Here is a 142,746-nt window from a genome sequence, read left to right as displayed (position 1 = left end):
CCTGTAATGTAAAAAAAAATGTTCACAATGTTACTGGTTTTCTTTCATGTATTTTTTTTAAAATATATATCTTTATCTGTATCTACGTTACTGGGCTAGCTAGTTTGCGAAACCTGTCGCGATTAGTTCTCGAGCTGCTGCCTTCCAGGCTTCACTGAGGGTGGGAGAGTGCCTTTGGGTCATGGGTCATGGGTCATGGGTCATGGGTCTCTGACTCCCCGCTCGCGTCTCGCCCGTGAACGGCGCGTTTCCCGCCATCCCGCGCAGCGTACCGGTGAAGGTCATGACGAACACGCTGATGGAGACGACCCAGGAGATGCGGTTGTTGGTCTCGCCGAACTCGCTCATGAGGTCCTGCAGGAAGACGCCAAAGCTCTTGATGACGCCGTAGGTGAACACCTCCACCACGAAGAACGCCACCGCCACCACCCAGCCCCAGTCCCCGTCCGGGGCGGCCGGGTAGACCTTGGGCCCCAGGCACCTGCCCGCTCTCCACCCCCGGTTCATCCTGCCTGGAGAAACAAGCCGGGAAGGAAGACTGAGCTCATCACAGAAACTACTGCCACAAAATAATTATCAGGATTTAAGCAATTTTTAAGTTTCGTTCTATTGTATTGCAGCTACTTTTAAGGGGCGCAGTGCTTTCAGAGAATAATGTGTGTTATTAATTACATTACACTAATGGCATTTGACAGACGCTCTTATCCAGAGCGATGTACAGTTGATTAGACTAAGCAGGGTACAATCCTCGGACACAGATCTCTCTCGTCTCGAGACCCACATCGGTTAGTTTCTGGGTCGTGGGGAGGCGTAGGCAGAGGTCGGCGTAACTCTGAGTCTGTGCTTGCTTGCGAGGTCTGGGCGTCGCTGTTGCGAGGCGATTTGACGCGCATTGTCTGCGCCTTTTCATTTTCACGCGAGTGACTGCTTAGCCGCAGAGCAATAGCTGGAATAGAGCTGTGACCAAGCGTTAGGAGACATAGCGGTGGTGTGCTGTTATTTCATCACTCAAGGTCGCAACATTTGTCCTGCCTGCTTTATATTAACCTTTCCTGTCTAGCATTAACGCCCGGGTGGCCTCTGCCTGTCCTGTCTGGCTCTTATGTAAACAGCCAGCACACGCTGTACTTTGGAGGCATTCTTTGAGCTGTGTTTTCACTGATCCTCCCCAAACAAATGCAAGATTGTGCGTTTTATTTTGTAAAAGAGAAGAGCAACTTCTCTCAAATTCACCTGATAATATGGGATTAAACTCTTGGCTATAAATCCCCTTTCTCTTCGCTAATTTCACCTATCCCAAGGAGTTTTGGCTTGAGTTGAGAAAGTTGAGAGACGTGTAGTAGGGTTTTAATAGGGGCTCAAAATGATAGAACAGCAGTCATTTTGATTGGTTGAAAAGGTGTAAAGTCGACTTGGGACTGAAAGGGATGACGGTCGGTACTTTCTTACGAGAGAAGTTTGTGGGCTGAAATTACTCTGTAAACTTATGCTTTGTTTCATAAAATAACAGTACATAAACAATGTCGATAACAATAAAATGACCCTGGATGCACAAGCTTAGCCGTGTTCATATGTCCCTCACCTCAGTAGCTACAGCTTTGACTACCGTTGTGATATATCGTCGTCGTGATGAGCCCCGTCATGTCGGGACAGAATCCAAGCTGTGACTAGGCCTGCCCTTGCCTAAACCAGTCATGATGAGACCATCTGCCATTCATGCCAGGGACCGACGTGGTCTCAGAAGTGGCACTTCTACAGTATTGTAGCCGTGCTTAAGCAGTTTCTTGCACAAAAAAGCTGCCTAATAAGGCATATTACATTATTGGCATTTGACAGACGCTCTTATCCAGTGCGACGTACAGTTGATTAGACTAAGCAGGGCACAATCCTCCCCTGGAGCAATGCAGGATTAAGGGCCTTGCTCACGGGCCCAACAGCTGTGCGGATCTTATTGTGGCTACACCGGGATTAGAACCACCAACCTTCCGAGTCCCAGTCATGTACCTTAGCCACCAGGCTACAGTCATGTACCTTAGCCACGAGGCTACAGTCATGTACCTTAGCCACGAGGCTACAGTCATGTACCTTAGCCACTAGGCTACAGTCATGTACCTTAGCCACTAGGCTACAGTCATGTACCTTAGCCACGAGGCTACAGTCATGTACCTTAGCTACGAGGCTACAGTCATGTACCTTAGCCACGAGGCTACAGTCATGTACCTTAGCTACGAGGCTACAGTCATGTACCTTAGCCACTAGGCTACAGTCATGTACCTTAGCTACGAGGCTACAGTCATGTACCTTAGCCACGAGGCTACAGGCTGCCCTGCAAGAGTTTATGCCTGATGATGTTAATGTGTACGTTTCCAAGTTCTTCACACAAACACTGAAAAACAACAGTGGGGTCACACTGGGTTGGTCTGCTTGTTTTATCATGTGGAGAAGGCGCACTGCTTGGTGTGGCGACTTTCTCCAGCGCACACGTTCTGCTCGCCGGTGAGAGAGCTCTCGCACCTCCGACCGCTTACGGACACAGATCTCTCTCGTCTCGAGACCCACATCGGTTCGTTTCTGGGTCGTGGGGAGGCGTAGGCAGAGGTCGGCGTAACTCTGAGTCTGTGCTTGCTCGCGAGGTCTGGGCGTGGCTGTTGCGAGGCGATTTGACGCGCATTGGCTGCGTGTCTGCGCCTTTTCATTTTCACGCGAGTGACTGCTTAGCCGCAGAGCAATAGCTGGAATAGAGCTGTGACCAAGCGTTAGGAGACATAGCGGTGGTGTGCTGTTATTTCATCACTCAAGGTCGCAACATTTGTCCTGCCTGCTTTATATTAACCTTTCCTGTCTAGCATAAATGCCCGGGTGGCCTCTGCCTGTCCTATCTGGCTCTTATGTAAACAGCCAGCACACGCTGTACTTTGGAGGCATTCTTTGAGCTGCGTTTTCACTGATCCTCCCCAAAAAAATGCAAGATTGTGCGCTTTATTTTGTAAAAGAGAAGAGAACTTCTCTCAAATTCACCTGATAATATGGGATTAAACTCTTGGCTATAAATCCCCTTTCTCTTTGCTAATTTCACCTATCCCAAGGAGTTTTGGCTTGAGTTGAGAAAGTTGAGAGACGTGTAGTAGGGTTTTAATAGGGGCTCAAAATGATAGAACAGCAGTCATTTTGATCGGTTGAAAAGGTGTAAGGTCGACTTGGGACTGAAAGGGATGACGGTCGGTACTTTCTTACGAGAGAAGTTTGTGGGCTGAAGTTACTCTGTAAACTTATGCTTTGTTTCATAAAATAACAGTACATAAACAATGTCAATAACGATAAAATGACCCTGGATGCACAAGCTTAGCTGTGTTCATATGTCCCTCACCTCAGTAGCTACAGCTTTGACCACCGTTGTGATATATCGTCGTCGTGATAAGCCCCGTCATGTCGGGACAGAATCCCAGCTGTGACTAGGCCTGCCCTTGCCTAAACCAGTCATAATGAGACCATCTGCCATTCATGCCAGGGACCGACGTGGTCTCAGAAGTGGTACTTCTACAGTATTGTAGCCGTGCTTAAGCAGTTTCCTGCACAAAAAAGCTGCCTAAAAAGGCATATTACATTATTGGCATTTGACAGACGCTCTTATCCAGAGCGATGTACAGTTGATTAGACGAAGCAGGGCACAATCCTCCCCTGGAGCAATGTGGGGCAATAAGGGCCTTGCTCAAAGGCCCAACAGTTGTGCGGATCTTATAGTGGCTACACCGGGGCTCGAACCACCAACCTTCCGAGTCCCAGTCATGTACCTTAGCCACCAGGCTACAGTCATGTACCTTAGCCACTAGGCTACAGTCATGTACCTTAGCCACTAGGCTACAGTCATGTACCTTAGCCACTAGGCTACAGTCATGTACCTTAGCCACGAGGCTACAGTCATGTACCTTAGCCACTAGGCTACAGTCACGTACCTTAGCCACGAGGCTACAGTCACGTACCTTAGCCACGAGGCTACAGTCATGTACCTTAGCCACGAGGCTACAGTCATGTACCTTAGCCACGAGGCTACAGTCATGTACCTTAGCCACGAGGCTACAGTCATGTACCTTAGCCACTAGGCTACAGTCATGTACCTTAGCCACTAGGCTACAGTCATGTACCTTAGCCACGAGGCTACAGTCATGTACCTTAGCCACTAGGCTACAGTCATGTACCTTAGCTACGAGGCTACAGTCATGTACCTTAGCCACGAGGCTACAGGCTGCCCTGCAAGAGTTTATGCCTGATGATGTTAATGTGTACGTTTCCTAGTTTCTCATTCAAACACTGAACAACAGCAGTGGGGTCACACTGGGTTGGTCTGCTTGTTTTATCACTTGGAGAAGGCGCACTGCTTGGTGTGGCGACTTTCTCCAGCGCACACGTTCTGCTCGCCGGTGAGAGAGCTCTCGCACCTCCGACCGCTTACGGACCCACATCGGTTAGTTTCTGGGTCGTGGGGAGGCGTAGGCAGGGGTCGGCGTAACTCTGAGTCTGTGCTCGCTTGCGAGGTCTGGGCGTGGCTGTTGCGAGGCGATTTGACGCGCATTGGCTGCGTGTCTGCGCCTTTTCATTTTTTACATTACATTACATTATTGGCATTTGGCAGACGCTCTTATCCAGAGCGACGTACAACAAAGTGCATATCCATAACCAGGGATAAGTTCGCTGAAAGACCCTAGAGGGAAGTACAATTTCAACTGCTACCTGTACGACAAAGATAAGGACAAGGGCCATATATATTTTTTTTTGAACAAACAAACAAATAGAGCAAAAGTGACCAAAGTTAACTATCCAAACACTGCTTATCTAGCCAACTAAAAATACCGATACCCAAAGCAAGTTACAGAGACAACAATTAAGGTTCACAGGGAGGTAGGGAGGGATGGGGAGAGGTGCTGCTTGAAGAGGTGTGTCTTCAGCTTGCGCTTGAAGGTGGGGAGAGATTCTATAGTTCTGACCTCAACGGGGAGTTCGTTCCACCACCGTGGAGCCAGAACAGACAGTAGTTGTGAGCGTGAGCGTGAGCATTTTCACTCGAGTGACTGCTTAGCCGCAGAGCAATAGCTGGAATAGAGCTGTGACCAAGCGTTAGAAGACATAGCGGTGGTGTGCTGTTATTTCATCACTCAAGGTTGCAACATTTGTCCTGCCTGCTTTATATTAACCTTTCCTGTCTAGCATAAATGCCCGGGTGGCCTCTGCCTGTCCTATCTGGCTCTTATGTAAACAGCCAGCACACGCTGTACTTTGGAGGCATTCTTTGAGCTGTGTTTTCACTGGTCCTCCCCAAAAAAATGCAAGATTGTGCGCTTTATTTTGTAAAAGAGAAGAGCAACTTCTCTCAAATTCACCTGATAATATGGGATTAAACTCTTGGCTATAAATCCCCTTTCTCTTCGCTAATTTCACCTATGCCAAGGGGTTTTGGCTTGAGTTGAGAAAGTTGAGAGACGTGTAGTAGGGTTTTAATAGGGGCTCAAAATGAGAGAACAGCAGTCATTTTGATTGGTTGAAAAGGTGTAAGGTCGACTCGGGACTGAAAGGGATGACGGTCGGTACTTTCTTACGAGAGAAGTTTGTGGGCTGAAATTACTCTGTAAACTTATGCTTTGTTTCATAAAATAACAGTACATAAACAATGTCGATAACAATAAAATGACCCTGGATGCACAAGCTTAGCCGTGTTCATATGTCCCTCACCTCAGAAGCTACAGCTTTGACCACCGTTGTGATATATCGTCGTCGTGATAAGCCCCGTCATGTCGGGACAGAATCCCAGCTGTGACTAGGCCTGCCCTTGCCTAAACCAGTCATGATGAGACCATCTGCCATTCATGCCAGGGACCGACGTGGTCTCAGTAGTGGTACTTCTACAGTATTGTAGCCGTGCTTAAGCAGTTTCCTGCACAAAAAAGGCGCCTAAAAAGGCATATTACATTATTGGCATTTGACAGACGCTCTTATCCAGAGCGATGTACAGTTGATTAGACTAAGCAGGGCACAATCCTTCCCTGGAGCAATGTGGGGCAATAAGGGCCTTGCTCAAAGGCCCAACAGTTGTGCGGATCTTATCGTGGCTACACCGGGGCTCGAACCACCAACCTTCCGAGTCCCAGTCATGTACCTTAGCCACTAGGCTACAGTCATGTACCTGTACCATGTCATGTAGAATCTCTCCCCACCTTCAAACGCAAGCTGAAGACACACCTCTTCAAGCAGCACCTCTCTCCATCCCTCCCTACCTCCCTGTGAACCTTAATTGTTGTCTCTGTGACTTGCTTTGTGTATCGGTATTTTTTAGTTGGCTAGGTAAGCAGTGTTTTGATAGTTAACTTTGGTCACTTTTGCTCTGTTTGTTTGTTTCTTGTTTTAAAAAAATGTTTTTTTCAAAAATTGGCCCTCGTCCTTATCTTTGTTGTACAGGTAGCAGTTCAAATTGTACTTCCCTCTAGGGTCTTTCAGCGAACTTATCCCTGGTTATGGATATGCACTTTGTTGTACGTCGCTCTGGATAAGAGTGTCTGCCAAATGCCAATAATGTAATGTAATGTAATGTACCTTAGCCACGAGGCTACAGGCTGCCCTGCAAGAGTTTATGCCTGATGATGTTAATGTGTACATTTCCAAGTTCTTCACACAAACACTGAACAACAGCAGTGGGGTCACACTGGGTTGGTCTGCTTGTTTTATCGTGTGGAGAAGGCGCACTGCTTGGTGTGGCGACTTTCTCCAGCGCACACGTTCTGCTCGCCGGTGAGAGAGCTCTCGCACCTCCGACCGCTTACGGACACAGATCTCTCTCGTCTCGAGACCCACATCGGTTCGTTTCTGGGTCGTGGGGAGGCGTAGGCAGAGGTCGGCGTAACTCTGAGTCTGTGCTTGCTCGCGAGGTCTGGGCGTGGCTGTTGCGAGGCGATTTGACGCGCATTGGCTGCGTGTCTGCGCCTTTTCATTTTCACTCGAGTGACTGCTTAGCCGCAGAGCAATAGCTGGAATAGAGCTGTGACCAAGCGTTAGGAGACATAGCGGTGGTGTGCTGTTATTTCATCACTCAAGGTCGCAACATTTGTCCTGCCTGCTTTATATTAACCTTTCCTGTCTAGCATAAATGCCTGGGTGGCCTCTGCCTGTCCTATCTGGCTCTTATGTAAACAGCCAGCACACGCTGTACTTTGGAGGCATTCTTTGAGCTGTGTTTTCACTGATCCTCACCAAACAAATGCAAGATTGTGCGTTTTATTTTGTAAAAGAGAAGAGCAACTATTCTCAAATTCACCTGATAATATGGAATTAAACTCTTGGCTATAAATCCCCTTTCTCTTTGCTAATTTCACCTATCCCAAGGGGTTTTGGCTTGAGTTGAGAAAGTTGAGAGACGTGTAGTAGGGTTTTAATAGGGGCTCAAAATGATAGAACAGCAGTCATTTTGATCGGTTGAAAAGGTGTAAGGTCGACTTGGGACTGAAAGGGATGACGGTCGGTACTTTCTTACGAGAGAAGTTTGTGGGCTGAAGTTACTCTGTAAACTTATGCTTTGTTTCATAAAATAACAGTACATAAACAATGTCAATAACGATAAAATGACCCTGGATGCACAAGCTTAGCTGTGTTCATATGTCCCTCACCTCAGTAGCTACAGCTTTGACCACCGTTGTGATATATCGTCGTCGTGATAAGCCCCGTCATGTCGGGACAGAATCCCAGCTGTGACTAGGCCTGCCCTTGCCTAAACCAGTCATGATGAGACCATCTGCCATTCATGCCAAGGACCGACGTGGTCTCAGAAGTGGTACTTCTACAGTATTGTAGCCGTGCTTAAGCAGTTTCCTGCACAAAAAAGGTGCCTAAAAAGGCATATTACATTATTGGCATACGCTCTTATCCAGAGCGATGTACAGTTGATTAGACTAAGCAGGGCACAATCCTCCCCTGGAGCAATGCAGGGTTAAGGGCTCAAGGGCCCAACAGCTGTGCAGATCTTATTGTGGCTACACCGGGATTAGAACCACCGACCTTGCGTGTCCTAGTCCTTTTCCTTAACCATTACGCTACAGGCCTTAACCACTACACTACAGGCCACCCCTGTATATACTCTTGCCACACAGGTGTAGCCTACATAAAATTATATCACTAGCCCGCAAATACATAATTAATTTCTTGATTATTAAAACAATTATTGCTTGTAAAAGGTAGGCTACTCAGTGTTACTACTCAGGCTACTTAGTAGCCTACCCAACTAGAATTAAACGCACTCAAGGTGTGTTTGGGAAATGCAGTAGCCTAGCGGCAGCTGGCTTGACTGGTAGCTGTACTGTTGCTCCAGTGGCACACTGTGATGCTGGGCTGCATCTAGAGAGATGTACCCTGCTGAAAAAAAAGAAACACTCAAGCTAGGTTTTGAAACAGCTGGTAGCCGGTTGACCAGTTGAGACCAGCTCCGTGCTCAACATGGTTTGGCCAGCTTAAGCTATGTTTTGAAATAGCTGGCAGCTGGTAACTTCAAGCTGGTCACCGCTAAATTTTACATCAGGAAAGTCTGGTCACTAAATGGAGAAAAAAAGGTAGAACTCTGCCCTTGAGGAGGGCCTTTAACCCAAAAAACGGTTCTCTGGCATTTGTCCCATGGCGTACTTGAGAAAGAACAACGTGTTCTCACTCGACCTCCCCGGACCCCCCCTGGTCAAATAACATATAAAACACGTGCCTCTACTGGAAGCTACCTGTATTTCTGATAGTGTGTATTCTGCAAGGACATTTTATTTGACTTATTAAATCATATGGAGACTATAATGAAAATAACGAGTGCATCGTCTACACTATTTGGCTACACTTTGAAAAGGAAATGGAAAGGATGAATCATTTCACAGTGTCTAATACTCAGACTGTTGTGCTCCTGCCAGCGAGAGCGCACTCGAACAGTCATCATCCCCGGCGATATTGAAATCACTGGGCTAACGTGCTTCACGCATGGCCGGTGAATAATCCCACTGATCATTCTCCGTGAAACACTAGCTATTGACAGCGCTTGACGTGGCACGGCATCCCATCGTGCTTTGTCAAAGATTTGAACTGCTCTTGCTGAGCCTTTCGAAAAGTTGACAACCGGTAAAATTATGCGGAAGCAGGCTAACCACGCGAAAGAACCATTCAACAATTTCTCCCGTTCATTTCAGTTCGGAACCGTATGTCCGAAATTAATTCCTGGCTAAGCCGCCGGTGTAGGCTACATATAACTAGTAGCCTAATAACATAAATAATTTGCAAAAACGTAAGCTTGGGCTATAGCCCACATGTTCATCAACAAAAAGGTTTCTTCCGTGAAATAGCGTTTACTGTCCCACTATCAGCCGGTACTATACATGCAACCATTTTAAAACTTAAAAAGTTTAAAGTTTAAAAGTCTCCCGAGCAGCAGTAGTTCAGTCACATGTGCTTCTACTATAATTTTAGTTTGGTTAGATATGCGAATTTGAATTTGTGTCCCAGATGTAGCTAAATGTGTTTTATTGTCAACTAACTTAACTTACAAAAAGACACTGTGTGCCCCACTAAGTCCGAGATATTGACCGGAGAGGCATAATAAATAGGCTAACCACGTCTCTTCTCAAACTATGACTAGCTTTTCATTATTTAACTTAGGTCATTGAGGCTAATCGCATGCCTATTTAACTTTAGGCTTGTTTATTTCAACATTATTGCCAACAGTATTGAGAAATAACCTTGGCTGTGCCGTCAAAGCTTGAAATAATACGTGTACTACAGCTTCCTATTAGGTTACCAATGAATAGGCTATCGCATTTTCTCACTTTCCCTCTAATTGCAGCATAGGCTATCGGATAGTTTGCTTGGCTGCTTGAAACATGAGGGGCGATAAACTTACCAACTCTGGAAGGCTGATCAATCTGACAGAAGTGGACAAATGTGACAAAAATCTTTTATTTGGCTAGCTAGATAGGATCTTGTGAATTAGCTAGCCTACATTCACAAGCGAAAATATCAATAAATACAACTAATTCAAGTTAACCATTTTGTTTCCGGCATACAGTGGCATAATGTATATGCCGCCCAGAGGAAAATATGAAAAAAGTTAAGTCTCTATTTTAGCAACACATATCTGTTCAGTGGTATTCTTTTTGACAGGTTTCGACTGTCACTGTGCCGTGAGGAAATATTTCTCCTCCCTGCTTTCCGAGACTTTATACCGGCTCAAGCCGGTATTCAAACGCAAGAGCGCGCATTCTGTTCGGGAGTGCGCATTGTAGTTCCAATTGTCCACCTTAATTTTTAACTCTATTAATCACTAGCTATACTTGGAATGAATAATTTTTGCATTGCACTGAATTAATATGCGCAACGAGAGTACATTAAGTGATCGGCGACGTGTGTAAAATCGACAATAAAATGGACTAACCGACTGAAACGGGGACTCTTATAAAGACATTTATAAGACATTTTTAAATAGGTAATATCTAACTGAATGTAGCCTATTACATGATGGAAATTAAGTGTATTCACGTTCAATTCGCGATGTCCAATTAACTCCGTGTAGTTATCAGTAATGTCAACTGTAGATGGTTTGTGAGTGACGCATGAAGCTTGTGCACGCGCGCGTACGGTCTAGTACAAACTGCAGTCACGTCATCTGTACTTCGGAACACGCGGTCAAAGTGTCCGCACTTGAAGTTTTGGTGTGCCTCTAGATTGCGCTTTGTAGTGAAATATACAACTGAAAACTCCACTATTCGCACGTTCAGTACTCCAAATGAAAATCCATATAGCAGGCGAAATGTCATTTTCCATAATATGGGACCTTTAAGCGGTCGATATTTTAAAATGGTGGAAATTGTTTGTATAGATAGAAGTTGGGTAGCGTAGGCTAATGTGATAATACACAGGTATCAGGCCACTTCTTGATCTAAATATACTAACTGCACTAAACTTAACTGGTTTACAGAGAAACATAAGCCCCTACTGAAACTAGCAGATGTAGCCTATTGCAGGAAGTTCATTTGTGGGCCAATTTCACAAACATTTTTGTTCAAGGATCAAATTTCCCAAATGTATGGTGACATTCACATGTCACCCCCCTGCTCAGCAACCTCCACTGGCTGCCTGTTATGGCTCACATCAAATTTAAAACTTTGGTGCTCGCATACCAGGCAGTTAAAGGATCAGCCCCTGTATATATTAAATCCCTTATCAAGACCTATACACCAACAAGACCCCTCCGTTCTGCCACTTTGTGCCGTCTGGCGCCTCCCCCTCGCCACACCTGCACTTCACGCTCACGACTGCTGTCTGTCCTGGTCCCACGGTGGTGGAATGACCTCCCGGTGGATGTCAGAATGGCAGAGTCTCTGACCTCCTTCAAGCGCAGACTGAAGACTCATTTCTTCAGGCTACACCTTTCCCTCCCCCACTCATCTTGTATCTGATTTGCACTTTGTACGTCGCTCTGGATAAGAGTGTCTGCTAAATGCCATGTAATGTAATGTAATGTAATGTAATGTTCTCTTTGGGTACAATTTAATACATTTTCCAAGCAAAAAAGGTACAAATTTACAATTGCTAGGGGGGTACAGTTTTATGTCCCTATAGGGTACTGCCCCAGTGACAAACATTTGTACATTTTTAAGGCATACCGTTTATTTCTGAGAGTGTACACACAAAGTCTTTCACAATAGTGAGAATTCGATAGGCTAATCGTGAATAAAATCTAGCCAGTATCACATGACATCACAGCAAGAAAATCAGAGTGGAAGAAGCAGTACTGTACGAATTGTGCGAAGTGTCTGTGGTCTGTGGTCTGGCGTGTTGTCGTCTATCGTTTGGCGTCTGTCCTCTGGCGTCTGTTGTCAGTAGTCTGGCGTCTCGTCTGGTGTCTGGCGCCTGGCGTCAGGGTCATGTGTGGTGTCCGGACGATCCGGACTGAATGAGGGAGAGCAGAAAAGACTGGTGATCCTGGATGTGTGTGTGTGTGTTACAGACATGAATGGGCAGGACAGCATCGGATCGGATCTGGAATTTTATAAAGTCAGAGATGTATTTGTGAGCAGGCTGTTGTCACATTTCTGGAGCAGAAATCTTGGCCATCTTGTGTGATTTTATGTTTTCCTCAGAAAGGGAAAATCTGGTATCTGAGACACCATCTGTATGTGGTGTATATGTATCTTGAGGATCTTCACAGGTGTGTTACCTGTCTCCAGGTGACGCATCGGTGACGTTCATATCCACCGGAATATGAGGGTAAGAGAATCTTTTTGGTTAGCAACTGTTTTCACCCCCGTTTGCAAGGCTTGTAATATTGAGAGTAATCCTGCTTCTGCTAACTTGGACATTTACGTTCAGAACATTGGACAGCTCACACAAAAATAAAGCCTGCTTTTGTTACTGGCCCTGACCAAATCAGGAGACGCTGCACTTGTGACCAGATGTTGAATTTCAGAGATCTGAAGATTGGTTTCCTTCTTTTTCTCTGGGTCTGTACACACAGAGGCAGTAGTTATTCAAGTCCTTCCCGGGGGCATCGTTCTGGACTAAGTAGAATTTAGAGGCAAAGGAAAACCTTTGGATGGTTTCTGTGGGATGGGTGCATCGAATGTATATGCATGGATTGTAAGGGGAAAAAAGGCACAGCTGAGATCTTGATGAAAAAGGCTTTATTCCCATATCGACAGTGACAAAACAAATGACCCGAGTCCCAGCAAGCACTCTGCGGAGAATTCAGCCTGAACCTTAAATACTATTTCAATTCTAGATGGTTGGTCTGAGTAGCCGGTTGATCACCGATCCATGTGTTCTACTGGCCATTGTTGGTTTCCAGAGTTTCTCTGTCTCTCCCTCCAGATCACCTATGTCAATTACCGTCTCCAATCTCACCCCACAGACCCTTGTGAATTGTAATATGACTTGCCCATCTGCTTACACTTCAATGTCTTACAGTGTGCATGCGTGTATGCACTATGTCCAGTGCGGTCCCTAAGTATTTGGACAGTGGTATAATTTCTGTTCTTTTGACTCTGTGCTCCGGGGCACTGGATTTCAGTTTTCAGCATCTAGTCTTGATTCTGGGCTTTCGATGGCCTTTGGAGTCTGTTATCGGTGTCTGACAACATGAGGCCCAGAGCGGTGCCAAGGACCGTGGAGGAAGCTATTTATGAGGTTGAGACAGGCCAACCAATATACCAAACTAGGCTTACAAAAACCTATTGTTTGGAAGGTCATAGTCTGCATTTTAACCTCATTATTCATTGCGTCACTTCGTACCCAGTGTGCTGGAGCACTGAGCCAAAAGAAACATAAAATTTGTACCACTGTCCAAATACTTCTGGACTGCACTGTATGTATGCATGTGCGTTCGCACAAATTGCGTGCACGCACAAACACACACACACACACACACACACACACACACACACACACACACACACACACACACACACAGGTTAATATGTATTAAGCATTCTGTACAGTAGTCAGTTAGCCCAGAGGTCTAGGCCTGTTTTGAATGCAGTGATATCCCCGTTGGCTTATCTCAAATCCAGACGTCAAATAACATCCACCCCAGAGGTGGGGTGTAGTATTGCCATGGCGTTTGCCAGACCTGGGTGAAATACACAATCGCTTTGGATTCAAATACTTTTCTGATACGCTTTACTGAGCTGGTCTGGTGTATTGGAACCTGTGAAATACTCTCAAAAAGTCCGAACCCCACCTTGGTTGGCTCAGTTGCACCAGGCAAAGTCAGTAGAGCACAGAAAAGGATTTGGATCCAAAACAGCCGGCATATTTGACCCACTAGGCCGTGTGCCATGGCACCACATATACTCAGAGACAGACAGACTGACGGGAATTCAGAACGTGAGTACGGGGGCTATTTTGGAGGGTGCCCTACCCTTGTCACGGTGCAGCTGTCTGAAACTTCACCTCACGTTCTGGTGGGGTGGTGCAGACGTTGAGGGAACCGCGTCTGTAATTTGAAGCTGCTCATGGTAATGGTTAATATCAATCAATCAAACTTTATTTATAATGCACATTTCTTACAGCGGGTGCAACTCAATGTGCTGTAAATAAAAGACAAAGAGGGTGCTTGAACAATAGATAGAAAAAATATATATTTAGGCCAAAAGACATAAAATCAAGATTAAAATGAAGGAAAACAGCAGCAGTAGGAAAAGTGGCGTACCAACAAACCCAGCAGACAAACAAGGCGGCATAAATATCCATCTGTGTAATTTGCAATATGCCATTAAAAATGGCTGCTATAGATTGAAATTCAAATACTTATCAAAACCTTTTCACCAATACTTGTTACTGGGGGAAAGTGGTGTAATTTTATCATGACCAACTCATGATAAACAAAATGCACTTAAATACTTGTGGATGTTTTGGAAAATGTAATCATGAATCGACTGTATTTCACAGCAATTGAAATTATTTTGATAATTCTTAAGTGTTGCAATATCTTCATATTTTATTTCATTCCATTAAGGGAACATACCCAGCCCACATTAACTGTAAATTATCTTTTTTCTTCCCAGAAAAAGAACATTCTTGCATTGTTGAAGCGATTAAGATGGCCCTCAGGCTCAGGAAAAACTAAAAGCACTTTTACTAAAGAAACGAATAATTGTAATCCCTTCCACAACCTTCCGCACCCTGGTCTCACCTGGCTTAAGTACTGTCTCAATACACAGTAACATTGCAAATATGAAATCCATTCTTTTCCTTTTTCTATTTTCAATTTCCTTGTCATGTGAAACTCCCAGTTCGTAAAATTTCAACATAGTTGTGGTGGCAGTCACACTGTTACCCGGCAGATATGAAAATGCCGTACGGGCGGTACATCTAATACGACTACCTCCGATTGAATCAGACGAGGTACAATTGGCTACCAAATTGGGAGAAAAAGGGAAAAATCTGCAAAAATTAAAAAAATTTTTTTAAAAAGATATGAAAATGCCCATCTATTTTGCCATCCGATAGCCAAGGAACCCAAAACCGGCATGAATCTAGAGAGCCTTGAAAAAAACATATTTCTAAAAGTAGATTAATGTATTCTGACTGGTTGCTTAGTTACAACCTGCTAACTGATTACTTGTTGGTTTACATTAGGTGGGGGTGAGGGCTGTGCGTCCCAACCAGTGTGTAGGGATATTTAAATTGTCCCCACCAATAGTTTCAAACATCATTTATCCATTCTTCTATTTCGGCACCATGAAGTGCTAACTTTGTTTTCCACTGCTTTGTTTGGCTGGTGTAATTTTGGCAGTAATAAAAAAAGCAACAAAAAAAAAAAAAGACACTGTAGGCTTGGCTCCAGAACTGAGGTGTATTCACTGAGGTCATAATAACCCATGAGAAAAAGCCTGGGGCGTTCCGTGGATAAGCACACCTTTGTGTTAGACTCAATCTGGAGAAATTGTCATGAGCAAGGCTAAATGAAAGATTGTCGTCGTACCGCATTGTTTTAGAGATTAGCCCTTAATCACCGCTACAGTGCTACTGAAATGGCGGTATGTGGAATAGCACACCCAAGTGGCAAATGCTTAATGTAATCTGTTTACCTCATAACCATTTCTTTCTTTCTTTGTTAAACAACTTTTAATTTCCAAATTTTTCAAAATGCCTCTGTTTTGAGCACCAAGTCAAACTGTAGCTGTAGCACCGTCCCACCACTTGATTTGTGAGGCCTTAAAAAATTTGTTTTACATTACATTACATTACATTATTGGCATTTGGCAGACGCTCTTATCCAGAGCGACGTACAACAAAGTGCATACCCATAACCAGGGATAAGTTCGCTGAAAGACCCTAGAGGTAAGTACAATTTCAATTGCTACCTGTACAACAAAGATAAGGACAAGGGGCTTTTTTTATTTTTTTATTTTTTTTTATTTTTTTTTGAACAAACAAACAAACAAACAAACAGAGCAAAAGTCACCAAAGTTAACTATCCAAACACTGCTTACCTAGCCAACTAAAAATACCGATACACAAAGCAAGTCACAGAGACAACAATTAAGGTTCACAGGGAGGTAGGGAGGGATGGGGAGAGGTGCTGCTTGAAGAGGTGCGTCTTCAGCTTGCGCTTGAAGGTGGGGAGAGATTCTATAGTTCTGACCTCAACGGGGAGTTCGTTCCACCACCGTGGAGCCAGAACAGACAGTAGTCGTGAGCGTGAGGTGGAGGTTCTGAGAGGGGGAGGTGCCAAGCGGCCTGTGGAGGCTGAACGAAGAGGTCTGGCAGGGGTGTAGGGTCTGATGATTTTTTGCAGATAAGCTGGGGAAGACCCTTTAACTGCTTGGAAGGCTAGCACCAATGTTTTGAATTTGATGCGAGCCATGACAGGCAGCCAGTGGAGGGAAGTAAGCAGGGGGGTGACGTGTGAGTATTTGGGAAGGTTGAAGACCAGACGAGCTGCTGCATTCTGGATGAGTTGGAGGGGTCTGATGGCGGACGCTGGGAGGCCAGCCAAGAGGGAATTGCAGTAGTCCAGGCGGGACAGAACCATCGCTTGGACCAGGAGCTGGGTCGAGTAGGGGGTGAGAAAGGGGCGGATTCTCCGTATGTTGTATAGGAAGAACCTGCAAGACCGGGTCACCGCCACAATGTTCTCGGAAAGGGACAGTCTGCTGTCCATCACCACGCCAAGGTTCCTTGCACTGGGTGACGGTGTGAGTGTGGTATCCCCGAGAGAAATGGAGAGATCCAGATGGGGAGAGGTATTAACAGGGATGAATATCATTTCAGTTTTACCTGGGTTGAGCTTTAGATGGTGGTTGTCCATCCAGCTCTGGATGTCCCTCAGGCAAGCAGAGATACAGGCTGAAACCTGCGTATCAGACGGCGGGAACGAGACGAAGAGTTGGGTATCGTCCGCATAGCAGTGGTAGGATAGCCCATGTGCAGTGATCACAGGGCCAAGGGAGCGAGTGTAGAGAGAAAAAAGAAGTGGGCCAAGGACTGAGCCCTGGGGAACTCCTGTGGCGAGGGGCCGAGGTGTCGATACCGAACCAGCCCAGGCAACCTGGAAGGAGCGACCAGAGAGGTAGGACTCAATCCAGTCCAGGGCTGTGCCACAGATGCCCGTTGCTGATAGGGCAGACAGGAGGATGGAGTGATCCACAGTGTCGAAGGCAGCAGAGAGATCTAGAAGAATGAGGATAGAGGAGAGGGAGGCTGCTCGTGCGGCATGAAGTGACTCACTGACGGAGAGGAGCGCAGATGGGCCTAGAGGGGGGGAAGGGCACAGTGAGGGGGGCGGTGGTTGTAAAGGATCTGCGGATGACTGTGACCTTCTCATCGAAGAAATCAGCAAAGTCATCAGCAGCGAAGGAGGACTGAGGAGGAGGAGGCGGTGCGTTGAGGAGAGAGGAGAAAATGGAGAAAAGTTTCCGGGGGTTAGAAGCAGAGTTCTGAATTTGTGTTTGATAGTATTTTGCTTTGGCGGCAGTGACATCGGAAGAGAATGCCGCCAGGAGAGACTGGTAAGTCATGTAATGTTTGAAGAGAATGTGCCCGGTGGCACGGATGGTGCAGTGGGTAGTACTGCCGCCTCACAGCAAGGAGGTCCTGGGTTCGAATCCCCATCGGCTGGGGCCTCTCTGTGCGGAGTTTGCATGTTCGCCCCGTGTCTGCGTGGGTTTCCTCCGGGTACTCCGGTTTCCTCCCACAGTCCAAAGACATGCAGGTTAGACTGATTGGAGAGTCTAAATTGCCCATAGGTATGAGTGTGTGAGTGAATGGTGTGAGTGAATGGTGTGTGTGCCCTGCGATGGACCGGCGACCTGTCCAGGGTGTATTCCTGCCTTTCGCCCAATGTATGCTGGGATGGGCTCCAGCCCCCTGTGACCCTGACCAGGGTAAGTGGGTTCAGATAATGGATGGATGGATGGATGGAGAATGTGTCCTCATTTCTCACACAACCACAAGCTTTGGGCTGATGTCCTGCTGATAATAAGATGATGGCCTGTATACTCTATGTATTGTAAACTACTAAGAGTTTCAAGGAAATGCAATTGCCCATTAAAACCCTGTCCTGCTGTCTCTGCACACAGCCAATCAGAGACCCTCACAGATGGACGCTCACCCTGTCCAACAGCCAATCAGAGAGCCCCACAGATAGACACTTACCCTGTCACTAATAAAATAAAATCAAGTCAAATTTCTACTTATTTCTGCCGTTTAATTCATTTGGAATTGAATGAAGTCAAGATTATGGAGGCCCTGTTTTCACTTACAGTAACAGCTGCATATGTTATGTCATTGGGCTGATAATTAACCAAAGCATTTATTAACAGCAGTTACATTGAAGAGCGATTCCTGTAAATCAGGGATCCTCAAATAAGAGCAGTCGTCTGGCAGTCGGAGGGTTGCCGGTTCGATCCCCCACCCAGGGTGTGTCGAAGTGTCCCTGAGCAAGACGCCTAGCCCCCAAATGCTCCTGATGAGCTGGTTTGGTGCCTTGCATGGCAGCTAATCACTGTTGGTGTGTGAGTGTGCTTATGAATGGGTGAATGAGAAGCGTCAATTGTACAGCGCTTTGGATAAAGGCACTATATGAAAGCCAACCATTTACCATTTACCATTTAATCCTAGATTCAGCATCCAGCTTTTACACAAAATGGAGTAGCACAGGATCGCAGGTGAACTGGCTCACCCTGGCTCTGTGGCTGGGGGTGAGTGGGTTCTCTCTCTCCCCTCCTCTCATAGCCAAGCTGTGTTCCAGGGGGCAGGGAAAGGGTCAGCCATTTCTCTGTTTGTCTACAGAAGAGTCTCTTAGGTCAGGGAAAATGGCATGTAAACCTGTATGTTATGGGCAGCCTGTAGCCTTGTGGCTAAGGTACATGACTGGGACAGCCTGTAGCCTCGTGGCTAAGGTACATGACTGGGGCAGCCTGTAACCTTGTGGCTAAGGTACATGACTGGGGTAGCCTGTAGCCTCATGGCTAAGGCACATGACTGGGGCAGCCTGTAACCTCGTGGCTAAGGCACATGACTGGGGCAGCCTGTAACCTCGTGGCTAAGGTACATGACTGGGGCAGCCTGTAGCCTCGTGGCTAAGGCACATGACTGGGGCAGCCTGTAGCCTCGTGGCTAAGGTGCATTACTGGGACCCCGGAAGGTTGGTGCTTCAAGCCTCGGTGTAGCCCACGATAAGATCCAGCACAGCTGTTGGGCCCATGAGCAAGGCCCTTCACCCCACATTTCTCCAGGGGTTGTCCCATGCTTAGTCAAGTCAACTGTAAGTTGCTTTGAATGAAAGCATCATTAATGTACTTTATTGTATTGTTATGTAAACACAGCAGCCAGGGATCACGGGGCCCTCTCTTGGGTTGCCAGTTCTGCTGTCTGATGCTGGCGAGAGGCGTTGGCTCTGCGCGGGGGCGGCCTGTAGCGTAGTGGTTAAGGCAAATGACTGGGACACGCAAGGTCGGTGGTTCTAATCCCGGTGTAGCCACAATAAGATCCGCACAACCGTTGGGCCCTTGAGCAAGGCCCTTAACCCTGCATTGCTCCAGGGGAGGATTGTCTCCTGCTTAGTCTAATCAACTGTACGTCACTCTGGATGTAATGTAATGTAATTTCCCTGCAGGGGATTGGTTCTTTCGTGCCTCGCTCACTGGATGATGAGTCACTGTAGTGCTGTTTTTTTTGTTGTTGTTTTTTTCCGGTTAGCGCTCGACCCAGTTGTCAACAGTTTGCACAGCTGCTGCAGCTGGATGTTTGCTGACCCAGTTCTGATCTGAGTTACTGCAGGTCAGAGCAGCTCGCTGGCTGGGGGAACCCAGTGAGTTCCAGAGCTACGTCAACGAATATTTACAAAATGTGATGCAATATCTTTCACCTTTGCCTGCTTTCTTAGAATTTTGCCTTTTATTTTTTTATTTTTAGTGGACCACTGTGGAGGTGATGGGGCCCTTGTAAATAGTTTTATTTTTCCCTTTGAGTGAGATGAAAAACGTTCCCCTTGTGTTTCTGCACCAATCTTCCTCTATCCAGACTATCCTCCATTTCTCTAATCTCTCCAAACGTGAAGTGTGAAAGCTGTTTGGACCAAAACAACAAAACACTTCACCGAAGGATGGAGCAGCCTGTAGACTAGCGGCTCAGGTACATGATTGGAACCCAGAAGGTTGTTGGTTCAAGCCCCAGTATAACCACAGCTAGATCAGTGCAGCTGTGGGCTGCATTGCTCAAGGGTCCTATTTAGTCTAATCCACTGAAAGTCACTTTGAATAAAAGTGTCAGCTAAATAACAAAATTATCATACAGAAGGTTACTGCAATCCCTTCAGCCAGTTTGGACACACTGGTTGTCTAACCTGGTTTGAATACAGCCGGAGGCCTTGACCTTGATCTTATCTGTGAGGGCCTCTCTCTTTGACCCAGAATAACATGTTTTCTCATCAACAAAATGGCGTCCACTCAGTGAGGGCAAACCGAATGGATTAAGTCAGAGTTAATTTTTCTATTTCAAAGTGATGATAGCTGGGGAATTGCAGGGGGTTTGTAAAAAAAATTTTGTTTTACTGATCAATTGAAACAACGTATGTATATGCCAGAAACCAATGATCTATTATCCAATTATCTATTACCAATTATCTATTATCAAAATAGATCTATCCTCCCAAAATGCCCTTTTCACTTGTGGTGCTTAAATTGTATTTGTATAGCACCTTTTACAGAAGACTGTCACAAAGACGCTTTACAGAGTAACAGAAGGGCAAAAAGGAACAAACTGCACTGAGTAAAACCCGGAACCCTCCCAAATCTAGAGCAGTTACCCAGCTACCTTAGTAATCCTGCTTTGTGGGTTTTACTCAGTGCAGTTATCCAGCTACTTTAGTAATCCTGCTTTGTGGGGTTTACTCAGTGCAGTTACCCAGCTACCTTAGTAATCCTGCTTTGTGGGTTTTACTCAGTGCAGTTACCCAGCTACCTTAGTAATCCTGCTTTGTGGGTTTTACTCAGTGCAGTTACCCAGCTACTTTAGTAATCCTGCTTTGTGGGTTTTATTCAGTGCAGTTATCCAGCTACCTTAGTAATCCTGCTTTCTGGGTTTTACTCAGTGCAGTTATCCAGCTACCTTAGTAATCCTGCTTTGTGGGTTTTACTCACTGCGGTTATCCAGCTAACTCAGTAATCCTGCTTTATGGGTTTTACTCAGTGCAGTTATCCAGCTAACTCAGTAATCCTGCTTTATGGCTTTTACTCAGTGCAGTTATCCAGCTATCTTAGTCATCCTGCTTTGTGGGTTTTACTCAGTGCAGTTATCCAGCTAGCTTAGTCATCCTGCTTTGTGGGTTTTACTCAGTGCAGTTATCCAGCTAACTCTGTAATCCTGCTTTATGGCTTTTACTCAGTGCAGTTATCCAGCTATCTTAGTCATCCTGCTTTGTGGGTTTTACTCAGTGCAGTTATCCAGCTAGCTTAGTCATCCTGCTTTGTGGGTTTTACTCAGTGCAGTTATCCAGCTAACTCTGTAATCCTGCTTTGTGGGTTTTACTCAGTGCAGTTATCCAGCTAACTCAGTAATCCTGCTTTGAGGGTTTTACTCACTGCGGTTATCCAGCTAACTCAGTAATCCTGCTTTGAGGGTTTTACTCACTGCGGTTATCCAGCTAACTCAGTAATCCTGCTTTGTGGGTTTAACTCAGTGCGGTTATCCAGCTAACTCAGTAATCCTGCTTTGTGAAACACCCCCCTGGCCTCTCCTGCAATACTAAATAATAATAATATCAATACACGCATGCTTAACTGCTCTCACCAAGCTTCATGTCCGAACCCACCACAGAATACGCCAAGGCAAGCCGTTTGTTTCATTCTTTTATTTCCACTGTAATGTCTATTTATTTCTTTTTTGGGTTTTGTGCAACTTTGCAAAATATTTTGCATGGTTACAAATGATATTATAGGCACATACAAAACCATTTACCAACTTGGTATACAAGAGGAATACACATACAATAGGCATGTATCCAAAATCATGATTACTAAAAAAAAAAACAAAAAAAAAAAAAAAACATAAAAATAGTTAAATTCCTTATTCCAAGGTTTCGATACCATAATGATAATAAAAACAATATTTCTTTTAAGAAGATATTGGTCAAGTATATGTTAAAACGTGGCTATGTTAAACTTCAGTCATGCACCTAACTTGTATAACACACTTCTAAGGAGTTGAGCTAAGCAGACCCAATCCTGACTTTTTGATGAAAACTCATTTTCGTCCGTTATTTTTAAAAATGTTTCCGTTAAACGATAGTTAGCACCCTGAATTGTGTACGTGTCCCTCGCGGCTCATGCATAGCCCATCTTCTTGTCCACTGGGCGTGGCTCCCGCCCCGCGCGAGGGCGTCCACCTGTCCGCAACTGTCTCCACCTCACTCCCTCACGCGCGCCGGCCTTTGCCACTCCCCGTCCCGTCGCGGCACCAACTTATCTACCAAAAGCCAGAACACAGCTTTAACCGCTCCCGCCGCCACAACACACAGTGTTACGGGACAGACCGAGAGCATTCCCAAAGACACAGCACTTAACAGGCAAGACGGCGTTTTCTCAGCCGCGTAAATTAATTTAGTCTGTTTGTTGGACTAACACCGGTTGCCTAAAAGCCCTGAAGGAGGCATTTTGCAAACTTAGTCTAACCTGTTTTGTTGGGAGTCATAAGAATTTGGAAGTGAAAACTAATCGGTACGCCTTTATTTGACGAACTTATTTGGGAAGATTTGACAGAGATCCCATGTAATTGGTGTGGCATTTATTTCAAAAACACTTTCTGTGCAGTGTTTATTTCATGCAATAGGGTCTTTATTTGGCTGTTGATCAACAATTTAAACACGTCCGTTTGACCCGTATTTCTGCAGAGACAAAAGTACTGTTAATTAATTCATTAATTGAGTTATCCCTGACAGCTCTACCCGGGGATTTTCCGGGTACTACACTGCCTGTGATTAATTAGTTTTACACCCTCGGGACGGGAGAAGTAGGGATTCACTTTGAAACTCAACAGCTCCCTCTCGTGCCCGAAGAGAGTATTTAGCCAATGTGTGAATGGAGGAGACAAGCTGAACTGCAGTCACCCATGCAGTATTGAGTTTTTTTTTTGTTTGTTTTTTTCTTAAGTTTTTTAAAAGTTTTTTCCATATATCTAAAAATCTAAATGGTCAAACTGTAAACACAGCATATGGTTTTTAACACTCTTTAATATGTTTTTCCTTCATTTTAAAAAGGGAAAATGTCTCTCATTGGTCCCCCCAAACATACGTGGGACAATATGAACAGGGTCAAATCGGCTTTAAGTCGATCCTTGCACAAACACGAGTAAAATAAGCATGGCGTTGCATTGCCTTTAATGGCAGTTCGTGGTGAATGCGCAGGAATGAACGTTGTTAAAGAAACGTAGTACAGTTTATGATATGCTAGTGTGTATAGCACCGTGTCCACATAGGAGTTTGAAGTGTATTGTGAAACCTTTGCCAAAGGAAAGGGAACATCAATGTATACACACAGAGATGTATATATGCATCGGTTTGGAAAGCAGCCAATGACACAGTGACAGAGAATGACCTTTAAAGGTCGCGTGGCTGTGTTCATTTTTTTTAACCCTTTGAAGGGTAGGCTTTTTGGAATGTTTTTTTTCTCTCTTTTCTTCCCCAGTCTTCTAGAACTCTGCTGCTTTCAGTTACCAGTGGTGACTGTGACATCAGCATTAGAGTGTTCGGTTAAGAACATTCTAATCACACAGACGCAGGCGTGTCGGGTGTTTGCGATGCGGCGTAAAAGGGTTAAAACTCGACGGTCTGACGGTCTTACTGAGGAAGCTGGTCGAGCTCTGCGGCCATGTCTTAAAGAGAAGCCACGCAAACCCAGAGGCGTACACATTTCCTTTTCCTGTCATGTGACAGCAGTCCTATTTCTGTAGGGGCTCAATCCCCAGTGTCTTTATCTCACTCGGTGTGGAAGAAGAGTCTAGGGGTCTATAATATAATGGTATATTATGTTGTATGCTAGATTAGGTATACACTCAGTGATCGGTTTATTAGGTAGACCTGTACATCAGCTTGTTAATGCAAATATTTAATCAGCCAATCACGTGGCAGCAACTAAATGCATAAAAGCATGCAGACATGGTCAAGAGATTCAGCTGTTTTTCAGACCAAATGCCAGAAATGTGAGCTACTTTGACCGTGGAATGATTGTTGGTGCCAGACAGGGTCGATTGAGTACCTCAGAAATTGCTGATCTCCTGGGATTTTCCACGCACAACAATCTCTACAGTTTGCAGAGAATGGTGCGAAAAACAAATACTATCCAGTGAGCAGCAGTTTTGTGGGCAGACATGCATTGTTAATGAGAGACGTCAAAGGAGAAGGGCCAGACTGGTCGTAGCTGACAGGAAGGTGACAGTAATGCAAATAACCCCACATTACAACAGTGGTAAGCAGAAGAGCATCTCTGAACACACAACACGTCAAACCTCTCAGTCTAATGAATACCCAATAAAGTGCTCATTGAGTGTATATCCATGGTTGAAATGAATTTGTATAGATGGGGATAAAATAGGGTCTTGGCATTATAGAGACCACTTTTTGAGCGATGGGAACATTTTTGGCAAGGCATATACGCTTTTGCACTTTTGGAGAAATGTTTGTGGACCAGATATTGCACTGACATTGAGTGTTTGTTTCTATAAGAAAGAGTTGACTGTGAAGTTTCCATCTTACATATTTGAATATAAACTTTGAATAACTGGATCGGCCATATTTGATGTTGTCTGTTGAAACCCTGAGGTTATAAACCGGTATGTAGCTCTATGGGGGTAGAGGGAATTTCCCGTAAGAATTCAAATGTGCTTTTCTCGTTTGGGCACGGAGTTTCTAAATTTCTTTTTTTTATTTTAAAGTGGCTGTGCATTCAGGCACTGTACAGGATCATCTCTGGCCGGTTGGCTGACTGACTGACTGACTGACTGACTGACTGACTGACTGACTGACTGACTGACCAAATTGTTTATAGATGCCTGCTTTTTGCCTGGATGACCGGTTGGATGGTTGACTGGCATCCAAACCGGCTGATTTAAGTTGACCGGCTGTTTGTTTTACTGTCTGGCTGGCCGGCTGGTCAGCTGTTTGACTGACTGACTGGCCGGCCGGCTGTTTGTTTGACTGGCTGTTGGCGCGCACGCAGGGTTATTTATGCTCAATGCTCACAGGAGGAAACTCATTCTCGTCATCCAGACACACGGGTCCTGCGGCGAACTCGTGCTCGGGGATGATCTCGCCCTTCCTCGCCCCGCCGTCCTCCGAGTACCCTGCAGGTGAGGGGAGGAGAACCGCACGCGCGTGATGCACGCATACAGGTGGATACGGGCGAGGCGTACAGGTGGATATGGGGCGAGGCGTACAGGTGGATATGTGTGGGGCGTACAGGTGTATATGTGTGGGGCGTACAGGTGTATATGTGTGGGGCGTACAGGTGGATATGGGGCGAGGCGTACAGGTGTATATGTGTGGGGCGTACAGGTGGATATGGGCGAGGTGTACAGGTGGATATGGGCGGGGCGTACAGGTGTATATGTGTGGGGCGTACAGGTGTATATGTGTGGGGCGTACAGGTGTATATGGGCGGGGCGTACAGGTGTATATGGGGCGGGGCGTACAGGTGGATATGGGCGAGGCGTACAGGTGGATATGGGCGAGGTGTACAGGTGGATATGGGGCGGGGGATACAGGTGGATATAGGCAAGGCATAAAGGTGTATATGGGGCGAGGCATACAGGTGTATATGGGCGGGGGATACAGGTGTATATGGGCGAGGCGTACCTGTGAGAGTGGCGGGGGAGGGCGTGGCACTGGAGGTGGCAACGGTGGCTGCGTACGTCGGGAGGCTTTGGGCCGGAGGTCCGGTCTGTGGTTCTGTCTCCTCTGACCCGCCGCTCTCCGAGTCCGAGCCCAGCAGCCTGCGGGACAGGGCCCAGAGGTCAGAGGTCAGAGGTCAGAGGTCAGCCGGAGCGTTTCCAAAAGTTACATCTGAGTTACTGCTGAGATGCTTGCAAACATATTGTAATGTACTTCAGTTTTTTAATTTATTTGCATGACTTATTTTGCATTGCAAAAAAAAAAAAACTTGGCCTTAAAAATAATATGTCATATTCACACACACACACACACACACACACCCAGAAATCCACTCACATTCAGATTCCATATGTTCTACTGGTAGAAACACACACACACACACACACACACACACACATACAGACTATACACACACATACACACACAGACACATACACACAATACCCACACGGACAGACAGACACACACGCACACACACACAGACATACACCATGCACACAGACACACACACACATACAGACACAGACAGCCAGACAGACATGCACAGACACACACACACACACACACAAACAGACAGACACGCGCACACACACACACACACACACACACACACACACACGCAGACAGACAGACAGACATGCACACAGACACACACACACACACACAGACAGACAGACATGCACACACACACACACACACAGACACACACACACACACACAAACAGACAGACACACACACACACACACACACACACAGACACACACACACAGACAGACAGACAGACAGACAGGCAGACACACACACACACACACACCATACCTGTGCTTTTTGGCGAGCACACACTCCCCGCCCTCGTGGGGGTCCAGGTTGTAGATGCAGAGCTGCCCGTCGGAGGACGTCACCAGGAGACGGGGCAGCTTCTGGATCCTGAAAGAGAGGGCCCCCTTCAGGTCACTGCTGGTACTGCAGAGCGCAGGAGCGGACAGGACAGGACGCATTTGGGCCGGGTTGGGGGAGATCGGGGGGTCCGTGGGGGGTTCTGGGGGTTAGGGGAGACTGGGGGGGGGGTTTGGGGAGACTCAGTGGGGTTTGAGGGGGGTCCGGGGAGGCTTGGGGAGATGCAGAGAGACTCGAGGCGTTCGGGGAGACTCACGTGGCCAGCGCGCAGACGTTCCTCTGCCCGTAGACGTCGAGCCGCACCGTGGCGAAGGCGCGGTCCTGGTTCATCATGTCGGACACCTGCGCCGGGAGGTAGCTGCTGGCGGCGGAGAACACCTTCCCCACGTACGCCGACCAGGTGGGGGAGGACTCCTCGCCACTGCCCACGGGAGACGCACAGGTGTGTGAGCACGGAGTGTGTGAGCGCGCAGGTGTGTGAGCGCGCAGGTGTGTGAGCGTGCAGGTGTGTGAGTGTGTGCAGGTGTGTGAGTGTGCAGGTATGTGAGCACGGAGTGTGTGAGCACGGAGTGTGTGAGCGCGCAGGTGTGTGAGTGTGCGCAGGTGTGAGAGCGCGCAGGTGTGTGAGCGCGCAGGTGTGTGAGTGTGTGCAGGTGTGTGAGCGCGCAGGTGTGTGAGTGTGTGCAGGTGTGTGAGTGTGCAGGTGTGTGAGCACGGAGTGTGTGAGCACAGAGTGTGTGAGCACGGAGTGTGTGAGCACGGAGTGTGTGAGCACAGAGTGTGTGAGCACGGAGTGTGTGAGCGCGCAGGTGTGTGAGTGTGTGCAGGTGTGTGAGTGTGCAGGTGTGTGAGCACGGAGTGTGTGAGCACGGAGTGTGTGAGCACGGAGTGTGTGAGCGCGCAGGTGTGTGAGTGTGTGCAGGTGTGTGAGCGCACAGGTGTGTGAGCACGGAGTGTGTACCTGCTGCGGTGAGTGCAGGTGATGTGAGAGTGTGTCTGTGTGCATTGTGCCTGTACCTGGGGTGGGAAGGGTGGGTATTTACAGCCATATCAGGTGATCCGTGTAGGAATTACTTACCCTTTAACACACAGGCTGTGTTCGACAACGCATACTGGCGTTCTACACGTGCTAAATTTCAGGCAGATTTTCATTGAAATGTAGTGCGAGTACTATGCTAGTATGCGGATTCAAACACAGCTACGGTCTCTCCCATTTTACGGGACCAAAAGTAATTGGACAGTTGGCTTCTCCGCTGTTTCTGATTATTCAGGTGTATTCATGCTTTCGTAGCGTATAAGTATAAGAAGAGCCTTCCGCCTCTAGTCTTGATTCTTGGCTTTTGGTTTCCTTTGAAAGAGTCTGTGAGCGGCGTTTTGTCAGCATGAGGACTAGATTTACATTACGCCAATAACAGACTTGAAAGTTAATCAAAAGCCTTGAATCGAGATACTAGATACTGAAAGCTTTCTTATTCCTGCACGATTATAAACACCTGACTAATCAGATACAGCTGAGAAGCCAACTGTCCAATTACTTTTGGTCCCTTAAAATGGGGGGGGCAGTATAAAAACTATGTAATTCCGACATGGGTCATGGATGTAAATCAAATTAAAGGTGATAGTCTGCACTTCAACCTCGTATTCACTGTCATTTAAAATCCAACGTGCAGGAATACAGAGCCAGAAGAACAGACATTGCACCGCTGTCCAAATACTTAAGGATTGAAGCAAACCAAAATTGCAATCATGAATAATCAGACTACCTCATCTCTGGCACCGCCTCTACATACTTTCATTGTTTTTATATACAGTATATGTTACTTTTGTTACGTATTTTATTTTATTTTGTACTGCTTGCATTAGGCCACTCATTTGTAACAACCTGCCCAGGGACTACAGATGAAAATTAGCTCATTAGCTGACTCATGAATGAGGTATGTTGCGTGTACCTGGGTGTGGGGTGCTCCAGTTTGAAGATGTGCACAGTCTCCGTGTTGCTGGAGGCACAGAGGAACTGGTTATCCGGACTGAAGGAGAGGGAGCTGATATTGACGTACCTGCAGACACACACAGGTCACACAGGTCAAAGGTCAGAAGTCAAAGTGTTAACAGCGGTGTGTGTGTGTGTGTGTGTGTGTGAGTGTGAGTATGTGTGTATGAGTGTGAGTGTGTGTATATGTATGTATGTGTCTGTGTGTGTGTGTGTGTGCACATGTGCGTGTGTGTGAGATTGTGTGTGTGTGTGTGTGTGTGTGTGTGAGAGAGAGAGAGTGAGTGTGTGTGTGTGTGTGTGTGTGTGAGTGTGTGTGTATGTATATGTGTGTATGTTGTGTGTGTGCGTGCGTGTGTGTGAGAGTGTGTATGTGCGTGTGTGAGAGAGTGTGTGTGTGTGTGTGTGAGAGAGAGAGAGAGAGAGTGTGTGTGAGTGTGTGTGTGTATGTATGTATGTGTGAGTGTGAGAGTGTGAGAGTGTGAGAGTGTGAGAGTGTGAGAGTGTGAGAGTGTGAGAGTGTCAGTGTGAGAGTGTCAGTGTGTGGGTGTGTGTGACCTCTGACCTCTTCATCCCTCTGCGGAACTCCAGCAGCCGGTGTCCCTCGGGGACGCTGAACACTCTGATGACAGTGCCCTGTGGACGGCCAATCAAACGTCATCAAACGAGGTAAATACTACATCATAAATAATTAGTTATTCAGCTGACGCGTTTATCCAAAGTGACATATAGATGATGAGACTAAGCAGGGGACAAGCCCCCCATAAGCAATGAGGGGGTTAAGGGCCTTGCTCAAGGTCCCAACAGCTGTGCAGATCTTATTGTGGCTACACCGGGGCCTGAACCACCAACCTTCCGGGTCCCAGTCATGCCCCTCAGCCCCTAGGCTACAGGCAGGGGGGCGGGGGCAGGGAGAAGGGGTGGATATTTACCCTCTCTGAGGCGCTGGCCAGTCTGGTCCCTGCAGCGTTGAAGGTGATGGCCGCCAGGGGGCTGTCGTGGGCCGGAATCATGGTCACAGTGTTCTGTGTGGAGCGGACACACAACACGCGAACTAGCGTTCACACGGAGAACACGCCTCACACACGCAAACCAGCGCTCACACGGAGAACACGCCTCACACACGCAAACCAGCACTCACACAGAGAACACACCTCACACACGCAAACCAGCACTCACACAGAGAACACACCTCACACACGCAAACCAGCACTCACACAGAGAACACGCCTCACACACGCAAACCAGCATTCACACAGAGAACACGCCTCACACACGCAAACCAGCACTCACACAGAGAACACGCCTCACACACGCAAACCAGCACTCACACAGAGAACACGCCTCACACACGCAAACCAGCACTCACACAGAGAACACGCCTCACACACGCAAACCAGCACTCACACAGAGAACACGCCTCACACACGCAAACCAGCACTCACACAGAGAACACGCCTCACACACGCAAACCAGCACTCACACAGAGAACACGCCTCACACACGCAAACCAGCACTCACACAGAGAACACGCCTCACACACGCAAACCAGCACTCACACAGAGAACACGCCTCACACACGCAAACCAGCACTCACACAGAGAACACGCCTCACACACGCAAACCAGCACTCACACAGAGAACACGCCTCACACACGCAAACCAGCGCTCACACAGAGAACACACCTCAGACACAAAACACACCGGCAACGCTTTATCTTACAGCCCGTTAATTACCGAGTATGTCCTAGGTAAGTACACTGCTACTTGTGTAATTATTGGGGGTGAAGCAATTGGAACTGGTTTTGCCCAGTAGGTGGCAGGGGACATTAGAGTGAGGTTGGCTCCTCACTCCCAGTTTTGAGCGGTGAGTTAAACTCACCAGGTTGTTGGCGTCGTAGACAATGATCTCCCCGATGGTGGCACTGCCAGGATACGCCAGGTAGGAGTTAGAATGATTAATGGAGAGAGCACAAAGACCTGCAGGAGAGAGATGGCACAACTCTTACTCACAGTGCAGGGACACACTGAAACTCTCACACTCACTCACTTACACACTCACACATTCACTAATGCTGATGCTCATTCATGCGCACTTACCCACTAATATACACCCGAACAAGGCACACACTTGTACGTATTCATCCAGTGATGCACAAAACACTGATGTGTCTAGACAAACACTCAAACTCAATTATGCACATGCTTGCACAAATACAAGCTTTGGTTTGTGTATGACACACAATGCATATGCTGTATGTTATCAAAAAAACTATTTTGAATAATTACATAGTAGACAATGTTTGTTTGGACATATGAAGAACATTCGCCTAGTACAAGCTAGACTAACTTTTTTTAAATTTATCTTAGGCAAACACTGTGTTTTATTCCTTTCAGAAACCGGCTGCAGATATCCAGCAGGGGGCAGCGCAGTGTAGCTGAGGGGTTGGGCGGGGGCCGGAGGGGTTGGGCGGGGACCGGAGGGGTTGGGCGGTGCGCTAGGCTGCAGTGTACCTGAGGGGTTGGGCGGCGTACTCAGTAGAGTCTTGAGGAGTTTCATGTCCTTGATGTTGTGGATGTAAATGGACTCCTCCAGACACACCACCAGCCTCTGTGGGGGGGAAAAATGACATCACACCGGTCTCATCCAATCAGCGGAAGCCTGGTACCGCACCCTGGTGCTGCATCAGGTCTATCATAAGATTCTAAGGTTGGGCTGGGAAAACTCGAGTCCTGGAGGGCCAGTGTGTAGGCAGGTTATATTTCTACTCAAACTCAGCTGGGTATTCATCTGCGGAGGTCAATTTTGGTTAAGTCATCGGTCAGACCACTGCAAAACAGTTTGAACCACATTGAACCACAAGAGCAACATTTCACAGTCCTGTGTGGCTAGCATGTAAAATAATGGAAGCTGATTTAAAAAGTTGACGTGAAATCCAGAAACAGACACAGCCCTCCTTGGCCCACACCTGTGGTTATTTGGATGAAGACTTGACCTTTGGCTGGAATAAAAAAAAAAAAAAAAAAAATGTGTTGCAGATCTCAGCGAGTAGCTGTGTGAGGAGAGCGAGGCGTACTGAAACGCTGCCGCATCAGAGCGCCCCTTACCTGCCGGTTGAGGCGGACGGACAGGATGTTGTTGGAGTAGCTGTAGTTGCAGATCTCTGTTCCCTTCTTGAAGTGGTAGACGTTCATCCGGCGGGGCGTGGCCTGGCTCACCACAACGACCAAGCTGCTGGAGAAGAGCCGCTCCACAATGTAAACATCAGGGGTGTCTGCTGGAGAGAGAGAGATTGCTCACTATAGGCTACACACTGCACACTGCAAACTACGCACTGCGCACTGCGCACTACACACTGCGCACTGCACACTACACACTGCGCACTGCACACTACACACCCTCCATACACAGACCGCACATCAAGCGTGTCTGCTGGAGAGAGAGAGTGCTCACTACAGGCTAAATGGTAAATGGTTGGAATTTATATAGCGCCTTTATCCAAAGCACTGTACAATTGATGCTTCTCATTCACCCATTCATACACACACTCACACACCAACGGCGATTGGCTGCCATGCAAGGCGCCGACCAGCTCGTCAGAAGCGTTTGGGGGTTAGGTGTCTTGCTCAGGGACACTTCGACACAGCCCAGGCGGGGGATCGAGCCGGCAACCCTCCGACTGCCAGACGACAGCTCTTACTGCCTGAGCCATGTCGCCCCCATGTAGGCTACACACTACACACCCTCCATACACAGACCGCACATCAGGGGTGTCTGCTGAGGAGGACCATGTGCTGGGGGCAGATTCACAACACTCATCGATCAGACTCGAGCTCATATGGAGCAAAATCCAGAAATGTCACTGGCACTCCAGGACCAGGGTTGCCTACCCCTGTCGTATATAATCTGGGCAACATAGAACATGATGCTCCATTCAAACCAGGGGTCTCCAACCCTGGTGCTGAAGAGCTACAGGGTGCGCTGGTTTTCATTGTTACTCTGCACTTAATTAATCAATGAAACTTAATCACACAGTTAACTCACCTCACCTGGTTACTTGGGTCTCAACTGGGCGCTGATTTTTAAGGTGAAAACAAAAACCAGCAGACCCTGTTGCTCTCCAGGGCCAGGGTTGGAGACCCCTGTCACACGCAGACCAGCAGTGCCCAATCACGTGCGATGGAGGGCCGAGAGTATGCAGGTAGTCTGAACAATTAGTGCTGCTGATTGGCCAGACTGTCTTCACACCTGACTCCCAGGTAAAGGGAGGGTGAACACACCTGACTCCCAGGTAAAGGGAGGGTGAACACACCTGACTCCCAGGTAAAGGGAGGGTGGAACACACCTGACTCCCAGGTAAAGGGAGGGTGGAACACACCTGACTCCCAGGTAAAGGGAGGGTGGAACACACCTGACTCCCAGGTAAAGGGAGGGTGAACACACCTGACTCCCAGGTAAAGGGAGGGTGAACACACCTGACTCCCAGGTAAAGGGAGGGTGAACACACCTGACTCTCGGGTAAAGGGAGGGTGAACACACCTGACTCCCGGGTAAAGGGAGGGTGAACACACCTGACTCCCGGGTAAAGGGAGGGTGAACACACCTGACTCCCAGGTAAAGGGAGGGTGGAACTCCTGACTCCCAGGTAAAGGGAGGCTGAACACACCTGACTCCCAGGTAAAAGGAGGGTGTTCACACCTGACTCCCAGGTAAAGGGAGGGTGGAACACCTGACTCCCAGGTAAAGGGAGGGTGAACACACCTGACTCCCAGGTAAAGGGAGGGTGGAGAACCAGCAGTTCTCGGCCCTCCAGGACCGTGATCTGAGGAACAGATCGCGCATTCGCTAAACAGGTCAACAGGGACCAGCACGTTCCATACACACACTCGACACATTCCGTATTTACTATACACATAAAACACGCACTTTACACGGGCCATAAACGTAATGAAGAGACCAGGCACGCGGTCTACAGATCACACACACGACGCATTCCATCCCTTGACACTCATCCTCGCACATCCTGCACACCCCGATACAGACTCTGTGTGCTGACTGACAGGGACTCTGAGTGGTGACTGACAGGGACTCTGAGTGGTGACTGACAGGGACTCTGAGTGGTGACCGACAGGGACTCTGAGTGGTGACCGACAGGGACTCTGAGTGGTGACCGACAGGGACTCTGAGTGGTGACCGACAGGGACTCTGAGTGGTGACCGACAGGGACTCTGAGTGGTGACCGACAGGGACTCTGAGTGGTGACTGACAGGGACTCTGAGTGGTGACTGACAGGGACTCTGAGTGGTGACCGACAGGGACTCTGAGTGGTGACTGACAGGGACTCTGAGTGGTGACTGACAGGGACTCTGAGTGGTGACTGACAGGGACTCTTGAGTGGTGACTGACAGGGACTCTGAGTGGTGACTGACAGAGACCATTTGCGGAGTGGGTTTCTCGTCACACGCCGCGAGAAGAACGTCAGGCGGCACATCCCTCAAAGACAGAGCCAGCGATCGAAGGTCTGGAGCAACGCGACTCAGATTCTGTGGACTTGGTCAGCAAGCTGGGCCCAATGAGTCAGGACACAACTTTGGACGGTAAAGCTACTATACACTCTCGTGTCTGTTTTTCCGTCTGGACAAGATACGATGTTGTCTGTCAGACCCTCGCCAGGCTATAGCATAATAATAATAATAATAATAATAATAATAACAACAACAATGTTATTTAGTTGATGCTTTTGACCAACGTGACCTCACCTCCCACCAACTGAGCACAACATACAGCCACGGGCCATCAGAACCGAACAAATCAAAGCGCTCTGCAAAAATGGCGCGTAGCTCGTTAGAGCTAGCCAGCCAATCAGAACAGAGGTTCATTGATATCAAGTGAGCCTTGAAGACACTAAGTCGCTAAAACAGCCTGTTCTTGGTAAAGCTCATGCGTGGCTCAGGAGAATGGACATGCAAAACTGGATAGAGATGGTCTTTGGTACTTACAGCCACACAACCATCTTCTTATGGATATCAGGGCCTAAAATAACGCCGGAAAGGTGTACAATGTCTAAGGGCAAAGGGCAAAGGTCAGAGTGCAGGGATCTCACCGCTTTCGTAGACGCAGTCAAGCTTATCCACCGAGGTGACGGAGAAGAGCCGGTATCCAGTCTTATTCCCCACGGCCAGAGACCTGACAGGAGGGAAGGGAGTCAGTGAGTCTGACCTGTGGGCTCTGAGTCTGACCTGGGGGCTATGAGTCTGGTCTGGAGGCTATGAGTCTGACCTGTGGGCTATGAGTCTGACCTGTGGGCTATGAGTCTGACCTGGAGGCTATGAGTCTGGTCTGGGGGCTATGAGTCTGACCTGTGGGCTATGAGTCTGACCTGGGGGCTATGAGTCTGGTCTGGAGGCTATGAGTCTGACCTGTGGGCTATGAGTCTGGTCTGGAGGCTATGAGTCTGGTCTGGAGGCTATGAGTCTGACCTGGGGGCTATGAGTCTGGTCTGGAGGCTATGAGTCTGGTCTCAAGGCTAGGAGTGTGGTCTAGAGGCTATGAGTCTGACCTGTGGGCTATGAGTCTGACCTGGAGGCTATGAGTCTGACCTGTGGGCTATGAGTCTGACCTGGGGGCTATGAGTCTGGTCTGGAGGCTATGAGTCTGGTCTGGAGGCTATGAGTCTGGTCTGGAGGCTATGAGTCTGGTCTGGAGGCTATGAGTCTGACCTGGGGGCTATGAGTCTGGTCTGGAGGCTATGAGTCTGGTCTCAAGGCTAGGAGTGTGGTCTAGAGGCTATGAGTCTGACCTGTGGGCTATGAGTCTGACCTGGAGGCTAGGAGTCTGGTCTGGAGGCTATGAGTCTGGTCTCGAGGCTAGGAGTGTGGTCTAGAGACTATGAGTCTGGTTTGAACTCAGGTTTGTTAGGGACACCGTAAAGACTGGCACTGATTATCGAGGAAGAAAATTAGGCTTTTTAAGATATATATTATTTGTGAGTGGGTGCTATATTTTGCTGTATTTTCGTTGGCTATTGTCTGGGCTCTCCGGTGCCTATGTCATTCCATATGTAATTATTACTGATTATTGATTTTCATTAATTTTGGTAAAAACATATTGTCATAAAACCATGTTTCTAGGTTGGTGTGGCATTTTCAACTGCCCCTGGTCGCAGCCCCACCCCCGCAATTGTCATTTCCTGAGCAGGAACCACCCTGTGGATATCAGATTGGCTTAGACTGGTTTTGTGGGCATTACTGCCACAGTCTAATTGAGTATCAAGTGGTGTCACATTACGGCTTTGCAAATCTTAGCCAGGGCATTAAGTTACATTTTGACCAAATTTGTATGGTGATCTTTGTCGATTTTTTTATTCCCTAGTTGGAAATGCCCAATCGCAATGGTGTGTCTAGTGCTGTGACTGCCTTCTTCGTTTGGAGGGTATGTTCTCTGCAGCAGGGGTGTGGATTACTGGGGGTTTTGAGGGAGTCCCCCCCCCAATTGAGTCCTGAACCCCAGGAAGGAAATAAAAACAAAAGTCTTTACATACACAAAGTAATTCCAATAGCAAATATTCAAAGGCGTCTCCCCAGCCAAGTCTCATAAGTAAAATTGCGCTGCGGTTTTGAACACCCCTACGGTGTTGTTTGTTAAGGCAGAATGTACAGTATGCAGCCAGTGCATGTGCTGGACTGCAGTGCATACCTGCTGCAGGCAAGCGGGCGAATCGGGAGCCAGTACTGCCCAATGAGCCACAGAGCAACCAGCCAATTGACCATATGGCACATTACAGTCTTTGCCATTTGGCAAGATTCCCAGGAGCAGGTCTGCCCCAACACAGACAGCATGAGACCTTCGGGGGGCATGCCTACCTGGAGAACCAGTTTTAACTGCATATTCTGCCATGAAGCGATTTGCATAGCCTATGTCAAGATGACTTCGGTTTTGAAACTGAGAAAGAAAACTGAAACCGTTTTTTTTTTTTGTGTTTTTTTTAAAGGTTTTTCTTTTTAAGTTAATGGAACTGTAGATGAAGACAACTCCGAAAATAACCCTGTCATAAGAATTCAGAAAATCTCATTTCAGCAGCCTTCTAATGGATACGTTACGTTGCCTAGTAATGGATACTCTACAGGGGTTAAAATCTCGATTTTAAAGGGCTGAACTATTCTTACTCCGCAAATAATACGCATGCTGTAATCACAGGTTTATGGAGGGAAGGCACACTGAGAATGAGCTCTTACGAATAAAAACGAATTACAATTTCCAGCGTAACTCGGCAGAGAGTCGCAAAAACACCGCGAACGGTTTCGACGCGCTGCTGGAAGCTGATAGCTGAAAGCTCGTTTGCTTTTCAGCCCGGCCGGTTCAAGACAAACGCCCGTCCACAGACACGCCCTAACACAGTCCCCAAATTAACGGAACCCTGGAGCATTTTTATCATCTCTCCTTCTCTTTTTCGGTAGAAAAGTCCTGTAACCGGAAAGCCCCAACCAAACAGACTAATCTTGCTTTTGAAATGGCTATGCGTTCTCGGAATGGGTAGGACCAGCATAGCCGCTTTGCATTTTGTACTTGACTTCATAACAGAACAAAACTGCCGCTGCCCGATTACTTACTTTATTCAGTAAAACCGCATTCATCAGGTGCAGCCGGCAGTTGAGTTCGGTGAAGATGCAGCATTTTTAATAGAAGCAGACTGTTTTTGCAGTCCACAGTAAATATACGTAGATCAAAGTAATTTGTAAATTTACGGCAACCGCATAAAGTCGTATTTGGTCAATTATATTGAAGATTCATTCAAGCTGAATATTAAAGCTATCGCTATTAAAATAGCGTTACTGTGCATCCGCATTGTGGTGTGGTGTTTACTTTCTTATTTTATTCCCGAGTATGGACACTGCTGTTTGATTATTTATTCTGAATTTATTTAGTAAAGAGCCAACAGCTGCTAAACTGGCTCTGGGTAAGGTGTCAGTTAGGCAAAGAAATTATATCAGAAAAATTATCCAACACCAACCTTTGAAGGTTGTGCACCAGGACCTTACTGGTCGACAAACAAGTTCAGACATATTTCAATAGTCTACTTGTTTCCATACATACCTTTAGCCCTGTGAAAATAGCTGTCGTGAGACTACTTATTGTGTTGAGTTTTTACGCCGAATAAAGCGCGCAATCGGCACAATATGCTGACTGAAAAACTGGTGTTTTGGCGAACATTTCGCCAAAACCTGAAATGCACTGGCGTTGCTTTTTGTCTTGGAAAGAATGTGAAACTAGTTGCCAGTTGTGCGTTATGGAAAATTTGAGGATACACGATTTCACCAAGCTTTTGTCTTCGTAAAGAATGATGCAACTCATCTGAATGGTCAACAGTGTCACGAGAATTTGACTGGTTCTGGTCTGAAGTCCAAACGTGTCTGTCTGCTATGATGCATTCTGTCATAATTCGAGACAAAATGGCATTACGGCGAGTTACAGGACAAAAAAGAAATCCATTATTTAACGGATACGTATATCTTATTTGTGTGCATATGGGATTGGAAACCGATAAGCGCTCGTTATGCAAGTCCGGTCTAGTGTGAACAACATAATGCTATTCTCGGGTGATCCACCGCACTTTGTCAGCAGGGCAGCGATCAGGCGCTTACGTGGTGTCCTGGTTGAAGGAGGCGCAGCATAGCCCCGGCGCGCCCGGACCGTCGGCCTCTTCTTTAGTTTCCATCCCGATCCCAGCGACCTCCTTCCCTCCCTCCGCCCTGGATTGGAGGCCTGGGGTCGGTTCGATTCCTCTGCGAGATCGTTTTCAAAGCTGAAGGTCCACCAGTCGGTAACAAATGAGATGTAGCCTAGCTAGCTATCTGGGTCGCTAATTAGCCAATTCGAAGAAATGCGAATACAGTGCACGTATTTCCGTGTCCTGATTGAACCCAGAATCGTATATCTAGTTATTATATTCAGTATTTTAAGAAAAGATGGACAGCTAACTTGAAGAGGTAGACGTGAAAAAATAAAGCAAAAACACAAACAGCTGACAGCTGGTTGCGTCACTTGGACGCCACACTCCAATTGGCCGAGTGGAAAGGCTACGCCTATCGTTCGGCGCAAATCCAATTGGTCAGCCCCACAAGACTTCGGTTGAATTGGCTGAGTGTGATCAACTGGAGCGTTCAAGAGGCAGAGGTGCGCCGCCCCTTCCAGCGGGGCTGGATCTGATAGGCAGAGATTGACTTCAGTCTCGACACGAGGCCGTATTGTTGTTATTCTACGTGGTAATGTATAATAACTCCAGTGACTACATTAGCTGTAACGGACTCCTACCGAGAGAAGCGACGGTGTGACAGGGCAAGGAGGAGACTCTGCTTTATATCAGCGAAAGCTCCCCAGGCTAATTAATTTTGCTTGGTTAATTCGGTGCAGACGTACACCATGTACATTTCCGTAGACGTGTTACTTCTTATCCGTCGTGAGGATCCTCCGTACAAGGAGAGTTTTTTTTATCGACACTTGCATGTTGCAATTTAGCATACACAGTACTCTAGCGGTTTAGAAATAGTCGCTACTGGTTTGTTTCTCAACACGGATGGACTGGTCGTATATAGATAGGCCTATGCGTATTTTTCATGTGGATACTGTATTTCTATGTTTATTTATTTATTTATTTTTGATATATTCTCGGTTTCTCGGATAGGTTACCACCCAACTTATTTTCGGTATTGTTGAGCCAAATTCAGTATTTCGCTTACATTTAGGCATTTAGAACCTCTTATCCATAGCGATTTTATGCAGTGCAGTCTGTAAACATTTGTACAGTGCTACGGTTTTTGTTCTTTGACTCTGTCCTCCACACATTGGATTTGAAATGAAACAATCAATATGAGGTTAAAGTGCACCTTTAATTTGAGGGTGTTTACATCCATATTGGGTGATCCGTGTAGGAATTTCATCCCTTTTTGTACATAGGGGCCAGAAGTGGACAGTTGGCTTCTCAGCTGTTTCTGATTAGCCAGGTGTATTCAATCACTTCCTTAGTGCAGGATTAAGAAGCATTTCAGTATCTGAAAGTACCAGGGGTGGGCAATTCTAGTCCTGGAGGGCAAGTGTGTATGCAGGTTTTTGTTTCCACCAATTACTCTGGCGAAATGAGCTAATTGGCCGTATACACCAACACTAGTTCACTCAGATTAGATCACAGTGAAACCATATCATACAGGGACACAAGAACAGTCTTTGACTGGCATTAATGCCTTCATCAAGAAATGTAGGTAAAATATCAGATGGCATAAATGTTAGAGCTAATGAAGTAATTAAGGCCAGAGGTTGACATGAAAACCAGAAACAGATACGACCCTCATTGCCCACCCCTGTTCTACACTCTTGATTACCTTTGGAGTCTGATAATGGCATTTGTTAATATGAGGACCAATATCAGTTGTTGTGTCAATTACATTATCCATCCATCCATCCATTATCCTAACCCGCTTATCCTGAACAGGGTTGCAGGGGGGCTGGAGCCTATCCCAGCATACATTGGGCGAAAGGCAGGAATACACCCTGGACAGGTCGCCAGTCCATCGCAGGGCACACACACCATTCACTCACACACTCATACCTATGGGCAATTTAGACTCTCCAATCAGCCTAACCTGCATGACTTTGGACTGTGGGAGGAAACCAGAGTACCCGGAGGAAACCCACGCAGACACGGGGAGAACTCTGCAGAGAGGCCCCGGCCAACGGAAATTTGAACCCAGGAGCTCCTTGCTGTGAGGCGGCAGTGCTACCCACTGTACCGTCTGACAGATCAGAAACACTCTTGAGGAGGCAGGCATGGATGTGTCTGTGACTACTCGCAGCAGAAGACTTCACAAACAGAACTACAGAGGTTACACTGCAAGATGCTAACTGCTAGTTATCTGCAAAAACCGGATGGCCAGGCTATAGTCTCTTCAGTTGTACCTAAAAGAGCCTGGCGGAGTGATGGAAAGTGCAAATTGTGTAGGCTAAAAGGAACTTCCTGAGAACCAAAGCACCCCCCTCATCTGTGACACATGGTGGTGGGGGTGTTATAGATTGATTCTGAAGTGTACAGAAGTTCAACCAAAAGCCTCCAAATTCTTTGGACGGTGCTTCATCCCACTGCAAGGCAATGATTTGAAACATACACCAGTGCTTTCTTCTTCTTTCTTTCTTCTTAATGATGTTCCAAACTTTTTTTTTTTGGGGCAAGCCAATTGTTTGGCCTGTCTCTGACTAACTCTTACTCATGAAAACAAGACAAAAACAGTCTGATTACTCTTGGCCCCCCAACAATGGATATATGTAATTCCAATTCATTAAAGGTTCAAATTCATGGTGACGTTCCGCACTTTAACCTCATATTCACTGTTTCATTTCAAATCCGACACGCTGGAGTACAGAGCCAAAACAACAGAAGTTGTACTGCTGTCCAAATACTTACGGACTGCACTGAAGCTAGGCTAGCCTCATGGTCAATTTTTTACTCCTGAATATTTAATATTTTACTAAAGTCATTCGGGTTCAGTCATTTGCTTCAGGCTTCAGTGCCAGCAGCCCCAGAATTAAACCCACGACTATCGAGTTACAAGTCCTGTGTGCGAACCTGGAAATAGCAGGGTTCTTGGAAATTTGATTAAATGACAGTAAAGTACAGTCCTACCTTTAAATGGTAAATGTTTGGCATTTATATAGCGCCTTTATCCAAAGCACTGTACAATTGATGCTTCTCATTCACCCATTCATACCCACACTCACACACCAACAGCAATTGGCTGCCATACAAGGCCAGCTCGTTAAGAGCATTTAGGAGTTAGGTGTCTTGCTCAGGGACACTTCGACACACCCAGGGCGGAAATCGAACCGGCAACTCTCTGACTGCCAGACGACTGCTATTACTGCCTGAGCCAGTGTTGGATTTCAAAGTCCCTTCAGCTTTCAACCTTTACACCTTTACCTACAGGACAATTGTTAATGTGAATTGTGCACTGAACGGGCTAGCACTACATTTTAGCTATAATTATTTAGAAAGAAGTGAAATGACGTTGTCTGCAAGACTCTCGGTATGTGCATATGTTCACCTGTTTATGCAGAAGGGCAATCCCTGCATGTTCAGTTGAAATGGTCATTTTCACTATAGACAACATTGATTTCACTGTGACGGTGTTATTTGGACCATTGACTTATGAAAAAGTGGGAAATGATAAGTCGTAGATTAAAAAAAAAAAACCTTCATGTTGTAATGTTATTTCTCAATTTTCCATATCTGAGTCATCAGAGTTTTCAGCAGAAAGAACACAGCAAGTGTAACTATTGTTACCAATAATAATAATAATAATAATAGTAATAATAATGGTAATAATAATAGTAATACAATTGTACTTGTGTGTGTTTGCCTGTGAGGACGCATTCATCTTCCGGCACAAACAGAGTTTATGGCTTTACAAATCTGCCTTTATTGTGAATGCGATGATTTGGAGACAATCCGGAGATTCGCAGGCGGGACGAAGGATTAAAAGCGAACCTTCCACCCGGGCAGATCTCACAGCTGTGGAGAAATGGACGACAGGAAAGGAGAGCATTAATGTAGCCATCATTGATAACATAATAATAACAATAATAATAATAATAATTTGTTATTTAGCTGACAGGGCTTGAACCGGGGTTTAACCACCAACCTGGCAGCCTGTAGCGTAGTGGTTAAGGTAAATGACTGGGACACCCAAGGTCGGTGGTTCTAATCCCGGTGTAGCCACAATAAGATCCGCACTGCCGTTGGGCCCTTGAGCAAGGCCCTTAACCCTGCGTTGCTCCAGGGGAGGATTGTCTCCTGCTTAGTCTAATCAACTGTACATCGCTCTGGCCAAATGGCAATAATGTAATGTAACGTCCCAGTCATGTACCTTAGACACCAGACTACAGGTTCGCCCCCATGTGGCGGAATACAGAATTGGATGGTGTTTTTTTTTGGTAATGAGGGTTTTTGGGGGCAGTTGGAGATACTACAGGTAGCAGGATCCTCACCTTGAACTCCCAAATTCCCATGGCTCCATCCAGGCCCACGGTGCTGAACTTCTCCACGTTCCCCCTGTCTCCCTCCACTGGGCGCAGCTGGCTAAAGGAAACCCGACAAAAGAGGAAATTATTGACTCAGCTAGAAGTTCCTGATGGAAGCCCATGTGTATTTAAGAGTGCCTCTCTGACAACAAAATAAATGGTTGGACCGACTAAGACTAAATTCACTGGGCCTCACAAGGTGGTTTAGAAATTTACTGTAGTCTTTGATTTGGCCATGTGGCGCAATATGAAGCATATTTGTGATCTTACCTTTTTAAGGTGTAAGATCACCTATGTGTAGCAGAGAATATTCTTAACTGAACATTCTAACGGTGATGTAACAATCAATACTCAAAGCAACTGGGCTCTAGAACACTGGCTTTAAGAATCTTTAAGGAAACCATTCCAAAAAAAAGCCTACTACTTCAAAAGTAGGTGAGAAGTGCTCCTCTCAAGATCTCATCAAAATATTTGGACTTACTCACAAAATTGGAACTAAATTAAATGGGGATTCACGGAAGGCCGGATTAGGAGTGTAGCCCTGGGGGAAGTGTGCGGCCTGAGGCGTGGGGTGGGGTGCAGCCCTGGGGGAAGTGTGCGGCCTGAGGCTTGGGGTGGGGTGCAGCCCTGGGGGAAGTGTGCGGTCTGAGGCGTGGGGTGGGGTGCAGCCCTGGGGGAAGTGTGCGGTCTGAGGCGTGGGGTAGCCCTGCACGGTCAGCAGGTGCCCGGGGGCGTGGGGTAGCCCTGGGGGAAGTGTGCGGTCTGAGGCTTGGGGTAGCCCTGGGGGAAGTGTGCGGTCTGAGGCGTGGGGTAGCCCTGGGGTAAGTGTGCGGTCTGAGGCGTGGGGTAAGTGTGCGGTCAGCAGGTGCGGGGCGCCGCTCTCACGTGATGCTGTTCTGGTGCCGCGTGTCCAGCTCGCTGTCGTCCTCCTCGGCCGTGGCCTTCTTGTCCAGGTTGCGGAAGATCTGCATGGCGCTCACCAGGCTCTTGGAGCTCTGCTTGGGGATGTCCAGCTTCTTCACAAACTCCAGACTGCCCGGGCCCTTGTAGGAGTACTGGTACGGGCAGCAGTCATGACCCTAGAAGGGGGGGGGGGGGGACCAATCAACAATCAACAACAACATCGACATTGCTCTTTGGAGCTGTGCTCTCAAACACCCAGGTCCTGGAGAGCTACAGGGTTTGCTGGCTTTTTGTTGTTACTCTGCACTTAAATGATCAATGTGTACCTTGTACCTTTGGTACACGACTGGGTCCCACAAGGTCGGCGGTTCGATCCCCAGTCGAGGCGCAATAAGATCCGCATAGCCGCCGGGCCCTTAACCCTGCATTGCTCCAGGGGAGGATTGTCTCCTGCTTAGTCTAATCAACTATATGTCACTCTGGATAACAGCGTCTGCCAAATGCCATGAATGTAATGTAATGTAATGTAATCAGTTGATTACACAGTTAACTCTCTTTACCTGGGTCTCAGCAAGGTGCTGATCTTAAGGTACCAGCAGACCCATTAGCTCTCCAGGACCAGGGCTGGGGACCTCTGCATTGGAGTGTAGTCCTTCATTTCAGTGTACTGTACTTACTCCAGGTCGGAACAAAACACTGCACTAACTGCTGCATGCCAGTAGGGGGCAACAGTGAACAGCTGCCGCGCTGGAAATGTTTTTCTGTAATGCTCTTATCTTTCTGCAAAAGGGTACTGAGCTAGGCTGCAAGAGTGGCTGATAACAGAGGAATGTGTGTGCATGTATGTGTGTGTGAGTGTGTGTGAGTGTGTGTGAGTGTGTGTGAGTGTGTGTGTGTGTGTGTGTGAGTGAGTGCGTGTGAGTGCGTGTGAGTGCGTGTGCGTGTGTGTGTGTGTGAGTGTGTGTGAGTGTGCGTGTGCGTGCGTGCGTGTGCGTGTGCGTGTGCGTGTGTGTGTGAGTGTGAGTGTGTGTGAGTGTGTGTGAGTGTGTGTGAGTGTGTGTGAGTGTGTGTGAGTGTGAGTGTGTGTGAGTGTGTGTGAGTGTGTGTGAGTGTGTGTGAGTGTGTGTGTGTGAGTGTGAGTGTGTGTGTGTGTGTGAGTGTGTGTGAGTGTGAGTGTGTGTGTGTGTGTGAGTGTGTGTGTGTGTGTGTGTGTGTGTGTGTGTGAGTGTGAGTGTGTGTGTGTGTGTGAGTGTGTGTGAGTGTGTGTGTGTGTGTGTGAGAGTGTGTGTGTGTGTGTGTGTGTGTGAGTGTGTGTGAGTGTGTGTGTGTGTGTGTGAGAGTGTGTGTGTGTGTGTGTGTGTGTGCGAGTGTGTGTGTGTGTGTGTGTGTGCGCGTGCATCGAGCGGATTTCTCACCGCTGCCACGATCTCCGTCTCGTTCATGTGCAGGACGCTCGTCAGCGGAAGGTGCTCTACGGCCAGCTGGGTGACCCTGCCATTCACAGTCTCATGTCATTCACGTGCACAGCCCATAGCCACAGCCCATACCCACAGCCCATAGCCACAGCACACACACAACATACAGAGCGTCTGCCAAATGTCAATAATGGGAGACAGGATGTGATGTCAGGGGGAACAGGATGTGACATCAGAGAGAACATGATGCGACTGTAGGGGAGACAGGATGTGATGTCAGAGAGAACAGGATGTGACATCAGAGAGAACAGGATGTGACATCAGGGGGAGCAGGATGAGACATCAGAGAGAACAGGATGTGACTGTAGGGGAGACAGGATGTGATGTCAGAGGGAACAGGATGTGACATCAGAGAGAACAGGATGTGACATCAGGGGGAACAGGATGAGACATCAGAGAGAACAGGATGTGACTGTAGGGGAGACAGGATGTGATGTCAGGGGGAACAGGATGTGACATCATGGAGAACAGGATGTGAGGGCGGGCGGGCGGGCGGGCTCTCACTCTTTGCCCTGTGCGGCGTCGGCCACGCCGATGCAGCTGTTGTGGCTGACCCAGGCCAGGCTGTCCCCGGACGGGGAGAAGCTGACGCTGTGGACCCAGCCTCCGCAGTCCTTGTGCGCCAGGAGAACCTCTCCGAACGGCATCTTCGCCCCCCAGGCTGTGGGGCCGGGCTTATCCTCAATGTCCTTAATGTAGGCTGAGAACACCCTGCAACAGCACGGAGAGAGAGAGAGAGAGAGAGAGGGGGAGAGGGAGAGAGAGAGAGAGAGAGAGAGAGAGAGAGGGAGAGAGAGAGAGAGAGAGAGAGGGAGAGAGAGAGAGAGAGAGGGAGAGAGAGAGAGTCCATGTTAAAGTGAAGTTTGGGCCCATCCACACCAAAAACAACGGTATACCTGTAACCATAACACTGTCGTATATTTGTAGTGTGGACTCTGCCATTGAAAGCAACATATTTGTAGTTTTCGTTCTTGGTGTGGATGGGGCTTAATGCCCTCTTAAGGCCAGCCGACACCAAGAACGATAACTACAATTACTAACTACAACTATAACTGTTGCTGCCCTGTAAATGCGAATGGATTTCACCTTCAAGCGCAAACTGAAGACGCACCTCTTCAAGCAGCACCTCTACCCATCCCTCCCTACCTCCCTGTGAACCTTAATTGTTGTCTTTCTGTGATTTACTTTTTTGTGTATCAGTTTTTTTAGTTTGGCTAGGTAAGTAGTGTTTGGCTAGTTAAGGGGTTTGGTCATACTTTTGCTTTGTTTGTTGTTTGTTTCTTCAAAAAAAAAAAAAAAAATAATAATAATAATAATTTAAAATAGGCCCTGGTCCTTATCTTTGTTGTACAGGTAGCAATTGAAATTTTACTTCCCTCTAGGGTCTTTCAGCGCACTTACCCCTGGTTATGGGAATGCACTTCGCTGTACGTCGCTCTGGATAAGAGCGTCTGCCAAACGCCATTAATGTAATGTAATGTAATGATCGGCTGTCAGCATTTTATCGTTCATGCAGCTGGGAAGAAACGGTTCCGATCTGAGAGCATCTCCCCTGGGCACGCGGAGCTTCACTGACCTGCAGTGGAGGTCTGCCGACCCAGCAGCCAGCAGGATGTTGTTGGGGTGCCAGTCCAGACTCAGCACAGTGGAGCGCATGGCCTTCTTGATGTGCTTACTGAGCCACCTGGAGGAGAGGGGGGGTCAAAGGGCAAAGGTCATCAGAGAGTGTGAGGATGAACTGATGCTCAGTGCTGCAGAATGGAAAAAAACGAACTTACCCCCAATAAACTTTCAACAAATAATTATGATCTTTTGGCGGGAGTTTTTGTAGGGTGGGGAGTCAGTTTGACTGATGTATAAATATATTTTTTAAGCAAAATCATCTCCAAATTACCTGGATAAATATTCTTATTTACGATGCCCCATTTCATCTGCGATTATCTGGAAACAGTGTACCTCCTGCTTAGTTTGCCTAAAAGCTAAATAGTATCAAGCCTGGTCTTGAAAACCCACAGTTGTGTCTGCCTTCATTACATGTCCTGCCAAGCTATTCCACACAGTGACCACTCTCTGTATGAAAAAGAAAACGTCCTAATATTTGTCCGGAATCTATCCTTTGCCAATTTCCATTTGTGCCCTCTCGTTCTGCTAACCAAACTCAGCCAGAGCAATCGCCTATTGTTCACTTTGAGGCTTTAAAATGTATTAAAGGGATTAACACTCAAATCCCGCCCCAAATCTCCGTATACTGAGCATGGTTAAGTCTTTGCCCATATCTTTGATCTTTTATACATGGAATCAATCTAGTTGCCCTTCTCCTTACCAGTCGTTCTCCTTCTCAAAGTAGCACACGGAGATCAGCTTGGCGCCACTGCCCAGGGCGAATTTGTTCTCCAGGGGCGACCACTTGACGCAGGTGGCGGCCCGGTTGATCCGGACCAGAACCAGCGTGGGCTTCCAGACGCCGTCCTTCAGGGTCCACACGTAGGCGTTCCGGTCCGCGGCACATGTCACTATGCGGTCGGACTCCGGGGCCCAGTCGATGCCTGCAAATCGCACACACAAGTTACTGTGTTAAGTGTGTCTTAAGCTGTGGGACGGGACGATGCCAACCGTTTACTATTTCATGTGTCAGAGGTGGGTCCTGGAACGAGTGTGCACTTGGCTGTGTTAGGATGGCTTCTGGAAGAGTCCCTGAAAGGTACCGTGTCCCGCTATTAAAGATTTTAAGAACAGAAACGAATGTTTCCCAGCAGTGCTGATGCTGCCCTGCTGAGTATCATAATTTAAAAAAAAACGAAAAACCACAGGCACATTCTGACCCGATTCTACTAATTTCATTACAGTTGTTTAGGGCCCAACAGCTGTGCAGATCTTATCAGGGCTACACAGGGGCTTGAACCACCAACCTTCTGGGTCCCAGTCATGTACTTTAATCCCTGCGCCTAGTGGGTAAGGTGTGTGCTATGTGTACTAGAAAGGTCCTTGAAAGGTACTGAATCTCAAATTTAGGTCCCACCATTAAAAGGTACTGCTAATTGGGTCCCAATATTTACAAAAATTTTTTAAACGTTACTCTAACGTGCCCCATCAGCACTGATGCTGAGTATCATGAAAAACATGAATAATAATCATTATAAAAACCACAGGCAAATTCTGAACCTGACTCCTCTCTCAGGTACGGTTAAGGTTAAGCACAGAAGAGCCCAGAAGAACGACTTTTGACGAAGCATTAAAACGGTACAGCAGTGTCTCTGCTGAGGACAGGAATGCGCTGCACTGCCAAGTGTGAAACTGACGGGGTTTCAGTCACTCTGGTGTGTGCCCTGTTCAGTGAGTACACCCTGCTGCGTGTTTGTTTAAGGAGTTGCAGCAGATTAGCAGGTCAATGTTTAACCGGTTCCTCAGTGATTGTGGATTTTTACACCATGTCTGAGATTGGCCCTCAGTGTTTTACCTGTGATTGGCCGTCAGTGTTCAGGGGTCTTACCTGTGATTGGCTGTCAGTGTTCAGGGGTCTTACATGTGATTGGCTCTCAGTGTTTGCAGGTCTTACCTGTGATTGGGCTTCGGTGTTCGGGGTCTTACATGTGATTGGCTCTCAGTGTTCGGGTGTTTTACCTGTGATTGGGCCTCTGTGTTTGGGGGGCGGGGGGGTCTTACCTGTGATCCGGCCGCTGTGCTCTGTCAGCTCGTGGATCTTGGTCCACTCTTTTCCGTTCTTCTGATAGATGTGCGCCTCATTGTTGTTGGGGCTGATGGCAATTTCTGCGGGAGAAACGTTGACATCGCGGTTATTATAGCCGATGCTTTTATCCAAAGTCACTTAAAAGTTGATCGTAAGCAGGGGCCAGTCTCCCCAGGAGCGGGGTGAGGTTAAGGGCCCTGCTAAACTGATCTTGTGTCTGCATTGGGGCTTGAACCACCAAGCTTTGCAGTCAAGCACCTTCGACACTAGGCTATAGGCTGCCCCCAAATGTTATTCTCTAAAATATATTATTTCACTCCTGTTCCTGTATCAATTTTATATATATTATCAAGGGAAATATTGGTAATTATTTTTCAGATTCACGGGTATAGCATAATTATTACATAGCAGCGTAATTAATTAAATATTCGCCCCAACATCAAACACCGACGCAAACGTCAGCAACACTGAAGTAAAAACAACTTTTCTGGGTTTTAATTTACGCAGTTATCCTGCTCTGTGTAACAGGTTGGTAGTCAGGTCAAAGATGCTCTACAAAACCCAAGATGTTGAACCCAAGATGTTGAACTTTTCGCTTATTGTCAGGCTGAGATTTCTGTCACCACAACTCCTTTAAGCCGCCCAGGAAGGTCGAGGAAGCAGGAGATGGTGAAATCTCTCTTAAACCCTGTTTTGAGCACTACACCCAACGCCCAGCCAGTCAGCCTAGTCCGTGGTCTCCTGTCTGGTGCATTGTGACATCATCAGGACGCAAGAGCGAAACCCTATCCGAGAAAATCAAATGAAAACGGAGCGCAGTACTTAGACCCTTCCGATGAATCCGATTTGCCCACGCACTCCATTTAAACGGGGTGCAAATTGCAGACAGAAAATGCCACTGCAGGCAGCAACAGGATGGGGCCGTGAGATAACTCTGCCGGCGCAGAGGCAGCTGGACTGGTTTGCGCTTACGCGTCTTGTCTTTGTTCCAGGCATGACAGGACAGGGGTTCCAACCCAAAGTTGTGCAGGGACATGCCTCAGCGGTGCGAGTCTGGAATGTTCCGGGCTCAGGAATGTTCTGATTATACCCGACTGCGGCAACTACGCTGAAACGAAAAGAGAAAAAAAAATGTTGTCAGGTGCGCACAGTCTGCTTCAATTCAGCGGCCATCTTGTGTCATTCTGATCTGTTAAAAATACTAATCAGGCACCCCCCCACCCCCCCACCCCTCTTAGATTAAGTAAACAAGCCTATAGACTGAGATGTTCCTGGTGGGAGGGGGGTATTTTTGGCTTCCACATTGGAGGTTGTGCAGTTTGAAGTGTTGTCCCTCGCTTGTACGCGATTGCAAAGGTCTCTGTTAGGAAGCAGCACTCAAAAACTGTGGCACTGCATCACAAGCCATTATTGAGCTAGGTTGTCTGTAGGAATCTGTAGAATCAGTTCAGTGCACAGCTATGCGATTTCACCACACCTATATGTGTATTCTAAGACGAGAGTTCTGCAAGCCTGTGTTTAAGGTCCAATTTAAACACATATATTTTGTTTCTTCTTCTTCCAGTAAAGCTTCAGCCCCTGGTATCACAGCAAGGGCATCACTTTAGTTTAAATATGAGAATAAAAGAAGCTGTGAAATGATCATTTCTGGGGAATTCTAAGGGGAGAATACATCAGACTACTGTCCTGCATATCCTAATCACAACATGAAACCCCTGTCTTTATTATATGAGATTATTTTTTCTTAGTTTCCTATTATTGGGGGGATACACACACACACACACACACACACACACACACACATCCGTAACACAATGACACAGCTTCTTAGTCACCAGGTAGACTCTACTGTCAGAGAGGTCATGAACGGGCCTGTCAGAATCAGAAATCTTTCACACCTCAAGGACCTTCTGATAGCACAAAGCACGCAAGGCGCTTCGAGGTTAACGCGCGAAGCAGGAGAAAACAACCGTGCAGACGCACTCACAGACCACGGACGGACAGACAGACGGACAGGGAGGCCTCCCACTCACCTTTGGCGTAGCTGATGTGGAGGCCGGGGTGCGTGTGGAGGCCGGGGTGGGGCTTTAGGGCTTCTTAAGGGCCGCTGCGGGGCTGCGATCGCGGACTCTGGGCAGTCGACACGACGGAAACCCAGCAAGCACTGAGGGGTGGCGGCGGAGAATAACTCAATCAGCGAAGAGGGAGGAGAGAGAGAGAGAACAAGAGAGAGAGAAGGAGGGAGAGGGAGAGAGAAGGAGGGGTGTGTCAACAGTCCTGAGTCAAGCACCTGAAACATACCCTTGGGCAAAACTCTCACATTTCTGCACGCACTCATTCAGCCAACTGATTGGCTACCGCTTAATAAGGAAACACTGTTAAATTACTTGAGCAATGTCAAGAATGTCACCGCTCACTGTCTTCCTGATGGAAGCAATATTTAATGAAAATACCTTTTGAAAAAAAACCATAAACATATTGAAAGTAAAGTAAACTCACCCTTTGAAGAGTATGTCCCCCCCCCCCCAAAATAAATTCTAAGTATAAGAGTTCTAGAACTACATTGTTTTCATTTACCAACAGTGATTGTTACATTTGCATTAGAGTGTTCAGTTAGGAACATTCTGATCACATATCTGTGAACTTACACTTTAGTTCAATGTTTAACAGTTAAGTTAAGAACATTCTCATTGCATATTTGTGATCTTATACCTTAGTTAAATGACTAACAGTTAAGAACATTCTGATCACATATTTGTGCTCTTACACCTTAGTTAAAGGGTTTACAGTTAAGAACATTCTGATCACATATTTGTGAACTTACACTTTAGTTCAATGTTTAACAGTTAAGTTAAGAACATTCTCATTGCATATTTGTCATCTTATACCTGAGTTAAATGACTAACAGTTAAGAACATTCTAATCACACATTTGTGATCTCACACCTTAGTTAAAGGGTTTACAGTTAAGAACATTCTAATCACATATTTGTGCTCTCACACCTTAGTTAAAGGGTTTACAGTTAAGAACATTCTAATCACATATTTGTGATCTAACAGCTCAGTTAAAGGGTTAACAGTCGCAGGCAGGTCGTATTGGACATAGAATGCTGTTTGTACGACTAGGGCTGGCGGTCATTGCATTATATTAATCCCAAGGTGCAGTGCAGAACTGGCCACACAGCCACTCAGAGAGGGCTGTGATTGGTGGGGTAGTCCCTGCCTCGTTGCACCAGATCACTGGCCAATTGGATGCTTGCGGGATGGGGGCAGCCTGTAGCCGAGTGGCTAAGTTGCTTGACTGGGACCCAGAAGGCAGTTGGTTCGAGCGCCAGTGTGACCACAATAGGAGTGCAGCTGTGGGCCCTTGAGCAAGGCCATTTATTTCACATTGCTCCAGGGTCTACTTGATTGTAAGTCACTTTGGATAAAAGCGCCAGCTAAATAATTGTAATCGAAATGGAATGCAGTATACTTGCATGCGCTCACTTGCCAAAGTAGAGCAGTTCCTCAGCTGCTGGACTAGACCAAGAGAAGGATCAGCAGCTGGCTGTTTTGGAGGATTTGCTTGGGAGTCTGACAGAAAATCAGAGGCAATGAGGTGGAGCTACAGTTAGCAATAGGCATCCCAGTTTTTATTGAAGAAGAAAAATGTGGGTAAAAATATTGGTTTAGAACTGAATTGGTAATTTAATTACATGTTTTACTGAACAATGTGATTTTTTGCAATTGATTGAATATGAAACTCAATTGTTTATTTATTTTGTTATTTATGAATTGATTCTTTCTAATGTTTAATACTTTTGCAATCACCCAAAGCGCATCTCTGTCCGAAACAAAAAGCTTATAGTATTTTTTATTTATTTATTTATTGCTGGCGTCACGACTTGGCCTTCCTCCACAAACGCTTGCGCTTTAAGGTTGTTAATGGTTACCAGCGTTGTCAGAACGAGGCACATTGACGTCAATGACTGTCTGTGATTGGTCCTGACCTGTTTCCGGTAGGGCAGCCATCCAAGGACTGTAAAAACAGAGGCAAGAGGAGTTTGTGTCAGGGGGGAACAAATAGTCACTAAAAGCGATTCTGATTCGAATACATTCGGTAAGCAAATTGAACTTCATCTTTAGACCTCATTATATTGATTTTTGTTGAATTTAATCATGTTGCCCAGGAGAGATACATTCGACGTAACGTTTGCTAGCTGTCGTCCATATCACCCGTTTGTTTTCATAGCGCAAGTTAGCTAGCTGGCTATATTTTCAAGATGGCGTTATCTTTATCGGGGCTCTGCGGCCCTCGAATATATCCATTCGACTTTGAAAGTTTGATGTAGCTTTTTCTGGACGCTGTGGCATGAAATGTAGATGTTGATTTTGTATGAAAATTGACTTAGCCTCCGAACAAAATTACGATTCCGTTCTCAGTGTAACGTAATTCATCAGTGTTTGTGTTAGTGCAGTCGGGAAGTGACTCAATTGTTGAGAGAGATATATCGTTATCTACTAACGCGTTAGCCTGCGTGTTAGCAAGAGCCAGCAAGCTTCTTGATAACTACAACCACTGACAACCTACTGACCTGTTTCCTCGCTGAACAATATATGTACTGCATAAGTCAAGGTCCATTGGGATGCCAGTTGAGTTGGAAAAATTCAATTGCTCGCGAAAAATGTCTTGCTCCATAATCCGGGGACTCGAGAAGGAGTCGACCATCACTGTTAGCTAACGTTATAGCTCCAAAAACGTCGCTGCAAAAATCTTTCAAGCTTAAAATGTGTTATGTAACGCCAATGTCGTCTGCTACAAAGTTTTGCCTGCGTGCGGGCAGTCGTACACAAACTGGCGTGATCAATTGTTGTCTACTGCGATCGGGTGTTCAATTAAAATATTGACTGACGGTATTGAAAAGATCAGTTCGCCGTGCGTTGCTTATTTTAAATCCGCACGGGTGTGATTTCGCTGGTTTTAAAGACTGCTTGATTTTTTTGACATGTTGGTAGCAATATTATTTTTCATGTATGTTGAGTTGTGTTGATTGACAGCTTGGACTGTTGGTCGAGACGTTAATAGTCATGTGACCCTGATCATACGCAAAAAGTTTCCCATAACAATGGATATAAATAATAATACTTTTTATTTATATCTCGCCTTTCTGAAACCCAAGGACACTCTGCAGAGAAGATTATAAAACGGCAAGATTCAACAGAAAACATGCGACAACAATACAAGAAAAACGTAAATAGATCAAAATTAATAAATGACTGAAATGAGACAAAAATCCCTTTTCTAACTCCTCGCAACCTGCGTTTGAATTACTCTTAGTTATCCACCGCCTGGTTGGCCATTGCCATGTGATGTTAATGTCATGAGAGGTCTATAAGCCATGGTGCCCTGGCTCTTCGCTAGAGAAGGGACATATTTGTCCTTCTTGAATCAGATTTACAGGGTAACTCTGCTGCTATTCGCCCAGAGTTGGACCGAGGCCAACACTCGGGGATCAAAGTTGCGAAAATGAACTTGGACAAACAAATGAGAATGATGCTGGCCGCGTTGTAATGATCGAATACGGCGCAAAAAAAAACAAACCTAAATGGTGGTATGAGCTGCTTTAGCTTTTTTCTCTGATGTGCACACAGCCTGCACGGAGTTTGTTTGGGTCTGGAGATGATATCTTGTTTTCCAGTTCCTGGCCCTGAAGGTCTTTACTGTTTACACATACGGACTGGGTGCTATTTAAAGTCATCAGCATCGTCTTGTGAAGTCGTTAAGAGCGGTCTTTGTCCCGCAGTTCGCGCAGATAAGTGCCCGAGGGGTTCCCCCCCCCCCCCAGGTTAGGAGATTTGTGTGCACAGAGACTCTGTTCACTCCTACAAGCCTTCAGTGATCAGAGCAGGCCACACTGTCATTGGCCGCAGAGTTCCCTTTTCTTTTTGTGCTGACATATTTAAGGAAAGTCCCAAGTGTTTTTTTTTTTTCACAGATATTGCCTTATCTTTATGCAGATAAGAAATTATCTACATAAATTAGAAATTAGAGTGCAGCTGCTCGCATTATTGTGCTGTTATCACTCTTATTTTTACATTCGGTGTGTTGTTTTTTTGAGCACCGTACAGTTGATTAGACTAAGCAGGGGACAATCCCCCCTCGAGCAATGTGGGGTGAAGGGCCTTGCTCAAGGGCCCAACGGCTGTGCGGATCTTATCAAGGCTACAGCACGGTTTAAACCATCAACCTTCAAGGTCTCAGTCATGTACCTTGGCCACTAGGCTACAGGCTTGCCCCTGTGTTGTGCCCTGTGTATTGTCAGGAAGGAGACGTATATGGTAGTATTAGACTGGAATGCATAGCAGTGCTTTGTTTTTAATGTCACCCTGGCCCTGCATATACAAGGCTTGACAAACCACAGACCTTGCACACAAGTGGGCGGCCTGTCGCGTAGTGTTTAAGGTACATGACTGGGACCCGCAAGGTCGGTGGTTCAATCCCTGGTGTAGCCGCAATAAGATCCGCACAGCCGTTGGGCCCCCTTGTGCAAGGCCCTTAACCCCGCATTGCTCCAGGGGAGGATTGTCTCCTGCTTAGTCTAAAACTCTACTGTAAGTCGCTCTGGATAAGAGCGTCTGCCAAATGCCATTAATGTAACAAGACCATTCATTAAAAAAAAAAAAAAAAAAAAAAAAATCAATGTAGGCCGTACCACTGGTCCTTTCAGGGCACTGTTGTAATGTGCTACATGGACTGGCCCCTGCAGGCTGGGGGCCTGGTACTGAGTCTCACCGTGGCTGGCAGCTGCAGAGTCGTCCCCCTGGTTACCCAGGGATGAGAGGGTTTTCAGCCAGTGGAGGGGACGGCGTTTTCCGCGTACACCAGTGACCCCTGCTGGTTGACCGGGCACCTGCGGTCTGCCTGCGGCCCCACGTCTCGCTCAGCCTGCCGCCCGCAGCGCGATGATGAGGGCCTGATGAGACACGGGGCAGCCTGTCGCCTAGTGGCTCGGGACTGGCACCCAGAAGGTTGCTGGTTCAAGCCCCGGTGTAGCCACGATGAGATCCGCACAGCTGTTGGGCCCTTGAGCAAGGCCCTTAACCCCACATTGCTCCTTGGGGGGGGGGGGGGGGATTGTCCCCTGCTTAGACTAATCAACTGACTAAATAACTAATGTAATCGAATGGATTTTTACAGCTTGTGTGGGATTGGGCATTCCCAACTGAGGAGAAAAAGAAAAGGCGGTGTACTTAAAGCTTTCCAGGACAAGGTTTCCTTAATTTCTTGTGTGAGTCTTCAAATATTATATCCAGCCTCTTAAATATTTTGAACAATGTGTTCATGTTTTTCCATGAACTCCTACCCCTCCCCGGGGACAGGACAGTATAAACCAGGGAGAGGAGGAATGTTTGTTCTTACATTCTGAGCTATTCCTGCTTGGACAGTAAACCAAGCGCGTGCATATTACTCAACTTCGCTCTGAGGAGCCTGCTGTTTGAAAGCATTTACTTCATACTATGCTACCTGTTATCGGGATATTTGGGAAGCTGTCACCAGTTCACCATTATGTGTAAATTTAGTCTGATTACAAAATAGTTTGCTCCACTATTTCTCAGAATTGTTCCATCGCCTGCTGGTCAGAGTGTGTGAACACATCGTGAGGAAGGACAATGATGATGAGCAGTGAATATTTTGTTGACCTGTTTGAGATTTCTTTACGTGTCTTTACGAGTCAGGACGGCAGGAACAGGTAGACCTCGAACCAGGTCTGCTCTTTGCAGAATATCTTTTCTTTCCCCCATTTTAATTAAAATGTTCTGTACAATGTATTTATTTATTTATTTATTTTTATTATTATTATTATTAATTAATTAATTAATGTTTTTAAGACTACTCTGTTGTACTGTTTTTAAGCTATTTTCTCTGTACCCTTCCTGATATTATTAATCCCAGTGGTGTGTCGCTACAAGTGCAAATGTTTTTTGTACGACTGTTGGGAGTGTTACACTAGAGTGTAATGTTTTTGTGTCTAATAAACGCTGATGATCTAAAATGTGAAGTTGGGAAGTAGATGGGGAAACAGAAATCTGGCCCCTCCAGTTCAGCTGAGTAAACAATGGAGAGCCCAGTGCCCTGTTTGTTGAATGCCGCTGGGGTCAGTGGCAGAGTCTGATGTTAATTATTGGCATTTGGCAGACACTCTTATCCAGAGCGACGTGCAGGTGATTAGACTAAGCAGGAGACAATCCTCCCCTGGAGCAATGCAGGGTTAAGGGGCCTTGCTCAAGGGCCCAACGGCTGTGCGGATCTTATTGTGGCTACATTGGGATTAGAACCACCAACCTTGCGTGTCCCAGTCTCGTACCTTAACCACTACGCTACAGGCCACCCGGTGTTCAAACGCCATGTTGAAACTCCCCCCCACTGGCTGTGGTGTTACTGAGTGGCATCAGTAAGTTGAGCACTAGTTTAAAAATGCTCTGGAAACAGGAAATTGAATTTTTGGGCCTTTTAGGTTAATCTCGTATTAATGGATCAGAGAGAGAATTGATGTGATTACACTCCTCTTCGTTTCCTTCTGGTCCGACCCGGAGACTGGGGTGGGGAGGTGGGACGAGAATGAGTTTGACTGTCAGTTTGTATGCAGTTGTTAAACCCGGTATGCACTGTGCGCACACGGTAGTGTTGTCCACAGATGCGTGTCGATCGTGTTTACTCTGTAGACCGTTATTTCAGATCCAACCATTCGGGTTCAAGGAACAGGAAATTTGCAGAATAGCAGGAGCTTATCAAGCAGTTGAGAGGAGAAAAATCTGACTCAATGTACAAAAATTGACCTTGAAAAGAAAATGGCATTTATTTGTATCGTCATGCCAACGTCCGTTTAAACGGGTCCCTTTGACAAGACGGCGCTGGCTTCCTCTTCTCCATTTTTGTTTTGTTTGGCGACTTGTTGATTTGTGTCTGATGACGTCACTTCCTCCCCCCCCCCATGCGCAGCGCATCTGCGGGTTACCATGGCGACGAGCAGCGAGGAGGAGCGCAGCCTACGGGAGTGCGAGCAGTACGTGCAGAAGCACAACGTGCAGCAGCTGCTGAAGGACTGCATCGTGCAGCTCTGCACCTCCCGCCCCGACCGGCCCATGGCCTTCCTCCGGGAGTACTTCGACCGGCTGGAGAAGGTGTGTGTGTGTGCGTGTGCGTGTGTGTGTGTGTGTGTGTGTGTTGAAGGGGTGTGTGTGTGTGTGTGTGTGTGTGTGTGTGTGTGTGTGTGTTAAAGGGGTGTGCGTGTGCGAGTGCGTGTGCGTGCGCGCGTGTGTTAAAGGTGTGTGTGTGTGTGTGTGTGTGTGTGTGTGTGTGTGTGTGTTAAAGGTGTGTGTGTGTGTGTGCACGCCACACAGAAGTTTGTGTGTGTGTGTGTGTGTTAAAGGGGTGTCTGTGTGCGTGCGTGCATGCCATAGGAGTGTGTGCGTGCGTGTGTGCGTGTTAAAGGGGTGTGTGTGTGTGTGTGTGTGTGTGTGTGTGTGTGCGCGCGCCACAGGAGTGTGTGCGTGAGTGTGTGTACGGGGCAGGGTAGGGGGTCAATGAAAAGGTCCGCTCCAATCAGTGATCAGACATGGGCCCTAAAGCGCTCATCAGGAAATGTTAAAAGGAGGTGGGTGGAGGGTGCTGTGTAATGTAAAAGTCCCCTCCAATCAGTGGTCAGACATACAGTGCAGCGCGTAAGTATTTGGACACTGGTATAATTTCTGTTCTTTTGGAACTCCAGCTCATTGCATTTGAAATGAAATGAAACAAAACCTTGAATATGAGGTTAAAATGCACTTTCACGTTCGGTTTGAGGCCATTTACATGCATATTGGGCGATCCATGTGGGAATGACATCTCTCCTTCTGCAAGGTCCATCCATTTCACTGGCCCAAAAGTAATTGGACAGTTGGCTTCTCCGCCGTTCCCGATGAGTCCGTCGCTTCCTTCGTGCCGGCATAAGTGCAGGCCATTGTTTGCCTTGGGAGCCTTATAGCATGTGTCAACATGAGGACCAGTGTTGTGCCAACGGCAGTCAAGGAAGCCATTATGAGGCTGAGAAATAAGGGAGAAAAAAAAACACACAACAGCATCGCTGTCCAAAGACTTACCGATGCCACGATAGGTCCTAAAGCGCCAGTCATGTGCTTCATGGCACAATTGGTCCATCTGTTTATTACTGGTGATCTGTATTTGTTTGGGAACTAGTGAGTCATATGTAAAGGGGTATATTTAGGGAAAAGTACCTCCAATGTACTGTAAATACTGTACTGTCAAGTACTGTAAATGTACATGACCAATACAAAGTCTGCACCATAACTTCATGATTTTAGTGCTGGTGCAAATTCAAGATGGTTGCAGCTGGTGAATCTGTGCCATATTGTGCCATTTCTCTTCGATTTGCTTGTAACGCTGCACACCTCAAGAATTACTTCCTTTGTGCCGCGCCTAAATCAATCCATTCACGTCCGTATTATTTGTGTGGCACTTTTTACAGTAAACTGCCACAAAGACACTTTGCAGAGTAGCTGTGGTGTGCCACACAGATGCAGGTCCCTGAGCTGATTGGCCCAGAGCCACAGGAACTGCTTTGAAAGAGAATTGAGTGGGGGATGTTTTAATGTAGTCGTCAGTAAATATTTAAGCCCTGGCTGCAAACCAGATTTCCCCCTCCTGGGGCAATAAAAACTCACTGATTGACGGATTGATTGTGGACGTGACGAGTTCAGTCACCCCGCTCCCTTTGAGGTAAAATTCAAGGTTGTGTAGGCAGATGGTGTCAAAGTGTGAGTCTGTGCCTGTGCTGTTTATCTGTCTTGTCTTTTCGTCTGTGTGTCTTTCTCTCTATCTCTCCTCCTCCGTTTATCCATCTCTTGTTGGTGTCGGCTCTTTCTCGTCTGGTTGGTTCCTTTTTCTGTTGGTTCTGTTTTTTTGTGGTTTGTTGTGGGGTTGCTGTAAAGTGATTTAAGGCCGTGTGATGAATAAAAGCAGGGCTGTGAAAGTAGAGAAGGTGACGGTCTCTCTCTCTCTCTCCCCCCCTCCGTCCCCAGGAGGAGGCGAAGCAGCTGCAGACGCAGCAGAAGCCCAGCTCGCGCTCCGACTCGCGTGAGGACGAGGTGTCCCCTCCCATGAACCCCGTGGTGAAGGGCCGCCGTCGCCGCGGGGCCATCAGCGCCGAGGTCTACACCGAGGAGGACGCCGCGTCGTACGTGCGCAAGGTGGGCGCGACGTAGCGTGGCAACGTAGCGTAGCGTAGCATAACATAGCACAGCATAACATAGCATAACATAACATAACCTATTATAGCAGAACAGCCCATTCCGCCCAGCAATGCTCACCTTTTCCTGCCACTAAAGTGTACCTGCCACTTAGTTTGGCTAGAAGCTAAATGGTATCCATGACTGTTTCAGGCCTGGTCTTGAAAAAACCCCCAGTGTCTCTGCCTCCACTACATGTCCTGACGAGCCATTCCACACAGTGACCACTCCCCGTGTGAAAAGAATACTTCGTAAAAACTGCGTGTGGAATTTATCCTTTGACAATCTCTACTTGTGCCCCCTCGTTCTGCTAAACGAATCTCGCCCTGAAGAATTGCCACCACACTTCCGGCTACTGCCATGACTGCAAGGGCCACTATCCCATAATGCACTTCAGACGACGGCGCCCAGAATGGGTGCACTGGTGCAGACTTTTTTTATATAGATATTTTTTAGGCCTTTTTCAGCTTTATTGGACAGTATATAGAGACAGGAAGAATGGGGGCGAGAGAGAGGGAAAGACATGCGACAAATTGTCAGACGGTCGGATTCGAACCGTCGACGTCGCGGCTCACAGTGAGCATGCGGTCAGTGCTCTGCAGACACCCCACTGGTGCAGACTTAACCCTCTCAGTCCCAAGCCCCAGTATCAAGTGACTCCAGCCACATCCCAAGGCGACTTTACTTTGATTGAGAAAATGTAGGGTTTGAATAGGGGCTCAAAAGAAGAGTATAGCAGTCACTTTGATTGGTTGAAAGGGTGTAAGGACGAGATTGCCGTAGGGCACTCTTGGGAGCTGAAAGGGTTAAACACAATAGCAGACCAGGAGCTATTGAAAGGTGAGAAACGAAACTCATCAACGATGAATAATTGGTCCGTTTTTGGTCTCCGTAACCCACAGTGATGTTTTTTGTGCGATGGGACCACAACTTTTTATTTATTTATTTATTTATTTTTTTAAACAGCCTCCATCCAGTGTCAGAGGCTGGGAAAGTACGTGGAAAAAGCTAAATTCCGTAAAGGCGCAGGTAAAGCGATCAGACTAAACTAAGCGATCTGAAATCGGGTTTTCTCGCAGGTCATCCCTAAGGACTACAAGACGATGGCGGCTCTGGCTAAAGCGATTGAGAAGAACGTCCTTTTCGCACATCTGGACGACAACGAGCGAAGGTACCCCGGCCGTTTTTGGGTTTTAAAAAAAGCAGCCGAAACGGTTTTTTTTTCTGTGAGCGGTAGAGCTACGGGAACGAGTGTCAGTCGTTGCGAAGGGACCGTCATAAGTGTGCGCTCGCTGTGAATGAATTATCTCTTTATACATTTGTTCCTAGATATTTCCGGGAAATTTTTGCCAGAAAAGATCTTAGAAAAAGAATTGGTGTTTAAAAAGCAAAGCCAGTGAAGTAGAAACTTAGAACTTCTATTAAAATGTTTTTCTGCGCTGAAACTGATTTAACTGCTGATGTTTGCAGTGATATATTCGATGCCATGTTTTCCGTCACCTACATCGCTGGAGAGACGGTTATTCAGCAAGGTAGAATTCTTTTTTAGCTGCATCTAAAATTGAAGTATCGCTAATAACTAATGGTAATGATGGCCGACATTAAACCTCGCTGTTCACTGAACTCTCGCTTCCCTCCTCCAGGCGATGAAGGGGATAACTTCTACGTCATCGACCAAGGAGAAATGGATGTACGTTTTTTCCCTTCATTTGATTTGAGTGTCAAAATTATACTGATTTCTTACAGTTTTAAAATTGTTACGAAGCCTCCCTAACTTCATAATCAGAATGCATGCATAACCTCCACTGTTCCTTAAGAGAGAAAACTGGTCAGAGTGACACATGTGACACGTCGATACATTACATTACAGTTATTTAGCTGCCGCTTTTATCTGTAGTGAATTATAGTTGATACAAGCAGCAGCCAATCCTGTATGTAACGGTGTGGGGTTTAAAGGTACAATAGGTAAGATTTTTGTGTTAAAACATTGTTACAAGACTTATATCCCTTCCTATCATTTAAAAAGGCTTGCTGACATGTTGATTCACCCTCTGCCTGTGTTTATAGTCCTTCAATTCGGGTTTCAAAATATACAGTTGATGGCCCGGCACTCTGTACCAAAACATTGTACAGCTGTACACTAATTCAAGCTCATTGGTGGAAAATGGGTTCTAATTGCCACAGCCAATGGCGTTTCAACCTCAGCGCGTTCACAGAGAAGGGGGAGGGACAAACAGTGTTGTGGTTTGAGGGTGTTTGTTGCTGCCATTCCTCTCTTGACCGTTAGAAGTCTGAAATGACCTATTGTACCTTTAAGGGCCTCGCTCGAGGGCCGAACAGCTGTGGCCACACTGGGGCTCGAACCACCCACCCCCCCCCATTTTGGGCCCCAGTGAAGCACCTTAGCCCCTCGCCTCCGGGCTCCCCCCTCCGGCGTGGTCCCTTCCCTCACCGGCGTGTCCCTTTCAGGTGTACGTGAATAACGAGTGGGTCACCAGCATCGGCGAAGGGGGCAGCTTCGGGGAGCTGGCCCTGATCTACGGGACGCCCCGGGCGGCCAGCGTGACGGCCAAGACCAACGTGAAGCTGTGGGGCATCGACAGGGACAGCTACCGGAGAATACTCATGGTGAGCGCCATTCTCACTCACTCCATTTCTCACCTTTTATCCGTGTTTCTGTGTGCAGACACATCTTAATGTTTAGGTCACATACTCGCGGTGAGTGTATGTTGTATGTCTCGTGTTTTGTCCATATTGCCATGCACAGTCATATTTTATGTTTGGTATACTTTATTAGGTATTTGTTCAACTTATTTTTTAGATTTTTTCGGTCTTCTGCTGCCTGTGCCGTGTTGTGTGTTCAGAGATGCTCTCCTGCATACCACTGTTGTAATGCGGGGTTATATGCACTACTGTCACCTTCCTGTCAGCTTTGACCAGTCTGGCTATTCTCATTGATTTAATTTCTCACATTTTTTCCATATTTCCACGTACAGACACATTTTTATGTATAGGTTACATGCAGTCACCGGGCACTTTATTAGGTATTTATTAGACTTATTAGACTAACTTCTACTGCTATAGCCTATCCACTTATGATGCGTTGTGTGTTCAGAGATGCTCTTCTGCATACCACTGTTGTAATGCGTGGTTATTTTGCGTTACTGTCACCTTCCTGTCAGCATTGACCAGTCTGGCCATGTAAATGTAAATACTGTGATTTAGGTATCTAACTGATGGGCATTTTCTTACAGGGAAGCACTTTAAGGAAGAGGAAGATGTATGAGGAATTTCTCAGCAAAGTGTCAATATTGGGTAAGGCTGATTCTTGCATGATTTTGGGTGCAGGTACAGGTTCCTGATTTAGTTGTATATAAGCTATTGTTGTTGCAGGCTGAATGGTTGATGTTTTAATTGGATTTATTCTGTATGAATTTGTCGGTTAATGTGAAGTGTTGGGTGCCACCTAGTGGAATAGTGCATGAACATTGAACATTGAAGATTGAGATTAATTTAAAAATATGTTGTATCTTGTGATGTGTGTAAGTTATGTGATTTCTGATGTATTTTTTATCTGTTGACCTTAGTCAGGTTTTGACAATACTACAGAAACACTTAAAGTGTTTCTCATATATAAATGAATGAATTTGATGTGTAAAAATGAGAATAATTTCTTAAAGGTCCCATATTGTGGAAAATTACATTTGTTCAACGGTATTGTATAAACAGTGTGAAAGTATCAAAACGCACAGTCCCCAAATGAATCCACACAGTCCGTATGAAGAAAATGTGCAGTTAAATTGTTTAGACTTCCGTAGCATTTTGATGTCCGAATTATACGCTCATTTGCATATGTCAACATTCAGACCTTTAATATGACAGGGTGAATGTGATTGGCCGGCTGTTCATGGGATCGTGAATGTGATTGGCCGGCTGTGTGCCCTGTAGAATCCCTGGAGAAGTGGGAGCGCCTCACTGTGGCCGACGCCCTGGAGACTGTGCAGTTTGAGGACGGCCAGAAGATCGTGGTGCAGGGAGAGCCGGGAGACGAGTTCTTCATCATCCTGGAGGTGTGTGTGCGAGTGTGCGAGTCTGTGCGAGTCTGTGTGAGTCTGTGTGCGAGTCTGTGCGAGTCTGTGCGAGTCTGTGTGAGAGAGTGTGAGAGAGTGTGAGAGAGTGTGAGAGAGTGTGAGAGAGTGTGAGAGAGTGTGAGAGAGTGTGAGAGAGTGTGAGAGAGTGTGAGAGAGTGTGAGAGTGACAAGATATTCAGCCAATTTGTATTCTCGTTTTAGGGCCAGGTAGCAAGTAAGCTTGTTTTGTGTTTTGGTTTGGTTGTTCCAATGTTGAGGGTGTGTGTGCGAGTGAGTGTGAGAGTGAGTGTGCGAGTGAGTGTACGAGTGTGTGAGTGTGTGTGTGTGTGCACACATTCGTGGGGTGAGTGCGTGCATGAGTGGATGTGCATGTGTTGCACAATAATGCCATAACAGCACTCTAAACAATCACTAGTTGGCATGGTAAAGCTCCATAGGAACCAGTTGAATGCCATTGTATTCAAATGGTCTGCTTGTATTGGGTGTGTTGGATTCCTGGTAATGAATATGCTGGCACTATGATGTCTGAGTATGATTGCTTCAATCCACTATGTTCCTGCCCGTACTGATTTTGTATCTCAAAAGACTGTTTTGGGTATTAAAGGCCTGAAATGTTTCATCTGTGTGTGAGGGTGCTGATCTGGTATGTCTTACAGTGTGACAGTGGTGTGTTTCTGGGTTTGACTGTAATGGTTTTGTGTCTGAAAAGACTGTCTTGGGTCAAAGTTCCAAGTCTCCATCTGAATTTGGGTGTCAGCGTGCTGATGAGTGCGTTATGTCTGGTATCTTCACGGTACTTGATTCTGTCTGTCTTGCGGTGTCGCGGTGCTGATCTGGTGTGTCTCATGGCGTGACGGTGTTGATGCTCTGTGTCTCACGGTGTTGATGCTCTGTGTCTCACGGTGTTGATGCTCTGTGTCTCACGGTGTTGATGCTCTGTGTCTCACGGTGTTGATGTGCTGTGTCTCCCGGTGTTGATACTCTGTGTCTCGGTGTGATGGTGTTGATGCTCTGTGTCTCCCGGTGTTGATGCTCTGTGTCTCCCGGTGTTGATGCTCTGTGTCTCCCGGTGTTGATGCTCTGTGTCTCCCGGTGTTGATGCTCTGTGTCTCCCGGTGTTGATGCTCTGTGTGGTGATGATGCTCTGTCTCACGGTGATGATGCGTTGTGTCTCACGGTGATGATGCTCTGTCTCACGGTGATGATGCGTTGTGTCTCACGGTGATGATGCTCTGTCTCACGGTGATGATGCGTTGTGTCTCACGGTGATGATGCTCTGTCTCACGGTGATGATGCGTTGTGTCTCACGGTGATGATGCTCTGTCTCATGGTGTTGATGCTCTGCGTGACGATGTTGATGCGTGGCGTGACCGTGTTGATGCTCTGCGTGACGATGTTGATGCGTGGCGTGACGATGTTGATGCGTGGCGTGACGATGTTGATGCTCTGCGTGACGATGTTGATGCTCTGCGTGACGATGTTGATGCTCTGCGTGACGATGTTGATGCTCTGCGTGACCGTGTTGATGCTCTGCGTGACTTTTGACTCGTGGCGTGACGGTGTTGACGCGTGGCGTGACGGTGATGACGCGTGGCGTGACGGTGATGACCCTCCTCTCCCCGCAGGGCTCGGCGGCTGTGCTGCAGCGGCGCTCGGAGAACGAGGAGTTTGTGGAGGTCGGGCGTCTCGGGCCCTCCGACTATTTCGGTGAGAAATTCCACGAAATCTTTTCTCCTTCGTGCTAAACTCCCGTCTCCTGTGAACTGTGCACAGGCCTGCTGTGTTACCCCGCTCACATTCTCTCACACACGTTTGCTCGTGTGTACGCTCATACACACACGCTCATACACACACGCTCATAGACACACCCTCATAGACACACGCTCATAGACACACGCTCATACACACCCTTATACACACACCCTCATACACATCCTTAGACACACACCCTCATACACACACGCTCATACACACACACCCCTAGACACACACCCTCATACACACACGCTCATACACACACCCTTAGACACACACGCTCACTCATTACATTACATTTCAATATGCTAAATATAACAATACATCGCACCTGACACATACTCACACATTACGACATCGCATTGCATTATATTACAATGAATAATACTCCATTACCTGCACTTGGCTGACAGTACTAGATGCACACAAACTCACTCACACACGCGCCTTTGTGCGTGTATACACCAGACCTGGGTCAAATGCGTCATACTTTTTTGAGTTCCAGTACTTTTCTACGCTTCACTGGGCTTGTCTGGTGCATTGGAGCCGATGAAATACTCTCCAAAAAGTGCAAACCCAAGAGCCGCGGTGGCGCACAGGCTAAGACGCAGCAGACTTGCAGTTGCACACCGGGGACCGGGGTTCGATTCTCGGTCCTGCCAAAAGCCAAGTTTGGCCGGCTCACGTGGGGCAGCAATAATTGGCTCGCTGCTCCAGGGGAGGGACTTGGCAGGGTTAGTAGATTGCCGCACAATAAGCACCCTGCCTTCTGGTCCTCGTGGTTGGCTCAGTTGCACCAGGCGAGATCGATCACGCACAGAGAAGTATTTGAATCCAAAACGATGACGTATTTGACCCAGGTCTGATATACGAACACAAACGCATACGAGGTTCCCCCGTCGTCAGCGCGGTGTGCTGACCCCTGACCCCTGCCCTCTGACCCGCAGGTGAAATCGCCCTGCTGATGAACCGCCCGCGCGCGGCCACCGTGGTGTCCCGCGGCCCACTGAAGTGCGTGAAGCTGGACCGCCCGCGGTTCGAGCGCGTGCTGGGGCCCTGCTCGGACATCCTGAAGAGGAACATCCAGCAGTACAACAGCTTCGTGTCCCTGTCTGTCTGAGAAGCCCCGCCCCCGCCCCCACCCGGCCCCTCCCCTTTCTGCAGGGTCCACCAATCAACTGGCTTTATTTCCCCTCTGGGTTTTTTTTTTTTTTTTTTTTAAGCTTTGTGTGTTTATTCTGTTTTTTGTTTTGTTTTTCACACACCCAGGCCCCTGCCCGCGTTATAGCTTCTTCTGTCCGTGCGTCTGTTTGTCCGTCCGTCCGTTCGTCCGTGTTTTTATAATGACCCAACGGGATATTTCACATTTCTACAGCGCTATTGGCCTCACCAGTTTGGCAGCAGTTAAAAGGGCCCAGTGGAGAATTCGCTAGGTGGCCAGAGAGCCACAAGCCTCACCTGCTTTTAAAGAGTGATCACCTGCATGCAGTTGTCCCGGAAACAACAACAACAACAAAAAAAAAGAAGTTGAACAACCACAGTCTTTGATTTGACATTGCGTTTGAGGTTTTGAATCTGTGTCGCTAAACCGATTAAGGTAGCATTAGCGTTTCTGGTCTGGTAATTTGGATGGAACTTGTGGTTTCAAGCCCTGTTATGACCAAGGTGACCTGCTCCAATGTTTTATAATAATAGTTGCACATATACAGTATGCATACATGTGTATGTGTATATGTTGAGGGTTAAAACGAACCATGAACATAATTCATTTTTTTGCACAGTTTGTGATATGAGAAACATTGTTTTTATGTACCTGCTAGTATTAATTACAGCAACATGTTCCAACAGTATCAAGAGCAAACATGTCCCTCATCTACCAAAAAAAACTGCATTTAAAAGTAAATGGTTGGCATAAAAGTACCTCCTGCCCCCCCCCCCCCCCCCCGCACTCTTAATTGCCCGCACCCCCCCTGTCCCATATGTCTCCTGGGTGTTTCGTTCATCTTTAGCGTTTTTTCTTTGTCTCTTTCTTTTATATTATTTATTTTAAGCTGAAAGGTCTGTAGAGCAGCTGTATGTAGAACCTTGTCTGTTTAGGAAACTTGGCTTCCAAGCCAGTGCCAAATATTGCAGGCTGCTCTTGTTTCTGTTGCGAAGCCTGGGTCTTGCAGAGGATCTAGCACATTTCTACTCTGTATGTAATGCTGATGACTGAAGAATTGTGAATAAGCAGCATTTTTTTTTTTTTTGCGCCGGGAATCCAGGTGAATCAGAGGTCATAGGAACTCCTCTATTGGAGGATGGGTGTGTAGGAATGGCACTCTGACCCTAGCCAGGGTGCTATGTTTTTCTCTGGGGGAACGGGGCGCCGGTCCGTTGTTTTTGGTTAGTTTCTTACGCTTTCGTTCGAGAAGCGGCGACCAGCGCGGATAACGAGGCTGGGCACCTTAATTTTGAACATCGAGACGCAAATGTAAATGTAAGCCCGTTCGGCTCGTAGCGGGATTCGCGCAAGATGAGTGCTGCCCTTCGTGAGACGAAGCAGAGCGCTGTCCCGTATCCATGGTGACGACCGAGCTCAGCACTTTTCCCTGGCTCGCTGTTTAAACGCGAACTGGAGTAACGTCCGTGTTTCGCAGCAGTGGGCCTCCGTTACACAAATAACGCGTTTTTATTGTTATTTTTGACCGGCAAACGGCTTTGTAAAAGAACGGGTATTAACAGAAACCCGGTTGTGATTAATGCTGTTCAAGTCTTAAACGTGTTTAAAAAGTATTTACCCATTTCCTGTTACGTTTCTTAGTATACGCCAAATGTTTCTTCAATTTCCACAGTTCTGTAATGTATGTGAACATGGAATTTCCTTTTATTATGATTATTATGATTATTATTATTATTATTATTGCTATATTAATACAATGTATAGTTAATGTAGTACAATAGATGGGACTGCCTGCAGGCTCTAAGAGTAAACATTATTTTATAAATGCCTATTTTTCCATAAATTCACTCTATTTTGTGTGCCCGGTGGTATGACCTAAAGAACTCCCTGTGTAAAGAGAACCGTCGCTTCGTTGGTAGTGTTCAGCGTTCCGATATCGGGAGTCCATGTTGACGCAGAGACGCATCCACACCCCTTTCCCGCTCATTGTTTAAGAGGTTTTCTCACTGGGTGATGTCACGAATCGATCTTCTCCACACAGCACAATGCCATAACCGGACGTCGGAGTTCGCGAACAAGCTGGGGAACACTCATGTGTATGTTTATACGCTTGGGGGGGAGGGACGGGGTGGGCAAGCTCTGTTTTGCATGACAAGTATTGTTTGGGGGTGCCTTATATGCAACCAACCCTCCCGCCAAAGTGTATTCTGTTTTACACACTTAAACACTGAACCGGAAAGTACCGTGTTACACTGTAATGTTACAGTTTGTTTTTTAAAAAAGTGCCTGCATTCTACGCTTTTGTGGGATATAGAACCCGCCTGGGTCATTCCAGAATGTCTTTCCGGAACTTGTCAACATGGCTGCCCAGTGTCATTATCCTTTGTGTCTTTCTTTGACTGAGTTCACCTTTAAGAAACTTTTTTTTTTTTTCTTCCTTCTTCTGTTTTCAGCAAACAAGTGTGGAGTAGTGTTTTATCTGCCTCTGATGTCATTAACGCAGCTGAAGATATCATACAAGTGTTCCCATGGTTTCCTTTATCCGCCATGAAAAATGGTTAGATGTAAATGGAGGTTTATGTTCAAATAAAAACGCCATAAACTCTTTAAACTTTGACGAACAGTGAGTGTGTCTTAGATCCTTGAAAGCGGAGGACTCGGTACTTTAGTTGGTTTTTTTTTTACATCACGACCTTCCACACGGAGATAGCAAGGTAGCTTACGACAATTGGGCTCATTTTGGTTTTGACCTTTTTCCCCCCGTTGGTACATAATTTGAAAGAAAATAAATTCCAGAAATTTTCTCAGAAATTTGGTCTGGCATGTTGTGTTGATCTGCGGTACAGTATCTAGAGGCAAAATCACGGGAAGAAAATTGATAAATGAAATTGAAAGAAAGTTGTTCAAATGCCAATGTAGTTATTTTAAACTGGATGTATTATGAAGACGGGACTGCTAATTCCAGTGCCTCGCTCTTTTAGATGGCGTGTGTTTTCTGGGCATATTCACGTCCGGCATGGCTGCACAAGTGCACGCTGAGAAACCGTGAGTTTTATTGACATGTCTGAACTGGGCGAGTTCAGTCCAAACAAAATGAAAAGCAAGGAGACGAAAGTTTGTGAAACTTAAAAAGACTATTTTCCAGGAATTGCAGAGTCCTTGCTTAAATTAAATGCTTTAACCTGTCACCCAGCGCGCACAATAGAGGGATTGGCAGTTAGCCTTAGCTTGCGCGCTCAGGGCGCGGACTCCCACCTGTCTGCCCGAACTCAGTTATTTTCCGTGTGTGAGACCTGCGGTCCAGCAGGCTGTCGGAGGACCATTTTTCTACCCCTACTATGACTATTATAAGGTTTGATCTCCTGGATGTGCTAGAGTTATACTCCTTTTGGTATAAATTGTCCTAAAGGCAGGTCAAGCAATAATAAAAAAAGAGAGATAAATTCTTAAAAACGCTGAAAGCCTGTTCATTGGTCGTGTCTGTGAATTTGATTTGATGGAGTGTGCGTGTGTGTGTCTATGTGTGTGTGTTGGTTTGAGTTGTGACGGCTGATCGTGCTGTCAAAGGTCCCATATTGTGGAGAACAACGTTCCCCTTGCTGTGTGGAGTATGAACAAGTTATAGATGCTGTAAGAACACTGCATAAAAAAAAAAAAGTATTGAGAAACCGTGCTTTTAAATGACCTGCTTGGACATCAGTAAGTCCCGTCACTATACTCTCATTTGCTCTGCACAGACGGCGATCCATTCGGCGAATGGCTCTATAGGGACCAGCCCCACTATCCCGTGGAACATCCAGAAACACTAAATTAATGAAGACATTTAGAAAATGTGGACTCAAATCAAAAAACAAAAAGGAAACATTTTGCATTTGCATTAAGAAAAAATATATAACCATTAATCTACAATCACGCAGCACAAAGGTCCTGTTTTAGGTTCTACACGGTGTTTTGGATCATGACTTAAGTTTTTATTTTACTGACTCGTAACTGCATGTCTCGGCTTCCGGAAGGATTCTGTATGAGGGCTTAACAATAGTTATGTATTCAGGCGTCCCCAAGGCCACCTTTTTAGGTGATTTTCGGTGACGGGTGGCTTGTAGTGTAGTGGTTAAGGTAGGAGGACTGGGATAGGCAAGGTCGGTGGTCGGTGGTTCGAATCCCAGTGTAGCCACAATAAGATCTGCATAGCCCTTGAGCAAGGCCCTTAACCCTGCCTTTCTCCAGGGTAGGATTATCTCCTGCTTAGTCTAATCAACTGTACGTCGCTCTGGATAAGAGTGTCTGCCAAATGCCAATAATGTAAAAAAATAAAACGGGTCCATTTTTGGTTATCCCTATCTGCACTTCATGCTGACGACCCTTTGTCCAGCCTCCGAGTGGTCTTAGACACATTTCATACACTCATTTTACAGCAGTGTGTGTCGACTGACTGGCATGCCTCAGGAGAATTTCAACATGTGAAGGATTCAAAGCTGCTTACCTTCTTCAACTGGGAAAATGGCCAGAAGGCTGCAGCAGCAAAGAAGCAACCAACCCACTTCAGGCACTTTGGAATGGAGCATCAATCTGGTTATGTCACCGCCACAGTATGTACAATTTTATTATGCAGTCTCTCGACATAAGGCCACAGATGTTATCGAGTACAACCTTCAATAGATAAATATTTTATTCAATGAATGTTGTATCCTGTGAATGGGCTGACTTTTAATTGGCCGTAGCAATTGGAACCAATTTTCAACCATCCATCCGTCATTTCCTTAACCCACTTACCCTGGTCAGGGTCGCAGGGGGCTGGAGCCTATCCCAGCATACATTGGGTGAAAGGCAGGAATACACCCTGGACAGGTCGCCAGTCCATCACAGGGCACACACACCATTCACTCACACACTCATACCCATGGGCAATTTAGACTCTCCAATCAGCCTATCCTGCATGTCTTTGGACTGTGGGAGGAAACTGGAGTACCCGGAGGAAACCCACGCAGACACGGGGAGAACATGCACACTCCGCACAGAAAGAAGCATCAGGCCAACGGGGATTCGAACCCAGGACCTCCTGGCTGTGAGGCGGCAGTGCTTCCTACTGCACCGTCCGTGCCCCCTCCCTCCCCACTGCGCTGGGCCTCCGTCTCAATGACATTATGAGGCCGATAAATAAGAAACAGGAAAAAAAGAGACATATTCTCGCCATAATGAAGAAAAAAGCCCCATCCACCTGTCTGACAGATCAGAAACACTCTTCAGGAGGCAGGCGTGGATGTGTCTGTGACTACTCGCAGCAGAAGACTTCACGGGGAGAACATGCAAACTCCACACAGAGAGGCCCTGACCGATCAGGATTTGAACCCAGGACCTCCTTGCTGTGGGGCGATTTTCAACCAATGAGCTTGAATTATTGTACAGCTAAACAATGTTTTTGTGCAGAGTGTCGGTGCTTCAACCGTATATTTTGAAACCCGAAATTAAGGACTATGAACACATGCAGAGGGTTAGTCAACATGTCAGTGAGCCTTTTTCAATGATAGGAAGGGATTTAGAATAGACTTGTAACAATGTTTTAACACAAAAATCTTACTTGCTGTACCTTTAACTGTTTCACACCGCTGACTTCGGACTTTAATAAGTACATACATTTCTATAGACACATGTTCATGGTTCTTATTAATGTATTATATTTTAGTATCTCTTTGATGTCCCTAAGTCAGCCTGCATTGCCCGTTTCTCTTGTTTGTGTTGACTAACCCCAGCTTCACCAATTAATTGCGTCACCATCTGAATAGGTTTTCTTATTTGGTGAGAAAAAAAGGTTTGCGTAAAACTGCCTGTCACTTTAAATGGGCTCGGTCTTTACCGGACGGTTCGGACATTTTCGGGGAGCGTCTCTCTGCCGCTGCAGCTCGTGTGTGGAGTGGACCAGACCCGTTATTAATACAGATATCTGAAATCGCGGGCGAAATTGTGTGCATCTAAATAGATTTCGGAGTCTGTTGTTTGACACACCGTCCTCCTCTGTAAATGCAGGCCATTAAATGCGTGGTTGTCGGCGATGGGTAAGAGCAGATATTGTTTAATTACATTCATATTTGCCTTTTTTCCGTGTGTATTGCAGGCGTTATCGGGAGAATGCAATTGTTGCAAGAAGGGCTGCGGCCGGCGAGGAGGCGGAATGGTAACGGAGCTGGGTGGTTAGCTAACAAGCTAATCAGATGGCTTTGGTTCGTGCTCTTGAGCGTGAGAGAGGATGTTTTTTTTGGGGGGGTGGGGGCGGAAATCTTGAAATAATTATTCAGTGCCATCAACCTGCAATTGTTGTATTTTAATATTACGTTCATTATGATAGCATGCGAGCAGCAACAACGTGGTTCGCTGTGCGCAAGACGTGTATTAAACGAGATTGCAAGTTTAATTTAAAACGATTAAATGTTTTTGTTTCCCCCCCCCCAATACCTTTCAGTGTGACATCTTCTGTATTGCAGCACGTCGTGTCATTTTGCGACAATTACTGCAATTAAGTCATATTTTAGGCTGTGACCTATACTGTGCGCCAAAGCAAGCTCGCGTCGATGCGAGCCGAGCACACAACCGAGACTTGGTATGAGGTAATGTTTTCACACCTACACGATGATTATTCTGAATTCATAACAGACTGGGCTGTACTGACACTCGCTTGTTGGGAGACGCCTGTTTTTTGTTTTGTTTTTTAAATACCAGGATCATTTTCGACAGGCAAAATTGATCCTTTCTTTCCTATTTTCAATTTTTCGTTTCGTTCGTTCCTCAGAGGTGAGCGTAAGAGCGATAGGTAACTGAGACATGGGGCATGTGGGTTTGGGCGGACCGGCAGAATCGGGCCAGCCTCAAGATGCGTACTTTGACGGCAAAATATTTTATCCTTTGTGGACACGAATGGTAAATGTGTGGCTGGTATGAAAAGTTTCAGCTGAAAAGAGGAATCAAATTTTCAGTGAATTTGTCCCAGTCACGGAAATCTTTTTCTCCTTGTGCACTCTCAGAAATAAATTGAAGATAAATGTTGGTTCTTCAAGGATCAAATTTCCGAAATGTACCCTGAAAGTTTTTTAATGTTCTGGTACAAATTGGTAGGTTTTCCAATCGTACATATTTTCCCAATATATTAATTAGCCTATATATTGCTGGCTTGTATATATCTATAGGGTATACCTTTTAACCAGCCATGAGGTAGGTCGCTATTGTGTCTCTCTGCTGCCTTCACTGAGAGATCTCTGGGTGGGTACGACCTTCCTCAGGTTCATGAGGAATGCTTGTGTTTACCAGACTCGAAATATCTCACTGACTCCGGAGTGCACACACCCTGCACTGCACACACCACATTCTCTCTCTCTCTCTCTCAAAACACACACACACGCACACACACCCACACACTCTCTCTCTACACACACACACACACACTCTCTCTCTCTGCACTCACACACACTCTCTCTCTACACACCCACACACACCCACACACTCTCTCTCTACACACACACACACACACACACACACTCTCTCTCTCTGCACTCACACACACTCTCTCTCTACACACACACACACGCACGCACACTCTCTCTCTTTGCCTCTCACACACTCTCACTCACTCACACATACTCTCTGGTACACACACTCACACACACAGGCACACACATGCAGATGTACGCAGAGAGACACACTCCGTTGAGTTTAATCAAGAGGTATCGCGGAGTCACACCTCCAGGCGGGAGAGATAGAGAGGAGAGGACAACAAACGGTTAACCCTCGGGCACTTATTTCAGTCATGTGACAGGCTGAAGCTCCACCCACACACCCTTCTTTCATTGCTCAGTGGCCCAATCAGAGAGTATGGACTGCCAGGATTCCTTCAGCCACCTCAGTTTGCTCCACCCACCTTATCTCCCCCTCCACCACCACCCCCCCTCTCTCTCTCTATCTCTCTCCATCACCCACTCTTTCTCTCTCTCTATCTCTCTCCTCCTCCATCACCACTCTCTCTCTATCTCTCTCCCCCCTCCATCACCCCCCTCTCTCTATCTCTCCCTCCATCACCCTCTCTCTCTATCTCCTCTCTCCCCCTCCATCACCCCTTCTCTCTCTCCCCCTCCATCACCCTCTCCCTCTCCCTCCATCACCCATTCTCTCTCTCCCCCTCCATCACCCTCCCTCCGTCACCCCTTCTCTCTCTCTCCCCCTCATCACACCTTCTCTCTCACCCCCCCACCCCCCCCTCCCTGGTTTCCTGGGTTACGGTGTGTGTGTGTTCTCAGCATGCTGTCAGCTGCACACACACACACACCCCCCCCCCCATTTTACACTTCTGGTGTTTAATCAGAGCATTACTGTAAATGCTCTGGGGCTGCCGACTGCTGATGTGAGAGACACCCCCTCCCTCCCCCCAGGAAAAACACTCTCCGGTGACTGTCTCTCTTTTTTTTCTCTCTCCCTCCTCCCTCTCTCCCTCCCTCCGTCAGTGCTGTGGGAAAGACATGCCTTCTCATCAGCTACACCACCAACGCCTTCCCCGGGGAGTACATCCCCACTGTGTGAGTACCGCCTCTCACACACGGCCAATCGGACCTGCCGATACTGCCAGTGTCAACCAATCAGGAAACGTTGGTTGCCCGGAAATTTGGCAGCCTTGTGGCCTAGTGGCTCAGGTACATGACTGGGATCAGGAAGGTTGGTGGTTCTAATCCCAGTGTAGCCGCGATAAGATCCGCACAGCCGTTGGGGCCCCTGATCAAGGCCCTTAACCCCAAATAGCTCCAGGGGGGATTGTCCTCTGCTTAGTCTTTTTGGGCAAAGCGTATTTAAAAAGTATTTAATTTGGTTTTGATCAGGGAGGGACCTTGTTGAAGCTACTGGCCAGAGTTGATATGCAATGCCTACATATAGATTTGGGAACATATTTAAAAACCTATAGAAATGAATCACAATTTTTAACTTATGATGGGGGTCCTCTGGATGCCTTTGCGCCTGGGTGGGTACCCCTGGATCAGAAAGGGTGGCGCCTGAATGAAGGAGTCCTCTCTGGTTGCAGGTTTGATAACTACTCGGCCAACGTGATGGTGGACGGGAAGCCGGTGAATCTGGGCCTGTGGGACACGGCGGGTCAGGAGGACTACGACAGACTCCGCCCGCTATCTTACCCCCAGACGGTACGGTCTGACCACCCCTCCGCCCGCTCTCTTACCCCCAGATGGTACGGTCTGACCGCCCCTCTGTACCCTCTCTTACCCCCAGATGGTACGGTCTGACCACCCCTCCGTACGCTCTCTTACCCCCAGATGGTACGGTCTGACCGCCCCTCTGTACGCTCTCTTACCCCCAGATGGTACGGTCTGACTGCCCCTCCTACTGCTCTCTTACCCCCAGACGGTACGGTCTGTCCGCCCCTCCGCCCGCTCTCTTACCCCCAGATAGTACGGTCTGACCACCCCCTCCGTACACTCTCTTACCCCCAGATGGTACGGTCTGACCACCCCTCTGTACGCTCTCTTACCCCCAGATGGTAGGGTCCGACTGCTCTGTTTCAGCACTGCTCCTATCCTGAACGCAACCTCCGTTTGTGTGTTTGTCTGGTGACTGCCAGGATACCTGGGGTGCCAAGAACGCCATCTTTAAAACGGAATAGTTATTGCTACAATCGGGGGTGGGCCATACAGAGAAATATAACCTGTATTTACAGCTAGCAGACATTTATGGCATCTCAGTTGCTTACTTGATGTTGTTCCCTGCTGTAAAATTCAGCTGTGACCAGCTTGAAGTGATTTGTTACCAGCTGTTCTGAAATGTACGTAGCTTGAGCTGGTCAAACCATATTGAGCGGGGAGCTGGTCTGAACTGGTCAACCAGCTAAACTGCGTCAAGCTGAGAGCTGGTCTGAACTGGTCAACCAGCTGAAACCGTGTCAAGCTGGGAGCTGGTCTGAACTGGTCGACCAGCTTAAACCATGTTGAGTATGGAGCTGGTCTGAACTGGTCGACCAGCTACCAGCAGTTTCAAAACCTTGCCTGAGCCGTGTCTTTCAGCAGGGCTGTCTCTGTCCTGACCTTCTGCGAGAACGTTTCGGATTGACGCTCCTCTCTGTGGCTCCCGTGCAGGACGTGTTCCTGATCTGCTTCTCCCTGGTCAGCCCCGCCTCCTTCGAGAACGTTAGAGCCAAGGTGAGTGCGGTTCCCCTCGGGTCTCGCCGGCGACCGCCCGGCCCGTTCTGCCCGGGTGTGTCCCGCCCGCTCTGACCCCCGTGTGTCTCTGTGTCCCGGGGCAGTGGTACCCGGAGGTCCGACACCACTGTCCCAACACCCCCATCATCCTGGTCGGGACCAAGCTGGACCTCCGGGACGATAAGGACACCATCGAGCGTCTTCGGGACAAGAAGCTGGCGCCCATCACGTACCCGCAGGGGCTGGCCATGGCTCGGGAGATTGGTGAGGGGGCGCTGACGGGGTGGGGAGGGGGGGTCTAATTCCGCTTAAAGGTGCAATCTGTAAGATTTTTGTGTTAAAACATTGTTACACGACCATTGTAAATCCCTTCGCATCGTTGATAAAAAGGCTCGCTGACATGTTGACTCACCCTCTGCCTGTGTTTATAGTCCTTAAATTCGGGTTTCAAAATATGCAGTTTTTACGGACCGACACTGTACCAAAACATTGTATGGCTGTACAAGAATCAAAGCTCATTGATTGAAAATTGGTTCTAATTGCCACAGCCAGTGATGTGGGGGGGGGGGGGTTTCAACATCCGCACATTCTAACAGAGAAAGTGGGGGGATAAACAGTGTTGTGGTTTGAGGGTGTTTGTTGCTGCAATTCCTCTCTTGACCGTTGAGAGGTCCGAAAATTACCTATTGTACCTTATGAGACTAAAATACTTGCTAAGACGATCTAATTTTTTGTGTTTTTCGCGGATAACGCGTGCGGTCCCTGGGTTACGTTGTGTCCCTGTCGAACAGGCGCGGTGAAGTACCTGGAGTGCTCGGCGCTGACCCAGCGAGGGCTGAAGACGGTTTTCGACGAGGCGATCCGGGCCGTCCTCTGCCCACCGCCCGTCAAGAAGCGGGGCAAGAAGTGCGCCATCGTCTGATTGGTGGACGTGGGGAGGGGGGCACGATCGTCTGATTGGTGGACGTGGGGGGAGGGGGGGGGCACGATCATCTGATTGGTGGACGTGTGGGGAGGGGGTACGATCGTCTGATTGGTTTGACGTGGGGAGGGGGGTACGATCGTCTGATAGGTGGACGTGGGGGGAGGGGGGGCACCATCGTCTGATTGGTGGACGTGGGGGGAGGGGGGGCACCATCGTCTGATTGGTGGACGTGGGGGGAGGGGGGGCACCATCGTCTGATTGGTGGATGTGGGGAGGGGGCACCATCTCTCAGGAGCAACATGGCATGGGGTGGGGGGGTGGGGGGGGGGATGCCTGCCAGCACAAGGGGAGCCGCAGAGCTCAGAGGTCACTCTGATCCAGTCCTGCGGGTGGAGAGGTGCGTGTCTGAGAGAGGGAAGAGGGGGAATTGGATGCACTAAATGAACCCGACCTTGGAAAAAAAAGCGGCGAAACAAAATGTCCCAAATTTGCCTTAATCAGTCCTAAATTAAAGGAGTTACAGCCAGGGAAGGACTCGACCCCTTTATTGAATTTATTTTGAGCATTTTAAGACAGGAAACCACTCCCTCTCCCTCCCTCACATTGACGGAAAGCTCTTCTGCGGCGTGGCAGTGTAGAAATGGATGTTTCGCTTTGTTTTTTTTCGCCTGTATTTCTTTTTCTACATATTTTGGTCTGTGAGTGTTCAGCGTGACGGTGTCCATGTCTGTTTGTGAGAGGTTTCTGTGGTTCTAGCTGCCCAGGGCAGGAGATAGGCAGGCAGAGGACAGCCCATCTGGTCTTAAAGGGTTTTTATCTGTTGACATCTCTTTCATGCTTTTTCAGGAGCATCAATCAAACAATTCATGAGCAGCCTCCCAGTGCCGTTGGCTGCTCTTTTTTATTGCATACTGACAAGAATGTTCAAATTATTCAGTTTGTAGTTGCCTCTTTATCCCAGTTTTAAAGGATTCTTGCCCCTTTGTACCAATTCCCAGGGCCGTTGATTGGCTATGTGGAGTCAGGCTAATAGATAAAGCTAATGGGGAAAAAAAAAGATCTGTTCTCAAACTCACTCCATTCGTTTAAAAGAAGGCTGCAAGTGGCTGGTTTTTTTTCGAGGCTCCGTTAACCTCCAAGGTGAAGGTGTCGTCCGTCCAGCAGTCCTGTTGCCTCCGTGTTTCTCACTCTGAGGACTTGGCCGGGCTGTGACCTGTCTCAGAGCTGTGCCCTGTCTCAGAGCTGTGACCTGTCTCAGAGCTGTGGCCTGTCTCAGAGCTGTGCCCTGTCTCAGAGCTGTGGCCTGTCTCAGAGCTGTGCCCTGTCTCAGAGCTGTGCCCTGTCTCAGAGCTGTGCCCTGTCTCAGAGCTGTGACCTGTCTCAGGCCTGTGCACTGTCTCAGGCCTGTGCACTGTCTCAGAGCTGTGACCTGTCTCAGAGCTGTGCCCTGTCTCAGAGCTGTGGCCTGTCTCAGAGCTGTGCCCTGTCTCAGGCCTGTGCCCTGTCTCAGAGCTGTGCCCTGTCTCAGGGCTGTGCCCTGTCTCAGGGCTGTGGCCTGTCTCAGGGCTGTGGCCTGTCTCAGACCGTTGCTGGGCTCTCTTGGAGGACCCTTCTCCCTTCCTGCCGCGTCAGAGTAGGCCTCTGCCTAGCCAATGCTGGCGACCTCTGCCCTCTCTTAGCCCGCGTGTTGTGAGTACAGACCATGCTCACTGCTGCAAACAGACGGACGAGATGAACGGGGTGATGATGTGCCATTGTGACTAGTGTTTGGGGGACTAGCATGCCAAATTTACAAACCACAGAACCCTGCTGTCTGTAGAGCCTTGTGTTTAAAATGAAGGCGTAAGTGGGCACCCACCGTTTCATTTCCTTCTTGGGACTTAAAAATGTGTGTTTGCTCTTTTGTCTTAGTTGCCAAGTGTGCATATTGAGAGGTTGGGTGCAGTGTGTGTGTGTGTGTGTGTGCGCGTGTGTCTGTGAGTGATTGTGTGCATGCTTGCACAGGTGCATGCATGTGTGCATGCGTGTGATTGAGATTTTGGGTTGCTCCAGTAGACAGTAATGTTGTGTGTTGTATCTGTGATAATCCACTTGACTTTACAGAATAACTCTGGAAACTAGCAAAAAAAAAAAAAAAGTTTAAAAACAATGACAAAAAAACACTTTATTTGTATCAATCATTGCCAAAACAGACTCGTTATGTGTAAATTTCAGGAGGTATGCATTATTAAACAAAATTTTTTGAATGTATCTAAAGATATTTTCTTTCTTTAATTTGCTAAACTAAACAGAGACTGTAGAAGGATACTAAAGCATTGTAAGCTTTGCTGTTTGTGTATGTTTTTTTCAGTGACACTGAATTTCAGCACACTTGAATTTCTAAATTGTCTTGTAAGGCTTAGAAGGGAACGAACATATGTCTCCCTCTGCTGGTGATCTTTGGGAAAATGTTCAGTGTTGCCAGGGCACTGGATTTGGAAGCCTGTTGGCTCTGTTGCCATGGCAAACACATCCAGTTAACAAAATATGTGTCTGCGGACTGCTCTGAAATGTTTTAACTGCATGGTAACTCCCTGGAACCCGAAGGCACAATTTATTGTTCTGGAATCGAAGGGAGTCAGTGGTTGGTGTCTTTGGAAACTAATTTGCAGTGTATTCTATGCTTGGTTGTCCGTCTCATTATTTTGTAAATTTTTTCATGTCTTGAAGTATTGTGGGAGAAAAAAAAAAACAATTTTGTATAATAAATATGAATTATGAACCGAATCTTTATTTGGCTTATCGATGTTTTAGTGATGCATGTAACATAATAACTAGTAATGAGGGTGTGGACAGGCTCTGTATATCACTACCACGTCACATTTGATCAGTGACTCATTTATTTGAAAGACTACCACATCATCAAGTGGTTTCCAATGGAGAGAAAATCAGTCATTCAAGTGAGTGACTTACGGTGGATGGCAGAGAAAAAAGAAAAAAGGAGATTCACGAGAGAGATCTATAGATTCACTATAGATTCACTATAGATCTACAGATCCTGGATAGACATCCTTCGCAACTTTGACAGTCAGGTTAATTAAATGGCACAATATGAGATAATTTCACCGCACTGAAATACATGTTACAATGATCTCATATTGTTGGAAAAAGATGACAAAACACTCTGATTCATATTACAAGAGTTGGTGGTGAACGAATGCTTGCGAGAATGGAATCACGTTATTTTAACCTCCTAAGACCCGCACTCTTTTTTGGTATGCATTTTTAATTTCTCTTTGCTATTTGGGCTTATTGTCCACGCATGTGTACGCCAGGTCTTAGGAGGTTAAAATGGTGCCATTCACAAAATAAGTCGCATTGTGTCGATGTAAGGCCCAATAACGGAACGTAATAAGGCCCTGGATTGTATCCCTTGTTTTTTAGTTTGTTATCCAGTCACAGAGCGTAAAATATAAATAGTAAATAGTTTTTGCGGAAAGCGCACCTGCATCAGAAGATCAGAACTCTGCAATGACGTCATTCCGTTGCAAGGACACGCGTTACGTGCGCCCAATGCCCCGGATGTGTTTCTGAGCTCTCTGTGTTTCTGCAGAGAAGGAGGAGGAGATGCCTCTACCCGTGCAGGTCTTTAACTTTCAGGTAAACCAGTTATTTTGAAAACTATCACTTTAATGTCCGTATTAATGGGATTGCGCGTTAAAAACCTCATTCTGCTGCCAGTCTCTTGGCAAACGAACCCACAGGCCTGCAGCCAATTAAAAGCATTTAGCCTAATGGCTAGCTAAGCTAGGGCCTCAGACTGGTAGTTTGCTAACGTTAGCATTAGCTTGCTGGCTAACTAGCTAGCGAAGTCTTTGCCACTTGCTCCAAGTTCGGCTTGCGCGGGTTCATCCACTGTAGCGGCAGTTTATTGTCCTGCGCTCATTTCTGGTGTTTTTGTCTAAAATACGTAGAAGTGTATGTCATTTAGATGTCCGTAACGATGTCCGTAGAGGACAGTGTGATGGACAGGACAGTCCTATAGCAATTAAACCATGTAGCCTGTTAGCTGCAGCATAGCTATCAAGCTGGCTGGCTTGCTAAGCGAAACAACTTCAGATTATGTAGGCTAGGTTCTACTATGTATCAGCCAGCTAATGTTATACAATCAAATTGTAGAATTACAAATATGTGTTGACTTGCTTGGATTGATGCCTTTAGAATTGTCTACATGGCTTGCAAATTCATTATAAATACATTTCTACCGCCCTTGATAATTAGCTAACTGCATACAAGTATTCAACAGTACAATCTATTGCTAACTTGAGATCAAACTTTCTGTCAAATTTATATATCGCGCGCGAGTCTCATTCATTGCTGGAAAACATGCTAATAGCACGCTAGCTAGTTATCTTGTAGCTATCTAAACGGAGACAAAAAAAAACGTGTAATTTTTTGGTTCATCACATTTATAGTGCGCTAGGTAGCCTTACGCTGTCAAAACTGTAACCAAGCTAACGCGAACTAGCCGGCTGGCTGATTTTACAGTGCAAGACGGGGTGGATAAATGGGATACGTTAGCAAGCGGATGTGATTGTTTACCGCAGTGCGTTGCAACACTTCCATGTCTTCATGTTCAGAGAAGATTGTGTATTAGCTAGTTGACTAATTTACTAATGTAGCTAATCTTGAAACCGTATTTTCAATATAGTTACATAATCGTGGACAATTATATGATATAATTGCCAAATGGCACTACTGAAATAACTACGATTTGATGATTATAGGCACAGTAACACGAAAGCACGAGAGAGCTGCTTTCACTTCAGTACTGTTCTAATTAAGTTGAGCAGTCCGACAGTGAAACACCATTTCCAGGTTACTAAACTGTTGCGGTTTCTTAATTTGGTGTCGTTGTCCTGTGTGCACAGCGCAATTATGAACGCAATGACTGCTCCAAGATCCATCTATGTAGACTGGGAGTGACAATCACCGGCGAGTGTGTTTACATTGCTGGTTTATTGAGTTTTAGTGATTTCTTTAGTTAATCACCGCAGGAGTATGTACCGTCAGGATGTCAGAATCTGGTCCCAAAGGGCCACAGTGTCCGCTGGATTATGTTGTGTTTCTGTAGCGAGTTTTTAATTCTCTAAACGGTTCTCTAAACGGTTATTCTCCGCACACCTCGTTCTTGAGGCCTTAATCGGTCTCTGACTGAGAAGAACACACAGATGCCTGCGGACACTTGGTGCCGGAGCCTGACGCCCCTGCTGTTGGGTATGCGCTGCGTTGCGGTCTGCATTGGTGGTGTGCGATGTCAGCTGCAGGTGGAGATTGTGCCCCAGTTGTCCTTCTTGCAGGAGATATTAGGGTCAGGGCTGGGGGGCGCCGCAGAGCAGGGTCAGGAAAGGGTCAGAGACAGCTCTGGATCCAGCTCAGCCTCATCCTCAGGGACAGATCACGGCGGTGACTCGGACCCCTCTCTCCCCTATGTCAGTCAGGAGAACGCCCCCAGCCTCAATGTGTCCGCCAGCTTTCTGAGCCTGCAGGTAACTGGCCCCGGGGAACGCCAAAGCCCTGTAAAACCCTGTCTTAATCTGCCAGTTTTTTTTACATTAGATTACAGTTAGTTACTGTAGCTGATACTTTTACCCAACACCCTGTAAAACCCTCTCTCACTCTGAAGTAATCCGCCAGGTTTTTACATTACATTAGTTATTTGCTGTAGCTGAGGCTTTTACCCCAAGCCCTGTAAAAACCTGTCTCACCATGAATTGATCTGCCAGGTTTTACATGGCATTAGTTATTCAGTGTAGCTGATGCTTTTACCCAAAGCCCTGTAAAACCCTGTCTCATTCTGAATTAAGCCGCCAGGTTTTACATTACATTACATTACATTACAGTTATTTAGCTGATGCTTTTACCCAAAGCCATGTACAGCTAACTAAGCAGGGACAATCCCCCCTGGAGCAATGCAGGGTTAAGGGCCTTGCTCAAGGGCCCAACAGCTGTGCTGATCTTATCGTGGCTACACCGAGGCTTGAACCACCAACCTTCCGGGTCTCAGTCATGTACCTTAGCCACTAGACCCTGTAAAATCCGGTCTCACTATGAATTCACCTGCCAGGTTTTAGCGTGTTGTTACATTTAAAAACCAAATCCTTCATTTTTGCGACAATATTATTGCTGTAATTTGCTGAGAAGTTAGGTCTCGAGTAAGTTGACGCTTTCTTTGCGCAGACAGAATGATGGCATGCTTCAAAACCTGGGCCTTTGCATAGATCGTTCCTAATTTGAAATCCCAGATCAACCACTGCTGCTCAGCTATATTGGTACTGAATAAAAAAAAAATGAAACTGGCGTTACTTTTGAAAATAAAAGTTGTTGGTTGTGTTTTTTTTTCCCGCTCATCAAAGACTTGGGCTTGTTTTGGTGTTGGTTGTTTGTGTTCAGGGTCAGTGTTGTGCACTCACTGCCCTGGTCATCTGGCGGGCTCAGTGCCATTCCCCGGGCCAACCGTGTGCTTTCCCTGTGTTTCCCGGCAGGGGGCTGCAGAGCCCATGCAGATAGACGCAGACCCTCAGGAAGACCAGCAGAATGCCCCCGATGTCAACTACCTGGTGGAAAACCCCACACTGGTATGAACGCCCTCCCGACTGAAATGGTTGGCATTTTATATAGCGCCTTTATCCAAAGCGCTGTACAATTGATGCTTCTCATTCACCCATTCATACACACACTCACACACCGACGGCGATTGGCTGCCATGCAAGGCGCCGACCAGCTCGTCAGGAGCATTTGGGGGGTTAGGTGTCTTGCTCAGGGACACTTCGACACAGCCCGGGCGGGGGATTTGAACTGGCAACCCAGACGACTGCTCTTACTGCCTGATCCATGTCGACCGACTTAATCTGGGTCCTGGTGGATTCACTACGTTTGTGCTTACTCTTCTGTTTGTACTTGTGTCTTTGTGTCTCGAGTTGCTCTCAATGAGGATATGTGTTTTCATATTAAAGCCACAAAAGTGACCGGCTGGAGCAATTATACTAAATGCAAATGTTTAAGTGTAAATATATAAGTTAGGGTAAGTGGTCTTTTTTTATCAAGAAATGTATTCAGGACCAAAAGGGCATGCAGGTTGGTTTGTTGGAATGTTATCAGTGTGTTATATCAGTTGAACAAATATGTCAGTTTTACCAATCTAGAATTGGAGTTTGACATCAAGCTCTTAGTTTTCGCACATATTCATGAAAATAGACTCAGGAAAGTGTCAGACTTCAGGGTGGCACACCAACCACAGAAATAAATGTATTTGAAATCTCTGACATCTGTAATTAGTAGTTATTTATAGTCCACTATCTTATTGCGAATGGAATCCCTCGCTGGGTCACAGGTTGTGATAAGGTTGTTTACAGGTTGCAGAAAAACTTGCGATAAGTTTTTCTTGCAGTTTTACTTGCAGTAACTTCAAGAACAGCTTGAAGTTACTGCATTAGACACCCTCTTTTACGGACCTTACATTTTAGAACCTAGTTATCACTATCGTGGAATCTGAAGCCATTGTAAAGTCGATGGAATCCGAATCCGTAACTGTTTTAACCAATACACTGATTGTTTATTTTTCCTTGCACGTCTGTCGTATAGAACGTTTAGCATGACTGTTGTCTTGATGTGAGTTTTGTTACTGTGTGTGCAACTGTCTGTGCTGCCGCTCTTTTTGCCCAGTGCTCTCTTTACAGTTATTTAGCTGATAAGTGACTTACATTCTCGGTCCCAGTCAAGCAACCACTTGGCTATAGGCCTGCCGCGCTGGCTGATCTCTTGGGAGAGATGTTAATCTCCATGGGACTAACCTGGTTACATTACATTACATTACATTATTGGCATTTGGCAGACGCTCTTATCCAGAGCAACATACGGACTTAAGCAGGAGACAATCCTTCCCTGGAGCAATGCAGGGTTCAGGGCCTTGCTCAAGGGCCCAACGGATCTTATTGTGGCTACACTGGGATTGGAACCACCGACCTTGCGTGTCCCAGTCATTTACCTTAACCACTACGCTACAGGCCGCCCTGGTTTGTTAAATGTTAATAATGAATACATTAAGGTTATTTTTTTTTTGCTGGTTCTCTTGCTCAGGACTTGGAGCAGTACGCGTCCAGCTACAGTGGGCTAATGAGAATTGAGCGACTGCAGTTCATCGCCGACCACTGTCCCCAGCTCCGGGTAGAGGCCCTCAAGATGGCGCTGTCCTTTGTCCAAAGAACCTTCAACGTCGACGTGTACGAGGAGATCCACCGCAAACTCACCGATGCCACCAGGTACCGCTCCCGCTCCCACTCCCGGCACGTGACACTCTACAGAGGACCCGTATCATTGAGTCTGGCGTTTATACCTGTGGATACTCTCAGTGACCACTTTATTACGTGTGTATTTATTAGACTTATTTATCGACACATATTGGTGTTCAGCTGCCGTAGCCCATCCACTTGCCAAGCTATGATGTGTTGTGTGCGCAGGGAAGTCCAGGGTGCGGGTGTGTAGGTGCATACGGGCTCAGTGTGTTTACGTGTCCGTCCGTGTGCGCAGGGAAGTGCAGGGGGTGCCAGACGCAGTCCCTGAGGGTGGGGGCGACCCCCCAGCCCTGGACTCGGCATGGGCGGAGTCAACCAGGAAAAAAGCCCTTCTGAAGCTGGAGAAACTGGATACGGACCTGAAGAACTACAAGGGCAACTCCATAAAGGAGAGCATCAGGTGTGTGTGTGTGTGTGTGTGTGTGTGTGTGTGTGCGTGTGCGTGTGCCGCACTACTGCCCCGCCCAGTTACTCTGGGTCAAATCGAGGGTTTGGGAGGATGAGGGCGTGTCTCCATGCATGGCTGGACGACAGGAGCACTCTCCTTTCAGAGTAACTGACTACGGGCAGTGGGCGTGATAATTACAGGCTGTGTTCGAAACAGCATATTTGGCATACGACTTGTGCTAATGGAAATCAGCCTGGGACTTAGTACGAGTAGTGTGTGGTTTCACACACAGACAGTCTTTCCTTACATTATTGGCATTTAGCAGACGCTCTTATCCAGAGCGACGTACAGTCGATTAGACTAAGCAGGAGACAATCCTCCCCTGGAGCAATGCAGGGTTAAGGGCCTTGCGCAAGGGCCCAACGGCTGTGCGGATCTTATTGTGGCTACACCGGGATTAAAACTGCCGACGTTGTGTGTACCAGTCATTTACCATAACCACTACGCTACAGGCCGCCCCTTTTTCAAAGTAGTATGCTCTGTCCGTGGTTCCCACAGGGTCCAATTGAAGGTTGTGAAAATTCTCGAGTGAATATTGAAGGTGCTTTTTTTGGTCTATTCATTTTGTAAAACTTTCTTATATGTACTGCACTATATGTCATGAAGTAAATAGTTTTCTTGATTACTGTGTTTGGGTGGATTTATCGAGCACCATAATTAGTATATGGAAAAATTTTTATAGCGTTTCTTTTCAAAATTTAAAACAATTGTAGGCCCCTGGCAAAAGTCTTCTAATGCACAAAAAGCGGGGTTTTCTCCCGTTCCGGAACCTTCCGTGGGGTGTGACGCCCTCTTTCCCTTCCTGTCCAGGAGAGGCCACGATGACCTAGGAGACCATTATCTGGACTGCGGGGACCTTAGCAACGCCCTCAAGTGTTACTCCCGAGCCAGAGACTACTGCACTAGCGCCAAGCACGTCATCAACATGTGTCTTAATGTAATCAAGGTACGCCCCTCGCCGTTTCACTCCTGAACCCGTGTCCGTCGACGCCGAGTCGCTGTCAGTTTATGCCAACATATGCCATCTTATGCCATTTTATGCCAACATATGCCATCTTATGCCATCTTATGCCAACATATGCCATCTTATGCCATCTTATGCCAACATATGCCATCTTATGCCATCTTATGCCAACATATGCCATCTTATGCCATCTTATGCCAACATATGCCATCTTATGCCATCTTATGCCAACATATGCCATCTTATGCCATCTTATGCCAACATATGCCATCTTATGCCATTTTATGCCATCTTATGCCATCTTATGCCTGTTTATGCCATCTTTTGTCTGTTTATGCCATCTTATGCCAGCTTATGCCATCTTATGCCAGTTTATGCCATCTTTTGTCTGTTTATGCCAGTTTATGCCAGTTTATGCCAACATATGCCATCTTATGCCATCTTATGCCAGTTTATGCCAGCTTATGCCACCTTATGCCATCTTTTGTCTGTTTATGCCATCTTATGCCATCTTATGCCAGTTTATGCCATCTTTTGTCTGTTTATGCCAGTTTATGCCAGTTTATGCCAGTTTATGCCATCTTATGGCAGTTTATGGCAGTTTATCCCAGTTTATGCCAGTTTCTGCCAGCTTATGCCAGTTTATGCCAGTTTATGCCTTCCTGCACTTTTTTGTCTTTTGTCTTGTTTGCACTTATATTTGATATATTTACTAAGTACATCGTGGAGATAGCGGGAAACATTTCACTGTACATTGTACCTGTATGATGGGGTACGTGACAAATAAACTTTGATTTGATTTGACAAATGTAACCTGCATTGTAGGAGGATAATGTACAGATCATGTTAAACGGAGTAGCTTTTATTTATTTAAAGGGATAGTTGGAATTTCTGTAGTTTTTGGTATTTCATCTTTTGTGTATGTTCTCTTTTTGTCCCAATGGTTTTCATGTGCAAAAAAATTGGTGGAATGTGGATATTGAGTAAAGAAAAGCATTTGATGGGTATTGCTAAAGGTGTGTTTTGCGGCACACTTTAATATGTTGTTATTTCTCTGCAGGTTAGCGTTTACCTCCAGAACTGGTCCCATGTACTGAGCTACGTTAGCAAGGCAGAGTCCACTCCAGAGATAGCAGAGGTAGGTGTGACTCACAGTAATAATAAGAAATAATTATATGTGGGGTAAAGGGCCTTGCCCAAGGGCCCAACAGCTGTGTGGATCTTATCATGGCTACACCGGGGCTTGAACCACCAACCTTCCGGGTCCCTGTGATGTACCTCAGCCACTAGGCAGCAGGCTGCCCCGAATATATGTGTAGACCTGCATATCCGCCGATAAAGAGAATAGTTTACACTGATTTAAGTGTTTACACGAGCTGCAAATATTTACATTGAACAAGATACAATTACACTGCGCTCAAGAGATAAGATTACCCTGTGGTAAATTGACTGTATTTACATAGCGCTTTCATCCCAAGCACTTTAGAATGAATGCCTCTCATTTACCCACTCTCACGCACTCTCACACAAATGGCAACCCGGTTGCCATGCAAGGCACCAGCCAGCTCAGGGACACTTTGCTCAGGGCGGGGGATTGAACCGACAACCCTCTGGCCGCCAGACGACAGTTACCGCCTCCTAAAAGCCGATTACCTTCTCACCTCCTATTGTGGCCCCCGCGGAGAAGTTCGCACTGTGACAGAGGAACCGTCACACGGCTTGGAAGAGCATGTTTCTGTGTTCAGCTGTGTTCTCTTTCTCGTTGTAGCAAAGAGGTGAACGAGACGGTCAAAATCAAGCAGTCCTCACCAAACTGAAATGTGCTGCAGGTCAGTGACGTCGACGCCCGTCGTTTTTAACAAAGATCCTCCGGATCAGCGTGTTGCTCTGCTCACTCCTTCTCTTTCTCACTCCTGTCGCTCTTTCTCTTTCCATCGTTTTTTTTTGGGGTGAGATTTGAGCGTAAATAAGTCTCTCTCTCTGGTCCCAGGTCTGGCGGAGCTCGCCTCTCGAAAGTACAAACAGGCCGCAAAGTGCTTCCTGCTCGCCTCCTTCGACCACTGCGACTTCCCCGAGGTGAGTGCTGCCATTGGTTCCCTTCTGAATGGGGCAGAGCGTTGACCCTCTCGTTGACCCCTTCCTTGACCCTCTCCCTCTCGTTGACCCCTTCCTTGACCCTCTCCCTCTCGTTGACCCCTTCCTTGACTCTCTCGTTGACCCCTTCCTTGACCCTCTCCTTGACCCCTTCCTTGACCCTCTCGTTGACCCCTTCTTTGACCCTCTCGTTGACCCCTTCTTTGACCCTCTCCTTGACCCCTTCCTTGACCCCTTCCTTGACCCTCTCGTTGACCCCTTCCTTGACCCTCTTGTTGACCCCTTCCTTGACTCTCTCGTTGACCCTCTCGTTGACCCCTTCCTTGACTCTCTCGTTGACCCCTTCCTTGACCCTCTCGTTGACCCTCTCCCTCTCGTTGACCCCTTCCTTGACCCTCTTGTTGACCCCTTCCTTGACCCTCTCGTTGACCCCTTCCTTGACTCTCTCGTTGACCCCTTCCTTGACCCTCTCGTTGACCCCTTCCTTGACTCTCTCGTTGACCCCTTCCTTGACCCTCTCGTTGACCCTCTCCCTCTCGTTGGCCCCTTCCTTGACCCTCTCGTTGACCCCTTCCTTGACTCTCTCGTTGACCCCTTCCTTGACCCTCTCGTTGACCCTCTCCCTCTCGTTGACCCCTTCCTTGACTCTCTCGTTGACCCCTTCCTTGACCCTCTTGTTGACCCCTTCCTTGACTCTCTCGTTGACCCCTTCCTTGACCCTCTCGTTGACCCTCTCCCTCTCGTTGACCCCTTCCTTGACCCTCTTGTTGACCCCTTCCTTGACCCTCTCGTTGACCCCTTCCTTGACTCTCTCGTTGACCGCTTCCTTGACCCTCTCGTTGACCCCTTCCTTGACTCTCTCGTTGACCCCTTCCTTGACCCTCTCGTTGACCCTCTCCCTCTCGTTGGCCCCTTCCTTGACCCTCTCGTTGACCCCTTCCTTGACTCTCTCGTTGACCCCTTCCTTGACCCTCTCGTTGACCCTCTCCCTCTCGTTGACCCCTTCCTTGACTCTCTCGTTGACCCCTTCCTTGACCCTCTTGTTGACCCCTTCCTTGACTCTCTCGTTGACCCTCTCGTTGACCCCTTCCTTGACCCTCTCGTTGACCCCTTCCTTGACTCTCTCGTTGACCCTCTTGTTGACCCCTTCCTTGACTCCCTCGTTGACCCCTTCCTTGACCCTCTCGTTGCGGCCCAGCTCCTCTCCCCGAGCAACGTGGCGGTGTACGGCGGGATGTGTGCGCTCGCCACCTTCGACAGACAGGAGCTGCAGAGGAACGTCATCTCCAGCAGGTACCGCCAGGCGGGGGGCATGGACGCTCATCTTATTCATCTGACGCTTTTATCCAAAGCAACTTACAGTTGATTAGTCTAAGCTGGGGACAATCCCCCCTGGAGCAATGCAGGGTTAAGGACCTTGCTCAAGGGCCCAACAGCTGTGCGGATCTTATGGTGGCTACACTGGGGATTGAACCACCGACCTTCTGGCTCCTAGTCCTGGCTCCTTTGCCATTAGGCTACAGGCTGGCCAATCAAAACCCAAATCAAAACAGCCAAAATCATAACAAAAACTCAACAGCAGCAGCTGCTGAATGCCAGGCATCCACATTTCTGTAATTAGCTCTGTGAATCCGAGCGAACGTTCTCTCCCATGTCTCACATTTTTATTTCTACACGGTTTTCTCCCGAACTAAACAGAACCCTCTCTTCTCTCCCTCTCAGCTCCTTTAAGTTATTTTTAGAGTTGGAGCCTCAAGTGCGTGATATAATCTTCAAGTTTTACGAGTCGAAATACGCGTCCTGTCTGAAAATGCTGGATGAGATGAAGGTAAGAAAAATTTGATTAATCATTTGTTTTGTCTATTTTTCTATTAGTGTTATGGAGGACAGTTACAGTCTGTTTTTAATCTGTCATAGTATTTCTTTGTTTATATATTATCATTTCAAGGGTTAGTTCATGGAAATGTTTTTTTCTAAATTCTAGATCAGTGAACTCCTTTACTTTCTCTTGTCAGTAGTGTCCCTGTACCTTTTGTTTAATCAATGTCAACTAATTCAGCAAATAATTGAACAAATTATGTAATCAAGATCTGTGGCTGGAAACCAGCGTACACACAGCCCTCCATGGCTTTGAGTTTGAGATCACTGATACAGATAATTATCAGTAGGTTAATTTATTTAAGTATGTCTAAATTGGCTATTTTGGGTTATGCCCCCCCCCCCCCCCCCCTTCTCTCCCTCTTAGGATAACCTCCTTCTCGACATGTACCTGGCACCTCACGTCCGAACACTGTACACGCAAATCAGGAACAGAGCCCTAATCCAGGTGAGCTAAACGCAATGCCTCCACCTGTCTCTTCAGCTGATCTGTGAACTCAGTCTACAGTCCGAAGAGGAGGTTCGGAATGTTTTTTTTTTTTTTTTTTCAACATTCTGAGTCCGTGTTCTAGAACTTGCTTTCAGTTACCAGTGGTGAATTGTGAGATCAGCATTAGCATGTTCAGTTAAGAACGTTCTAATTGCATGATTGTGACCTCACGCCTTAAACGGTTAAGCAGTGTGTCGTCATTGGCCGCCGTGTTTCAGTGGTGATCCCACCTGACCAGTATGGAGACCACTCCTGGCAGGGAGAGGCCCTCCTTTACATTTTTGACGGAACTTCCCTAAATGATTAAGTTCTACGGATGGTACATTTTATTGAAATAGATAAATATTAATGTGCGTTAGTTTCATTTGAATTGTGTTGACTCATAATCTGGGCAGGTGAAGTCACTGATCATGGCCTGTAATTAAGGGTTGTGGGGGCGTTACGGTGTTTCACTGGAGCATCGTAGCGTAGTATGCTGTGTTGCTACACTAGCGAAGCTTGCGCACGCGGCTGGGAGACGTGGGTAACCGAGCCCTCCTCCCTCTGCAGTACTTCAGCCCGTACGTATCGGCCGACATGAACAAGATGGCGTCCGCGTTCAACACCACGGTGGCGGCGCTGGAGGACGAGCTGACGCAGTTGATCCTGGAGGGGCTGATCAACGCACGGATCGACTCACACAGCAAGGCAGGGCCCGGCACCTCCTCCTACACCTCCCCCTACACCTCCCCCTCCTGCTCTCACACAGCAAGGCAGGGCCCGGCACCTCCTCCTACACCTCCCCCTACACCTCCCCCTCCTGCTCTCCTACAGCAAGGCAGGGCCCGGCACCTCCCCCTACACCCCCTCTACACCTCCCCCTCCTGCTCTCACACAGCAAGGCAGGGCCTGGCACCTCCTCCTACACCTCCCCCTACACCCCCTCCTGCTCTCACACAGCAAGGCAGGGCCTGGCACCTCCCCTACACCCCCTCCTGCTCTCACACAGCAAGGCAGGGCCTGGCACCTCCTCCTACACCTCCCCCTACACCCCCTCCTGCTCTCACACAGCAAGGCAGGGCCTGGCACCTCCCCTACACCCCCTCCTGCTCTCACACAGCAAGGCAGGGCCCGGCACCTCCTCCTACACCTCCCCATACCCCCTCCTGCTCTCCCACAGCAAGGCAGGGCCCGGCACCTCCCCCTACACCTCCCCATACCCCCTCCTGCTCTCCCACAGCAAGGCAGGGCCCGGCACCTCCTCCTACACCTCCCTCTACACCCCCTCCTGCTCTCCCACAGCAAGGCAGGGCCCGGCACCTCCTCCTACACCACCTCCTGCTCTTTCTCCTACACCAGCTCCCCTCCTGCTCCTTTTGCTCAAAGTCAAGCCTCCTAATCCCTCCATTAAAAAAACAAACAAAAAAACACTTCTTCATTTAATCAAATATACTAGGGTTACATACTATTCAGCCAGTCATCCTTGGGTTCTTTATTACAAGGTTTCCTTGGGTTCCCTTGGGGTGGCGCTGTGTCTGAAATGCCCCCCTACCCCCCAGATCCTGTACGCCAGAGACGTGGATCAGAGGAGCACCACGTTTGAGAAGTCGCTGCAGATGGGGAAAGAGTTCCAGAGACGAGCCAAGGCCATGATCCTGAGAGCAGCTGTGCTGCGGAACCAGATCCACGTCAAGGTAACACACACACACGCACACGCACACGCACACGCACACGCACACGCTCACGCTCACGCTCACGCTCACGCACACGCACACGCACACGCACACGCACACGCACACGCACACACTCACACTCACACGCACACACTCACTCACACTCACACACACTCACACTCACACTCACACACTCACACACATACACTCACACACTCACACTCTCACACACTCACACTCTCACACACACGCACACGCACACACTCACACACACTCACACACACTCACACACACTCACACTCACACACACTCACACTCACTCACACTCACACTCACACACTCACACTCACACACTCACACTCACACACTCATACATACAGACACTCATACATACAGACACTCATACATACAGACACTCATTCACACACACACACACACACACACACACACACACACACGCACAAACCTCTTAATTGAGAGCTTTAATTAGGCCTGAATCTCTATTCTGACTATACTTCTGACTCTCTATTTGTGTTTGTTTTTTGCCCCCTCCCCCCCCCCCCACCCCCACCCCTCTTCCAGTCCCCCCCGAGAGAAGGGAGTCAGGGGGAGCTCACGCCCGCCAACAGCCAAACGCGAATGAGCACCAACATGTGATCCTGCCCCCCACCCCCCCCCCCTCAACACACACGCACATCTCCCCCTCCCTGCGGAGAGCAGACCCCCCCCCCCCCCCCCAGCCTGTCCCCCCGGGCTGTCGGACCTCGCTCGGACCCCCCCGCGCCCCGTCCGGCCCCCCCGCGCCCCGCTCAGACCCCCCCCCGCCCCGCTCAGACCCCCCCATGAACAAATCAGATCTCAAGCATAAAGACTGCACTTCGGAGGGAAGACGCCGGGCCGGTTCGGTGAGTCACGGACATGGAAGAGCCTCTCGAATGTTTCTGAAAATGAAAAAAGGAAAAAAAAGGTTTAGTCGGAAATGCAATACAGCACCTGAGCTGTCGGTGCGCGCCGGTCTGTCCCAGACACACTTCTCTCTGCATCTCCTGAAGACGTCCCGGAGGAGGAGAAATAACCCAAACCACCCCCGATGAAAAGCCTCAGAAACTCACTTTTTTTTTCTTTTTTTTTTCTTTTTTTTTTGCTTTTAAAATAAAACACATGTGTAAAAAAAAACGTTAAAAAAACACACAAAAAAACAAAATTCTGAAATCGACAGGATTTTTCTTTTGTTCTCCGGTCCGTCTGGAGCTTGCGGTTTGGGCAATAAGCCCCTGCAGGTTCTCGTCCCCATACTCCAGCTGTTTGTATCAGGGCCTATTTAATGAAGCCTTCCAAATAAAATGTCTGTATCTTAGGCCTTCTTATCTTCTCTGCGTCTCATGAAAACAGTAAAAGACAAAATTACACCGGAAACCGTTTGGGGAAATGGTGCTTTAGGAGTGCATTTTGTGTGTCGTCGTGTAAATTTGTTTTATTTTTCCCTCTACGTTGCAATGTTCCTTTGTTGAACTGGGTTAACTGGGCAAGAAGGGCCTTGGGTCAGGGAGGTGACCGAGAACCCCGCGGTCACTCTTAACAGAGCTTGGGAAAGTCCTCTGCGGAGGTGGGAGATTGGAGAACCTGCCGGAAGGACAACCATCTCAGCTGCACTCCCATCAAAAAGCGATTACTTTCTGTGAATAATCAAATTCACGGATATGACGTCTGTAGATTGGCGTCACGGTATTGATTCACAGTGTGACTGAACTTGCCGAAAGGAAATTAATGTTGCACACGTAAGAATGATTCCTTCACAGTGCGGGTCAGGTGTGTGGGTATAAATATGCATCAGGGCTCACAGAATCCGTTGCAATTTGCATTCAAACGGACAAAGCGGTTTACTGTACCCTTGGGTCTTGGGTTATGGGTGTTTAAGCATAATCTAAAGTGATTAGCTTTATTATTACACTATTAAAAAAAATAATTGTATTGGAAAAATTCTTTGGAATTTGCTGCGCTGTGTTTAGGTCATTTTGTGGTGCCTGGTGTCTTGTGTGACCGACCTCCAACTAAGCCAAGTATTACGACTAAGAGGAACAAAAACAAGAAGACCGCCTTGATGCTCCAAAACAATCATGGAATTTATCTATTGATTTATTTACTTACTTATTCGAAATTACTAATAATTTCTGCATAATTACCATAATTAAGTGAAATAGTTTGTTGTAGTTTTTTGGGGCAACTAGTGAGTCCTTTCTATTTTGTTTTGGTGTGTTCCTGGGACCCAGCACTTTCGGCGGGTTTGTTTGGTGTTCACCGAGTCACCGCTCGTAAGCATCACCCATGCAGGTGCAGCTCACCTGTGTACCACGACGTCACTCCTTCACACACACACACACACACACACACACACCTTACTGCCGACCTGTGTCAGGGTTCCCAGTTCGCCACTTGTTTTCCAGTCAAATTAGAAAATTTACCAAAAAATATCCCTGAAATATTTGTGAGGTCACGGAAAATTGTAGGTTGCTTATAAATCAGGCAACAGCTATTAAGCAGTGTTTTTAAAACTGAGATTGCATATTTTTCTGTATTTTTCTCAGTTTTTATCATATTTGTTACAAACCCCTCCCAGGGTCAGCCGGCACAATGCCCTCATTCCGTTGTGCTCTCAGTAGCTTTGGGCTACCTGTGTCCAGGTGTAAGTCATGGAAGATGTCCTTGACCATGTCCTGGAAAATGATTTCTTAAAAAGAGTGGGAACTCGGAGAGAGTTTGGAAGCCTGCACCTTCAGCAGGGAGAAGCAGAGCTGGGGGCTGGACTGCTGCATAGAGCGCCCTCTTCAGGCCACAACGACTCAGCACACCCCAGCCTTCACGTTCTGCCTGCTCGGGGTCTGGAGGTGAGAAAACATAACAAAATGCGTAGCTAAAACTAGGTAAGCGCTTCCCTCGTAATGACAGAATTGCATTTTGATCTTTTTCTTGTGTATTCCTACTTGAATAACACCGTTGTATAGGTTTGGACTTTGCAGGGCAGCCACCCTGTCTAAGCAACTCTACAAATTAAATGGAAGATGCTATCCATCTATCCATCATCTTAACCCGCTTATCCTGAACAGGGTCGTGGGGGGGGGGGGGGTGGAGCCTATTCCAGCATACATTGAGCGAAAGGCAGGAATACACCCTGGACAGGTCGCCAGTCCATTGCAGGGCACACACAGCATTCACTCACACACTCATACCTATGGGCAATTTAGACTCTCCAATCAGCCTAACCTGCATGTCTTTGGACTGTGGGAGGAAACCCACGCAGACACGGGGAGAACATGCAAACTCCGCACAGAGAGACCCCAGGACCTCCTTGCTGTGAGGCGGCAGTGCTACCCACTGCACCATCCGTGCCGCCCACTGAAACATGCTGTCACGTTTCAAGAATATTCAGGAATTGCAATAGGTGACATGACCAGCAATACATCTTCAAAACTGGTTCATTAACAGGTAAACATGGCTCATATTGGCGAAACCCACTGTGCTAGCAGGGTGTTGCTATGTTAGCTGGGTGTAGCTATGCTAGCTGGGTATTGCTATGCTAGCCGGGTATTGCTATGCTAACCAGGTGTTGCTGTGCTAGCTGGGTGGAGCTATGTTAGCTGAGTGTCGAATAGGCACTGGAGTGGTCTGCTGGCAGCTGCTAGATTTTGCTGTGTTAGGATGTGAAAGCTTTAGGAGCACAATATCTCAAAACCGCTCAGAACGCAGACGGTCAGGTGTTGGGCCGAATGAATGAATCTCACGCCCTGCAGCTCCTGCTCCCTGAACACCCGGCAGGCCGCAGCCCCTCTGCCTGCCTGCTTCCAGGCCCACCGTGGGGCCTCAGGGCCCCCCCGGGAGAGAGGCCAGGAAAGGGGGTCCCGGCCTCGGGGAGAGGAGGCGCGGTGGTGGGCCGGCGTCGGGAGAGAACCACGCGGCTCTCGCAGGGTTACTGTCCCAAGGGGGGGCCGTTCCCACAGTATTTCAGCTCCTGCAGTTCGTGGGGTGATCTCGTTTTCACGCAAAAGAACAGCCGCACTCGTCCTCTCCCCCTCGTCCATTGAAAGGGGTACTTTATTTATTTATTTATTTGCAGAATTTTAACAATTGTCCCTTTTAAAAAAGAAAGATAAAAGAGGTTTTCACCGGGGTTTTTTTTTTTTCCTTCTTCATTGATCCTATCGCCACTTTGGAACGGAATGTCAGAAATGTGATGACTTCGCTCTTTAGCTTTAGCAATTTTTTTGCTTCCGTGGAGGATTTTTGCTCAGGAAAATGGGTAGCATGAAGTTGCCCTCCAGTCTGACTTCTTAACTGTTAATAGACAATTTATGAATTGACATGTGGGGCGACATGGCTCAGGCAGTAAGAGCAGTTGTCTGGCAGTCGGAGGGTTGCCGGTTCGATCCCCCACCCGGGCTGTGTCGAAGTGTCCCTGAGCAAGACACCTAACCCCCAAATGCTCCTGATCAGCGCCTTATGGCAGCCAATCACCGTTGGTGTATGAGTGTATGAGTGTATGAGTGTGTGTATGAATGGGTGAATGAGAAGCATCAATTGTACAGCGCTTTGGATAAAGGTGCTATATAAATCCCAACCATTTACCATTACAAAGCTGAGTTCAGAGCATCGCTATTAATGTGTTGCACACGTTTAAGGGGGTCGTGCCTGTGGCCTGTTCTCCTGTACGGAGACGGGAGGCTTGATGTCTTGGTCTCTCTCGCGCAGAGACACGCTGATGCCGTTCAACACTGCTCTCTTGGGTCAGGTTAGCAAAACAAAAATGCCACTCTCTTGCAAAAAAAAAAAATAATTGTGTAAAAACGAAATTCTCCCAGTCCTGGGATGTCTTTCACGGGAGGGGTTCAGAGGGCGTTTCCCTGGGCGACGACGCGCTATGTCCTGCTATGCTGGGCTCACATACGAGTTGCAGGCGGGAGAGAGGAAGAGAGAAAGAGATGGGTGGCATGGGGAAGGAAAGCAATGGGCGTCTATTTTCACAAAGTAATAAATTACCCCCTAAAAGGACTGAATCTGGTGTGAGTCTGAATTTCACCCCCTCGTATAGAATCTCGAGAACGACTGGGAATGTTGCTTATTAACTGGCACCGTGTTATTGGGGGTTACACGCATGCACCCAAAAACCCACCTTCAACCCCCCCACCCCACTGCTGGAGGGCTGCTTCCCATATAGCTGGAGAAAATGGGATTGCTATATAATACAGGCCTGTAATGTATGCAATGCAGTATTTTGTTGTGGGGAAAATATCCACAGTAAATGTAGCCAACCATAATTTTATCCACCCTGTGGTTTTTGTTTGTTTGTTAGTTTTTTCCCAAAAGATTTTCTGGGGAAAACTTGTAACATCTTCACCCCACACAAGTTTCTCCTTTTGGAAATCATCATGAATCATAATTGTCATCGCTTCGTTTTTTTCCCCCACAGATTCACGGTCCGTTCAGGCACCCTGTGAAAAATCCAGCAACCATAAAAACAAACACTAACAGAACGGGTCAGCGGAGCATGTGAAACAAAAAAACATCTCGTAAGCCCGAAGGGGATGGAATGCAGGCCTCTTCAGCGGAGAGGAACACGCAGTCTGCCGTGGCTTTCAAACTCCGTGCCCCGATCGTTTCACCCTGCGCTGATAATTTATCGCCAGGAGGGCATTCAGAGATGCTGTTCCTTGCCCTGGACATTGACTAAATTTTCTTTTAACAAGCGTCCAACAGCTGGGTGAACACAAAGCGGCCCGACGTTTAAATCTGCATGCCAGACTGGCAGCATGTATAGCGATACTGATACTGGCTCTTAAACATTTAAGAGAAATGCCCAGTTTAACTTAAGGTCAGTCGTTCCGTGTGCTAATTCACTCGTTGGCCAATAGACGGTTGTGGTAAAAGTTTTGCGATGCTTTTTCTGGAAAGGGCATTTCTAGTGCTGCGTGTCAGTAGCCTGGCAAATAGTTTACATGTATGACATGGAATGCATATGTGGCTAAGCCAGGAGAAGGAAAGAGAAAGAGATGTTGTACTGATCGAAATTATTCCTTATCCCATGCATTGTTGCAGTTTTTGTAAATCCGTTTTTTCCCCCATTCATTTAGGAAAACATCCACTGACCACCAATCAACTATGATTCACCCACTCAGCAAAGATGAACTAAGTGGCCATGGGTTTCACACATGGAGTCAAACCTGAACCAGCTAGTTCGTGGCTACATAATGGATGAATAGATGAATAGTTAACATTTACCATGTTTAGTTAAAACCAAGAAGTCCCAGAAGACTTTTATACAAAAGAGAAAAAAATAAGAAAAGAGAACAGTCTCCTCTGTCTTGCTCCCAGGTCCAGTATATTTGTGCTTTCTCCACTGCTCTGATTATCCACCCTGACCGTGGGGCAGTGTGTAGCCTTGTGGTTAAGCTGCCACGATCAGATCCACACAGCTGTTGGGCCCTTGAGCAAGGCCCTTAACCCCGCATTGCGCCAGGGGGGTGGGTATTCCCCTGCTTAGTCTAATCAACTGTAAGTCGTGTTGGATAAAAGCGTCAGCTAAATAACATGTAACGTGACGTGTAAATAATGACGTCATGCGTGTGTGTGCCGCATGGTGCGATGCACTGTGACCCGAGTTCTCACTGAAACGTGAACATGAGGGTTTTGACTCTGCATCACGACACCCTCAGAAATAAAAGGACTGTGGAGGTGCATTGTTGTTCTTCAAGGATTACATTTCCCAAATGTACCTTGAAAGTACAGTGATGTTCTCTTTGGGTACAAAGTAGTATGTTTTCCAAGCAAAAAAAGGTACACATTAATTCTACAGAGCTGGCTGGGGGTACAATTTTATGCACCGATAGGGTACTGCCCCAGTAACGAGTATTTGTACCTTTTTAGGCACTTTTTGTACCTTTACAAAAACAGTGGTCAGGGCAGGGAAGAGAAGATGGCAGTAATTCATTCATTAATGTCAAACTGCAGTTGTTCATACAGCAGGTGTAGCCATTGTAGGTAGCTAGCTCAGTAGCTTTGTATTATACAAAAATAGAAAGAATTCAAGATTAATCATTTACCCCTTTTTATTAGTTTTTTGCACATTGGGGCTGCCTATTGTTTTTAAGGTGGCAGGTATAGTGCATTCATGCACTTGAAAGCAAATTTTGAACCAGCTTGTGCAACGCTGTTATGCATCTATATTACCAAATTATTGCTCCAAAATGAACATGTTTAATCTTTTTTTTTTTCTTTTTGCTTTTCCATGGTGAATTCAACCTGAGACCACTGCACTCAAGGGACGAAGTACCAGCAACTTAGATGCAAACATGTGTTTAGAATATTGAATCAATGCCATAAAATTCATATGTTCAAACGTACACTGCAGACTCTTGGAAATGTATTGTTGCTGTACAAGACTCATGTCGAGTTTCTTGGAAATATATTTTCTTGCTTCAGACCGAGAACCCCGAACGGCCTATTGCGCGAGGCCAGTGGAGAGGATAATTGTAACTGGCGTGGCGGGAAGTCCGTCAAAGAAGTGCCTGTTCTTCAATGGCCGTGGTCCATATAGGGCTACAGTAGCTACAGCGCGGGTGCGAAAACAATTGGGAAGTATGGAAAAGGTCAAAATAAAATGTTTAAATACTGCGACTACATGATATGATTTCCCAATCATACACAACAGTTTTCTAAACAACAAAATGTTTTTTTTGTGTGTGTGTGTGATTATGTTACCCGACTTATGTGATTGTAATTGTCAATAAAAGGAAGTAATCAAACGAGTAGCCTAATAAGTAAATAAAAGTAAACAGCCTACGTAAAGTACGCAAATTAAAATAAATACAGAAATAAAACTTTTCCCAAAAAGTAAAGCTTGATCCTTTGGAAATCCCTCGTTTCTCATAGACCGTTATAATAGCGCTTAAAAAAAAAGAAGAAAAAAAAACCCACACGCGAACACGCAGCTGAAACTGACAATAAATAATTACAGCAATAAATAAAAGACCCGCAAAGTGGACAATCAGTCTCCTTTAGGACCCAGGCTCCTGCTGCCGAACGAGGGCTCCTGTCCCTCGGCGACTTCGCAGCATCTCTTGTTTCATGCGAAGTGGAATAAAAGTGTTTCTATAAAGTGCGAATCAGGATATACACACCACCGGCGAGCTACACTGAGGTAAGTCAAAGGAATCACTATAAATATAACATATTAAACTCACGAAAAATTATGCTTGGGCGGTGAAGCTCCTGTTCCCGATAATTAAAAAATATCTTGTAATTGTTGACGCTTTTTGAGCGCATGACATTTATAATATAAATATTCTCACCACGGCTTATTGGTTGTAGTTTCTAAATTGTTGTCACGCTTTCGAGGAGGAACAGGACCGATGCAACTTCTGTGTTTTTGTGATTTTTTTTTTTTTCCTTTGGATTGGGCGACTCTAGCTTAGGCTACTCCTCGCCGTTAATTTGGCAGACAGGTGCCAACCACCAAAGAAGCCATTAGGATTCTGCGGTGAACGCAAGTCGCTGCACAGACAAATTGGCACCGTAATATATCAACAGTTCCATGAGGACAGAATTGGACAGAACTGTGTCATTTCGTGGATTGTGCATATCCCACCTGCCTAATTAATAATGGGAACCCTACGTGCAAACGCTGCTAGGCCTAACTGATTTGTGATTTCACTCTTGCCCGGATTGGAGATGTTTAGCATAAACGAACCAAAAGCATAGCTCATGTAGTGCATCGATTCACGGGCAATTGGGCCAATAACAATGAAATGCAGCAATAATAATTGTATTGCTTGTTTATTAAATTGTTTAAAAATATCTTAAATGCAGCATATTAAATATAATGTCTGCAAGTGTGGGCATGACAGCACTATGGGAATTACCCACGCTGCGATGGCGCATCGCAGACTTTTCAGAAAACATTTTTTCTGAAACTTTTCAGAAAACATTAGTGGTGAAGGGAATTACGTGACTACTTCCATGCAAATTGAGAGAGAAAGAGAGAGGATGGGTTTACGAGTGTGGGACCAGGGGGGGCTTTTTGGAAGTCCTACACTGGGGGCTGATAATAAATCAGGTCCACGGGACCAATTACAGCCGACAGCGGGTCAGGTTGTTGTTTTCTCTGGGAGGCATTATTCGGGCGGCGCTGTCCGGGCAAAGCCTCGTTCCGCACAAAAATGTAACTTTACAGAAACGGCAAAAAAACACAGTTTTTGTGCTAATGCAGCGATGTGTGGGAATTTATATATTTATTTTTTAAACGTATTGAGAAAGCTTTCACATGGTTTTAGAGCTGTGACTTCACAAAATATTAGTAATGGACTGGAGCTGTTGCGAGTGGCAATGATCCCGTTCATTACTTTATTATTTTTCACCAGGCAGTGTATGTGTCTGTGTCAGAGTTAAAACCCAAGCACAGAAAGGCTCTCCGCTTTAAAATGCCTTTTGAGATCTTGCTGCCCACTGAGAAAAACATACTACTCTGCTCACCCTGATGTTAGTCTGTTTTATGAATCACCTTCTGTACGTCCAAAAATTGGTCGAAATTTGCTTGTGCGACATCATTGTATCTTTTTCTGACCGTTCAACATGCAATAGAATGGTTAATTTAGGGGTCCTCACTCCTGGTCCTGGAGATCCGCAGGGTGTGCTGGGGTCTTCACTCCTGGTCCTGGAGAGCCACAGGGTGTGCTGGGGTCTTCACTCCTGGTCCTGGAGAGCCGCAGGGTGTGCTGGCTTTTGTTGTTACTCAGCACTTCATTGATCAATTAAAGCAGTTAATTACACAGTTAACTCACCTCACCTGGTTTCTTGGGTCTGAACTGGTTGCTGATATTAAAGCAAAAACAAATACCAGCACACCTTGTGACTCTCCAGGACCAGGAGTGAGGACCACTGATTTTAGCCAATTATAAACATTCTTGCCAAAATGTATGTCATAAAGAGTGCATTCATACCAAGGAAAGTGCATCGATAGTGGTTCAAGTTGCTTTGATTAAAAGCATCAGCAAAATAACACATTATGATGATGATGATGATGAAGGCCTTCTCTTACCATGTCCTGGCCCCTCTGTGACCGTCAGAGCCGTGTCCAGAGCAGAGAGGATCATGGGAGGAGCAGCGGTGGACCAGGGGCCGGGCCGGGTGCAGGCCCCGGACGGGGGTTGGGGCTGGGCCGTCCTGTTCGGCTGCTTCGTGATAACGGGCTTCTCCTACGCCTTCCCCAAAGCCGTCAGCGTCTTCTTCAAGGAGCTGATCCAGGAGTTCGGCGTCGGCTACAGCGACACGGCCTGGATCTCCTCCATCCTGCTGGCCATGCTCTACGGGACAGGTGTGGTCCCGCCCCCCCCGCCCCCTCCGCCCCCCCGCCCCGTCTCTCTGAAGAGAAACACCACCTAAAACACACTGTCCCAGAGGCAATACGCGGACGCGTCAGTCATGAACCCTTTCAGTCCCCGCGCCCAGTATGAAGTGGCTCCGCCCAAATCCCGAGGGGGGTTTTGGCTTTGGTTGAAAAAAAGGTAGAATTTAGTAGGGATTTAATCGGGGCTTAAAACAATAGTCAAGCAGTCATTTTGATTGGATGAAAAGGTTGAGAGTGCCTTATGGGATTTTATGGGAGTTGAGTGCCATGAGTTACTCTTGGCACTGAAAGGGCTAAAGTATTTGAAATCATCATTACCTTTGCCAACACAGTTGATGGGGGGTATACAGTGTGTGGATTCCGTTGTAGGAAATGGATGAATGTACCGGGGTGTGTGTGTGTGTGTGCGCTCGTGTGTGTGTGTGTATGTGTGTGTGCGTGTGTGTGTGTGTGCGTGTGTGTGTGTGTGTGTGCATGCACGTGTGTGTGTGTGTGCGTGTGTGTGTGTGTGCATGCACGTGTGTGTGTGTGTGTGTGTGCGTGTGTGTGTGTGTGTGTGTGTGTGTGCGTGTCCTCTCCACAGGCCCTCTCTGCAGCGTGCTGGTGAACCGGTTTGGGTGTCGGCCGGTGATGATGGTGGGGGGGCTCTTCGCTGCCCTGGGGATGATTCTGGCTTCATTTTCCACCACCATCGTTCACATCTACCTGAGCACTGGGATTATCACAGGTACACACACTCACAATCACACACACACACACACACACACACACACACACACACACACACACATCTACCTGAGCACTGGGATTATCACAGGTACACACACACACACTCACAATCACACACACACACACACACACACACATCTACCTGAGCACTGGGATTATCACAGGTACACACACACACACTCACAATCACACGCACACGCACACACACATCTACCTGAGCACTGGGATTATCACCGGTACACACACACACACACACGCATCTACCTGAGCACTGGGATTATCACAGGTACACACACACTCACAATCACACACACACACACACACACACATACACACACACACACGCATCTACCTGAGCACTGGGATTATCACAGGTACACACACACACTCACAATCACACACACACACACACACACACACACACATCTACCTGAGCACTGGAATTATCACAGGTACACACACACACACATACACACATCTACCTGAGCACTGGGATTATCACAGGTACACACACACACACACACACACACATCTACCTGAGCACTGGAATTATCACAGGTACACACACACACACATACACACATCTACCTGAGCACTGGGATTATCACAGGTACACACACACACACACACACACACATCTACCTGAGCACTGGGATTATCACAGGTACACACACACACTCACAATCACACACACACACACATACACACACATCTACCTGAGCACTGGAATCATCACAGGTGAAACGCACACATGCGCACACACACACACACATACAGTGCATCCGGAAAGTATTCACAGCGCTTCACTTTCCCCACATTTTGTTATGTAACAGTAAATTCATTTTTTCCTCAAAATTCTACACACAACACCCCATAATGACAACATGAAATACATTTTTTTGAAATTTTTGCTAATTTATTAAAAATTAAAAACTAAGAAATCACATGTACATAAGTATTGAAGTCAAAGGAATTGCTTCAATTCTGCTGCTTTGAAGGTCCCAATGAGCATAGTGGCCTCCATCATCCGTGAATGGAAGAAGTTCGGAACCACCAGGACTCTTCCTAGAGCTGGCCGCCCGTCTAAACTGAGCAATCGGGGGAGAAGGGCCTTAGTCAGGGAGGTGACCAAGAACCCGATGGTCACTCTGTCAGAGCTCCAGCGTTCCTCTGTGGAGAGAGGAGAACCTTCCAGAAGGACAACCATCTCTGCAGCAATCCTCCAATCAGGCCTGTATGGTAGAGTGGCCAGATGGAAGCCACTCCTTAGTAAAAGGCACATGGCAGCCCGCCTGGAGTTTGCCAAAAGGCACCTGAAGGACTCTCAGACCATGAGAAACAAAATTCTCTGGTCTGATTAGACAAAGATTGAACTCTTTGCCGTGAATGCCAGGCGTCATGTTTGGAGGAAAGCAGGCACCACTCATCACCTGGCCAATACCATCCCTACAGTGAAGCATGGTGGTGGCAGCATCATGCTGTGGGGATTTCTTTCAGCGGCAGGAACTTGGAGACTAGTCAGGATTGAGGGAAAGATGAATGCAGCAATGTACAGAGACATCCTGGATGAAAACCTGCTCCAGAGCGCTCTTGACCTCAGACTTGGGCGACGGTTCATCTTTCAGCAGGACAACGACCCTAAGCACACAGCCAAGATATCAAAGGAGTGGCTTCAGGACAACTCTGTGAATGTCCTTGAGTGGCCCAGCCAGAGCCCAGACTTGAATCTGATTGAACATCTCTGGAGAGATCTGAAAATGGCTGTGCACCGACGCTCCCCATCCAACGTGATGGAGCTTGAGAGGTGCTGCAAAGAGGAATGGGCGAAACTGCCCAAAGATAGGTGTGCCAAGCTTGTGGCATCATATTCAAAAAGACTTGAGGCTGTAATTGCTGCCAAGGTGCATCCACAAAGTATTGAGCAAAGGCTGTGAATACTTATGCACATGTGATTTCTTAGTTTTTTATTTTTAATAAATTAGCAAAAATTTCAAAAAAACTTCTTTCATGTTGTCATTATGGGGTGTTGTGTGTAGAATTTTGAGGAAAAAAATGAATTTATTCCATTTTGGAATAAGGCTGTAACATAACAAAATGTGGGGAAAGTAAAGCACTGTGAATACTTTCCGGATGCACAGGCACACACACAAACACAAGCAAACAGACAGACACACACAGGCTCATATAGTTGGTAAAGAGAACTATGTTAAGAGTTTTGAAAAGGTGTAATCAATATAGAGACATGGGGAAACCAATTGTGAAAAAAACAAAAAACAAACCTGTAATAAATATGAAGAAATACATTGAACAAAATAAGTGCAGAAATGTATGGTAAAAAATATATATTTTACCACAAAATCAGCTAAATGGAAAACATGAGGATCATGTGTCCAAAAATGAGAAAATGCAACAAAAAAGAAAAATATAATTTGTTACATTTAATGAATATAGTGTCATTAATAAAATGTATTTATGAAATTAATAAAAATAGTTTTATGTCCAAAAACTTTTACAAAATCATGAAAATACATAAGGCTGTATATATCCAAAAACTAAAAAAAAGGCTTGAAAAATGAATTTCTGTTTTTATCAGCAGGAGGGATAGAGAATGTGAAGAAATGAATTGAATCCCATTTGTTTTTCTACATTTATTGAAATTTTCTTTCACCAGAAAATCATGAAAATACACAAGACTTAACTTATTTTTCAAGACTTAACTAGAAAAATGGTCCACAACTTTTCTTTCTCCATTTTTTGACTGAAAAAGATAATCATATACCCATGTAGAAATAAATGAAAACTAATGCATTTTAAAACATTCATGATGAATAATGTTTTTCAGTGGAAAATGAAAAAATACAAAAGAATATTGTCTTATGTCTGAAACTTGAAAAATGGTCCACACATTTTTTTCATTCATTTTTTGACTGAAAAAGATAAAAATACACCCATTTAGAAATAAATGAAAACTAATGCATTTTAAAACATTTATGATGAATAATGTTTTTAAGTGGAAAATGAAAAAATATATAAGACTATTGTCTTATGTCAGAAACTAGAAAAATGGTCCACAAATTTTCTATCTTCATTTTTTGACTGAAAAGGATAATAATACACACATGTAGAAATAAATGAAAACTAATGCATTTTAAAACATTTATGATGAATAATGTTTTTAAGTGGAAAATATAAAAAAATACATAAGACTATTGTCTTATGTCAGAAACTAGAAAAGTGGTCCACAAATTTTCTATCTTCATTTTTTGACTGAAAAAGATAATAATACACCCTTATAGAAACAAATGAAAACTAATGCATTTTAAAACATTTATGATGAATAATGCTTTTCAGTGGAAAAAGAAAAAATACACAAGACTATTGTCTTATGTCAGAAACTAGAAAAATGGTCCACAAATTTTTTTTATTCATTTTTTGACTGAAAAAGATAATAATACACACATGTAGAAATAAATGAAAAATAATGCATTTTGAAACATTTATGATGAATAATATTTTTCAGTGGAAAATGAAAAAATACATGAGACTATTGTCTTATGTCAGAAACTAGAAAAGTGGTCCACAAATTTTCTATCTTCATTTTTTGACTGAAAAAGATAATAATACACCCTTATAGAAACAAATGAAAACTAATGCATTTTAAAACATTTATGATGAATAATGCTTTTCAGTGGAAAAAGAAAAAATACACAAGACTATTGTCTTATGTCAGAAACTAGAAAAATGGTCCACAAATTTTTTTTATTCATTTTTTGACTGAAAAAGATAATAATACACACATGTAGAAATAAATGAAAAATAATGCATTTTGAAACATTTATGATGAATAATATTTTTCAGTGGAAAATGAAAAAATACATAAGACTATTGTCTTATGTCTGAAACTTGAAAAATGGTCCACAAATTTTTTTTATTCATTTTTTGACTGAAAAAGATAATAATACACACATGTAGAAATGAATGAAAACTAATGCATTTTAAAACATTTATGATGAATAATGTTTTTCAGTGTAAAATGAAAAAATACATAAGACTATTGTCTTATGTCTGAAACTTGAAAAATGGTCCACAAATTTTCTATCTTCATTTTTTGACTGAAAAAGATAAAAATACACCCATGTTAAAAATAAATGAAAACTAATTCATTTTGAAACATTTATGAGGAATAATGTTTTTCAGTGGGAAATGAAAAAATACATAAGAATATTGTCTCATGTCTGAAACTTGAAAAATGGTCCACACATTTTTTTCATTAATTTTTTGACTGAAAAAGATAAAAATACACCCATTTAGAAATAAATGAAATCTAATGCATTTAAAAAAATATATGATGAATAATGTTTTTCAGTGTAAAATGAAAAAATACATAAGACTATTGTCTTATGTCTGAAACTTGAAAAATGGTCCACACATTTTTTTCATTAATTTTTTGACTGAAAAAGGTAAAAATACACCCATGTTAAAAATAAATGAAAATTAATACATTTTAAAACATTTATGATGACGTCTGCTTTTCAGTGGAAAATGAAAAAATACATAAGACTATTGTCTTATGTCAGAAACTAGAAAAATGGTCCACAAATTATTTTACTCATTTTTTGACTAAAAAGATAATAATACACACATGTAGAAATAAATGAAAACTAATGCATTTTAAAACATTTTTGATGAATGATGTTTTTCAGTGGAAAATGAAAAAATACCTTAGAGTATTGTCTTATGTCAGAAACTAGAAAAATGGTCCACACATTTTTTAAATTCATTTTTTGACTGAACAAGATAAAAATACACCCATGTTAAAAATAAATGAAAACGAATGCATTTTGAAACATTTATGATGAATAATGGTTTTCAGTGTGAAATGAAAAAATACATGAGACTATTGTCTGATGTCTGAAACTTGAAAAATGGTCCAGAAATTTGTTTTATTCATTTTTTGACTGACAAAGATAATAATACACACATGTGGAAAGAAATGAATAATAATGCATTTTAAAACATTTATGATGAATAATGTTTTTCAGTGGAAAATGAAAAAATACATAAGACTATTGTCTTATGTCAGAAACTAGAAAAATGGTCCACAAATTATTTTACTAATTTTTTGACTAAAAAGATAATAATACACACATGTAGAAATAAATGAAAACTAATGCATTTTAAAACATTTTTGATGAATGATGTTTTTCAGTGGAAAATGAAAAAATACCTTAGAGTATTGTCTTATGTCAGAAACTAGAAAAATGGTCCACACATTTTTTAAATTCATTTTTTGACTGAACAAGATAAAAATACACCCATGTAAAAAATAAATGAAAACGAATGCATTTTGAAACATTTATGATGAATAATGGTTTTCAGTGTGAAATGAAAAAATACATGAGACTATTGTCTGATGTCTGAAACTTGAAAAATGGTCCAGAAATTTGTTTTATTCATTTTTTGACTGACAAAGATAATAATACACACATGTGGAAAGAAATGAATAATAATGCATTTTAAAACATTTATGATGAAAAAATACATAAGACTATTGTCTGATGTCTGAAACTTGAAAAATGGTCCACACACTTTTTAAATTAATTTTTTGACTGAAAAAGATAAAAATACACCCATGTTAAAAATAAATGAAAACTAATGCATTTTGAAACATTTATGATGAATAATATTTTTCAGTGTAAAATGAAAAAATACATGAGACTATTGTCTCATGTCAGAAACTAGAAAAATGGTCCAGAATTTTTTTTTATTCATTTTTTTACTGACAAAGATAATAATACACACATGTAGAAAGAAATGAATAATAATGAGTTTTAAAATATTTATGATGAATAATATTTTTCAGTGGAAAATGTAAAAATACAGAAGACTATTGTCTTATATCTGAAACTTGAAAAATGGTCCACACATTTTTTTCATTAATTTTTTGACTGAAAAAGGTAAAAATACGCCCAGGTTAAAAATAAATGAAAACTAATACATTTTAAAACATTTATGATGACTTATGTTTTTCAGTGGAAAATGAAAAAATACATAAGACTATTGTCTTATGTCAGGAACTAGAAAAATGGTCCACAAACTTTTTAAATTAATTTTTTGACTGAAAAAGATAAAAATACACCCATGTTAAAAATGAATGAAAACTAATGCATTTTGAAACATTTATGATGACATGTTTTTCAGTGGAAAATGAAAAAATACATAAGACTATTGTCTTATGTCTGAAATTTGAAAAATTGTCCAGACATTTTTTTCATTCATTTTTTGACTGAAAAAGATAATAATACACCCATGTAGAAATAAATGAAAACTAATGCATTTTAAAACATTTATGATGAAAAAATACATAAGACTATTGTCTGATGTCTGAAACTTGAAAAATGGTCCACACACTTTTTAAATTAATTTTTTGACTGAAAAAGATAAAAATACACCCATGTTAAAAATAAATGAAAACTAATGCATTTTGAAACATTTATGATGAATAATGTTTTTCAGTGGAAAATGAAAAAATACCTTAGAGTATTGTCTTATGTCAGAAACTAGAAAAATGGTCCACACATTTTTTAAATTCATTTTTTGACTGAACAAGATAAAAATACACCCATGTAAAAAATAAATGAAAACGAATGCATTTTGAAACATTTATGATGAATAATGGTTTTCAGTGTGAAATGAAAAAATACATGAGACTATTGTCTGATGTCTGAAACTTGAAAAATGGTCCAGAAATTTGTTTTATTCATTTTTTGACTGACAAAGAAAATAATACACACATGTAGAAATAAATGAAAAACAATGCATTTTAAAACATTTATGAAGAATAATATTTTTCTGTGGAAAATGAAAAAATACATAAGACTATTGTCTTATGTCTGAAATTTGAAAAATGGTCCACACATTTTTTTCATTCATTTTTTGACTGAAAAAGATAATAATACACCCATGTAGAAATAAATGAAAACTAATGCATTTTAAAACATTTATGATGAAAAAATACATAAGACTATTGTCTTATGTCTGAAACTTGAAAAATGGTCCACACACTTTTTAAATTAATTTTTTGACTGAAAAAGATAAAAATTCACCCATGTTAAAAATAAATGAAAACTAATGCATTTTGAAACATTTATGATGAATAATGTTTTTCAGTGTAAATAGAAAAAATACCCGAGACTATTGTCTCATGTCAGAAACAAGAAAAATGGTCCAGAAATTTTTTTATTCATTTTTTGACTGACAAAGATAATAATACACACATGTAGAAAGAAATGAATAATAATGCATTTTAAAACATTTATGATGAATACTGTTTTTCAGTGTGAAATGAAAAAATCCATAAGACTATTGTCTTATGTCAGAAACTAGAAAAATGGTCCAAAACATTTTTTATTCATTTTTTGACTGACAAAGATAATAATACACACATGTAGAAATAAATGAAAACTAATACATTTTAAAACATTTATGATGAATAATGTTTTTCAGTGGAAAATGAAAAAATACATAAGACTATTGTCTCATGTCTGAAACTTGAAAAATGGTCCACACATTTTTTTCATTAATTTTTTGACTGAAAAAGATAAAAATACACACATGTTAAAAATAAATGAAAACTAATGCATTTTGAAACATTTATGATGAATAATGTTTTTCAGTGAAAATAGAAAAAATACCCGAGACTATTGTCTCATGTCAGAAACGAGAAAAATGGTCCAGAAATTTTTTTATTCATTTTTTAACTGAAAAAGATAATAATACACACATGTAGAAATAAATGAAAAAGAATGCATTTTAAAACATTTATGATGAATAATATTTTTCAGTGGAAAATGGAAAAAATACATAAGACTATTGTCTGATGTCAGAAACTAGAAAAATGGTCCAGAATTTTTTTTAATTCATTTTTTGACTGACAAAAATAATAATACACACATGTAGAAAGAAATGAATAATAATGAATTTTAAAATATTTATGATGAATAATATTTTTCAGTGGAAAATGGAAAAAATACATAAGACTATTGTCTTATGTCTGAAACTTGAAAAATGGTCCACACACTTTTTAAATTAATTTTTTGACTGAAAAAGATAAATATACACCCATGTTAAAAATAAATGAAAACGAATGCATTTTGAAACATTTATGATGAATAATGTTTTTCAGTGTAAATAGAAAAAATACACGAGACTATTGTCTCATGTCAGAAACAAGAAAAATGGTCCAGAAATTTTTTTTATTCATTTTTTGACTGACAAAGATAATAATACACACATGTAGAAAGAAATGAATAATAATGCATTTTAAAACATTTATGATGAATAATGTTTTTCAGTGGAAAATGAAAAAATACATAAGACTATTGTCTTATGTCTGAAAATTGAAAAATGGTCCACACACTTTTTAAATTAATTTTTTGACTGAAAAAGATAAAAATACACCCATGTTAAAAATAAATGAAAACTAATGCATTTTGAAACATTTATGATGAATAATATTTTTCAGTGGAAAATGAAAAAATACATGAGACTATTGTCTCATCTCAGAAACTAGAAAAATGGTCCAGAAATTTTTTTTATTCATTTTTTAACTGAAAAAGATAATAATACACACATGTAGAAATGAATGAAAAAGAATGCATTTTAAAACATTTATGATGAATAATATTTTTCAGTGGAAAATGGAAAAAATACATAAGACTATTGTCTGATGTCAGAAACTAGAAAAATGGTCCAGAATTTTTTTTTATTCATTTTTTGACTGACAAAAATAATAGTATACACATGTAGAAAGAAATGAATAATAATGCATTTTAAAACATTTATGATGAATAATGTTTTTCAGTGGAAAATGAAAAAATACATAAGACTATTTTCTTATGTCAGAAACTAGAAAAATGGCCCACAAAATATTTTACTCATTTTTTGACTGAAAAAGATAATAATACACACGTAGAAATAAATGAAAAATAATGCATTTTAAAACATTTATGATGAATAATATTTTTCAGTGGAAAATGAAAAAATATATAAGACTATTGTCTTATGTCTGAAACTTGAAAAATGGTCCACACACTTTTTAAATTAATTTTTTGACTGAAAGAGATAAAAATACACCCATGTTAAAAATAAATGAAAACTAATGCATTTTGAAACATTTATGATGAATAATGTTTTTCAGTGTAAATAGAAAAAATACACGAGACTATTGTCTCATGTCAGAAACTAGAAAAATGGTCCACAAATTTTTTTTATTCATTTTTTAACTGACAAATATAATAATAATCACATGTAGAAAGCAATTAATAATAATGCATTTTAAAACATTTATGATGAATAATGTTTTTCAGTGGAAAATGAAAAAATACATGAGACTATTGTCTTATATCTGAAACTTGAAAAATGGTCCACTCACTTTTTAAATTAATTTTTTGACTGAAAAAGTTAAAAATACACCCATGTTAAAAATAAATGAAAACTAATGCATTTTGAAACATTTATGGTGACTTATGTTTTTCAGTCGAAAATGAAAAAATACATAAGACTATTGTCTTATGTCAGGAACTAGAAAAATGGTCCACACATTTTTTTAATTCATTTTTTGACTGAAAAAGATAAAAATACACCCATTTAGAAATAAATGAAATCTAATGCATTTTAAAACATTTATGATGAATAATGTTTTTCAGTGTAAAATGAAAAAATCCATGAGACTATTGTCTTATGTCTGAAACTTGAAAAATGGTCCACACATTTTTTGCATAAATTTTTTGACTGAAAAAGGTAAAAATACACCCATGTTAAAAATAAATGAAAACTAATGCATTTTAAAACATTTATGATGAATACTGTTTTTCAGTGTGAAATGAAAAAATCCATAAGACTATTGTCTCATGTCAGGAACTAGAAAAATGTTCCAGAATTTTTTTTAATTAATTTTTTGACTGAAAAAGGTAAAAATACACCCATGTTAAAAATAAATGAAAACTATTGCATTTTAAAACATTTATGATGAATACTGTTTTTCAGTGTGAAATGAAAAAATCCATAAGACTATTGTCTTATGTCAGAAACTAGAAAAATGGTCCAGAATTTTTTTTATTCATTTTTTGACTTACAAAGATGATAATACACACATGTAGAAATAAATGAAAACGAATGCATTTTAAAACATTTATGATGAATAATGTTTTTCAGTCGAAAATGAAAAAATACATAAGACTATTGTCTTATGTCTGAAACTTGAAAAATGGTCCACACACTTTTTTAATTAATTTTTTGACTGAAAAAGATAAAAATACACCCATGTTAAAAATAAATGAAAACTAATGCATTTTGAAACATTTATGATGAATAATGTTTTTCAGTGTAAATTGAAAAAATACATGAGACTATTGTCTCATGTTAGAAACTATAAAAATGGTCCAGAAATTTTTTTTATTCATTTTTTGACTGACAAACATAATAATACACACATGTAGAAAGAAATGAATAATAATGCATTTTAAAACATTTATGATGAATAATGTTTTTCAGTGAAAAATGAAAAAATACATAAGACTATTGTCTTATGTCAGGAACTAGAAAAATGGTCCACAAAATATTTTACTCATTTTTTGACTGAAAAAGATAATCATACACACATGTAGAAATAAATGAAAAATAATGAATTTTAAAACATTTATGATGAATAATATTTTTCAGTGGAAAATGAAAAAATACATAAGACTATTGTCTTATGTCCGAAACTTGAAAAATGGTCCACACACTTTTTAAATTAATTTTTTGACTGAAAAAGATAAAAATACACCCATGTTAAAAATAAATGAAAACTAATGCATTTTAAAACATTTATGATGAATAATGTTTTTCAGTGGGAATGAAAAAATCCATAAGAATATTGTCTTATGTCTGAAACTTGAAAAATAGTCCACACATTTGTTTCATTCATTTTTTGACTGAAAAAGATAAAAATACACCCATTTAGAATTAAATGAAATCTAATGCATTTTAAAACATTTATGATGAATAATGTTTTTCAGTGTAAAATGAAAAAATACATAAGACTATTGTCTTATGTCTATAACTTGAAAAATGGTCCAGACATTTTTTTCATTAATTTTTTGACTGAAAAAGGTAAAAATACACCCATGTTAAAAATAAATGAAAACTAATACATTTTAAAACATTTATGGTGACTTATGTTTTTCAGTCGAAAATGAAAAAATACATAAGACTATTGTCTTATGTCAGAAACTAGAAAAATGGTCCACAAATTTTTTTTATTCATTTCTTGACTGAAAAAGATAATAATACACACATGTAGAAATAAATGAAAAATAATTCATTTTAAAACATTTATAATGAATAATGTTTTTCAGTGTAAAATGAAAAAATCCATAAGACTATTGTCTTATGTCAGAAACTAGAAAAATGGTCCACAAAATATTTTACTCATTTTTTGACTGAAAAAGATAATAATACACACATGTAGAAATAAATGAAAAATAATGCATTTTAAAACATTTATGATGAATAATATTTTTCAGTGGAAAATGAAAAAATACATAAGACTATTGTCTTATGTCTGAAACTTGAAAAATGGTCCACACACTTTTCTAATTAATTTTTTGACTGAAAAAGATAAAAATACACCCATGTTAAAAATAAATGAAAACTAATGCATTTTGAAACATTTATGATGAATAATATTTTTCAGTGGAAAATGAAAAAATACATGAGACTATTGTCTTATGTCTATAACTTGAAAAATGGTCCAGACATTTTTTTCATTAATTTTTTGACTGAAAAAGGTAAAAATACACCCATGTTAAAAATAAATGAAAACTAATACATTTTAAAACATTTATGGTGACTTATGTTTTTCAGTCGAAAATGAAACTTCAGTGTAAAATGAAAAAATCCATAAGACTATTGTCTTATGTCAGAAACTAGAAAAATGGTCCACAAATTTTTTTTATTCATTTTTTAACTGAAAAAGATAATAATACCCAGATGTAGAAATAAATGAAAAATAATTCATTTTAAAACATTTATGATGAATAATGTTTTCAGTGGAAAACAAAAAAAATACGTAAGAATATTGTCTTATGTCTGAAACTTGAAAAATGGTCCACACACTTTTTAAATTAATTTTTTGACTGAAAAAGATAAAAATACACCCATGTTAAAAATAAATGAAAACTAATGCATTTTGAAACATTTATGATGAATAATGTTTTTCAGTGGAAAATGAAAAAATACATGAGACTATTGTCTCATCTCAGAAACTAGAAAAATGGTCCACAAATTTTTTTTATTCATTTTTTAACTGAAAAAGATAATAATACACACATGTAGAAATAAATGAAAAATTATTCATTTTAAAACATTTATGATGAATAATGTTTTTCAGTGGAAAACGAAAAAATACGTAAGAATATTGTCTCATGTCTGAAACTTGAAAAATGGTCCACACATTTTTTTCATTAATTTTTTGACTGAAAAAGGTAAAAATACACCCATGTTAAAAATAAATGAAAACTAATGCATTTTAAAACATTTATGATGAATACTGTTTTTCAGTGTGAAATGAAAAAATCCATAAGACTATTGTCTTATGTCAGGAACTAGAAAAATGGTCCAGAATTTTTTTTAATTAATTTTTTGACTGAAAAAGGTAAAAATACACCCATGTTAAAAATAAATGAAAACTATTGCATTTTAAAACATTTATTATGAATACTGTTTTTCAGTGTGAAATGAAAAAATCCATAAGACTATTGTCTTATGTCAGAAACTAGAAAAATGGTCCAGAATTTTTTTTATTCATTTTTTGACTTACAAAGATAATAATACACACATGTAGAAATAAATGAAAACGAATGCATTTTAAAACATTTATGATGACTTATGTTTTTCAGTCGAAAATGAAACTTCAGTGTAAAATGAAAAAATCCATAAGACTATTGTCTTATGTCAGAAACTAGAAAAATGGTCCACAAATTTTTTTTATTCATTTTTTAACTGAAAAAGATAATAATACCCAGATGTAGAAATAAATGAAAAATAATTCATTTTAAAACATTTATGATGAATAATGTTTTCAGTGGAAAACAAAAAAATACGTAAGAATATTGTCTTATGTCTGAAACTTGAAAAATGGTCCACACACTTTTTAAATTAATTTTTTGACTGAAAAAGATAAAAATACACCCATGTTAAAAATAAATGAAAACTAATGCATTTTGAAACATTTATGATGAATAATGTTTTTCAGTGGAAAATGAAAAAATACATGAGACTATTGTCTCATCTCAGAAACTAGAAAAATGGTCCAGAATTTTTTTTAATTAATTTTTTGACTGAAAAAGGTAAAAATACACCCATGTTAAAAATAAATGAAAACTATTGCATTTTAAAACATTTATGATGAATACTGTTTTTCAGTGTGAAATGAAAAAATCCATAAGACTATTGTCTTATGTCAGAAACTAGAAAAATGGTCCAGAATTTTTTTTATTCATTTTTTGACTTACAAAGATAATAATACACACATGTAGAAATAAATGAAAACGAATGCATTTTAAAACATTTATGATGAATAATGTTTTTCAGTGGAAAATGAAAAAATACATAAGACTATTGTCTTATGTCTGAAAATTGAAAAATGGTCCACACACTTTTTTAATTAATTTTTTGACTGAAAAAGATAAAAATACACCCATGTTAAAAATAAATGAAAACTAATACATTTTGAAACATTTATGATGAATAATGTTTTTCAGTGTAAATTGAAAAAATACATGAGACTATTGTCTCATGTCAGAAACTATAAAAATGGTCCAGAAATTTTTTTTTATTCATTTTTTGACTGACAAACATAATAATACACACATGTAGAAAGAAATGAATAATAATGCATTTTAAAACATTTATGATGAATAATGTTTTTCAGTGAAAAATGAAAAAATACATAAGACTATTGTCTCATCTCAGAAACTAGAAAAATGGTCCACAAAATATTTTACTCATTTTTTGACTGAAAAAGATAATAATACACACATGTAGAAATAAATGAAAACGAATGCATTTTAAAACATTTATGATGAATAATGTTTTTCAGTGGAAAATGAAAAAATACATAAGACTATTGTCTTATGTCTGAAACTTGAAAAATGGTCCACACATTTTTTTCATAAATTTTTTGACTGAAAAAGGTAAAAATACACCCATGTTAAAAATAAATGAAAACTAATGCATTTTAAAACATTTATGATGAATAATGTTTTTCAGTGTAAAATGAAAAAATCCATGAGACTATTGTCTTATGTCTGAAACTTGAAAAATGGTCCACACATTTTTTTCATAAATTTTTTGACTGAAAAAGGTAAAAATACACCCATGTTAAATATAAATGAAAACTAATACATTTTAAAACATTTATGATGACTTATGTTTTTCAGTCGAAAATGAAAAAATACATAAGACGATTGTCTTATGTCAGAAACTTGAAAAATGGTCCACACACTTTTTAAATTAATTTTTTGACTGAAAAAGATAAAAATACACCCATGTTAAAAATAAATGAAAACTATTGCATTTTAAAACATTTATGATGAATACTGTTTTTCAGTGTGAAATGAAAAAATCCATAAGACTATTGTCTTATGTCAGAAACTAGAAAAATGGTCCAGAATTTTTTTTATTCATTTTTTGACTTACAAAGATAATAATACACACATGTAGAAACAAATGAAAACGAATGCATTTTAAAACATTTATGATGAATAATGTTTTTCAGTGGAAAATGAAAAAATACATAAGACTATTGTCTTATGTCTGAAACTTGAAAAATGGTCCACACACTTTTTAAATTAATTTTTTGACTGAAAAAGATAAAAATACACCCATGTTAAAAATAAATGAAAACTAATGCATTTTGAAACATTTATGATGAATAATATTTTTCAGTGGAAAATGAAAAAATACATGAGACTATTGTCTCATCTCAGAAACTAGAAAAATGGTCCACAAATTTTTTTCATTCATTTTTTAACTGAAAAAGATAATAATACCCAGATGTAGAAATAAATGAAAAATAATTCATTTTAAAACATTTATGATGAATAATGTTTTTCAGTGGAAAACAAAAAAATACGTAAGAATATTGTCTTATGTCTGAAACTTGAAAAATGGTCCACACATTTTTTTCATTCATTTTTTGACTGAAAAAGATAAAAATACACCCATTTAGAAATAAATGAAATCTAATGCATTTTAAAACATTTATGATGAATAATGTTTTTCAGTGTAAAATGAAAAAATCCATGAGACTATTGTCTTATGTCTGAAACTTGAAAAATGGTCCACACATTTTTTTCATAAATTTTTTGACTGAAAAAGGTAAAAATACACCCATGTTAAAAATAAATGAAAACTAATGCATTTTAAAACATTTATGATGAATACTGTTTTTCAGTGTGAAATGAAAAAATCCATAAGACTATTGTCTTATGTCAGGAACCAGAAAAATGGTCCAGAATTTTTTTTTATTAATTTTTTGACTGAAAAAGGTAAAAATACACCCATGTTAAAAATAAATGAAAACTATTGCATTTTAAAACATTTATGATGAATACTGATTTTCAGTGTGAAATGAAGAAATCCATAAGACTATTGTCTTATGTCAGAAACTAGAAAAATGGTCCAGAATTTTTTTTATTCATTTTTTGACTTACAAAGATAATAATACACACATGTAGAAATAAATGAAAACGAATGCATTTTAAAACATTTATGATGAATACTGTTTTTCAGTGTGAAATGAAGAAATCCATAAGACTATTGTCTTATGTCAGAAACTAGAAAAATGGTCCAGAATTTTTTTTATTCATTTTTTGACTTACAAAGATAATAATACACACATGTAGAAATAAATGAAAACGAATGCATTTTAAAACATTTATGATGAATAATGTTTTTCAGTGGAAAATGAAAAAATACATAAGACTATTGTCTTATGTCTGAAACTAGAAAAATGGTCCACACATTTTTTTCATAAATTCTTTGACTGAAAAAGGTAAAAATACACCCATGTTAAATATAAATGAAAACTAATACATTTTAAAACATTTATGATGACTTATGTTTTTCAGTCGAAAATGAAAAAATCCATTATCATATTGTCTTATGTCAGAAACTAGAAAAATGGTCCAGAATTTTTTTTAATTCATTTTTTGACTGACAAAGATAATAATACACACATGTAGAAAGAAATTAATAATAATGCATTTTAAAATATTTATGATGAATACTGTTTTTCAGTGTGAAATGAAAAAATCCATGAGACTATTGTCTTACGTCAGAAACTAGAAAAATGGTCCACAAATTTTTTTATTCATTTTTTGACTGAAAAAAATAATAATACACACATGTAGAAATAAATGAAAACTAATACATTTAAAACATTTATGATGAATAATGTTTTTCAGTGTAAAACGAAAAAATACATAAGACTTTTGTCTCATGTCTGAAACTTGAAAAATGGTCCAGAATTTTTTTTTATTCATTTTTTGACTTACAAAGATAATAATACACATATGTAGAAAGAAATGAATAATAATGCATTTTAAAACATTTATGATGAATACTGTTTTTCAGTGTGAAATGAAAAAATCCATGAGACTATTGTCTTATGTCTGAAACTTGAAAAATGGTCCACACTTCTTTTTAATTAATTTTTTGACTGAAAAAGATAAAAATACACCCATGTTAAAAATAAATGAAAACTAATGCATTTTAAAACATTTATGATGAATAATGTTTTTCAGTGGGAATGAAAAAATCCATAAGAATATTGTCTTATGTCAGAAACTAGAAAAATGGTCCACACATTTTTTTAAATAAATTTTTTGACTGAAAAAGGTAAAAATACACCCATGTTAAAAATAAATGAAAACTATTGCATTTTAAAACATTTATGATGAATACTGTTTTTCAGTGTGAAATGAAAAAATCCATAAGACTATTGTCTTATGTCAGAAACTAGAAAAATGGTCCAGAATTTTTTTTATTCATTTTTTGACTTACAAAGATAATAATACACACATGTAGAAATGAATGAAAATGAATGCATTTTAAAACATTTTTGATGAATAATGTTTTTCAGTCGAAAATGAAAAAATACATAAGACTATTGTCTTATGTCTGAAACTTGAAAAATGGTCCACACACTTTTCAAATAAATTTTTTGACTGAAAAAGATAAAAATACACCCATGTTAAAAATAAATGAAAACTAATGCATTTTAAAACATTTATGATGAATAATGTTTTTCAGTGGGAATGAAAAAATCCATAAGAATATTGTCTTATGTCAGGAACTAGAAAAATGGTCCAGAAATTTTTTTATTCATTTTTTGACTGACAAAGATAATAATACACACATGTAGAAAGAAATGAATAATAATGCATTTTAAAACATTTATGATGAATAATGTTTTTCAGTGGAAAATGAAAAAATACATAAGACTATTTTCTTATGTCAGAAACTAGAAAAATGGTCCACAAAATATTTTACTCATTTTTTGACTGAAAAAGATAATAATACACACATGTAGAAATAAATGAAAAAGAATGCATTTTAAAACATTTATGATGAATAATATTTTTCAGTGGAAAATGAAAAAATATATAAGACTATTGTCTTATGTCTGAAACTTGAAAAATGGTCCACACACTTTTTAAATTAATTTTTTGACTGAAAAAGATAAAAATACACCCATGTTAAAAATAAATGAAAACTAATGCATTTTGAAACATTTATGATGAATAATATTTTTCAGTGGAAAATGAAAAAATATGTAAGACTATTGTCTTATGTCTGAAATTTGAAAAATGGTCCAGACATTTTTTTCATTCATTTTTTGACTGAAATAGATAATAATACACCCATGTAGAAATAAATGAAAACTAATGCATTTTAAAACATTTATGATGAAAAAATACATAAGACTATTGTCTTATGTCAGAAACTAGAAAAATGGTCCACACATTTTTTTCATTCATTTTTTGACTGAAAAAGATAAAAATACACCCATTTAGAAATAAATGAAATCTAATGCATTTTAAAACATTTATGATGAATAATGTTTTTCAGTGTAAAATGAAAAAATCCATGAGACTATTGTCTTATGTCAGGAACTAGAAAAATGGTCCAGAATTTTTTTTTATTAATTTTTTGACTGAAAAAGGTAAAAATACACCCATGTTAAAAATAAATGAAAACTATTGCATTTTAAAACATTTATGATGAATACTGTTTTTCAGTGTGAAATGAAAAAATCCATAAGACTATTTTCTTATGTCAGAAACTAGAAAAATGGTCCAGAATTTTTTTTATTCATTTTTTGACTTACAAAGATAATAATACACACATGTAGAAATAAATGAAAACGAATGCATTTTAAAACATTTATGATGAATAATGTTTTTCAGTGGAAAATGAAAAAATACATAAGACTATTGTCTTATGTCTGAAACTTGAAAAATGGTCCACACACTTTTCAAATAAATTTTTTGACTGAAAAAGATAAAAATACACCCATGTTAAAAATAAATGAAAACTAATGCATTTTAAAACATTTATGATGAATAATGTTTTTCAGTGGGAATGAAAAAATCCATAAGAATATTGTCTTATGTCAGGAACTAGAAAAATGGTCCAGAAATTTTTTTATTCATTTTTTGACTGACAAAGATAATAATACACACATGTAGAAAGAAATGAATAATAATGCATTTTAAAACATTTATGATGAATAATGTTTTTCAGTGGAAAATGAAAAAATACATAAGACTATTTTCTTATGTCAGAAACTAGAAAAATGGTCCACAAAATATTTTACTCATTTTTTGACTGAAAAAGATAATAATACACACATGTAGAAATAAATGAAAAAGAATGCATTTTAAAACATTTATGATGAATAATATTTTTCAGTGGAAAATGAAAAAATATATAAGACTATTGTCTTATGTCTGAAACTTGAAAAATGGTCCACACACTTTTTAAATTAATTTTTTGACTGAAAAAGATAAAAATACACCCATGTTAAAAATAAATGAAAACTAATGCATTTTGAAACATTTATGATGAATAATATTTTTCAGTGGAAAATGAAAAAATATGTAAGACTATTGTCTTATGTCTGAAATTTGAAAAATGGTCCAGACATTTTTTTCATTCATTTTTTGACTGAAATAGATAATAATACACCCATGTAGAAATAAATGAAAACTAATGCATTTTAAAACATTTATGATGAAAAAATACATAAGACTATTGTCTTATGTCAGAAACTAGAAAAATGGTCCACACATTTTTTTCATTCATTTTTTGACTGAAAAAGATAAAAATACACCCATTTAGAAATAAATGAAATCTAATGCATTTTAAAACATTTATGATGAATAATGTTTTTCAGTGTAAAATGAAAAAATCCATGAGACTATTGTCTTATGTCAGGAACTAGAAAAATGGTCCAGAATTTTTTTTTATTAATTTTTTGACTGAAAAAGGTAAAAATACACCCATGTTAAAAATAAATGAAAACTATTGCATTTTAAAACATTTATGATGAATACTGTTTTTCAGTGTGAAATGAAAAAATCCATAAGACTATTTTCTTATGTCAGAAACTAGAAAAATGGTCCAGAATTTTTTTTATTCATTTTTTGACTTACAAAGATAATAATACACACATGTAGAAATAAATGAAAACGAATGCATTTTAAAACATTTATGATGAATAATGTTTTTCAGTGGAAAATGAAAAAATACATAAGACTATTGTCTTATGTCTGAAACTCGAAAATTGGTCCACACATTTTTTTCATAAATTTTTTGACTGAAAAAGGTAAAAATACACCCATGTTAAAAATAAATGAAAACTAATACATTTTGAAACATTTATGATGACTTATGTTTTTCAGTCGAAAATGAAAAAATACATAAGACTATTGTCTTATGTCTGAAACTTGAAAAATGGTCCACACACTTTTTAAATTAATTTTTTGACTGAAAAAGATAAAAATACACCCATGTTAAAAATAAATGAAAACTAATGCATTTTGAAACATTTATGATGAATAATGTTTTTCAGTGTAAATTGAAAAAATACATGAGACTATTGTCTTATGTCAGAAACTAGAAAAATGGTCCACAAATTTTTTTTATTCATTTTTTGACTGAAAAAGATAATCATACACACATGTAGAAATAAATGAAAAATAATTCATTTTAAAACATTTATGATGAATAATATTTTTCAGTGGAAAATGAAAAAATACATAAGACTATTGTCTTATGTCTGAAACTTGAAAAATGGTCCACACACTTTTTAAATTAATTTTTTGACTGAAAAAGATAAAAATACACCCATGTTAAAAATAAATGAAAACTAATGCATTTTGAAACATTTATGATGAATAATGTTTTTCAGTGTAAAATGAAAAAATCCATGAGACTATTGTCTTATGTCTGAAACTTGAAAAATGGTCCACACATTTTTTTCATAAATTTTTTGACTGAAAAAGGTAAAAATACACCCATGTTAAAAATAAATGAAAACTAATGCATTTTAAAACATTTATGATGAATACTGTTTTTCAGTGTGAAATGAAAAAATCCATAAGACTATTGTCTCATGTTAGGAACTAGAAAAATGGTCCAGAATTTTTTTTTATTAATTTATTGACTGAAAAAGGTAAAAATACACCCATGTTAAAAATAAATGAAAACTATTGCATTTTAAAACATTTATGATGAATACTGTTTTTCAGTGTGAAATGAAAAAATCCATAAGACTATTGTCTTATGTCAGAAACTAGAAAAATGGTCCAGAATTTTTTTTATTCATTTTTTGACTTACAAAGATAATAATACACACATGTAGAAATAAATGAAAACGAATGCATTTTAAAACATTTATGATGAATAATGTTTTTCAGTGGAAAATGAAAAAATACATAAGACTATTGTCTTATGTCTGAAACTAGAAAAATGGTCCAGAATTTTTTTTTATTCATTTTTTGACTTACAAAGATAATAATACACATATGTAGAAAGAAATGAATAATAATGCATTTTAAAACATTTATGATGAATACTGTTTTTCAGTGTGAAATGAAAAAATCCATGAGACTATTGTCTTATGTCAGAAACTAGAAAAATGGTCCACACATTTTTTTTCTTAATTTTTGGACTGAAATAGATAATAATACACACATGTAGAAATAAATTAAAACTAATGCATTTTAAAACATTTATGATGAATAATGTTTTTCAGTGTAAAATGAAAAAATACATAAGACTATTGTCTTAAGTCAGAAACTAGAAAAATGGTCCACAAAATATTTTACTCATTTTTTGACTGAAAAAGATAATCATACACACATGTAGAAATGAATGAAAAATAATAATGCATTTTAAAACATTTATGATGAATAATATTTTTCAGTGGAAAATGGAAAAAATACATAAGACTATTATCTGATGTCAGAAACTAGAAAAATGGTCCACACATTTTTTTTATTCATTTTTTGACTGACAAAGATAATAATACACACATGTAGAAATAAATTAAAACTAATGCATTTTAAAACATTTATGATGAATAATGTTTTTCAGTGTAAAATGAAAAAATACATAAGACTATTGTCTCATGTCAGAAACTAGAAAAATGGTCCCGAAATTTTTTTTATTCATTTTTTGACTGACAAAGGTAATCATACACACATGTAGAAATAAATGAATAATAATGCATTTTAAAACATTTATAATGAATAATGTTTTTCAGTGTAAAATGAAAAAATCCATAAGACTATTGTCTTATGTCAGAAACTAGAAAAATGGTCCACAAAATATTTTACTCATTTTTTGACTGAAAAAGATAATCATACACACATGTAGAAATAAATGAAAAATAATGCATTTTAAAACATTTATGATGAATAATATTTTTCAGTGGAAAATGAAAAAATACATAAGACTATTGTCTTATGTCTGAAACTTGAAAAATGGTCCACACACTTTTTAAATTAATTTTTTGACTGAAAAAGATAAAAATACACCCATGTTAAAAATAAATGAAAACTAATGCATTTTGAAACATTTATGATGAATAATATTTTTCAGTGGAAAATGAAAAAATACATGAGACTATTGTCTCATCTCAGAAACTAGAAAAATGGTCCACAAATTTTTTTTATTCATTTTTTAACTGAAAAAGATAAAAATACACACATGTAGAAATAAATGAAAAATAATGCATTTTAAAACATTTATGATGAATAATATTTTTCAGTGGAAAATGGAAAAAATACATAAGACTATTATCTGATGTCAGAAACTAGAAAAATGGTCCACACATTTTTTTTATTCATTTTTTGACTGACAAAGATAATAATACACACATGTAGAAAGAAATTAATAACAATGCATTTTAAAATATTTATGATGAATACTGTTTTTCAGTGTGAAATGAAAAAATCCATGAGACTATTGTCTTACGTCAGAAACTAGAAAAATGGTCCACAAATTTTTTAATTCATTTTTTGACTGAAAAAGATAATAATACACACATGTAGAAATAAATGAAAACTAATGCATTTTAAAACATTTATGATGAATAATGTTTTTCAGTGTAAAACGAAAAAATACATAAGACTTTTGTCTTATGTCTGAAACTTGAAAAATGGTCCAGAATTTTTTTTTATTCATTTTTTGACTTACAAAGATAATAATACACATATGTAGAAAGAAATGAATAATAATGCATTTTAAAACATTTATGATGAATACTGTTTTTCAGTGTGAAATGAAAAAATCCATGAGACTATTGTCTTATGTCAGAAACTAGAAAAATGGTCCACACATTTTTTTTATTAATTTTTGGACTGAAATAGATAATAATACACACATGTAGAAATAAATGAAAACTAATGCATTTTAAAACATTTATGATGAATAATGTTTTTCAGTGTAAAATGAAAAAATCCATAAGACTATTGTCTTATGTCAGAAACTAGAAAAATGGTCCCGAAATTTTTTTTATTCATTTTTTGACTGACAAAGGTAATCATACACACATGTAGAAATAAATGAATAATAATGCATTTTAAAACATTTATAATGAATAATGTTTTTCAGTGTAAAATGAAAAAATCCATAAGACTATTGTCTTATGTCAGAAACTAGAAAAATGGTCCACAAAATATTTTACTCATTTTTTGACTGAAAAAGATAATAATACACATATGTAGAAAGAAATGAATAATAATGCATTTTAAAACATTTATGATGAATACTGTTTTTCAGTGTGAAATGAAAAAATCCATGAGACTATTGTCTTATGTCAGAAACTAGAAAAATGGTCCACACATTTTTTTTATTAATTTTTGGACTGAAATAGATAATAATACACACATGTAGAAATAAATGAAAACTAATGCATTTTAAAACATTTATGATGAATAATGTTTTTCAGTGTAAAATGAAAAAATCCATAAGACTATTGTCTTATGTCAGAAACTAGAAAAATGGTCCCGAAATTTTTTTTATTCATTTTTTGACTGACAAAGGTAATCATACACACATGTAGAAATAAATGAATAATAATGCATTTTAAAACATTTATAATGAATAATGTTTTTCAGTGTAAAATGAAAAAATCCATAAGACTATTGTCTTATGTCAGAAACTAGAAAAATGGTCCACAAAATATTTTACTCATTTTTTGACTGAAAAAGATAATAATACACACATGTAGAAATAAATGAAAAATAATGCATTTTAAAACATTTATGATGAATAATATTTTTCAGTGGAAAATGAAAAAATACATGAGACTATTGTCTGATGTCAGAAACTAGAAAAATGGTCCAGAATTTTTTTTTATTCATTTTTTGACTGACAAAGATAATAATACACCCATGTAGAAATCAATGAAAACGAATGCATTTTAAAACATTTATGATGAAAAAATACATAAGACTATTGTCTTATGTCTGAAACTTGAAAAATGATCCCCACATTTTTTGAATTAATTTTTTGACTCAAAAAGATAAAAATACAGCCATGTTAAAAATAAATGAAAACTAATGCATTTTAAAACATTTACGATTAATCATGTTTTTCAGTGGAAAATGAAAAAATACATGAGTCTATTGTCTTATTTCTGAAACTTGAAAAATGGTCCACACATTTTTTTAAATAAATTTTTTGACTGAAAAAGATAAAAATACACCCATGTAGAAATAAATGAAAACTAATGCATTTTAAAACATTCATGATGAATAATGTTTTTCAGTGTAAAATGAAAAAATCCATAAGACTATTGTCTTATGTCAGAAACTAGAAAAATGGTCCACAAATTATTTTATTCATTTTTTGACTGAAAAAGATAATAATACACACATGTAGAAATAAATGAAAACTAATGCATTTTAAAACATTTATGATGAATAATGTTTTTCAGTGGAAAATGAAAAAATCCATGAGACTATTGTCTTATGTCTGAAACTTGAAAAATGGTCCACACATTATTTTCATTCATTTTTTGACTGAAAAAGATTAAAATACACCCATGTAGAAATAAATGAAAACTAATGCATTTTAAAACATTTATGATGAAAACATACATAAGACTATTGTCTTATGTCTGAAACTTGAAAAATGATCCACACATTTTTTGAATTAATTTTTTGACTGAAAAAGATAAAAATACACCCATGTTAAAAATAAATGAAAACTAATGCATTTTAAAACATTTATGATGAATAATGTTTTTCAGTGTAAAATGAAAAAATACATAAGACTATTGTCTTATGTCAGAAACTAGAAAAATGGTCCACAAATTTTCTTTATTCAGTTTTTGACTTGAAAAGATAATAATGCACACATGTATAAATAAATGAAAACTAATGCATTTTAAAACATTTATGATGAATAATGTTTTTCAGTGGAAAATTAAAAAATCCATGAGACTATTGTCTTATGTCTGAAACTTGAAAAATGGTCCACACATTTTTTTAAATTAATTTTTTGACTGAAAAAGATAAAAATACACCCTTGTAGAAATAAATTAAAACTAATGCATTTTAAAACATTTATGATGAATAATGTTTTTCAGTGGAAAATGAAAAAATACATAAGACTATTGTCTTATGTCTGAAACTTGAAAAATGGTCCACACATTTTTTTAATTAATTTTTTGACTGAAAAAGATAAAAATACACCCATGTTAAAAATAAATGAAAAAATAATGCATTTTAAAACATTTACGATGAATAATGTGTTTTAGTGGAAAATGAAAAAATACATAAGACTATTGTCTTATGTCAGAAGCTAGAAAAATGGTCCACAAATTGTCTCTATTCATTTTTTGACTGAAAAAGATAATAATTCACACATGTATTTTTTGAAAAAAACATTTTTCCAGAAAATCATGAAATTACATCAGACTAGTCTTATGTCCAAAAACAGAAAAAAAGGCTTGAAAAATGAATTTGTGTTTTCACCAGCTGGAGGGATAGAGAATGTGTTCCATTGAATGAATATGAAGAAATAAAATGAGTTAAGTAAAGCTAGAAAATCTTGTAAATATGTATTGTTAACATTGAAATTTATATATTCAAAATAAAATGAAGATTTCGAAAATCCAAGTCGCAACTTAAATCTTAACCTAAGTCGTACCCACACCCTGCCGTCAGCTCTTAAAATCAGTCGTCCGTTTTTAGACTAGCGGCGTTTTAATGACAGGACCGTTTGCCGCGATTAACTTGTTCCCGAGCGTGCCTCAGCGTCCCGATCGTGTTCCTCTCCTCTTCCAGGCCTGGGCCTGGCCCTGAACTTCCAGCCGTCCCTCATCATGCTGAACCGGTACTTCAGCGAGCGGCGGCCCCTCGCCAACGGCCTGGCGGCGGCAGGGAGCCCGGTGGCCCTGTGCTGCCTGTCGCCGTTCGGCCAGGCCCTGCAGCACCACTTCGGCTGGCGGGGCGGCTTCCTCATCCTGGGGGGCGTGCTGCTCAACTGCTGCGTCTGCGGGGCCCTCATGAGGCCCCTGGAGCCGCGGCGGGGCCAGCCGTCGGCCCCGGGGCCCGGCGGGAAGAAGCGGCCGCCGGCGAAGCTGCTGGACTTCAGCGTGTTCAGGAACCGCGGCTTCCTGGTGTACACGCTGGGCGTGTCCACCATGGTGCTGGGGCTCTTCATCCCGCCCGTGTTCGTGGTGAGCTTCGCCAAGGCGCTGGGCAACACCGACACGTCGTCCGCGCTGCTGCTCACCATCCTGGGCTTCATCGACATCTTCGCCCGGCCCACCTGCGGGGTGGTGGCGGGGCTCCGGTGGGTGAGGCCCCGCTGCGTCTACCTGTTCAGCTTCGCCGTGCTCTTCAACGGCACCACCGACCTGGTGGGCTCCATGTGCGCCAGCTACGCCAACCTGGTGGTGTTCTGCGTCTTCTTCGGCGTCTCGTACGGGATGGTGGGCGCGCTGCAGTTCGAGGTCCTGATGGCCCTGGTGGGCACCGACAAGTTCTCCAGCGCCATCGGACTGGTGCTGCTGGTGGAGGCCATCGCCGTGCTGGTGGGGCCCCCCTCTGCAGGTATGGGCTCCTGCCCCCTGGGTCTCTGCGCTTGGGCCACCGCCTCCGAGGTTGGTAGAATAAGGGTTTAGAGAGACTGAGGAATCCATACATGAAGGTAAACAAAATGGAAGTCAAGCCAAGTAAAAAATAAATAAAATGGACCTGCTTTTGGCACAAATTGTTCAGCACTTCACTTTTATTCTGAATCCTATTTTATCAACCTGGGGTGATATTACAGAAACAACCTAACTCTGAAATCCGGGAATGAATTACACTGTTATTACACTATTGTCATTTAAACTTCGGCCTTAAGAAAGGAAGTTTCTGTAATACGGCCTGTGTTGATCACCGGGCAGGAACTTCCATAATATTCAGAGTTCAGAGTTTAGATTAATACCAGCCTCATCTTATGCACTTTTTGAGCTGACCTTTGCCCTCAGCAGTGGTGGTGAACAAGCGAACAAAAAAATTTCCACAAAGTTCTTTCCACAAAGGTGGCCAATGTAATAATAATTTGTAACTTAGATGATGCTTTTATCCAAAGGAACTTCATTGATTAGACTAAGCAGGGGCCAATCCCCCCTGGAGCAATGATGGGGGCCTTACTCAAGGGCCCAACAGCTGTGCGCATCTTATCGTGGCTACAGTGGGGATTGAACTACCAACCTTCCGGGTCCCGGTCATGCACCTTAGCCCCTAGTCTACATGCCCTGTGCCCAGTGCCCAGTGCCCAGTGCCCAGTGCCTCTCCTCTCTCCCACAGGGCTGTTACTGGACAGCACGGGGAGCTACATGTACGCGTTCCTGATGGCCGGGAGTTTGGTGGTGCTGTCCGCCCTGATATTGGCCGTGGGCAACTTCCTGTTCATCGGGGGGCGGGGCCGGGAGCTGGCGGTGGTCGCCGGGGAGACGGAGCCGCTGACGGAGCGGGGGCGGGAGGAGGCGCGGCGGGAACGCCTCCTCTGGGAGACGCGGCCAATCAGCATCCACGTGGACTGCGCGGAGGTGGAGAGGTTCCTGAGGGAGGACTGGTGGAGAGGCGGGGACAGCAGCTCCGAAACCTGCCTGTGACCCCCCCTTCCCCCCCCCCGGCAGGAGGAGGACGCCCCGTGACCACGAACGGGGGGCGGAGGATGACTAGGAGGAATGCCGGCGCAGTTTTTTTTAGACGGAAAGGGACCTCAACTTACGGCGGAATTACACCGGACATCGGAGCTTTCGCGTAGCGATGGAGCTCGGTTCTTTCTGACACAACCGTGCTTGTGGATCACAGCCATTACCCGAGCCACAGACCAGCCCGCTACCAGAGTACACACGATACCAAGCAAAACTGACTGGCGCGCTACGCTAAAGCTACGCGAGCGCTACGCTAACGTTACGCTAATGCTACGCGAGCGCTACGCGAACGCTACGCAAGCGCTACACTAACGCTAAAGCTACGCGAACGCTACGCTAACGCTATGCGAACGCTACGTGTCCGGGGTAATTCCAGCCTCATGCATTCTCAGCGTTATGAAAGGGACCACTGAAGCACAAAGCGGATGAATTTATACAGGAAGCACAGAGCAGACTTAACATTAATCTGCAATATTGTACCTCTATCCAGCTGGAGTTCTCCTGGCACAGGGTGGTACTGGAGAGCTGTGCTAATGGGGGGGGGGGGGGGGGGATATATCAATATCAAAAACCAGTACATGGCTGGTTACTGATGCCAACTTCCCCATACGTCACAGCAAGGACACAACGAACTGCCACTGAGTTTCCACCTTCACACAGGAAGGAGGTGGAGCACAGAACATTGAACAGCTTATGAAGGAAAAAAAAACAAAACATTTTATTTGAGTCCCCTTACAACATTGCTTGAATATTTCTGGAAACGATGAATTAAACATGAATAACTAGAACGGTTCAGATGACTACGATTAGCACCATTTCGTTGAACTGTTCTAGTCCATTATCTTCTGGGCATCTAATTTGATGAAGGCATAAAAGTGTAATTGCGATTGAGGTTTGTAAGGTTCCAAGGAAGGTGACAAGGAATTTAATCACAAAAGAATTAGACTAATATTAACACTGAATATCGATTTACTTATACTAAATCAGCCAGTGATAGGCAGCATGTGGCACTGAATTGTGTCCATCGTTGAAGAGGAGCTCAATATTAAGACTTGTGTTTAAGTGAGACGCAGTGATCTTAATTCCTTGGGCATAACAGCATGTGGACCATCAGCTGGCAGCTGAATACAGCACTCTGAACTGCCAGGGTAGGACTGTGTGAAATATTAACTGTCACACGAAAAATGAGGGAAAAAAGCACAACTGGAAATCAAGATGCACCAGGCACAGTGACTGTCTGGGTTGGGAAGTGTGAAACAGCGCCCCCTACTGTTCAAACTGCTTTTAGTTTCCGACCACATACTTCAAGTCACACACATAACCAGCTAACCACAAAATAGACCATTACTAAAAGTGTATTACATGCTAGAAAATGTAGAGATATTTATTTGTAATAAAATTACTATTTAATTAAATTAAATGTATTTATCTTTAGATCTATTACAGAAGCAAAAATAAGTAATATCTTGCTATGAGTTCAAACATTTCTAGATTTACACATTTAATTTGGGATAAGGATAACTGAGAATAATATGGTTAAGAAATGTTTCAGTAAAACTGGAGATTGATAGGTTTATGCCTATGCTGAATTTTAGCACATTGTTTAGATTTCGAAAAATGTCTTTACTTTCAATCCACAATCAGGGAAGTGCAGTGTTTGAAAAAGATATATATAGATTTGCCATTTCCAAAAAAACATTGAGAGGTTGATTCACTCTGGGATCCGGAGAACACACACACGCAAAGTTTAAATGCACGCCGGAAATAAAGAACGTCTTAACAGCGGAGTTAAAAGGTACAAGTACTCATTCATTTATTTACACCATTTTAAAGTACACAATTACAGTGGCAATACAAATGAGAGAGGAGGAGGAAAAATCATCAACAGGAGGAGAACCTTCCCATAATTCCAGTCGATATGGGAGAGTGGTGTTTTGGGGCTGCTGTTTTTTGTGTTTTGTGTGTGTGTGTGTGTGTGTGTGTGTGTGTGTGTGTGAGCGTGTGTGTGCGATTGGGGTGAGAGACTGCACAGGAGCTCAACCGTCCTGTGTTGCCCCTAAACCAGACCGGACTGCCCGTCTTTACAAACACCTCTGGGCTAATGCCATGACAAGAGGACTGTACTATGATGTCACACTGTTAACACCAGTGGCTAGCATTGTGATGTCATTCAGCAAGACCACTGCTGGCTAGTTCTGTGATGTCACACTGTTGACACCTCTGGCTAGTATTGCGATGTCATAATTCTGGACACCAATGAGCCAAAACCGGGCTTCTTGTTTGAAGCCCGTTTCCTGGTCGTGCTGAGAGACGGTGCTCACTGGCGCCCCTGCTGTTGGCTCCAGTATCGGTCACTCAGACCCGTTTTCAATGTACAAGCGTAGTTGTTTTATAGCACCTAATGTCTCAAGTTATTGTGTTATTAGGACAGTGGAGTAATACTTTGTGGACAAATTGGGGACAGATCCAGTCACAGACGTGTTAGCTCTCGCACACGCTGGGCGATGGAGTCGCCCAACAGCGCAGTCTCTGGCTCCGAACTGTGCAACATGGCGCCCGCAAACCTGACCATGAACAGTCAGTGGGTGACGCAACTTGGTCCATATTTCCCATACAGTCTGCGGGTGGACACCGAACTGTTCTTTCACTGGAACAAAATGAATTCCCTCGGATTTTGGGGAATAGCGGAGAGGAGCCCAAGCCTCACTGGCCCGACACACCACCCCCCCCCCCTCCCTTATCTAAACATCAGGAGCTTTCACACCGACCGGCAGAATCTTCGGTCCACAAAACACCAATGGCAACGGCACCTAAAGCCACACTCTCTCAACACTTAGCACATCCTACGCATGACAACATAATGTAAGAGTTCACCATCACCCCACGCCCCCTTCCCCAAACTACAAAAACTATGCCCTACAACAGTGAATCTGATATGGAGTCACATGACCAACAGAAGAACCACAGAATCCTGGGTAATGTAGTGCGAGGCGGAAGTGCCCCACACTAGCGCACGCGTGTGTGTGTGTGTGTGTGTGTGTGTTAACACCTCAGTCGACCGCCCGTCACGGAGTGACACGGTTTCAGATCGTCAAGTTTCCAAAGCAGAACGTTGTATAGACTTAAGTACAACATCGAAGGGCACAGACTGGAGCGCGTGTTTCTGCTGGTGCGAAGCGGAACTGCAGGAGAAAATCCCCCACCTGTGCAGAAAAGAGCCCTTGACCTGGCAACCCCACAGCAGACAGGTGGGGACAAGCAACTGGGGGAGGGGGGGGGGGGGGGGGGGGGGGGACCACCATATTTCTGAGAGAGACTCAGGTCTAAACAAGGAAACATTTACAGCTCTATATTACAGACATCTTCACAGCTTTAAAAACAAATTATAAAAAAAAAAAAAAAACCCCACACAGTTTAAACTCTGCCAGTCCAGGAAACAACCCCCCCCCCCCTCCAGTGAGCTGCACACAGACGTGAGGCAGAGGAGGAGCCACTGGCTGCTGGTGTGCACACCGTCATCCCCCGCCCCCCTGCAGTGCCGAGGGCCAATGGCTAGCATTAACGCTGTGGCTACAATGCCTGATGAGTACAAAAACACACTCACGTTCTCATTTAGTCTGCTTTTAAAACGGATAAAATAAAAGTCTTAAAATGACAGAACCCCCCCACGTTGAGTCTTTCTTTTCAGACGGTTCCTCAGTCTCTGTAGTGTGAAAGTTTTCATTTTTATTTTATATTCTGTGTGATTCACAGTCAAAAAAAACAATCTAAGTACCGACAACCTATCCACCTATAAAAGAAGCTGCAGACCTGCTGGATTGCAGGTTTGATACAAAAACAGAGGGGATTCTGGGAAATGTTGAGGGCGTCAGTGTAGAGTCAGATTACTGGCGCGCGATTGGCCGGCCACAGGAGGAGAAATCAGAACGGAGTGGTTGGGCCTTGTTGGGCCTGGAAAGGCTCCTCTGGGTCTGCCTGCCTAGACAGGACAGGGCTCCCCCTGCTGGAAGGGAGGGGAAACACGCCTTGCATGTTGTTATACACATCTCTCTCCAGAGGGGGGCGCTGTTGCTCCGCTGTGGTCGTTTTGTTTTTAGAGGAGGAATGAGTGCGGACACTCGGGGTCAGATGGCGGTTCTGGCTCTCGGCAGTCGTCGTGGGAGTGAGGTTTTTATTTCGGGAATAGTCCTGGCGATGGTCAGCCAGGCACAGTCCAACCGCCGGGGCGAGCGGTGATGACCTCATCGAGGCGCGACGGACTGGACACCGCCGGGGGTCACGCGGGACAGGACCTGTAAGGGGGAAGAAATGAGCACACTTACAAAATGGCGCCGTTACTAAAACTACAACTCCCAGAGTGCTCGTGGTTTGGACCAATAAACAAAGGCCTGCATAAATACACAATTTCCTTTTAATATATTTTGTATTTTCCCCCATATCAATGTAGTAAAATTGACTGGCTATTGCTTATGCTTTCTAGCAGCTATGCATAACATTGCAAGAAGAGAGCTTTGTCAGTTAAGGACAAAAATGAAAATAATTTGCATTACATTACATTAGAGGCATTTAGCAGACGCTCTTATCCAGAGCGACGTACAATAAAGTGCAAAATCATAACCAGGAAGAAGTGCGCTGAAGACCCTAGAGGAAAGTACTGATGCAAATGATCCATCTGATGCAACGATATTATTCAAATACAGAGATATGCCCACTAACATGCCAAAAAAAAACAACAAACAGCCACTGTTAGGTAAAGGCACATCCGACACCAAACAGATGTACTTTCACATGAAAGAGGTTTTACAGAAAGAGAGCCGGTGGGATTTGTGAACCTGTTTTGTAACCATGGTGAGGCGGGCAAGTCTAAGCTGAGAGCAGAAGCACATATGGCTATCTGGGTTCAGAATCACGGAACTAATTGCCTTAAGAGTAGCCAAAACTAAACCAAAACACGAGATTCAATTTCAGTGCTCAAGTCTGAGGTTTCATTCTCAGGAGCCCAAGGCGGTTACACCACCAACTCACAGAAAGGAAAAGCGCCCAAAACAGACAGACAAGCTGAGATGTGACATTTGAACAAATCAAGCCAATTTGTACAAGTGCAAACAATATACAGCGCAGACCGTAAGTATTTGGACAGTGACATTTTTGCTTTTTCTCGCTCTGTACAGCAGCAAGCAAACAGTTGACATAAAATAAAAAATGTGGTTAAAGGGTTGTAATTCCTACACCCAATATGGATGTAAAAACCTTCAAATCAAAGCGCTTCAAGTCAGCAGGAAGTCTGCACAAGGGACAAGGGAAGGGGGCGGCAGACGGAACTGGCAGGAGTGAGACATTGTGGTTGAGGAGAAAAATCCATTCAAGCACCGTTACTTTCATTTTAAAAAATTAAAATAATAACACAACCACAGGAAACCTATTCAGATATTACTCTCGTTTTATTAGTTTTTTTAGAGAAAGGGGAGGGGGAGAGGGCTGCACTGTTGAAGAGGGGACTGAAACTCAAGTGCAGACATTCGCGTAGCTGTTCTCTCCCCCTCATTCTTATTCAACCGCTTTCGAGGGGGTCACTAGAGGGCGGCGGGCGTGTTCAACAGCACGGCATGCTGGGACGTGTTCAGACAACAGCAGGTCAGCGACACGGTAACGGTACAGTCCTGATCTACCCCACTGACTTAGAATGTGGAAAAAACATTTCTTCTCAACGGGAAAATAAATAAATAAAATTTAAAAAAACCTTTGAAATAATATCTCTGCATACCAGCCCTCCATCATCTCCACACACGAATGTCAATAAATACAGTAGAACCCCAGAGAACCTAACACGTCGGGAGTGAAGGTTGCTCAGAAAGCTGACAATTGTAGAACTCAATATTGAGTCAAACATGACCGTCATATCAAGTGCAATCCCACAAATGACCCACAATAAGCTCGTAAACTTGCAGCCAAATGAGAAACAAGTCCACAGGGACATTGGCAAAGCAACGAGCTGAACGGATGAGCACGAATGGAAAGCGGAAGTTGCATTGCACAGGCCGCAGCCATCAGAGCGAAGCGATCTCTGCTGGATTAAAAAATTATTCACTTGCTTATTCAATTATTCATGTGTTAAGTGTCGGACAGCAAAGTTTGTACCGGTGATTTTTAAATGTGAAACACGGAAGCCTACTTTAATTGCAGGCTACTTTCTTTAGCAACAGCCGTGAAGCTCACCCCCTTGCCTAATTTTGATATAATTTCAAGTCCTCAATTAATAGGGTTACTCGTTTGCATTTTGCAGTCATCATTTTGTATATGCGCTACTTCCGATTCCACACCCTGTTCGGTTGACTGGACTTAATCGGTTTTCAGAACTGAGGGGGTCTACTGCAGAATGATACAATACGTGTAACAGTCCACAGAGGTGCTAAGTGGGAAGTAAAATAAAATAAAAAGTGAAGACAAGTGGTAACAGTGAAGATTATTCCCCCATTTTTATTCCAGTTAATGCTGAACGGTGGCATATAAGACGCAACAAAGACGCATATATGTCTAAGGTGATCTGCAGTATAAAGTTGACAGTGAGAAAGACAGCTCTGGTTGCATTCTGGGTAATTTAGTCTATAAAAGTGGGAATTAGAGGGACAGTTCTGGTTGCATTGTGGGTAATGTAGTTTATAAAAGTGGAAACTAGAGGGACAGCTCTGGCTGCATTCTGGGTAATGTAGTCTATAAAAGTGGAAATTAGAGGGACAGTTCTGGTTGCATTGTGGGAAATTTAGTTAATAAAAGTGGAAATTAGAGGGATAGTTCTGGATGCATTGTGGGTAATGTAGTATATAAAAGTTGAAATTAGAGGGACAGCTCTGGTTGCACTGTGGGTAATGTAGTCTATAAAAGTAGAAATTAGAGGGACAGCTCTGGATGCATTGTGGGTAATATAGTTTATAAAAGTGGAAATTAGAGGGACAGCTATGGTTGCATTGTGGGTAATGTAGTCTATAACAGTACACTCACCCGATGCTGCGTTCAGACCAGAACGTGGCGAGCAGCTAGTTGCCGTGGTGATCGAAGGGAATGCTATTCTGAGGTGGGTGGGGTTGGGGGCAGGGGGAATGGGGGGGGAGGGGGGAGGGGAGGGGGAAGACAGCCATTTGTGAAGAAAAAGAACTTGAAGAAAAACAGAATGCAGCACAGCATGTTGATCCACAAGCATATGCCAATGTAGCATCTGTACTGGGGCTCAATGTTGGAATAGAATTACCATGAGTTCATAATCCAACCTTTGGGGTGGGGAGAAGATTCAAGAAACAATTACTGCCATTGTTCCACCACACAGAAATTCACCAAAGTTCCTCAAGGACACTTCCTTGTGCTTGTGGTTTGACAGACCATCTAGTTCACTGAAACTTTTAAGAGAACAATTCCTCCTGAAACGCAGCATTTGTTCTTGGCTATGGGGGCAGAGCCAAAGATTTTCAAAACATCCGTGGGGAAATTATTTTGACTTTTTATTTCCAAAAATAATCCAGATGCAACTGGGGAAAGAGAAACGCGGATGTAAAAGCTTGGATAAAATTGTCGTTCGGTGCCAGCAGAACCACTTCAGATGGATGAGAGCAGGACTCAAAAACAATGACATGGGTCTCATTGGCAGGGCTACAGGACTCAAGACTGACCACACTACAGTGCACAAACTTCACACAATCCCCAAACAGAAGGATGTAAAAGTGGTGGGATTGGGGGGGCGCAATCAGGTAATGAGTGGAACTCATGGGCTATAAGGCCACAGTGTCAGAGAGGAGGCAGATCGGTAAGATCCAGCGGCAGGGAGAAGCGGACAGGCGTGTGAAGGCAAAGCCGGAGAACGTGGACGAGCCGTGGAGAGTGTGGCAAGGAGGAAGACCGGCTGGTGTGGCGTTCGGGCCAAATTACGTCAAACAGAGCCACCCCTATGACGTCCTTCCCGACTCCACAGAACCTGAGGCAACGCGCAGGTGAAGAAGACGGTTGTCAGTTGAGTCATGGAGTGATATTTTTGTCAGGCTGTCAGGTTAGTTTGACGTAGGGCTGCGACACCCGCCTAAAGTGTTTGGCCCGAGTATTTCAAAGCAGACATGTTTGTTTATAGTGGAAGTATACCGACTGGTTTCGTATGAGCTGGGCAGAGTCGTGGCCTTCAGGCACGGGTAAACAATATTGGGAGATGGGAGTAGACGGGAAATTAGTCACGGACATTGGAAGGCAACTCCAGGTTCTGCAGATCATCGTTTCATCCTCCCTGAGACCTGATACAGTTTTGTACTCAGGTAGCAGATGGCGAACATCCGTGCAATGGATGATTAGTGTATCGGTGTACTGCTCTGGAGATGGTTGCTTGATAAGGCTAGTGGGTATTTAGAAATCCACACAGGATCGGTGGCATGAGTAGGCCTTAAATGGAGCCAGTGGGGTTAGCTACAACCGTAGTCACCGAGGAGATCGGTGTGGTACTGGTGTTCTGTGCATGGTTAGGGCTAGAGTCAGTGGTAAGAAGAGGGAGTCTGATGTGGGATGTGGGTCTGAGCTTTCTGGAGGTGTCAAACGCCGGTAAAGGAAGGTGCCCACCTGACAACCCTTGTGAAACGCTCATTAGCACCCCGTTGGTCGGTGTATACGTGGGCTGTTCATTGCCTGGTTATTTGGTCGGTAGGAGTCATGCTGGACCAGGATCAGCTCAGAACTGGGCCTTTATGCACAGATCCCCCCAATCATACGCACAAGGTAATTACATCATATCCTGTGTCACGCAACACGTCAGAAAGTGATCCAGCTACATGTTCCTTAATCTCCTGAAATGCATTGTGGTTGAGATGGTAATAACCAGCATACACCCCGAGCCAAGAACGGAGCTCCAAAGCCCAGCTTTAGAAGAACAGGTTGGGCAGTAAACATGTCAGAGTCAGTAACATCTCCCTTTTGGTCCACCTGGGCTCAGTGAATGAATCTGGCCCACTAAGAGGGAGGCATAAACCTAGCTTCCCAAAACCCAGGAGACATTTTCTCCTGTAGTCCACCATCATACAGAAGTCAAAATTTTCTGCTATTTTCAGCTTCTCCAATTACCATTTAAAAAATGAGCTTCATCGTAGACCATAATCATTTGTTATTTAGCTGACGCTTTTATCCAAAGAGACTTAGTTGATTAGACTAAGCAGGGGACAATCCCCACCGGAGCAATGCGGGGTTAAGGGCTTTGTTCAAGGGCCCAACGACTGTGTGGATCTTATCATGACTACACCGGGGCTCGAACCACCAACCTTCCGGGTCCCAGTCGTGTACCTCAGCCACTAGGCTACAGGCTGCCCCCCAAAAGCTGTGTGGCACGTGGTGGTGCCGCCATTTTGTCAAGTACGTGTTTTTACCCCCCACAGACGAGGACAGACATTCTCCATTTCACATTCACGTGTTTATTAGTTTTTGTTCACGGCGTCAGCGGGTCACGTGGGGCGGGGGCGGGGTCAGGCGGTGGGCCGGGGGGCGGGGCCAGCTCGTACCTGTGACGAGGACAGGCGGGAGGCGTCCTGGCGGCCGGTGAGGTCGGAGGAGGACACGTTCACGGCGGCGCCGCGGTGCAGTCGCATGCTGACCTTCCGCTCCCTCTCCGCACCCGAGACCGCGCGCGGCGAGGTGTTGGCTGAGGGACCAGAGAGAGGAGACGTTAGAGACAAGTTTTTA

At 43.3% G+C, this 142,746-nt stretch overlaps 8 protein-coding genes across 12 annotated transcripts in view; 4 read left to right on the top strand and 4 right to left on the bottom strand.

The window, feature by feature from the left end:
• slc16a6b (solute carrier family 16 member 6b) overlaps window positions 1–10,205 on the bottom strand; it is a 17,267-nt gene extending 7,062 nt beyond the window's left edge. Inside the window, exons 1-2 of one of the 2 annotated variants that reach the window (XM_061224379.1) lie at window positions 9,905–10,205; window positions 273–512 (exon numbers count right to left, since the gene is read on the bottom strand). In XM_061224379.1, coding sequence (XP_061080363.1) covers window positions 273–507 — 235 coding nt within the window. In that variant the 5' untranslated portion in view covers window positions 508–512; window positions 9,905–10,205. Of the gene's footprint in view, window positions 513–9,904 lie in introns of those variants that run through there. The other variant, XM_061224380.1, reaches the window with a different exon arrangement.
• Window positions 10,206–21,841: 11,636 nt separating this feature from the next.
• wipi1 (WD repeat domain, phosphoinositide interacting 1) lies at window positions 21,842–38,793 on the bottom strand. Of its 2 annotated transcripts, none has more exons than XM_061223986.1 (13): window positions 38,419–38,793; window positions 34,881–34,963; window positions 31,885–32,054; window positions 31,291–31,387; window positions 30,659–30,756; window positions 29,709–29,801; window positions 29,342–29,412; window positions 28,736–28,843; window positions 27,043–27,207; window positions 26,709–26,816; window positions 25,853–25,989; window positions 25,241–25,341; window positions 21,842–22,470 (listed from the first exon to the last, which is right to left on the bottom strand). In XM_061223986.1, exons 1-13 carry the CDS (start codon window positions 38,490–38,492, stop codon window positions 22,420–22,422), a joined length of 1,356 nt encoding a protein of 451 aa, XP_061079970.1. In that variant the 5' UTR covers window positions 38,493–38,793; the 3' UTR covers window positions 21,842–22,419. The 2 variants fall into 2 exon arrangements, with proteins under 2 accessions (XP_061079970.1, XP_061079971.1); XM_061223987.1 differs by having other exon boundaries at window positions 31,885–32,051.
• A 3,437-nt stretch (window positions 38,794–42,230) lies between these two features.
• On the bottom strand, window positions 42,231–51,136 carry zgc:86896 (uncharacterized protein LOC415190 homolog). Of its 2 annotated transcripts, none has more exons than XM_061224194.1 (10): window positions 50,941–51,136; window positions 49,880–50,010; window positions 48,883–48,987; window positions 47,543–47,765; window positions 46,796–46,903; window positions 45,724–45,930; window positions 45,160–45,235; window positions 43,727–43,920; window positions 42,809–42,899; window positions 42,231–42,332 (listed from the first exon to the last, which is right to left on the bottom strand). In XM_061224194.1, the coding sequence occupies exons 2-10, from the start codon at window positions 49,941–49,943 to the stop codon at window positions 42,327–42,329; spliced, it is 1,074 nt and encodes a 357-aa protein (XP_061080178.1). In that variant the 5' UTR covers window positions 49,944–50,010; window positions 50,941–51,136; the 3' UTR covers window positions 42,231–42,326. The 2 variants fall into 2 exon arrangements, with proteins under 2 accessions (XP_061080178.1, XP_061080177.1); XM_061224193.1 differs by having other exon boundaries at window positions 49,880–50,015; window positions 50,941–51,135.
• A 1,735-nt stretch (window positions 51,137–52,871) lies between these two features.
• prkar1aa (protein kinase, cAMP-dependent, regulatory, type I, alpha (tissue specific extinguisher 1) a) lies at window positions 52,872–69,799 on the top strand. The gene is made up of 11 exons (XM_061224301.1): window positions 52,872–53,008; window positions 57,890–58,071; window positions 59,968–60,135; window positions 61,254–61,345; window positions 61,645–61,706; window positions 61,818–61,864; window positions 62,644–62,802; window positions 63,429–63,489; window positions 64,123–64,244; window positions 65,891–65,972; window positions 66,968–69,799. Exons 2-11 carry the CDS (start codon window positions 57,907–57,909, stop codon window positions 67,138–67,140), a joined length of 1,131 nt encoding a protein of 376 aa, XP_061080285.1. The 5' UTR covers window positions 52,872–53,008; window positions 57,890–57,906; the 3' UTR covers window positions 67,141–69,799.
• Window positions 69,800–73,038: 3,239 nt separating this feature from the next.
• On the top strand, window positions 73,039–78,292 carry LOC133114272 (ras-related C3 botulinum toxin substrate 3-like). Its single transcript, XM_061223512.1, has 6 exons — window positions 73,039–73,235; window positions 75,669–75,740; window positions 76,238–76,355; window positions 77,301–77,363; window positions 77,468–77,627; window positions 78,155–78,292. The coding sequence occupies exons 1-6, from the start codon at window positions 73,201–73,203 to the stop codon at window positions 78,283–78,285; spliced, it is 579 nt and encodes a 192-aa protein (XP_061079496.1). The 5' UTR covers window positions 73,039–73,200; the 3' UTR covers window positions 78,286–78,292.
• Window positions 78,293–81,773: 3,481 nt separating this feature from the next.
• gps1 (G protein pathway suppressor 1) lies at window positions 81,774–95,504 on the top strand. The gene is made up of 14 exons (XM_061223854.1): window positions 81,774–81,927; window positions 84,813–84,905; window positions 86,407–86,588; window positions 86,857–87,021; window positions 87,880–88,015; window positions 89,094–89,171; window positions 89,802–89,862; window positions 90,024–90,109; window positions 91,326–91,420; window positions 91,850–91,955; window positions 92,373–92,453; window positions 93,045–93,182; window positions 94,034–94,168; window positions 94,730–95,504. The coding sequence occupies exons 1-14, from the start codon at window positions 81,895–81,897 to the stop codon at window positions 94,802–94,804; spliced, it is 1,464 nt and encodes a 487-aa protein (XP_061079838.1). The 5' UTR covers window positions 81,774–81,894; the 3' UTR covers window positions 94,805–95,504.
• A 6,722-nt stretch (window positions 95,505–102,226) lies between these two features.
• LOC133115100 (monocarboxylate transporter 4-like) lies at window positions 102,227–133,002 on the top strand. The gene is made up of 5 exons (XM_061224831.1): window positions 102,227–102,335; window positions 104,260–104,507; window positions 105,124–105,267; window positions 131,180–131,950; window positions 132,695–133,002. Exons 2-5 carry the CDS (start codon window positions 104,285–104,287, stop codon window positions 133,000–133,002), a joined length of 1,446 nt encoding a protein of 481 aa, XP_061080815.1. The 5' UTR covers window positions 102,227–102,335; window positions 104,260–104,284.
• Window positions 133,003–136,753: 3,751 nt separating this feature from the next.
• The window catches only part of LOC133113953 (casein kinase I), a 25,934-nt gene continuing 19,941 nt past the window's right edge, over window positions 136,754–142,746 (bottom strand). Inside the window, exons 8-10 of one of the 2 annotated variants that reach the window (XM_061223123.1) lie at window positions 142,566–142,705; window positions 140,047–140,114; window positions 136,754–137,339 (exon numbers count right to left, since the gene is read on the bottom strand). In XM_061223123.1, the coding sequence (XP_061079107.1) occupies window positions 140,082–140,114; window positions 142,566–142,705 (173 nt within the window). In that variant the 3' untranslated portion in view covers window positions 136,754–137,339; window positions 140,047–140,081. The remainder of the gene's footprint in view (window positions 137,340–140,046; window positions 140,115–142,565; window positions 142,706–142,746) is intronic. The other variant, XM_061223122.1, reaches the window with a different exon arrangement.

The sequence above is a fragment of the Conger conger genome, chromosome 16 (genome assembly GCF_963514075.1).
Source record: "Conger conger chromosome 16, fConCon1.1, whole genome shotgun sequence".
NCBI classification, from domain to species: Eukaryota; Metazoa; Chordata; class Actinopteri; order Anguilliformes; family Congridae; genus Conger; species Conger conger.
This window is presented reverse-complemented; position numbering and strand designations above follow the sequence as displayed.

Excerpts from the sequence above, each read along its gene's own strand:
- LOC133114272 (XM_061223512.1), top strand. The coding sequence starts at position 73,201 with ATGCAGGCCATTAAATGCGTGGTTGTCGGCGATGG. Across the intron at positions 77,364-77,467 it reads TCGAGAACGTTAGAGCCAAG|TGGTACCCGGAGGTCCGACA; the intron begins GTGAGTGCGGTT and ends GTCCCGGGGCAG. Across the intron at positions 77,628-78,154 it reads GGCCATGGCTCGGGAGATTG|GCGCGGTGAAGTACCTGGAG; the intron begins GTGAGGGGGCGC and ends CCTGTCGAACAG.
- gps1 (XM_061223854.1), top strand. The coding sequence starts at position 81,895 with ATGCCTCTACCCGTGCAGGTCTTTAACTTTCAG. Across the intron at positions 86,589-86,856 it reads AAACTCACCGATGCCACCAG|GGAAGTGCAGGGGGTGCCAG; the intron begins GTACCGCTCCCG and ends CCGTGTGCGCAG. Across the intron at positions 87,022-87,879 it reads TCCATAAAGGAGAGCATCAG|GAGAGGCCACGATGACCTAG; the intron begins GTGTGTGTGTGT and ends CTTCCTGTCCAG.
- wipi1 (XM_061223986.1), bottom strand. The coding sequence starts at position 38,492 with ATGGAAACTAAAGAAGAGGCCGACGGTCCGGGCGCGCCGGGGCTATGC. Across the intron at positions 32,055-34,880 it reads TGACTGCGTCTACGAAAGCG|CAGACACCCCTGATGTTTAC; the intron begins GTGAGATCCCTG and ends CTCTCTCTCCAG. Across the intron at positions 28,844-29,341 it reads TTCCGCAGAGGGATGAAGAG|GTACGTCAATATCAGCTCCC; the intron begins GTCAGAGGTCAC and ends GTGTGTCTGCAG.
- zgc:86896 (XM_061224194.1), bottom strand. The coding sequence starts at position 49,943 with ATGTCCCTGCACAACTTTGGGTTGGAACCCCTGTCCTGTCATGCCTGG. Across the intron at positions 45,236-45,723 it reads GACGCCGCACAGGGCAAAGA|GGTCACCCAGCTGGCCGTAG; the intron begins GTGAGAGCCCGC and ends TGTGAATGGCAG. Across the intron at positions 43,921-45,159 it reads AGACGGAGATCGTGGCAGCG|GGTCATGACTGCTGCCCGTA; the intron begins GTGAGAAATCCG and ends CCCCCCTTCTAG.
- LOC133115100 (XM_061224831.1), top strand. The coding sequence starts at position 104,285 with ATGGGAGGAGCAGCGGTGGACCAGGGGCCGGGCCGGGTGCAGGCCCCG. Across the intron at positions 105,268-131,179 it reads GAGCACTGGGATTATCACAG|GCCTGGGCCTGGCCCTGAAC; the intron begins GTACACACACTC and ends CTCCTCTTCCAG. Across the intron at positions 131,951-132,694 it reads GGTGGGGCCCCCCTCTGCAG|GGCTGTTACTGGACAGCACG; the intron begins GTATGGGCTCCT and ends TCTCTCCCACAG.
- prkar1aa (XM_061224301.1), top strand. The coding sequence starts at position 57,907 with ATGGCGACGAGCAGCGAGGAGGAGCGCAGCCTACGGGAGTGCGAGCAG. Across the intron at positions 60,136-61,253 it reads CCGCGTCGTACGTGCGCAAG|GTCATCCCTAAGGACTACAA; the intron begins GTGGGCGCGACG and ends GTTTTCTCGCAG. Across the intron at positions 65,973-66,967 it reads CGGGCCCTCCGACTATTTCG|GTGAAATCGCCCTGCTGATG; the intron begins GTGAGAAATTCC and ends TCTGACCCGCAG.